This window comes from Cricetulus griseus, chromosome 2 (genome assembly GCF_003668045.3).
Source record: "Cricetulus griseus strain 17A/GY chromosome 2, alternate assembly CriGri-PICRH-1.0, whole genome shotgun sequence".
NCBI classification, from domain to species: domain Eukaryota; kingdom Metazoa; phylum Chordata; class Mammalia; order Rodentia; family Cricetidae; genus Cricetulus; species Cricetulus griseus.
Genome location: NC_048595.1, coordinates 100,501,424 through 100,642,770, shown reverse-complemented (window position 1 = coordinate 100,642,770; position 141,347 = coordinate 100,501,424). Strand labels below are relative to the sequence as shown.

Genomic DNA, 141,347 nt, shown 5'->3' with positions numbered 1-141,347 from the left:
TCTTTGGGGGTACTAGGGAGACCAATAAGAAGGATGTGAAAGGGAGGTAGGGGCAATGAGGTGACAAATAATGAAATATAATGATATAATGTCAGAACACATCCAAGAATGGAGTTGTGTGAGGGGAATTCTGAGTGCTTTTGAGAAAGTTCCAAGTGAACCAGATAAGAATCTTATAATCTGTTTCTCTATAACATGAGTTGTTCTTGAAACGTGGTTTCATGCCCCTCCCAGGTGTAGCAGACAGGAGTGGGTTCACTTTCAATTATTCATTACAACTGGCTGTTGTTACTTGTTTTATGCCTCTATGAAAACACACGATTTTGCCTCATGCAGCTTGTCCTTGTGATTGTAAACAGTGTGAACTTAAGAACTGTACTTAAGTGACCATTCTTAACCCTCAGAGTATCAACTGTCTGAAGCTCTGAATAAAGTGGGTTATTGCAACAGACTTTAGGCCCTGCTCTCCCAGGTGCATGCTACCAACTAGAGTGGTAAACAATATATATGTATGAGAAAAAGAAAAAAATCTAAAATTATGAATAATACCATAGAGACCCTTAGAATAATAACAGAGTTGAATTAATGCCAGAAGGATTACAGGGACAAAAACAGACTGACACAGAAACTGTATTTTGAAGAAAGGATGGCAGAAAACTGCCCCAATTTAGTGAAAGTTACAAACTTACAGATTCAAAAAGCTTGGTGATTCTCAGCCAATGTAAGAAATCTGTGCCTGTTGATGTGAGAGTGTCATCCCAGCTCCCAGCATCCCAGGAGAGGACCACAGTTCCAAAGCCTGCCTGGGCTGCAAACAGGAAAGGCCAGCTTGGGCAACCTGTGAGCATTTCGACAGCTCAGATGGGATGGACAGAGATGGATTATGGGTTTATATAGGGCTTCTCAGGGGGCGGAGTTTTTCCAGAGTGGGAACTGGTCAGATTTCAATCCCTGAGCTCAGACTGGCTTGATCTCATCATGCTCAGGGATTGGTTGTTTTTCTGTACAGGTTTGGGGTCAGATTTGGCTCTGGTTTCAGGGCCAAAGTGTTTCTTTCACTGATCCTTTTTAGCCTTTTGGCTCTAGTTTTAGGGTCAGGGTGTATTTCTTTCACTGGCTCTGATTCCAAGGACAAAGTGTATTTCTTTGGCACTGGTTTCAGGGTCAGGGTGCATTTCTTTGGTTCTGGTTGCGGGGCCAAAGTGTGTTTCTTTGGCTGGTCCCTTTTCCCTACACAACCTGATAAGGCCCTGTCTCAAAATAAGTTTTTAAGGGAAGGGTATGCGAGGGATATAGCTCAATGGGTTACCATGTATGAGAAGGCCGTAGGTTCAATTCCCAGTCCCACCAAGGGATGACAAAGGGAGGGAAATGCAGGAAAACCATGTCTTAATCATGGGGAGGAGAGTGGTGATTGACTCTGTAAAATTCTTTCTCCCCGTGATTCTATCATCTTCATTATCTAGGAAATGCTAGGAATGTTAATGGAATCCTAAAATTAAATTTTGCATAGTTAGCCTGGCAATGGCGGCACATGCCTTTAATCCCAACACTTGGAAGGCAGAGGCAGGCAGATCTCTGTGAGTTCAAGTCCAGCCTGGTCTACAGAGTGAGTTCCATTTCAGCCAGGCCTACACAGAGAAACCCTGTCTCAAAAGAACAAAACAAAACAACAACAAAAACAAACACACACACAAATAACTTTGCATAGTTTAGATTTCAAAAACACTTGGGTTTTCACGGCCTAATGAAGCAGTCGGCCGGTTTTTCTGTGAAGAACCAGATAAATAATGCAGGCTTTGTAAACAGTGTTCTAAGAAAGGGCCAGACAGTAAATTATTTAGGCTTTGCAAATCCCGTGCTAGGAAATCCCTCCTCCAGTCTCCTTCCCAGAAGGCAATGCGGGCAAGGTGAGTAGGGAGCCGTCCATGGGCTCTCAGACAGCCTCCCTTGCCTGCACGTGTGTTGGGGGCCCAGATTTTCTTCATCAGTTTCTCCGGAGCAAACCTTTAAATGCTTTGGGAGAGGGGATATTGCAAGTGTGTGAGGCATAGGAAAGGAGATTGGGGGCGGGGTGTGTGTGTCTGTTGTCACACGTTCAACGTTTCCCCCTTCTTCCTCTTCTCCTATCTACACCCTCCCCATCCACTCACTCCTCCTCAGTCTCCATTCAGAAAGGGGCAGGCCCCCCATGGACTTGAACACAACACAGGACATCAAGTTGAGGTAGGATGAAGCTCCTCCCCATGTATAAAGGCTGGGCAAGGTAATCCAGCATGGGGAAGAGGTTCCCTATCTTTGCCTTCTCCTGTCTTCGTACTCCTATCCTCAGTGGCACCTGCTTCTTCCCAGTCCCCTCTCCTTTGAGAGGGGCTTCTCTTCTGTAGGTGCCCCTGTTAAAAGCAGAAAGGCTATAGGTAGGTAGGATTAGAGTGTCAATATATGATTCTAATCCTCATTGGTTCATTGTCCAAATATTAGTCCCATTTAAGTCCCGTCTTTATTGTTATCTACACCACAAGATATGAGTCTCAGGTGGGTGCTACTCCTTTGTCTGGTCTCGGCAGTGCTGTATCTTCTATTGTATAGCATGAGGCCTGTAACAACAGATATTTCCACAAAGAATGAAGGACTGAGAGGGAAAACTGAAAAATCCGGGAATGATGTTTATTTTATTGGCCCTGGGGCTCTAAGCAAGGCTTAAAGCGATGGTACTTGCAGGTGGTTAAGTGTCTTCAGCTATTGTAATGATCGGAAGCAGCCGCCTGCATTATTGCCATCCAAAGTCAGAGCTTTTCAATCGGATCTCAACTGCATGTTGTGCAGTAGGAGAATTCACTACTGTAAATATTCAAGTCCATAAACTAGCCTCCTGAGAAGAGCTGAACAGACATTGCCAACCTAACAGTAGCCTGCCTCTCACCTCCATCCTCTTAGTCTTGTTCCCCTCCCTCGCTTTAGGCAATCCAATGACCTAGCATCTTGTAACCTTCTCCGGGAATCTCAGTTCTGGTCTGGATAACTTAATCCCCTGCATAGCTTGTCTGTAACACTAAAAACCCAGTATTCCTACATTTCTACGTTGTAAGAATAGAGTACTATTCTAGAAAATCACTTTCATATAAGAAATTACCATCTTCAAGTAAAATGGGTGAGAAAAAAAAATATTGTGGACTTAGTCAAGCCTGCAGTTGAGGTCTCCTGCATCGGGAAGAAGCCACCTGCTTGCATGTGTTTCTCAGTGCAGGCATATACCTTGGGTTTCTTGTCAGAGGCTGACCCGGCCAACTTGTCCTCTGCTAAAATAGAATGAACCTGACGTCTGACACACCATTTGGGAATTGTCACTCAAAATGTTTAACAGCTCTTGTTCGCAGGGCAGATACAAGACTTTCCTTATTAAAAGGCATCATAGCAGGGTACATGGAAGCAGGAGGGCAAGCATGACACTGGAGCAGTAGCTCTTACATCCTCATGGCAACTAGGAGGCAGACACCCCCAGTGACACACCTCCTCCAACAAGGCCACACCCCCTGATCCTTTCCAAACAGTTCCAGCAACTGGGTACCAAGTAAGTAAATAAATGATTCTATACATAGGGGCCATTATAATTCAAACCACCAAAATATTTCAAAGTCAAATATATAAATATAGTTAAAAGTTTCATTTTAAGTATAAACACCTTGTCTATACTAGACTATCTCTAAAACAAAAATGCTATTCTATATATTCCAGAAAAATTTCTCTGCACATTTTCTAAATATGCACTCATCATTGCTTCCCTGCCTTCTATCCCGGCCTAGCTCACTCCACCATGATAACATGAGCCCCTATTCCCACCCCAGAAGACAAGCTTCATGAGAGCAGAAATTCCTGGGGCCTTCGTTGCTGTATCCTAGCTCCAAGAACAATGTTTGGTAAATGTGAGTCACTCACTAAATGTCACAGAATTAATGAACAGAAATCTGTATAACTCTTTTTTAGTATTTGTAATCATGTGTCTTGTGTGGGTCTGTGTGTAGGTGTGTGCATGTGAGTACCAGTACCCACGAAGGCCAAGTTGGATCCCCCTAGACCTGGAGTTACAGCCAGTTGTGTTTAAAGGCAGTTGTGTAAGTGTATAGCCACCCAAAATGGGTGCTGAGAATAGAGCCCAAGTCCTCTTCAAGAATAGCTCTTAACCACTGAGCCATCTCTCCAGCCCTACTCTTTATCCAAAGTCAGGTACACTAATGCAGTTAAGAGGGGGCAAGGAAAATAAACTTACTACACGTATTTTCTTGAGGAATTTTTTAAAAATTGTTTTTTATGTGTTTGAGTGTTCTGTCTATATGTATTTCTGTGCATCACATTAATGACTGGTGCCTGAGGAAGCCAGAAGATAGTGTTGAATCCTCTAGGACCTGGGTAATGGGTAGTTGTAAACTTCCATGCGAGTGCTGGGACTCGAACTTGGGTCCTATGGAAGATCAGTCAATGCTCTCAACTGCCGAGCCATCTCTCCAGCCCTCTTGTAGAATTTATGACAAAACACTCATTAAATAGATATTAGGTCCTATACTAAGCATTTGACTTATAGAAACTTTATGATATGGACCCTATGGTTAGCTTTATTTCTAAAATCCTGGGAGAAACAGAAGCTCAGAGAGGTAACCACTGTTGTTAGCTAGTTTAGTGAAGTTGAGTGAAGCCTGAGTCAACTTCATGAGTTGTTCTTCATGCTCTAAATCACAAAAGACAATGCTGGAGTTCTCATTATTTGGATTCTCAAAATACTCAGTGAGTAAAGGGCTGCTGTGAGGCTTTGGATTCCTCAGTCCTGGTATGCACCGACGCAGCTCGAATTCTTCCCAGATGACAAATACAAGCATGTAGTCACATTGCCCATGTCACAAGGCTAAGGAGAGGGAGCATTAATAAGTGATTACAAAATTCTTTGTAAATACAGGGTACCATAGAAATGCAAAACATGGACAACAACAGTAATTAGTTCTAATTACTACCTCTATTCTGTGTGCAGCTGTCTCTCATAGCACACTTGGAGAGTTTAATCATCCCGATCAATAAAGTCACCTCCCTCTCCCAGACCTGACTGACAAGCTGTCCTTGGCTAACCCCCACTGGCTATCCTCCTCTCTGTTCCCTTTTCCTAATCCCAGATGGTCAACAGAGGCTAAATACTAGTATCAAAGTGGAGGGCCTGCCCCTGAGCCTTTCAAATCCCTCACTTACAAGCAGAAATGAGTGTCAGGGCCTGGAGAAGCATACAGACCTTTCAAACTGCCCCCCACTGGCCTCTTATGCAGAAAAGGAAAACTTCTTACAAAGCTCTAATTAAGATCACGGAAGATTTAGTTTTGATTTTCTTGTTGCTTTGTCAGAATCTCCCTATATACCCTGGCTGGCCTGGAGCTCACTACGTAGACCAGTCTGGCTTGAACACATAGAAAGGCCTGTCTCTGCCTCCCAAGTGCTGGGATTAAATTAAAAGCATGTGCCATCATCCGTGCTTACAGTATGAATCTTGAATGTCCCAAAGGTTCATGTGTCAATGGCTTGGTTTTTGATATGTTGCACTACTGGACAGTGGTGGAGTCTTTCAGAGATGGGGCTAGTGCAAGGAAGTTAGGTCACTGGAGAATACTGAGTCACCAGGCTTTAGCCTTTTCCTTCCTCCAGCTGGAGATTCCAAGGGAAATTCTAATTTCTTAGGGTCTATTATTTCAATAGTCTGACAGCTATAGAAAAGAACCTGAGTGTCTCTTTAGAATCTTTGTTTCTGCCAGGATGGTCACAAGAGCAAGAGATCAGCTACAGTAAAGTTGCTCAGAATGGAGAAACAGATGCCTGGAGGCTTTTAAGGACCCTCCCAAGAGGGGAGCTTTGCTAGACAGGGGAGCAGAGAAGAGCCTAACTCCAAAGGGATTTGTAGCATAAAGGAAGTAATTTGTTTTGTGTGGGCTTTTTGTAAGGTGGTGTCTCACGACATCTTCTGTGCTGATAATATGGAAATGATCCAGTAGAGATAAGAATAATGAAATTAAAGACAGATGAGGGCAAAGGAGGGAAGCCATTAAGCTATGATACACATATACTCTTAGCTGCACTGGTAAAGGACAGAGTTGCAGCTGTGCGAGTGAAGCAATTCCCAATTCCATGTCAAACACACAAAAGCTCCATCAAAAGGAGAAGTGGAACCCAGAACAGTGAAGGAAAGAACAATGCCATATTAAAAGCTCAGTATTGGTTTCTATTTCTGGCATGTTGAAGAGCAGCCATTGCACCACCCAGCTATGCTCCATCACCAGCTGGGAGCAGACCATGGGAAGCATGGGAACTCATGTGGTCATTTATTCAGAGGCAGCAGCAGCCAGGACTTCAGGGGCCTTCACTATGATTCCCACCAAGATAAGCTCCAAACTATGTTTTCCCATCACTAACATCTCCAACACCTAGGGTAATCTTCAGTCTTCTCCAGCATCCATCCAGGATATAATATTACTTCTATTTGCTATCTTGATTGCAACTGGAGGAAAGGTCAGTTTGAAAGCTTTCTACTTGGCCTTCCTTACTACAGTACCTTTTACCCCAGTGGCCAAGAAGCCAGTGTGAGAGTTATGCTAACATTCAAGCACATCAGTTCAGTTGGTAACAGAGGGAATGACCACGGGGAACATCTACAAAGCCAGCAGCCCACTCTGATCTAGGACTTATTACTTGGCCCCCATAGGTCCTTAACGTATTATAAAGCTTTTCCCTTCACAGATGCCTTTGGAGAAAGAACCCAGCAATTGTGACAGTATAGATTTGCCATGGTGTTAGTCCCTATTTTTCTTCTAGGTCAAGCCCCTTGCTTCCATCTCTATGTCCTTACAGTCATTACATGATTATGGCGTCTTACATGGGAGTTATTCATCCTGTGTTATTCATCCTACAGAGTCCAGTTGTGTGACCTTCTTACTATCAGCCTGAACTGGAAAAGAGCCACCACGGCTAACTGCTATGCCAGTGTCCTCACCAGTGTTTAGGCAGTGGCCTGGTGGATGGTATCTCTAAGGTCTCCCATGGAACATAATCAACTGTGTCATTATGATTTCACATAATGTAGCCATTCTGCTTGCCCATTCTCCTCAGTTTCTTTATTCTTTCTACTATCTTCTAGGACAGCTTAAGCATTTCTCTTTTCTTCAACATTGGCCGTCACCTTAAGGCTCTAGGAAACACTCCATCCTCTTGGGTTCTTAGTAGGGCCTTAAATCTTATGTCAACAAACACACATATGCACACGTGCACAGCATGCACACACACACACACACACACACACACACACACACACACACACACGTATCCACAAATCAGTGAATTCTTGTTTGTCCAATCTTAAGGTATCCCTATGAAAATACCTTCAAGGAATGGAGAGATGGCTCACTGGCTAAAATCAGAGGACACAGGTTCAGTTCCTAGCCCCCACATGGCAGCTGGCAACCTTCTGTCACTCCAGTTCCAAGAGATCTGATGCCTTCTTCTGACCTCTGCTGATCTCTGCTGGCACCAGGCATGCTTGTGGTGCACAGATACATGCTGGCAAACACACCCACGCACATAAAATAAAATCAATCTAAAATGCAAGCATCCCCAAAACACAATCTTGGATATGCCATCTTGCTTCTGTCAATGTGTGACCATTAAGATTTTAGATTCTAGCATATACAGTATCTTTTCTCCATTACCAGGTACAGTCCCTCCCTTCTAGGTTGTGCTGATGTTTATAGCCCTGCATTGTTGGCCTAGCAGGAGGGGAGGTGGGGCTCCTGAGGGGAACACCTACTGTCCCATGGAGGGAAGGGCAGAATCTGAAACATCTATTAAAATGCCAAGTGCCGGGGCTTACTAAAGAAGAGCAGGCCATGACTGCAGTCTTAGCATTCAGGCAGGCTTCAGAGCTAGCATCCCCAAGAGCATTCATCCAGATGTCTCTTCCCATATGTCAGGGTCCAAGATGTCTCCAAGCAGGACCCTGAACTTAGCACAACAGATTTGCTTTGACTGATTATTTAGGTCTCTGGAGCACTGCCACTCTAACTCCCAGATCGTCTCTGGGCTGCTTGTCTGTGTCCTCTTTTTACTCCCATATATAAGGGTTCTCCTGCTTGGGCTCTAGTTCTTTGTTAACGGCCTTCTGAGTCTCGTTACCCCACAGCATCAGTCAGTTTAGCAGTAACTAACAAGCTCTGCTGCCTTTGTATGCATTGCCCCCACCATACCATATGTTCCAAACCAATGATTCACTGCACCAGAAAAGGCAATCCTTCTAACCATGAGGCTTCCCTGATCACCTTCAGAAACGGCACCACCACTGTGTGCCAGGGACTAGCCACCAAGAGGGAGCAATCTTTGCCCATTGGGCAATGGGTGAAACATACTCAGAATGTGTTCATAGAATATATTTTCTTAGACCACGTGGGCCGAGTAGATATCAAAATGAAAGAAGACACATAGAGAGAGACCTCAGAGAGACAGACAGACAGACAGACAGACAGACAGACAGACAGACACACACACACACACACACACACACACAGAGAGAGAGAGAGAGAGAGAGAGAGAGAGAGAGAGAGAGAGAGAGAGTACAGTATGGCCTTAGAGTAAATACAGTGCATTCAGTGTATCAAGCTCAAGTTGTCAGTCAATCCTACTATGCAATATGATGTGTTCCTTTTCAAGGCTGCCACAGTACCTCACAGAATTATTTTGAATATTAAATATCATACACAGAATGCTTCATTTTATCTAGCAGTAGCAACCACTTTGTTGGCTGGTGGAATTATAATTTTTATTAATAATCAGAGCCTGATCCATTGAGAAGGAATTATTTCATGGTCCCAACCATTTAGATGTTACACCATAACATCCTGACATCTTTATTTCTATGTTGCCTACCAAGAATTTTAACTTTTGTCTGTGTGTGTGTGTGTGTGTGTGTGTCTGTCTGCCTGTCTGTGTTTTGGTTTGTTGTTTTTGTTTTGTTGAGAGGGGACTCATTTCGTAGCCCTAGCTGGCCTGGAACTCACCCCGTAGACCAGGTTGACTTCAAACTCACAGAGATCTGCTTGTCTCTGCCTCCTTGGTGCAGGGATTAAAGGTGTGTGCCATCATGCCCTGTTGGCTTACTTTCTAGGACACTATTCATCTAATAAGTTTCTATAATTTAGTTTCCATACTCTTTTGAAGATATGCATTGGCTGTTCTACAGGCTTATGGGAATAATTTTATATTAATCTAAGAAAAACCGATATGTGATATACCAAAAGTTCTACTTCTAAGTGGAGTACCTCTGACAATGTGTGAAAGCACCTTAAAAAGCATATCAGAGTTCAATAAATGCTGATGGTATCACTGTACAATAATGGGCACATACAGGTGGTTTAAGAAGTTGCTTTTAGAGAAACAGGCATGGTGGTTTACATTGTATCCTCAGTACTTGAGCAGCTGATGTACAAGTGTTGCTGCGTTCAAGACCAGCCTGGGCTCCATAGTAACTTCCAAGCTAGACTAAAATATGAAACCCTGTCTTTAAGAAGCAATTGTACACCAGGTGGTGGTGGCACACACCTTTAACCCCCGGCACTTAGGAGCAGAGGCAGGTGGAGCTCTGTGAGTTTGAGGAGTAGAAACATATTGCCACAAGCAGGCATTAGGCCATGAGGAGCTACACTAGAGCTAAGACAGCATTTGTAACAGAAACGAAGAGAGTAAGAACCTTCCAGAAGGAAAAACATCATCAAAAGTTAGTCATTAATTTGCTCTAGTGGGTAAGGAAAAAAATTAAAAAGATAAAAAAATAAAAATGTATGACAATCTATGCTGGAGAGGATGTGGAGAAAAAGGAACACTCCTCCATTGCTGGTGGGAGTGCGAACTTGTAAGACCACTCTGGAAATCAGTATGGCGGTTGCTCAGAAAAATGGGAATCAGTCTACCTCAAGACCCAGCCATTCCTCTCTTGGGTATATACCCAAATAGTGCATGTTCATACAAAAAGGACATATGTTCAACCATGTTCATAGCAGCATTGTTTGTAAGGAATGAAGAGTGAAGGGGTCTGTACCAGGTTGGAGAAACCCACAGGAACAGTTGGCCTGAACAAGGGAGAGCTCTTCGACCCCAGATGCTGTCTGGGAGGCCAGTACAAGACTGATCCAGATCCCTGAACATGGATGTCAATAAGGAGGCCTCTGCACTCCAGGGAGCCTCTGGTAATGGATTAGTATTTTTCCCTGGTGCAAGAAGGGACTTTGAGAGCCCATCCTATGTGAAGGGATACACTCTGTCCCTGGACACATGGGGAAGGGCCCAGGCCCAGCACAGGAAGATTTGGTGGACTTTGCAGAGCCCCCGTTGAGGGCCCTACCCTGCCTGGGGAGTGGTGGGTGGATGGGGTGGGGGTAGGCTGGGTGGGGGAGGAGGGATGGGGGTGAGGGGAGGGAGAGGGAGAAGGGACTTACATGTGAAACAAGCTTGTTCCCTAACTAGAACTAATAAATAAATTAAAAAATTAAAAATTAAAAATTAAAAACTCCTGGGTCCTAAGAAAGGAAATGGACCAACTGGGAGTACAAAAAGCCAGGCATTTCACTTTCTCTTCTTCTAACAGCAACCCCCTCAAATACCCACACAAATAAAATTGTTTAATAATTAAAATAAATTTAGAGAGAAAAACATCAAAACAATGTCCACCTTTAAAAAATGTATTTTAATTGTGCGTCTGTGTGTCTGTGTGTGGGTATGTGTAGGTGTGCTCACAGAGGCCAGAGCCGTTGGATCCCCCTCGCTGGAGTTTTAGGCAGTTGTGAGCTGCCCGACTTAGACACTGAGGACTGAACTTAGGTACCCTGCAGGGGCAGTACACATTCTTTTTAAAACTTTTCATCTATTTATTTTACATCTCAGCTGCAGTGTCCCCTCCCTCCTCTCCTCCCAGCCCCTTCCCTACCCGACCTGCTCTGTTCCACCCCCAATCCACTCCTCCATTTCTGCCTAGGAAAGGGTAGGCCTCCCATGAGTACCAACAAAACTCTTAACTGTTGAGCCATCTCTCCAGTCTTTAAGATCCCAATTACATAAACCTTTTCTTCAACATATTTTCTTTTGCTTGAATTGGATTTCTTTCATTTGAAAGTGGAGCTCAGACATTTCTAGTGAAATGATTTGATGGATAAATATGAAGTACTGGGGAATGTTAAAAGGAGCCAATAGCAAGACAAAGGAGTATGTATTTACAATCTAGCTGGTAATCTTAAATAATACAGAAAACTATACACTACCTTGATATTCGTGCGGCTGTAAGTTTGGAGAGAGCACTGTGTAAAGGATGTAGTGTTGCTTATAAAGTTTGGATGCCATCACTGAACAACTTTGTCATCTTGTACAATGTAATAACTGACACACACTTCGTGTCAATCATGATGCAAAAAGCTTTATATGCATTACTTTAATCATTTCATGCTTAAAGAGACAGAATCAGGACTATTAAGAACCCATCCCAAAGACACCTGTCTACTAAGTGTGGTTTTGCAATCTGAGTACAGACCTCTCACTCCAGAACTCTGGCTCTTCGCCATCACACCGCACAGCCTCTCTTGTGGTCAATTTGTATCTATTATGTGAAGCTAAAATGCTTTCAAAGCCCACAGATGTCACTTTCTAACGTTCATAATTCCTCTGCTCACTAGAGTTCTTTAAAACTGTTGAACAAGCATTTGTTTTTCAGATACTAAAAAAATGCTGGTTTCATGCTTCTGAGAGCTACAACAGGGAGCCCTAACTCCCTCTTCATGCTAATACTTTACAAAGGTCCAACAAGCTGGTTTGATATAAACAATAAATCTTGTAGAGAACCACAAGAAATGCCAAGGTCTTGAACTGTCCCTTCTCTCACATAGAATTCCCACAGAGAGGCCTGTAAAGTTCAAAGTGCCCCTTTTCTGCTCTTCATGGTCCTTTGTCCAGGATATAAAGGAAGACCCAGGGACATGATAACATAAATCCTCAGTAGACAGACCACACCACTCTCCTTCCTCCATCCGACACACTTAGATAAGTCTTCACTATCATTTATGATCTCAGCAGGGGACATTTCCCACACAGAAGTCCATTAGGCACATGGAAAACCTTGTTAAATGTGATATGCTCACCAAACCCCTCTAATGTGGGCATTTATCACGATGGAGACATTGGCAAGATACAGCTTAGAATTCCCCATTATCTTCCATAACCTGTCCAGTCTGGTTCCAGCCATCAAGCTCTTCACTGAAATTGCTTTTTGAGACATCCCCAGTAACACCCACATTGTTCAATGTAATGAGTGTGCCTAATACACACTATTGAAATCTGTCATTAAAACTTTTTAAACTGCCTGAGCCTGGTGGCAAATGCCTGTAACTACAGTGCTCGGAAGGCAGAGACTGGAGAATCAAAAGGCCACACGGTAAATTTAAGCCAGCCTAGGCTACTTAGCAAGACTGTCTCAGAAAACCACAGAAAGGGGGTGGGTGGGTGTGGCCCACTGTGTAGTTCTATGGTAGAGCACTTGCTTAGCATGAATAACTGTCTTCTGTCTCCAGCACACCCCCTACCATCCAACTCCAAAATAAGAGTATTGCTGACACTCAGCAAGAGCTCAACTTGGTTGCCTCTTGCTGTTTCTGCCTCCCTCTATCTGTTCCTTCTTCCTGCTTCTAGTTGTTTTCTGACTTCATGTTCTCCTAGTTCTTCCCTCTTCCTCAGGCACTCCTCAGTCTCTTGCCAAGACTTTTCAGCTTCCCCTAGCTCCCAGAAGAATGTGTCCTTGATCTATTTCCATGTTCTCTCTCTCTCTCTCTCTCTCTCTCTCTCTCTCTCTCTCTCTCTCTCTTTCTCTCTCTCCCTCTGCTGCCTGAGTGATCACAAGAATTACACTGATGCTCATTTGTGTCTTCAGGCCTGGCCTCTCTTGTGAACTCCCTGCCCATATGCCTTTCCTCTCCAAGTTGGCTTCTCAGACCAAACATTATCCCCCATGAACACCTGGACCTTCTCTCCCAGGCCATGGCTCCAATAATGACTGTAAGGTTCACAGTCTATGGTTCTTGGCCCTGAACAGCCAGAACTCCACCAGGCCCTCCAGTACTTCACTTGTCTAGCTTTTGTTCATCTCATTTCTACTTTACGCACCCTCTCCTATGCATCCCTATAAAACCTTAGATTTCTCCTCTCACACCACTAATCACAATACCTGGTTGCCACTGCCAAATTACTTGTCTATACCTTTGATAGACTTCAAGCAGGGGCTTTATTTATATTAATATTTATTATTTCTACCTATGTGTATGTGTGTACACCTGTGTGAGGTGCCCGTGGAGGCCAAAGGGCATCACGTTCCCTGGAACTAGAGTTACAGGCACTTCTGAGCTGCCTAATAGGTATGGGAGCTGAGAACTGAATCTAGGTCCTCCGCAAGAGCAGTAAGTGTTCTAACCTTGGTAGCTAACACAAATCCTGAAACATGATAGGTACCCAAGGAGCGAACAAACGAATTCCTAAGTCTTAGGCTGGGCTCATTGCCAGGAATGCTTGCTGTGCCTCATCTGCTCTGCTCCAAATGACTCCAAATCATTTCTTGGCTACTGCGTCACTTCCCTAACTCAAATGTCATACAGTTTCTAGGACAATCTTTCTAAAGCCAAATTAGGTTACAATGCCTCTGACTGAAAGGTTCTGACAGATTAGTTAGAGCCTCCAGGGCAGTTCAAAGCCTGAGTATAGTATAGCACACGTGGGGGACTTTGCTCCCTGTGTATCTCTTCTCTAGCTGCTGCATCATCCACCTCTAGTGACCCCATCGAGTCACTAGTCCATTCAGACATACACTCTTATTTGTCCAATAAAATGTCTAATGGCTACTCTAAGTATGCCAGGGAAAACACCCCAGGACTCTAAGATGAGGATATACACAATGTTTAAGCCTCCTGCCCTTCTGGAGCACATTTTCAGCATCCTCACATGCTGCCCTGAGCAAGAGTCCTTTGTTTGGTGCTTCTTCTGTAGAGCATGTTAAAATCGGCACTTGTGCCCGGTAGTCATGTTGGTCTAGGTTTTATGAGCACTGAGGTTCGTGCAGTTTGGTTATGCCTGTGAGAGGTGGGGCATCATTGAGGAAAAATAGTATAATATTTCTAAGCCTGTCTCAGGGCCTTGGAAAGGAGCCTGTACAAGTCACTTTATGGTGAATCACCCATGTGTGCCTGTACCTGTATCTGCCCTAAACCATGAATTCCCATTCAAGTTGAACTTCATGCCAGCTCAGAGCCCTTCCTCACAGGTCTGTGATCTCTGTTAATACTTGACCACAACGATCACTGTAGGACCAGAACATTGCCCAGAGTTCATCTGGGTTCTTTTCTAGGGTAACAATGCCCTGTAGCTTGTTTGTGACCTAGAGGATCACTCATCCTAACACTTCCTTCCAATTTTTGCAGCTTTTATTAGAAGTAGGAATCTGGGCCTGGCAAAATGACTTGGCAGGTAAGAGCACTGGCTACTCCTGCAGAGGATCTAAGTCTTGCTCCAAGCACCCACATCGGGTGGCTCACAGGGTCTGCAGCTCCAGGGGATCTGACACCCTCTTCTGACCTGTGCAAACAGGTACACACACACACACAAAAATAATAATAATAATAATAATAACAATAATAATAATAATAGAACTACTCACTGATTCCAAGACACTTCAGTTGTTCTCAGTCTATTCCCATAAGGCACGGGGCCCATTAAAGCTGATTAAGAAAATATTTAAGAGTGTTTCTTACTTACTAAGTGAGTTCAAAGCTAAGTACAATTTGGACTGCTGCATGTTCAAAGGACCTACATAGAACCTAGATATAAAAATTCCCTCTGGTTTCCTCCCTAAGCCTACATAAGCCTCTCATGCTAACTAAATCTGTAGTTTTCTTTGTCTAAGATCATTTTCTCTGGCTTCTCTGGAAGTACATGTTATATTCATCTGTTTCCTAAGCTGTCCAAAATCAAAGGATCAAAATCACTTTAGAGTAAGGAGAGCTATCCTGGACCTTGCTGTGTCTATTTTGAGTGGAGTGTTGTGAGGTTTCAAAGAAGGATAGTGCACAATCTAATTCTCAGAGGCACTGGGGAGGTCTAGGTCTTGCCATGAGCACATTTTCTGCCTATATTATGATCTTTCCTTCACCTCTCAGCTGTGAGCCTCTGAGTTTAAGCCAATCCCATTAACAAGTCACATGCTCTGTCAGAGAAATGATTCCAGACAAAGCAGCATCATTATTAACTCTTCTCTAAATGTGGTAACAGACTCAGAGAAAACTGCCTTTCTAATATCTCTTTCTTGCATTTTCATATATTAAAGTGAGGCAACATATTCTGGAATCAGCTAAATTTCACTAACTAGAAAAAGAGCAACTGAGCTCAAAGGAAGAACCAAGGACTGAGGCCCTGGTAACGCCTGCATAATTGCTAAGTTCCACACTGAAAATCATTGTTTTGAAGCAAATAAAGAATGTAAGAACATAAAAGATAACATCACAAAACATCTGTGTTTGTATCTTTGAGTTCCCACCTCATCTCAGGTTCCTGCTCTTAGAGTCTAGTCCACCAGAGTGAAGCAACAACACATCACGCTGCAAACTAGTAGAAATGATGACAGAAGTAAGCGTTGAGATGCTGTGCAAGTCTGGGTGAGGTGATAACCAAACAAGTGTGGGAAGTGATAGCTGACCTAACTTACACAGAAAAGTCTTAGACAGTCAAACTGGAGAGCAGAGCGGAGTGGAGTGGAGAATGCACAGTCAGACACCAGCCAACAACTTTGGCTGACTTCATTGCAAAAGGAGAGGTTTTTGGTTGGTTTTTGTTTCCTTTTTATTTATTCATTTTTGTTTCAGGGGCTGTGGTATATGAGTATTCGGGGCCAGTGGTTTACACACAAGGCAGGAAGAGGATATCAGGCACCCTGTTCTAACACTCTCCTTTGAGCCAGGGTCTTTCACCAAACCTGAAGTCAGGTTGGTGGTCTGCAAGTCACAGTGATCCTCCTGTCTCTGACTGCCACAGTGCTAGAGGGTCACTGGTACAGCCATGCCCAGATTTCTATTTTCATTTTTTAAATTTTACTTTATGTGCATGAGTATTTTACCTGCATATGTGTCTGGGCACCAAATGTGTGCCTGATGCCTTTGGAGACCAGAAGAAGAAGCTGGGTCTCCTAGAACTAGACAGAATTACAGACAGTTGTGACCCACCATGTGGGACAATCAAATCCAGGACCTACGGAAGAGCAGCCAGTGCTCTCAACCATTGAGCCATCTCTCCACCCCTACACCCAGGTTTTATATGAATGCTGGGATTTGAACTCAGGTCTTTATGCTTGCACATAAAGTCCTCAGACTTTTGGTGATACTGGCAGTAGTGCTGGTACTAGATCCTGGGTGCTGGTATCTAAAGGTAGATCCCTAGAGCAAAACACCCATCATCCCACGGACAACTTGTAAGAATCACAGAATGGACAAGTCCTCGATCATATAGGAAGAGGTTTCAATGATAACAGATTAAAAAGGAGGCACCCATAAAATAAATGGGTAAAAGTTAGGCATGCCTACATTTCCAGTGTATAAGAGAATGAGGCAAGCTACATAGCAATGACTTGCATAGAAAACCCAAACAGGCTGGCAAAATGACTAAGTGGGTAGAAATACTTGCTGCTCAAGTTTGGTGAGCTGAATTTGCTTTCTGGAACCCATGGTAGAAAGAAAGTTGTCCTCTGACCTTCATTCACACTTGTGCCATGCTCTGTGCACACTTACACACACACACACACACAGAGAAAGAGAGAGAGACAGAGACAGAGACAGAGACAGAGACAGAGACAGAGAATAAACAAACACTCTGGAGAGATGGCTCAGCAGTTAAAAGCACTTGCTGCTCTCACAGAGGACTAGGTTGGGTTCCCAGCACCCATGTGGCAATTTATAGCCATTTGTAACTCTAGTTCCAAGGGATCTGGTGTTCTCTTATGGACTCTGCAGTCAACAGGCACATAACAAGTTCACATGTACACAGGTAGACAAACACATGTACAGATAAAATAAATAAATAAAATTGTTTAAGATAAACACCCGCCTTTCCGCCAACCGACCCAGGACCTAGAGCCCTCATCCAGTGGCTGATGGAAGCAGAGACAGACATCCACAGATATACACTGAGCTGAAATCGGGAATTTAGTTGAAGAGAGGGAGGAATGAAGAGTGAAGGGGTCTGTACCAGGTTGGAGAAACCCACAGGAACAGTTGGCCTGAACAAGGGAGAGCACATCGACCCCAGATGCTGTCTGGGAGGCCAGTACAAGACTGATCCAGACCCCTGAACATGGATGTCAATAAGGAGGCCTCTGCACTCCAGGGAGCCTCTGGTGGTGGATTAGTATTTTTCCCTGGTGCAAGAAGGGACTTTGAGAGCCCATCCCACGTGAAGGGATACACTCTGGCCCTGGACACATGGGGAAGGGCCCAGGACCAGCACAGGAAGATTTGGTGACTTTGCAGAGCCCCCGTTGAGGGCCCTACCCTGCCTGGGGAGTGGTGGGTGGATGGGGGGGGATAGGCTGGGGGTGGGGGAGGAGGATGGGGTGAGGTGAGGGAGAGAGAAGGGACTTACATGTGAAACAAGCTTGTTCCCTAACTAGAACTAATAAATAAATTAAAAAAAAAAAGATAAACACACCCAAGTAAACAAATTCCCCAAAACCCATACAGGCAAATGTCCTGTTGGGAAAGAACGTCCCAAGGCAACAACCCAAGTTTCCTAACATGAGCAAACTCAAAACAAGTAGAAGAAAATAAAGAACTAAGTAATATCATTGGGATACAATACAGAAAATAACTAGTGAAAGCAATAAAAGCCGAAGTTATTTTTAAAAGACAATAAAATTGACAAACCTTTGACTAGACTCGCCAAGAAACAAAGAAAATAGACAAAAAGATTACTGAACTAAAGGCTGGAAAAACAGATCAGTGGATAAGCTGCTGCCATAAAATCGTAAGAAACAGGGTTTGGATCCCCAGAGCCCACACGAAAGCTGTGTGGGTGTGAAGCCCATCTGTAATGCCAGCTCTCAGAAGGCAGAGACAGAAGGTCCCCCAGGGCAACTGGCTAGCTCGCCTAGTCATCAGTGAGGCTTAGGTTCAGCTGAGAAATTCTGCCTCGAAGAATAAAGGGAAGAGACCCTTTATTCTGGACATCAACCTTGGGCCTCCACCTGCATGAGGGCACACATACAAGTGTGCCAACACATACAAATACACCCACCCATACACAAAGGTGCACACCCATACAGCACACAGCACACATAGACACACTTTTTAAATGGTCACTGAATAGAAATAAAAGGGAAATTTAACTGCCAACTCTAGAGCAATTAAAGGATTCTAATAGCTCCCAGGTACTTTGGGTCTGAGGACAGCTTGAGCCCAGGAGCTCTAGAGCAGCCTGGGAAACACAGAAAGACCCTGTCTTAAAAAACAAAGAACAAGGTGGCTGGAGAGATTCCTCAGTGGTTAGGAGCACTAGCTGCTATTCCAGAGGACCCAGGTTCAACTCCCAGCACCCACATGGCCACCCACAGCTGCCTATAACTCTGGTTCCAGGGGATCTGGCACTCTCACACAGACATACATGTAGGCAAAACACCAAAGCACATAAAATAAAAATAAATAGATTTTTGTTATCTTTAAAAACACAATTTTGGGTTTTATTGGCTTATTTCCTGTACTGCATTTCAATTATTTCTTTTCTAATTTTATAAATTTTATTATTAAAAACTTGCAAAATTAATCAGACCCAAAGTCGATATGATTTAATGGACTTCTATGCAGTTAGAATTGGCATTCTAAATAGAAATTGTGGAACTTCAGGTTAAATTTTATACTTTCAGTATTTTATATATGTCACGCACTTATCAGCAATTTCTACTTGGTTCTTTGCTATTTTCTTCTACTTGCTTTGATTATTGGCTAATGTCACCCTGATTTCTTAACTTTAAATCTTATGTTATTGATTTGGGATCATTCTTTTCCAATAGGCTGTGAACATCTGTATGGGTGTTTGTGTGTATTTAGTGTGTGTGGGGGGGTGTAGATGTACTCAAGCCATAGCACTCATGGGAGGTCAGGATACAGAGAAATCAAGCTAGAACTGATTGAAAGCTTTTTCCCTGCTGGCTAGCTTTCTTTCCCAAAGAATCTATAATGAGCTCTCTTACAACCAGCATGGGAGTTACAAAGTCACACAATACAAACAAAGGTGGTGCAAAATCATTCTTATGGACTGCAGACGTAACTCTGTAGTAAAGCATATGCTTGGCATGCACAAGGCCTTGGGTTCAACCTCCAGAGCAAAAAAGTCAGTCGTATTTATATTCTAGCAATGAGCAACTGGAAATTGAAATCATAAAAACTGCATGAGATATGAAATACTGCCAGGTGTGGTGGCACACACCTTTAATCCCAGCACTTGGGAGACAGAAGTAGGTGGATCTTCTGAGTTTGAGGCCAACCTGGTCTACAGAGTGAGTTCCAGGATAGCCAGTGCTACCCAGGGAAAACCTGTCTCAAAAAACAAAGACAAACAAAAACCAGAAAACAAAAAACAAACAAACAAAGGATATGAAGCTGTAAATACAACAACACATATGAAAAACCTATATAGTGAAGATTTTAAAATAATGGTAGAAATCAGAGGAGGCCTAAATAAGTGAAGAAAGATGTCCATTTTAAGGGTTGAAAGGGTCAATCTTGGAATGAAAATTTTCCCCAGGTTAATCTAAAGATTTAACATAATTCCAATTAAAATATCAACAGAATTTTTTACACAATAAATAGGTTTCTTCTAGCTTTGGCATGGAAAGATAAAGGAATTCGAATTCTCAAAAACATTTTAAAAGAACAAAGAAGATTCATACTACCTAAGCTTTAAGACAGTAAAGAGCATCCCTATAAAGACGACAGTGACAATGAGCAAATGCAAACACTAAGCAGTAAAATGGAATCAAGTCCATGCGTCGAAAAAAAAAACAATGTCTCTCTTTCCTCTGTTCTCACACTGCCACCTAAACAAAAAGTCTTCTGTGACTTCAGATGTGTGGGAATTCTTCCCACTAGCAAGCAAGTGACTCTGCATCAACAGGACATCCACAAATCCTGTCCATTCTGATACTATCACCCAGGACATAGCTCAGTGCACTTGCAAGGCCCTGGGTTCAACCCTTGGCACACAATGAAGAAGGAAAGGAAGAAAGATTGAGGGAGGAATGGAGAGACAGAGGGGATGAAAAGGGGAAAGGGAGAGAGGAAAATTTGTCCACTTTGCTGACACAGCTTTGAAGTAGTACCAGGTCACAGAGACTGGTAGCTTAGATCCCAAGACTGTCCCATTCAGACCTAGTTGTGGGTCTAAGACTCCAGAACTTCTGACCAACTCACTACAAATTGGACTTCTCACAAATCAATCACTTCAGATTTGATTAGTTCACCAGGATCACACAGAACTCAGAGAAATACAATCCTTACATATAGTCACAAAAGAGATCTTAAAGAATATAAACACCCAGGGCTGGTGAGATGGCTCAAAGGTTAAGAGCACTGACTGCTCTTCCAGAGGTCCTGAGTTCAATTCCCAGCAACCACATGGTAGCTCACAACCATCCATTATGAGATCTGGTGCAGATATACATGGAAGCAGAATGTTGTATACTAAATAAATAAAATCTTTTTTAAAAAAGAATATAAACACCCAGATAAAGACATGCACGGGTCTTCATCTGAAAGGATCTCAAACATGGGAGTCTCTACCCTCTCAGCATGCAAAACAGTCTATAGTCACCTTCCTGCAAGTCTCTGCATGTTCAGCTTCAAAAAGCTTCCCAAATTCCATCCTTTGAGGTGTTTGTATAGGCTTTATTGAATAGGCATGAGTTTTAATAAACTGGGCAGGGAACCCCAAGAATGGCCTGTCTGTTCAGATTCTTCTTGGCCTGTCTATGCAGCATTCCTTCTCCAGTGTATGGGGCAGTATCCTTCTAGAATAGGGAGATCTTATGATTTACTATGTAGGCATTTCTATATAATCACCTAAAGGCAAGGGGAGATTAGCGTTTCTATAGCCCACATCTGGAGCAGGAATTATAAGCCAGTAATCATGGCCAAAAACAGAAATATAGGACTGGGATGGTAGCTCAGTGATAGAGTGCTTTGTCTGTTATGCTCAATGCTTAGTGAATGCACACACATACATGCACACTCTCATGTACATATTCCATAAAAAATGCCCATCCAAAAATGGGCAAATGATTTTTAATAGCTTTACTGAAGTATATTTGACATATTTTTTAAAAGAACTATGTAACTTTAACTTATGGAATTTGAGCTGAGAAACAGACTGGATAATATCTTGTCCATTGCATGCTGCTGTAACAATACTACAGACTGGATGATTTACAAACAAAACTTTATTTGAATCTGGGTTGCCCAAGAGTGTGATCTTTGTAGTATATCATCTCATGATGGAAGGCAGAAGGGCAAGAGCAGGGGGAGGGGCTGAAATTGCTTCTGTGATCCGTCCACTCTAGACATTAGCCTATCCCAAAGGCAGCACGTTTCTGAGTAATCACTCAGGTCTTACTTCCCAAAACTGTTGCATTTAGGATTAAACTTTCAATACATAAAATTCCAACCGGTAACAGGCAGTAGTTGGGATAAGACAATATGTCAATAGAAAAGCTTCTTAAACCTTACCGAGTTTATAGGCTGAAGGTGGGGAGCCAATAAGGGAGAAAGTTGGGGTTCAGAATGACTATGGATACAGCAAAAGAAGGAACAAAGGGAAACATGATCAAAGGCACAGGTGGGTGGGTGAGTTGACAGTCTGCAGAATGACAGTCTGTCATTCTGAAACTACGGGAAAGGAAGAGGATGAGTAGATATGGATGATTTCTATTACCGTTAATGCTGAGGATAAAAATTTCCAAACTGAAAACCATGAACTCTGTCGTGAAAACTCTGACTCCTTTATTTTTACCATAGCAGTCTCATATGAGGGTTTTTAAAATGCCAGTTGTCTTAGGGTTTCTATTGCTGTGAAGAGACACTGTGACCATGGCAACTCCTATAAGGAAAACATTTCATTGGGGCTGGCTTACAGTTCAGAGGTTCAACCCATTATCATTATGGCAGGGAGTATGGCAGCACAAAGACAGACATGGTGCTGGCTACATCTTGATCAGAAGGCAACAGGAAGTGTCTGTGACACTGGGCAGTATCTTGAGCATTAAAGCCTGCCTCACAGTGATACACTTCTTCCAACAAGGCCACACCTACTTCAAGAAGGCCACACTTCCTAATAGTGATACTCCCTATGAGATTATGGAGTTCAATTACATTCAAACTACCACACCAGTCCTAATAGCAACCAAGCCCACTGCTTCTTTGGCAAATGGGTGTAAAGGGATTGCTGTATTGAGGGTATAGGTTCCTACTCCTGCACACACATGTTTATTGTGGTGCTGTTCACAGAAACCAAAATATGGAATCAGCTTTGGTGCCTGTCTTATGGTTTCTGTTGCTGTGGTGAAATACTGTGACCAAAACCAAGTTGGGGATGAAAGGGTTTATTTGGCTTATACTTCCAGGTGACAGTCCATCGTTGGAGGAAGTCAGAATAGGAAATCAAACAGGGCAGGAACCTGGAAGCATGAGCTGTTGGAGAGGCCATGGAGTAGTACTGTTTACTGACTTGCTCCCCATGGCTTGCTCAGGCTGCTTTCTAATAGAACTCAGGACCACCGGCCCAGGGTGGCTCCACCTGGGCTGAGCCCTCCCCGATCAATCACTAATTAAGAAAATGCCTTACAGATAGATCTTACAGAGGCATTTTCTCAATTGAGGTACCCTCCTTTCAAATGACTCTAGCTTGTGTCAAGTTGACATAAGACTAGCAGACACAGTGTCCATCAATAGGACAGAGGAATGGAAAAGAAAATATAGTTTATATACCTCACAGGGTTCTATTTAGTAATAAAAAACTAAATCATGTCATTTTCAGGTAGATGAGAGTACAACTAGATATCATTGTGTTGAGTGAAATAACCAGACTCAGAAAAACAAGTATTATCTTTTCTCTCATACATAGAATCTAGATTCTTCTGGGAAAAACAAAACCTGAAAGTAGAAGCATATTGGGAAGAGAAAGAGTGTCAGCAGAGAGCAATGGGGATGAAATAATCAAAGCAAATTATATCTACTGTGAAAATGCCAGAATGAAACCCACTTGTGGTGGTGTTGAAATAGTGTTGTGTAGCTCAGGCTAGGCTCAAGTTCACCAGTATCTTAGAATGACTCAGTCCTGATCCTCCTGCTGCCACCCACCTCCCCCACCCTCCACCCACCCTACCCCCACCCCCCACCCACCCCACCCCCACCCCCCCGGTGCTGGGATCAAAAGCATGCTCCACCACACCCAGATGAAACCCAAGGAGTCAGGTATTGGATTGCTAAACTAAGGTATTAAAAGCAGAAGCTCTCTGCAGTGTTTGGAGATGGGGTTTCTATTGCTGTGAAGAGACACCATGACTACAGCAACTCTTATAAAGAAAACATTTAATTAAGGTGGTGGCTTATAGTTCAGAAGTTCAGTCCATTGTCATCATGGCAGAGAGCATGCCAGCGGGGAGGCAGACATGGTGCAGGCTATATCTTGATCAGAAGGCAACAGGAAGTAGACTGTGACACTGGGCAGTATCTTGAGCATAGGAAACCTCAGCCTGTCCCTAGAGTGACACACTTCCTCCAGCAAAGCCATACCTAATCCACAAAGCCACACCTCCTAATAGTGCCACTGTCTATGAGTTTATGGGGGCCAATTATATTCAAACTACTACAGAGGCTTAGGGAAGTGATTATGATTGCACTGGATATTAGAGTGAAACCCTCATGATTGATATTACAGCTCCTTGACAGGAGTACTTGTCTTTTGTTTCTTGTTTGTTCAATGAATGGCATATTGCAAATGCACAAAACATATTTTTGAATGAAAGAAGGAATTAACCAACAAACACTTCTATAGGGACATCATAACAGCCCCCTCTTCCATATAGGCCCATCAAATAGCCTAGGAATAGAACACTAAAGACTGTTCAGTGGTCCCTGTCTGAAATTGTTGGTCTGGTGTGATTCTAAAGATTACTACCCCAGACCACATGGAAAGCACAGTCTGCTGTTCAATGTTAAGTTTCACAAGAAGATGATAGTGGCTCTTGTTAACACTCATTTTGTAGCTCTGGGTAGTGAGGACTAGCTACCTCTCAGTTCTCAATAACAGTTTGGGTTGTGCTATCAGAACGCCTGGATTTCAGTCTCACCTCCATCACATAGTAACTTTGCCACTTTAGGCAAATTGTTTAAGCTCTGTGCATAGTGTCTTAACCTATGCCTGTAGCTCATGCAGAGTAATCCCAGCACTCTGGGAAGCTAAGGCAGGAGGGCTGTCTAGCTGCCTGGAGTTTGAGCCCAATTTAAGCTATATAGTCAACTACAGAGCAGCTGTAGCTACACAGTGAGTGACATTTAAGGTATTTAAAATAGCACCCTTGCACTTGGCATTTTTCATTATCAGTCGGGTGATAATATATACTACTATATTTACGTAAATTCTATGTTAAGGACAAAATATCCCCCACAACACCTGAAAAGTGGGGGTGGGGGCCACTTAGATATTCAAAAATAATGTGAATTGCGTTGACAGGCACAAAGTGAATGTACAAGAAAATGAAAGTATCTCTAAAATGTAATTTAGATAAGAGAGGTTTTGGGATATGTACACATCGACTGTTAATTTCCTATAGTTGCTAGATTCTTTGTGACTTGGTCTTTTTCTTGCCCTCTTCAAAGCGTGGAGTTTGTTGCAATGCGCGTTATAGTTCTCAGAAACACTGGCGGTCTGACAAGCCGGCTGTTTGGCTCGTCTGAGGGCTGAGGTTGCTGCAACAAAAAGTGGGTTACATGACAGTACAGCTCTGCTGCTGGAGATGGAGGACCAATAGCCTCCGACCAAGCTCATGGGGCGAGACAGAGCAGCCAAGGTCTCTGTGAAGGTTCCTCTGGCCGCTGCCGAGCCCAGCGGCTACCTGAGGGTAAGTGCCCCACGATGAGCCTGGAGACCTGGGCTGTGCGCTGACATGGTCGGGTGGGTGAGTTCTTCCCAGCCCGAGCATCCACACGTACCCCGCTCTGCACTGGATGCCGGCGGGTGGGAGCGTCGCCGCAGCCCCTGCAGCGCAGACCCGGGCCAGCTCCGGGGCGCGCTGACCTTGCTGCGGGCGGCCGGGCTGGCGCAGTCCCCGCGCCGCAGTGCCGGCTGCTCTTGCGGGCGCCCCCTGGCACTGCGACCGCCCTCCCGCCGCCCGCGCGCCCGTGCTCCCACCGCGCGCCACCCCGCGGCCAGCGAGCAGCGCGGCCTGCGCCGAGGCTCGGTGCGCGCCCACGGGCCGCCGAGGCGCGGCGCGCGGTGCACGCGCAGCGCGCCGCCCCGCTCAGCCTGTCGCGCCGCCGCCGCCGCCCGCTCCCGGTGCTCGGCCCAGCACGTCGGCTCCGGAGCGGCCGTGGGCAGCGCGGGCCCGCGGCATTAGAGTCCGCCGGCCTCGGACCCGCGTCCCGCACGCGGACTGTCCCGGTAAGCGAGGGCGGGGGCGGTGGGACCCGGCCGTCACCCTGAGGGGCGGGTCTGCGGTCCCGGACAGTCCTCCCGGACTTGGATGCTGGTGTGGGAGCCGCCCCCAGGGGGCCCCTGTGCAAAAGGATGCACCCCAGTGACCGCCGCCTTTACCCCTGAGGGAGTCCGTGGGGCTGCGTGAAGGGAGACGCCCAGGGTGCCCTGCACTTTCTGTCTTGCACAGCCCTAGTGTGGAGGGCATCCTCCCCAGGCCCCCAGGGGGACCTTCTGTGTAAGTTGAGTGGCATCAAGCTGTCTCCACACTTGGCTCGGTGAGAGACCATCTGGGAAACCCAGGGACCTTCCCGGTGGTGTTGGCGATCTCAGCCTGTGCCCCAGAGATGCCCAAAAGGAACCCTTGCCTGGAAAAAAATGGATCCATTTGTGGCATCATAGCTCCAAGGACTCTGGTACTGACCTCCTATGGGGCTCAGTATGCCCTCACTTGTACCCCTCAACATAGTGGAAAGGAGGGGGGACTCTATGGGGTTGTGGCCTTTGTTCATTCCAGTTCCCACCCTGCCCCCATTAGAATTTCTCTTCTGTATGATAGCCCGGTTGGCTTCAAGCTGGACTTTAGGGGAGACGGAAACTGCTTCTAAGAGCACAGGGCCCAAGAGGTACCAGGACCAGTGAGGCCTCCAAATCAAAGAGAGGAGATCCAAGCTCTTCAGTTTGACTATCCAGAGCAGTAAGACCAAGTTTCTGGAGGAAGGACAAAGAGAGAGGAGAGGATTTTGAGCACCCTTGTGCCAGGCACTGTGCTTGATGTTTAAACATCTTATGTAATACTTAACAACAGCTTCATAAAGTTGCCCCATTTAAACATTAGGTATTTGTGACGCAGGCTTAGCACTTTGCCCAAGATCACAAACGTTAGAATGATGAAGTCTGCTCTTCAAATTTAACTCAGAGAAAAGTGACGAAGAGGGGCAGAAGAAAGAGTGGATGTCTGTTACTAAGTTGTGTTGAAGTGTCAAGCATGGAGCTTTGCAGTAGCATCCGCTCAGCAAATGTGACACTTAAACAGATGAGGACGGTGTAACTGAACTTGGGACCAAGGGAGCAGCTGCCCACTGAAACCCCAGATTGTCAGGACTTCCTTGGGAGAACTAGAAGGACCTACAATGGAGTCTCCTGGGGCCCACCTCCCTGCTACAGGATCTTGGGGACAAAGAAAGGGAGACACTGTCACTTCTGAGCATCACCCACACTTCCCTTGTGGCCCTCTGTGTGCACCAGTGGACACTAGTTGTAAATACCACTCAGGACACTTTGCCAATCAGTTCTGTACGAGAGAAAGATGAGAGCCAAGAAAGGTGTATTGGTAATCTGCTGTCTGGGAGAGAAAGCCTGAACCTGATATAGTAGTGCCCTTTATCTCACCCCTCAACACTTCATTACAGCTGAATCCTCAGGATTTAACTTTGGGCCCAATGATAGACTCTGGCTTCTTATCCAGAAGTGGAGTGTTGAAAGGGCCAAGCAATGGAATTTACCACAGAGCCATTCTGGAGTGTTCCAGTTGCTCTTTGTCCTCCTGCACAGCCAAACCTAGCAGCACCCTCCTTTAATAAAACTAGCCTCCTAGAGCTGGACTCCAACAAGAAATGCCAGATCAGAGCAAAGGTCCATCAGCCTTGGTCCTGGGTGCCTTTGAAAACATACATACCTAATTTGAAACTGAGGCAGGGGGATTGCCACAAGTTGAATGCCAGGCTGGACTATAAGGAAAACTGTCTCAGAAAACCAAAACCAAAACCAAATAAACAAACAAGAAATCACCGTTTTTCTGCACTGGCTGTGGTAACATAATCCTATTAACCTGGCACTTGGGAATTGGAGGCAGGAGAATTTCAAGTTCAAGGCCAGCCTGGGCTATATACCAAGTTCTGAGTCCCATCTTAAAAACAAACGATGATAAAAAAGAAAAAAAAGAATGTTTCTCTGGGCTTCTGAGGTTTCATAGTGAGAAGAGAGACCAAGCTAGTGAGGAAACCACATAATCTAATTTACCAATTATTAGCTGGGCTTTCTTTTCCTTAAGGACTTGGCCCCTTTAAGGATGTAATGGTTGTGGTACCTCATGCATAGCGCAACAAACAAATCTTGACAGAAGTTCTTGTTGGTTGGCACCTCTCTGTTACAAAGTTATTTATAACCCCCTTTCAGCTTAAACCCCTCTCATTAGTTCAACCGACAAAGATAAACACATATTTTGTTTTAAGGGAAAACAGACCAAGCCTGCAAATATGGTGAGTTTATCCTAATTCAGATAGTTCTTTGTTTTTGTTTTGCTTTTTCAAGACAAGGTTTCTCTGTGCAGCCCTGGCTGTCCTGGAACTTGCTCTGTAGACCAGGCTGGCCTCAGACTTAGAGATATGCCTGTCTCTGCCTCCTGAGTGCTGGGACAAAAGGCTCCCAGATATTTCTTGTTGGAGTTTTGTTATTATATTATTATTGTTAATGATACTAAACTGATTTTTTTCATCAAGGGCTTTGAGTCTCACACTCCCTGGTAACCTTGTGCTCCCCAAATCTTGGATTCTCAGTACCATCTCCTGCTGTCTAGTATTGAGTAAACATTACATTTCAAAACTTGTCAGAATAGTGCCTGAGCACAGCCTGAGTCAGAATGTGTGTTACCGGGCAGCCTTAATCTTCTCAAAAATGCTTCAATGGAAAATAAAGGAGAATGCCCCTTGCCTGCCTGAGTAAGCACAAATAGGTATGGATGTCTCAGCCTTGGCTCCTCCATAGATTCTCTGACCACATTCTAACTGCTCTCTTCTTCCAGCATTACCCATGTATTTTCTAAATGCTTCCCTTTCTTGGAACATAGATAATAAAACCTCCCCAAGTCCATTTCCCACACTCCTTGTTTTCTCCCAGTACACCTGTTCCTAAGTGGTTCATATGCATGCTAATAGTCTCCCATCTCTTCAGCTATAGTATCCGTTGCCTCTCTAGCAATGCTTCTTCATTCCCCAAATTTACTTATTCATATCTGATGGGAACATCATTATCTACTCAATCCCTCGATCTTAATGACCAAGTTCTGACTGGAATTGCTCTACCAGCTTTGGACCAAGAAGCTTGGGCTGTCAGTGTCCATCTGGAGACACGATTATTGGTTCCATTATAGCATCTCGCAACTCTCCACCCACCTTCCAGCAATCCCCTCAGGTCTGCGCACATCCTAAGTGCTGCTGACTTGCCAGTGCTATGCTGCATAAGTAGGAAAGTTCTTGTCCTTAAGGAGTTTGCATATAATCAGTCCCATTCCTTCACTTGTTTACTAATAATTCGGAGTGCAGGAAAAGTATTAGGGAAATCATAGGCTTTGTATGGCAGTCAGTATGGAGTGTGTCATTTTCCCGGGTGCCATTGACAACTGACTGCTAAGGTGTGTTTCTACAAGCAGCCACATTCCAACCTCCCTTGCCAAAGTTCCTTTGGGCCTTGTGTTTTGAGTAAACTGGCCACATGCTCTCTTGCCTTCCTATGCTAGTCATATATTTGGATAACACATTACAAGTTCCAAGGCCCTTTACATATAATGATCTCTGATTTTGAAAACATTTCCTGTTACTATGGTCTTCTCACTGGAACATTAAGTAGATTAATGGCTCATCCTCTTTTTCTTGATTGTGTCTAAGCTTATGTCTCCCATAGATGAGGCCCCAGTGATTACTACAATTACTATCTGCCAGATCTTAGGTTGAGGGAAAGAGTTTCGTGTTGCAAAACTTCAAAACAAAGGTCACAGGGTGCACTCACTGCTCAGCCCTGGGGTTTATCAGGACTGTCTCTCATCATTCTGACCCAGCTCCTCCCTCCCTCTCCCCTCTTCCCTGAATTCAAATGAATATTCTCTTTTAAGCAAATATTTTAAGCATACTACATCAAACCATTCTTTGAGCTGATGCTAATTCATATGTGAATGCAGATTTCCTTGCCTATTTCTATCCAGCGCCCAAGCTGGCTTCATAGCTCTAAGTCATGATGGAGTCCCCATATAGCTCCATGCTTGGCATGTGTTTTTACCTCTTCCTGGAATGCTTTTTTTTTTTTCCTCATCCACTGGGTTAACTCCCACTCGTCTTCAAAATTTAGCTCCAGCAACACCTTTTTTTTTTAATCCTACACGTATGCCCCCTACACATGCACATACTCTCTACATCCTCACAGGCTGAGATCCCATTTGTTCATCCTACCAACAGCTATTAGCACTCGATTTGTGCCTAACACATAGTAGGCTGCACACACACACACACACACACACACACACACACACACACACACACACACACAATGTTTATAGACACAATAAGCAAGTGAATGGTAATAATTAAAGTGTAATAACTGCATAAGTAGAGCTGAATCTGTGCTTGGGGATCTAGGAGCAGAAAACAGGGAGTGCCTCTCCATCTTGCTGGAAAAATTCACTTGCTGAGTGCAATCACAGCAGCCAATCACTGCCGATGTGATGTTCCTTAACTGTTGCTCTGCTTCTGTGGGAAGTCAGAGCTGTAGCTTTTAATGAAGGCAGCCCAATCCCCCAGAGGCTAAAGATCATGCCATCATTTTGTTCTCGTGTATATTAAAGCTTTGTGAGCTTTCAGTAAATATTAAGCAGCAGCAGGATGTCCCTCCTGCCTCGTTGCCTTGAGCTGAGGCCAGGAAGACAGTTTTACTCATCTTTAGCCTGTCTGCTTCTTAGAAAGTCCTGAAAATCCGCAGTTTGGATGACTGTGTCTTCCCAAATAGGCAGAAGTGGATGGAAGGAGATGGTGAGGCAGACCTTCAAGGTCTACAGACATAAGAACTGAAACCAGTCTGTAGGTTACTGCGAAGCGACCGACAACTAGAAACGGACTCCAATGATACTGAATTGAGAGATTGGATTCCTAAAGCAACAGGCAGAGAACAACTGGACGGCTTGGGGCTTGGGTTGCCTCAAAGACCTACAGAGGGTAAGGGAATTCTTCATGATAGCTGTTGCTTAAGTTCTTCAGGTTGGTGCTGATATGTGTGGTGAGCTCAGGGTCTGTGCTCAGATATTTTCACCACGATTCCTAGCAATCACAAAAGTACAGTTAAGAAGTAGCAACAAAAACAATTGTATGGTTGGGGGTCGCCACAGCATGAGGAACTGTATTAAAGGGTTGCAGCATTAGTTGAGAACCAATGCCCTAAATTGATTTTTACAGACCAGTTCTGTTGCTTTTCTGTACATTTGTAACTTTACTCTTCTGTTGTTAAGTGTGTAGCTTCCTGAGGTTCTTGGCTAGTCCTTCAGATACATGCTTCTAGAAACAAATCAACCAGTTAAAATTCTACGCTTGAATGCACAATGCTGCTCCTGCTCAAGTTTTCCGGCTCAAACCCAGGACCAAGGAGATGCATTTTCAAGCCTCCTTCTTATGCCTCTAACAAACTGCCCTCCTGTGGGCCAAGCTCTAGTCAACAGGACACAGAATAAGTGCCACAGACTTGGAAATGGTGGTTTCTCCTGTCTTACTATTGTGGTTGTGAAAACTGGCTAAATTCCAAAATTTCATCCCTCTCATTTGTAGACAGATAGTGGCAGAGACTGCCCTTTGTGAGCAGAAAATCACTCACAGTTGCTGTGTGGTAGGTGTTCTTACCACAGAGCCCTGACTCAGTGTTCCGGATCTACCTCTGAGGGGCAGCACTGGCATGTGACACACTGATTGTAGTTTGTAGGACTGAGTTCCAGAGACTTGTTCTCATCAAAGTTTTGGTCAGATCTGCCTTTGTTTTCATCAGTTCTTAGTTCTGGGAATTAAATCTAGGAGCCCAGGTGTTAGATAAGTTCCCTACTACTGAGCAACATCCCCAGCCCTCTTCGGTTTTTGAGACTGAGTTTTGCTAAGTTGCCCAGGCTAGCCTTGGATCCACTTCACAGTCCAGGCTGACTTTGAGCTTGTGGTTTCTCTGCCTCAGAATTCTGAGCAGCTGGGATTATAGGCCTGCATAAGCAAGCCAAGATTCTGGGTCAACATTGGTGAAAAGAAAGGATACTGGAGCTAGGGGGTGGTGCACACCTTTGATCCCAGCACTGGGGAGGCAGAGGTGTAAGTTTGAGGCCAACCTGGTCTGCAAAAGGAGTTCCCAGATACCCAGAGCTGTTACACAAACCCTGTCTTGAAAAACAAAAAGAAGGAAAGAATACTGATACCACGTCTGAAACAAACTTATTTGGCCCAGTCATCTCTGCAACATTCATGTTCTATGAAAGGAAGTGGGAGCCATCTAGATTTTTCTACCTTTTATTTTCATTTCTTTTTCCACGAGCTCAACCCCCTCTCTCATCTATCATGTATCTAACTAGCTGTCATCCATCCATCCATCCATCCATCCATCCATCCATCATCTCCTTCCTTCTCTCCCTCTGTAGACCGGCTGTCCTCAAACTCACAGTGGCCCTCCTGCCTCAGCCTCTCAAATGCTGGGATTACATGTTTGCCACTACTTTAACTTTCAAACATCCATCGGCCTGCTTCTTCACACTTAGGGGTTTTCATTGCCTGTTCCGGCCTAGGAAAGCCCTCATAACCTCCAGAAAATCCCTTTTAATTGCTCTTGGGCCTTCCAAACAGCGTTCATTCCTATACAAAGGATCCGGCTCAAGTGAGTAAATGTACTTTACGGTAGCCTGCTGAATAAGGAAACTCCTACCGATTCGGAGGGTTGCCCCTCAGCCTCTCCACAGCCACAAATCTTTATAGAGAGTGCCTGGGAAGAGAGATTCCCTTGCTGCCTTTGCCTTCCCTATTTCTTTGCCAGCTCCTGCTGTGGTGCAAAACCTCTCCACTCCCACTGCTTTGCCCTTATAAATAATCCCATTGCATTTAAGTAGGTGCTCTGCAAAAATGGGTGTGTCTTGCACACACATTCTAAGCTGCCCACATATTCGTTCTGCTTGACAAATACATCTAAACAGCCTTCTCTTGATGGAAAAAAAAATTCTGATCTTTGCCATTTTCCTTTCCTCCTGTTCATACAGTCAGATAGCTGGGCTTGCCCACATGCTATCTCCCACCCTGATAGTCACATCATTCCTGAGACAACATCTGCCTATCCCCTTTTCATTCTTGTTAGAGAAGGAAGAAAAAAGATTCCACCCACCAACCAAAGAAGTAGTCATTAAGAATAATTTGTGAAATCTTTGACTTCCTTTTAAGTTGCTCTTCTTCCTAGGGCTTTCTTGCAGCACAGGAGAGATCAGGCTTTCTCACCAGGCGTTCCTTTCACCCATCACTAATCAGCGCCACTTGTTTCTCCAGGAATTAGAGCTTATTGTGCTAATTTCTCAAACACCACAGGTGCACGTCTCATCTATTTCAGCACACTCGCTTTTAATCAAGGTGTCTTTTGTAGTCCTCTTCATTAAACATTAAGATTTAGCCATATTCTTAAGGCTTAATTCTGTTGTGTCCTCACAGTTTGTAATCAAATCATAGCCATGTCATTTCAAAATGATGGAAAAAAAATGGCTTGAGGTCTTGTTTGGATCTTAATGGCTTCCTGTTAAATGAATCATCTGAAGCAAAAAGAATAGCTGTGTTCAAAGAAATTATGGCAAAGAGTATTATGTTATTTACTTTTTATATTTGATTATTTTCATAGTTTGTGTAAGCTTCTGTCTTCATAAAAGTTTCCCCCACAAATAAACTCCCAAAACCGTTGCAGAGACTTCATTACCACCTGAGCTATCTTGATAGCTTCACAGAGAGAAAGTGGTTTCCTAACATGGAGCAGTGGGCGAAAGCAGAGCTGCATTGTTGGGAGGTCTCTGTGGTCCAGACGCTAATACACTGTTGATGAGTCACTCATATGTAGAGTGATGCTCCTAACGGCAGAGCTTATTCACTATCCCTTATTATGTCATCAGAAAAAGCCAAAAAGCCAGATGCACATACTGCTTCTCTCCTTGTGAAGCAATGCTGGAAATTGAGTTTAGTATGTTCTGGATCCCCAAATAAATGTTTCCCCCTGTGTTTCAGCCCATGCTTTCTAATAAACATAAAAAGTCTCATCACTGCTTTCAAATCTTCAGACATGACCTCTAAGAAACAGGCTCCTCCTATCTGTTGGAGAGCTGGTGCTTTTGCTATAGCCCAGGGGCCATGTGGATACAACCAAGCTCTGGTGTTTTGCAATCTGTTATGGGGGTGGGGGGAGGATGGCTTTTACTATTTGTTACAAATGTAACTGTATATTATACTTGCTATGCATTTCAACCTACTTGTTATCTCCTGGAGTTTTTGACATAGACTTTCCCTGCCCCCAGAATCCAGCTAATTCACTATTTGGGAACCATTGCTCTCATCTTTGTGTTTAAAAAATTAAATCAAATTTTTATAGTTTGTCTACTAAGTTATTTTGTAGTTTCTTACTGAAATCATTTCTTCCCTCTTACCATTGTTACAATGTTTTAGTGAGCTGGAAGGGCATGGTAGTACACACCTTTAATCTGACTCAGGAGGCAGAGTCAGGGGCCATCTTCTAAGTCAAGGCCAGCCTGGAGTCCCAGGGCTACATAGAAAGACCTGTCTCAACAAAAAAAGGAGGCATTAGTACATGTTCTTTAAAACTGGTTTTAAAAGAATCAGTCTGTTGTGTAGAACAGTTTTTCTCCTTCCATTCTCTCTTACTTCATCCTTTTCTTTTTCCTTTTCTCCACTTCTCCCACCATCATTTCCCCTCTAAAAATACAAATCCAGGAGCTGGAAGGGCAGCTCAGAGGTTAAGAACACTGGCTGCTCTTCACAGGTCCTGAGTTCAATCCCAGCAACCACATGGTGGCTCACAACCATCCATAATGAGATCTGGTGCCCTCTTCTGCCATTCAGGCATATATGCAGCCAGAACACTGTGTACATAATAAACAAATCTTTTTAAACAAAATACAGATCCATTCTCTTTACCATTTTTGAAGCCAGCAATTGAACACGGTCTCACTAGACTAGCATTAAAGTACCCATCCGCAGGGGAGCATAGCTCTCTGGAGGCTCCAAGGGTACACTGGCTCTCTTACCCTTTCCCCAGCTTCTCAAATCCACCTGCATTACTTGGCTCATGGCCCTCTCTGTCTTTCCAAAGCCAACTGTAGTCTTTCACATCTTTCCCTTGTCCCATTACAGAGTAGGCATACTTTGGCCAGTCTGTCTCTGGTAGACCTCCCATTCACACACTGTTAGAAGTCTCGGCTGTCAAAAGCAGAGTTTTCCTTATATCCTTGTGTTTACAGGGCCATCTTTAAAGCAAAAGGAAGAGTGGGGTAGAGTGCTTAAGGAACATGCACAACACCCTGGGCTCCGTCCCAGAGCTGCCAAAGAAAAAGAAGCAGAATTCTTCAACAACAAAAAAAAATACTTGTACCTAGCCATGGTGGTGCACGCCTTTACTCCCAGCACTTGGAAGGCAGAGGCGGATGGACCTCTGTGGGTTTGAGGTCAGCCTGGTCTACAAAGCAAGTTCCAAGAAAGCCAAAGCCATTACACAGAGAAACCCTGCATCAAATACATAAAGAATGAATTAAATGAAATGTCTCAAAAGACATTTATATAGAAAATAAACACATAAAAAAAAACTGTTTGCCATGCTTTGTCACCAGGAAATACAAATCTAAGCTGCATTGAGATTCACCTTACCACAGAATGAAAACAATTAACAAATGCTGGCATGGATATTGGGTCATTAATCCAGCCGCTATGGAAATAAGTGCACAGGTTTCAAAAAGAAAGGAAGGAAGGAAGGAAGGAAGGAAGAAAGAAAGAAAACTAAATAAGGTTGCCATATCGTCCACTCCTGGGTTATGTACCCGAAGGGACATAAAATCAGAATACACCAAAGATAACTAAGCCAAGCATAGTGAAATGTACCTGTAATACCAGAACTCAGGAAGCTATCATAGGAGGACCCCAACATCCAGGCCAGCCTTAGAAGAAAGAATGAGTTTCATACCAGCCTGGGCTACACAGGGACTCTATCTCAAAATAAACAAACAAAAAAGTAGAGATATCTGTGCATCATTTTTTGTTATTTGTTGACAGGGTGTAAACAGAGGTTTCTGTCCTGCCTCATCCTGCAGCCATTAAATCCCAAATAAACACACAGAGGCTTATATTAATTATAAACTGTTTGGCCTATTGATCAGTCTTATTACTAACTAGCTCTTACAACTTAAATTATCCATAATTCTTGTCTATCTTTAGCCACATGGCTTGGTACCTTTTCTCACTAAGGCATCCTCATCTTGCTTCCTCAGAGTATGGCTGGTGACTCTGGCTCTGTCTTTCCTCTTCCCAGAATTCTCCTAGTCTGGTAGCCCCACCTGTACTTCCTGCCTGGCTACTGGCCAATCAGCGTTTTATTAAACCAATCCGAGTAACAAATCTTTACAGTGTGCAAGAGCGTTATCCCATATCAGACAGAGTCTCACTGTTAGACTTGACTGGTCGGGAGCTACTGTGTAGACCAGGCAGGCCTCAAACTCACAGAGCTCGGGAGCCTCTGCCTCCTGAGCCCCGGGGATTAAAGGTGTGCACCCCATGCCCAGCCACACTCATGTTTATTGTGGCGCTCTTCGCAGTAGTCAAATTATTGGATGCCCATCCACAAATGAATGGGGAATGACATGTGGCATTTAAACACAATAGAATTTTACTCAGTCATCAGGCAGAGTGAAACATTTATAGGAAGATAAGTAGAACTGGAGACCATCAAGCTAAACAAATAAGACAGACTTAGATGACGCTTCATGTCTTCTCTAATATGCAGAGTATAGACTTCTACAAACCACGTGGAAGTAGAGGGGGAATTATTAATAAAGAAGAGGTGACCAATGGGAGAAGGGATGAGAAAGCAAACAAGGGTGAATATGTTCAAAGTACCTTCTGTTACATATATGAAAAATAATGGAATCAATTACCTTGTACAATTAATAGTCACTAAACATTTTTTTGATAATTCTAAATCACTATAGAGAATCATTATCAGGGTAGTTTGGGGTTTTGTCTGAGAATTATCAGGAACCATAACTTATAGTAAAAAATTATTCCTTATAAAATGTACTTCTTTTTTTTCTGGCTCTGGGCCTTTTTTCTTTTTTCTTTTATTTTCTTTCTTTCTTTTTTTGGTTTTTTTTATCACTTTTAATCACTGTTTCTAAAAATGTACTTCTTATTCTGGGTTGCAATAAAAAAAATCAAAAATAGGGTTGGTATAACACCTTGCCTTCCTGAGGCCATGTGTCCCATCTCCAGCACCACAAAATAGGAAGGAAAGGAAGGAAGGAAGGAAAGGCTGATAGAATTTTTAATTAAAAACCACCAGGCGTTGGTGGTTCACACCTTTAATCCCAGCACTCGGGAGGCAGAGGCAGGTGGATCTCTGTAAGTTCGAGGCCAGGCTGGTCTACAGAGCAAGTTCCAGGCCAGGCTCCAAAGCAATACAGAGAAACCCTGTCTCAAAGAAGCAAAAAACAAAAAACAAAAAAAAAAAGAAAAAGAAAAAAGAAAAAAAAACCATCCCACTGTATTGCAGGAAATCAGTGGATCTGTAATATAAAATTGTTTGTATTGAAAATAGCAATGACGGGGCCTGGAAAGATGGCTCAGTGGTGGAGAACACTGGCTGCTCTTCCAGAGCACAGGGTTTGATTTCTAGCACCCACATGGTGACTGACAACTGATTGTAACTCCAGTTCCAGAGGACCTGACGCCCTCTCCTGGCCTCTTCGGGCAATGTATGTATAGTACACAGACATACATGCAGACATAACACTTACACACATAAAATAAAAAGAAATAAATCTCTTTCAAAAAGAAAAATAGCAGGGAAGTGTTGTGTGTCAATTAAGCATTTCTCCTCTTGATGTATCTTGGGGACTTGCCTTCCTACCTAACATAGAGCACAGCTACTGCCACCCCCAGTGACACACCTCCTCCATCAAGGCCACATCTGCCAACTGGGAACCAAATACTCAGACATATGGGACTGTGGGGGCCACTCTCATTCAAAGACCACAGATCCTGTCAGAATTTTGTGATGTGCCCCATTCATTAATAGGCTTGCATATTTTAACATCTTTCCAAGGCAACACACCTGCGTCTCAGAGATTTTCACGCTCTTGAGTCTTCCCTGTCCCGCGCTGTCCATTTCTTTTTCTTTTTAATGTTACAAACAAAGCATCTTTTTTAAATTAGATTTTTCTTTACTTGCATGGGGGGGAGCAGGGTGTGCTTGTAGGTGCAGGTGCCTGTGGACCCAGCAGGAATCCCATCCATTAGAAATGAAGTTAGAGGCATCCGTGAGCTGCCACACATGGGTGCTGGGAACGAAGCTTGGATCCTTTGCAAGAGCAGTATGATCTCTCCAGCCCCTGATACTTATTTTTGTTAGAAAGGAGGAAAGTATTTTTAATCAGAATTTACTTTGAGGGCCTGGAGAGGTGGCTCAGAGGTTAAGAACACTTGCTGCTCTTCCAGAGGTCCTGGGCTGAATTCCCAGCACCCACATAATGATTCACAGCCATCTGTACTGTATTTTAGAGACTCTGATACCCTTTTCTGACTTCTGAGGACACCAGGCATACAGGTGGTACCAGACTTACATGTGATCAGAACACTCATAAAAATAAATTTATTTTTAAAAAGAATATACTTTGATTTCCTAGACCAGTGCTTCTCAACCTTCCTAATGTCATGCACTTCAATATAGTTCCTCATGTTGTGGTGATCTCTAATCATGAAGTTACTCCATTGCTACTTCATAACAGTAATTTTGCTACTGTTATGAGTCATAATGTAAATATCTGATCCGTGACCCCTGTGAAAGGGTCATTTGACCACAAGAGCTCATGACTCACAGCTTGAGAACCATTGTCCTGGATCTTTTCAATAAACTTTTGCCACCAACCTGTAAGACAGTCACAGGAAGCATTCTTTAATTTTACATGGCAGGGTTTTTTACCCTTTGGAGTTTTATCTTAAATTTTATAAATTAACTAACATGGAAGAGGCAGGTCTTCTCACTTTAATCAATTCAAGAATATGGGTTTCTGTCAGGTATGGTGGCACACACCATGAATCCCAGCACTCGGGAGGCAGAAGAAGGAAGATCTCTGTGAGTTTGAGGCCAGCCTGGTCTACATAGTGAGTTCCAGGACAGCCAAGGCTACATAATGAGACCTCATCTCAAAGGAAAAAAGAGAGAGAGTATGAGAATATGTGGATTTGCTTGGTAACAGAGTTGCAGAGTAGAAAATTGCACCACTGTGGTGCATACAAGCAATAAATATTTTTGGAAAGAATATGTGGCTGTCACCTGGTATGGTACATAGTAAGGTTTTATTTGGAACAGCAAGACTTCTTGACAATTAACTGAAAAGATTTGGCTTGGGTTCTCTCTCTCTCTCTCTCTCTCTCTCTCTCTCTCTCTCTCTCTCTCTCTCTGTGTGTGTGTGTGTGTGTGTGTGTGTGTGGGTGGGTGGGTGTGTGTGTGGGTGGGTGTGTGTGTGTGCCAGAGACCAACTTTGGGTGTCATCCTTAGTAGCTTTCCACCTTGTTTTTTGAGACAGTGTCTTCCTCCGCAGCCCAAGCTGGCTCTGAACTCAACATCAGTCATCTTGCTTCAGCCCCCAGAGTACTAGAATTATAGGCACCAGCCACCATGCCTGGCTTTGAAAATGTTGGTTAGCATCTGTTATGTTCCACATGCCTCAGTAGGGTAGAGATAGGTATTGTGCAGGGTGAAATAGTCAGAGGAAGTTGACATTGATCAGGTAATCATCTCATGAAACACAAAGTGAGGAGTGTTAAGTACTTAGAGCAAAGAGCTTGGTTCTGGGAGCACTGGAGTCTGCAGTGACTTCCCCAAAGAAATGGCACTTGAGCAAGCTGGAAAGAGGAGACAGTAGTTGTGGTGCTCATGTTTCCCAGAAATAAAGAAAGCATGTCAAATAAAGACCGGGGCAGGGCTAGTAGAGCTTGGAACACAGACAAGAGACGGGAAGTCTGAATGTATGGTGCCTCATAAGCAATGGAAAAAGCACAGATTTGAGGAATCTGCCCCAAAAAGCTATAGAAAGCCCTTGAAAACACTGTTGCTGCTGTAGATGTTCCTGAGTCCCAGCATTCCTTAACCCTTCGTGCACAGAGTCCAGTGACTCCACTAACTCATTTCCAATTCTCTGGCTAGTACTTCTGTTCCTCTAGTCTACCTAAAACTGCCATCTACCATTTTGTCCTTCAGCCAATTAGTTACCAGTTTATTCCTAAAATTCCCTCAACCTATTTCCATGCCGACAAATGCACTCAGTATCATACCTGCTCTTGCTTCAGTTCAAGCCCTTAACCTCTGGCCCAGGCTAGTAGAGTAGTCTTCTAATTGTCTCTACCTTGCCTTTTACCCACTACTGCCTGTTCCCCCAAATAAACTGAAGATACTGTCTCACACATTCCCAGAGGTCCACTGTGTGATAGTGTGGTGTCACACATTTTTTATTCCTTAAAACTAGCTGGATTGACATAGTTTGTACCATAAAGTTTACTCATTTAAACTGTAACACTAAAGTATTTTAGCACATGCACCGTTATGCAATCATCACCACACTCCAACATTAGAACATCTTTGTTGCCCCCCAAATAAGGCCACACCCATTATCAGCCACACCCACCCACAAGCTCTCCACAGACTTAGGGAAGCACCAATCTATTTTATTTCCCTAGATTTACTGGACATTTCACATGGATGGAATCACGGAACCTCTGCTCTCACACGAATATCTCCTTTCAAGGCTCATCTGTATTTAGTGTATGTCAACACTTTTTTGTGAGAGAAGGATATTCCATTATGTAGATAGGTGACATCTGTTTATCCAGTCTCAGCCTTCTTTGAGTAGTCCTGGAGTTTTGGTTGCTTCTTGGGAGTCTGATGCTTAATAGCGTGAGTGGTGAGATGCTATCCATCTCCATTTCCTGTGAGTGCTTAGTGCCTTGAACATGGCACTGTTCAATAAGCCTTGATTAGAGTATGTCAGGGACAAGGTTAAAGTGGACTGTTGCTCTGCTTAGAGCAAGCGTTGCTCAGCCATCTTCAATGAGGCTGGCTCTTCAGAGTAGGAAGGAGTAGACTAGCTTTGGTGTACTTACTTTCCAATGCTGTACTGTGTTCCTGCAGAGAAGGACAGGGATAGTACTCCTTTTAACTTGTGAAAAGTTGTGGACCTTATTGAAGAGTATAAAAGCAAAGGTGAAAACGTGAGCATGTCATTAATAAAGTCTTAGAAGAGCAAAAGGCACCAACCATAGAGCTTGAATAGACCCATTGCCTGTGAGTGAGAGACCCACAGAGGGGGCCGAAGGGTGTAAGTGACCTTGACCACATACATGGAACTGACAGTTTCCTGACTGCCTGATTCAAGTCTTCTAAAAATAAAAATTCATTCACTCTGGCTTGAAAATTACAGCACTTGAGAAGTCCACCCTGGGTGGACTGTTCACAGTACTTACTGGAGTACTTACTTTCTTTCAATCAGAAAACCTGAAATGTATTATGTCTCCTTTTAGGAAAGAGAAAAAACTGGAGTCCCAACCACCTCAAAGTAGCAGAGACCTGATGCCACTGGGCTAGACCAGCTCTCCAATAACAAGGCTGACAGTTACCACGTGTATATAATACTCTCTACTTAATAAGCACTGCTTTTCTTCTTTCTTGTTTGTGGGGCGTGTGTGTGTGTGTGTGTGTGTGTGTGTGTGTGTGTGTGTGTGTTTGTGTGTGTGTATGTGTGTGTGTGTGTGTGTATGCGCGCGAGCATGTACACGCGTGCGCAGACACACGTTTTGCTGAGGTCAAACTCGGGACCTTAAGCATGCAGTACAAAGCTCTCTACTGTGGAGGTATATGCCCCGCCCAAGTTCATTTTCTTGTGTTATTTTCATGAAAGCCCTGTGAAGTGTACTGAACAGATAGCCCTCATTCCTCAGATGGGAAAAGTCAGGAGCAGAACCAAGTGGGGTCTTCTGACTTCCTAGCACATGCTCTTTCTCATATGCCTTGCTACACTATTTAATAGTACCTGCCTTTGCCATCAACAGATAACTGGTTTTCTCCACAGAGCCATGGGGGTGTTGATGTCCAAGCGGCAGACGGTAGAGCAGGTGCAGAAGGTGAGCTTGGCTGTGTCAGCCTTCAAGGATGGGCTACGGGACAGGCCTTCCCTTAGACGTGGGGGTGATCTACCAGGGTCCCGCCGTGGCACTGTGGAGGGCTCTGTTCAGGAAGTACAGGAAGAAAAAGAAGCAGAGACCAGTGCCCCTGTAGTCCAGGAAGAGACCAGTATCAACCGTGCAGCCTGGGAGCGGCTCCGAGATGGGCGTGGAGTTGAGCCTGAGGAGTTTGACAGGACCAGTCGATTCACACCCCCTGCCTTCATCCGACCCACCCGGAAGCTGGATGATGACAAACCTCCAGATATCTGCTTGGATCCCCGGGAGCCTGTGAGTGTTCTGTTAAGGCAGTATTCCCCTACCCTAGACTTTATAAAGATCGAAGAACAGGACAAGGAAAGCTAGGTGTGGTTGAGATGAGACTCAGAACCAGAAGATGGAGTTGGGTTCAGAACAGTCCTTTCCCCACAAGACAGGCTTAAATGTGTCTCAATGTAGAGTGTTTGCCTTGCATGCTCAAGTCCCTGTGTTCTATCCCCAGTACCACAAAGGAAACAATATGCCATATGAATAAAATACTAGGTATAGCTTGGATTAGTCAAAGTGAAAGACTTGGACTTTTGAGTGGGAAGGAATAACAACATGACAGATCTTGTACTAACCTATCAGCTATGGATTCTCAACCACAGAGGGCACTAACCCTTGTAGGGGACATTTGGGAAATTGAGAGGGGGGAACTGGGGTAAGATACAATAGCTGGCATATAGTAGCAAGACAGCTTGGGGGTGTTAAATGTCATATAATGCTTGGGACAATCACACATATTATTCCCCATGAAATGCTAATTGTATCCCTGTTCAGAAACATAGTAACAGTGCCCTAAGCAGCTAGAAGAGCTTCCTGGTTGTTGTCCACCAAGAAGAACACTCTTACACCTTAGCCATGGCTCCTGAGACACCCAGTCCCATGCAGCAGACATAGAATCTCGCTATCTGTACCTTCAAATCCTGTTCATTCCTGCCAGGTTGTCAACGATGAGATGTGTGATATCTGCGAAGTCTGGACTGCTGAGAGCCTCTTCCCATGCAGAGTCTGCACCAGGGTTTTCCACGACGGTTGCCTGCGCCGCATGGGCTACCTCCAAGGAGACAGTGCAGCGGATGTGACAGAGATGGCCCATACAGAAACAGGCTGGAGCTGCTACTACTGTGTGAGTCTCGACTGTGGGACAGCAGGAAAACTTGGCATCCTTTCCAGAGGCCCAGTCTTAAAAAAAAAATGACTGTTTCTAAGCAGTGACTTGAGGGGTTTCCTAATAGTGCAAGCAAGGGTCCTAGAACTAGATAATCAGTTCTTTGTTATGAGATTCATTATATGGCACTTAAAAAATAATATGCCAGTAGCACACAGGCCCAGTTGTAACCTACCAGAACTTGCCAGGTGTGTTCCAGGGGGAGCATGGGAAGAACAAGCCTAACAGATGAAAAGTATTTCTGCATAGGGCAGGGATGGATTCTCTGAAAGCCTGTAGGTGTCATTCCTGGTACTCACCTGAAAATTCATCCTGGTGTCCTGAACAGTGCTCCCAGCAGAGGTAGATTTCTGTCACAGGAAAATGCTTTGTCTTGATGTCCTCACTTGACCTACTGCCTGTTAGGAGCTTTTGTTCTCATCTCTGAAGTGATCATTATGTGAATTAAATAGCAAAGCTGTATTGATTCAGATCTCTGCAACTATATATAAACGCCTCCCAGCTCTTACTGGCAGAAAGAATCTAAGGTTTCCATTGAAAGCCAGATTCATAGTCACTTATCACCATGCCTAAGTAGAATCCTGGCCTTTGTCTCCTGCTGTGCTGTGCTGTCCTGCAGATGGCTACACTACTCTCTGATCCAGTGTAGGAGCATCTGGTGACTGTCTTCTTCCGCTTCCTGCAGAAAGCAGACGTGTGCTACTTTCGGACTCTCCACCTATGACTGAACTATAAAATCAAGTCTGGAAGTTACTTCCAGCCACTGAATACCTCCTCACTAGAATACACCACAGAAAACCCTGCTCCCCTGTCCTCTCCATCCTTGCCTCCCTTCCCTTCTCCCCCTCCCCGACACACACAAACACTACCATCAGCTCCAGCATGGGCCTGGGTCAACAGTCTCTTTGCTACATTCTGGGAATGCTCTGCTTTCTTCCCAGCTCTATGAGGATCCTGCCATCACTGCCACCACCTCTATCGGCTTTTTACAAAGACTTCCTCCCAGTTCCCCTCCTTTCACAATGATACTTCTTAAACCATTTCACTGTCTCCTGACTCCCTGCCCCTCCAGCCTGACCGCTGCAGTCAGCACCTTACTGAATTAGCTTGTACTGAAGTCATCAGTAATCTCCTAATTGTGGAGTCCGATGACCTCTTCTCAGGTGTTTTCTTAGCTTTTCTGAATAAAGTATTTAACACTTTCTTATTTCCTTTTCTTTCTCTTGGCATTTGTTTTCTAGAATTTATAGAATAAATGGAAACTAGAGATATAACAAATAATAAAACCCGGCCACACATATATTACCACTGTTAATACCACTCCTACATCATGCCACCGTGTTTGCTTGGCATCCATTACTCCCGGTCTCTTCCGGTCTTCTTTGACGGTTCTTTCTCAGCTCCCTTGGTTTGTTTCAGCTCTAGGTGCTGTACTCCTCAAGAATATTCCAGTGTCTTTCTCACTGTGTTTGCTGTCTTTGAGTGACTTCATCCTGTAACCCACTACCTGAACATTCATGATTCCCATATCTGTGTCCAGACTTAAATTTCCTGTCGGGGGTGGGGGGTGGGGGGTGGGGGGGGAGGGCTTTCCATCTTGATGTCTCATCAGAATGCTCAGAATGCCCCAAATGAACTCATCTTTCTGCCTAAACCTGCTCTTTCTCCATTCCTTATCCCTGAATAGTAATATCATTTTCCAGTTCCCCATCCCTGCTCTTCCCTGGCCCTCATCCCTCATAGCCCCTCCCTGCTCTCATGTCTGGGTTTAGACACTCATTTTTTCTTACCTATTCCATTGCAACAGCCACATAACTGCTCTCTGGCCACCAGATTTCTCCCCTCTAACCCATTTCCCTACAGCAGTCAGATATCTGACCATGACAACCACCCTTCTGTGCCTCCCCATTGTCCTTAGAATGGAGGCCTAAGTCACGGCCATCTGAGGAGCTTCACAATTCTTTACCTGTTTTGCTTTCTCCTTTCACTCCCTTCACATTCACATGCAGCAGCCACACCAAACATCAGATATCACAGTGCTGTGCACATAGCAAATGCTCAACAGGTGTTTATTGAAAAAGTCATGGGATTCTTTGTGGAACTCATAAATGAGTACTCATAAGATGATTGCATCTGCTCTTGGCTGGTATTTTAGGAGAAAAGTTAACTATTACAAAGAACTTTCATTCTCTAATTTTTTAATTTTTAATTTACTATTTATTTATTTGGTTTTTCAACACAGGGTTCCTCTGTATAGCCCTGACTGTCCTGAAACTCACTCTGTAGACCAGGCTGGCCTCGCACTCAAAGAGATCCACCTGCCTCTGCCTGTCAAGTGCTGGGATTAAAGACTGCACCACCACCACCCTACAAAGAACTCAAACTCGGTAGTTTAAAGACCGCATAGTAATGCTAACAAAATAAGGGCTCAGTACTTCCTGGTAATTAAAACTTCTGTGACACCATAAAAATTTATTTTATTTAGGAACATTTCGAAACCATTCTAAAACCACTTAAAGCTGCACAGCCCACTAGAAGCAGGGCCATTTGCTTTTATGAATAAAATGTGCTCTAAGCACAGCCAATGCTTATAAAATAAATACATGTTGAGTGCCTGATGGGTGAGGTCAGGATCAACAGTGCCAAGTACTCAGGGTCTCTTTATGCCCTGCAGCAGCTTTGTGAGATACTTCTGTGACATCCTTCCATTTGCTCACAGGGTAACTGCTGGTATTTTGCAGGCGGTGGTGGTGCACGCCTTTAATCCCAGCACTGGGCAGGCAAAGGCAGGCAGATCTCTGTGAGTTTGAGGCCAGCCTAGTCTACAAAGCTTCACAGAGAAACCCTGACTCAAAAAATCAAAAGAAAAGAAAGGAAGGAAGGAAGAAAGGTAAGAAGGAAGGAAGGAAGATGGGCAGTATTTTACTAAAGGGACTCAGCTAGAGTCAGTATCTGGGTTCCAGGGAGGGTTCTTGCTAAAGTCAGACAACTCAGAGCAAATCTTCCCCTTCTCTGGGGCCTTAATTCTCCTTGACTGTGAGAGGGGGACTGGGACCAGGTGATTCTGCCGGAGGAAACATTTCCCTCCCTCTTTACCCCAGGCTTCTCATTTGTCACTGACCTGTGTGGCCACTAACTCCACTTTTACTTTCTCTCAGGACAACCTTAACCTGCTGCTTACGGAGGAGGAGATGTACAGCCTCACAGAGACCTTTCAGCGGTGTAAAGTCATCCCTGGTAAGGCCAGCAGGTGCTGCGGAGAAGGAGGGACCAGCCACCTTCCCTTTGGCCCTTTCTGGGATAAACAGGGGTGAAAAGAGTATTCAGGATTTGGGGAGTAGATGTGAATGAGTCCTTGTTCCTGGGAACAAGGTGCCTTCAGGGGCACCCACTTCCATCACAGCTTCCCTGAGCTCTCCTGCCTAAGGGGAGCATAACTCAACAAGAACTGGGACTGTGGGGGCACTGAGGGTGCCTTTGGAGGTGAGTGAAGTTGTTCAAGGCTGAGGAAGGGTGGGCATAGCCAGCAAGGATGCCTCCCACAGATTGCTCCCTGACACTGGAGGACTTCGTGCGCTACCGCCACCAAGCAGCAAAGCGAGGGGATAGCAACAGGGCCCTGAGTGATGAACAGGAGGAACAGGCAGCCCGCCAATTTGCAGCCTTGGACCCTGAACATCGAGGCCACATAGAGTGGTCAGACTTCTTGTCCCATGAATCTCTCCTACTGCTGCAGCAGCTGCGTCCCCAGGTGAGGAGCAGCGGTAATGAATATCCATGGGTGACAGAGGCCTCAGATGCATGCTGGACACCTTAGAGGAGCATTGGGAATGGTCTAAACAAGGGCATCAGGAAAGGGTTCCAGTCCATCCAGTGATAGATGACCAGTGGCCAGAGCTGATGAGACTACTGGAGAAGTTTGGTTTTCACTGGACTCCCCTGAAAATGTCAGGTGATCAAAAAAGGCTCTGGGAGCATCTAAGGAGGGTAGCAAAGGTTAGGTCATGGAACACAATTCTCTAGTTTTCAAGATATTTTCTCCTTCAAGACCGTAACTTATTTATTCTTCCTCAGAACTCTCTACTGAGGCTTCTCACCGTCAAGGAGAGGGAACGAGCCCGAGCAACCTTCCTGGCACGGGGCAGTGGGAACACCATCAGTGAGGCAGAGTGCCACCAGGCCCGGCACTCTTGGTTCTGTAAACGCCTTGCAGAGGCTCCTTCTTGCAGCGTCAGGTCTGCTCCTCATCAGCCCTGCCCCTCTTAGCCCTTCCTCTTCCTTTTTCCATCCGGAGATCTTGGTGTATACAGCATGTGCTTCTTCCTCCTCCAATGGGCAGCAGATCCCCCCCGTGAACGAGGTCGAGGACAGCGATTCTCCTGGTAGCATATAGGGCAGCCTCTGTCCTAGACTGTGCTACCCCGTGTCTGGGTCCATGGGTTCCCCAGAGTTTGGGAGAGATGGGTCAGGGCCTTTTGTTGTTCTGCTCCTAACATACGGTTGCATGTTCTGGTGACTGGCAGCATCAGCCATGTGGGTCCCATAGCAGACAGCAGCCCAGCTGGCAGCAGTAACAAGAGTGAAGATAAGGTCCCACTGTCCACAGAGCAGGAGTCCAGGTAAGCTGACCCTCCTCTTGGCTGTATATGGCCTCTGCCTGCACTGCCACAATATTCCCTATAAACAAAAGGAGGCATTGCCACTTTCACCCCCCAAATAGCAAGTGACCCACCCTAGAAACCAGGCCCCAAAAGGACACATTTCACCCCAGGTCTCTAGGGCCAGACAGCTGATCTAGCTTTGTAGCACAGCCCACCCTAACCATGTTAGTCATGAGGCAAGCTTCCCTGAGTTTCATCTAGCCCAGGGTAGCCTGACACTGGGATTGGGTCTTGCGAGCCTTCGGGCTCTGTATCCAGCCTAGCAAACCTGTTCTCTCCCTCTGCAGATATGTGGACTGGCCCACCTTTCTAAGAGAGAATGTCATCTACATCTTGGCTGCTCGTCCTAACAGTGGAGCGATTCACCTGAAGCCCCCAGGATAGTGTGGGGCAGAGAAGCTCAGTGCTGGGACGGTGGCATCTTCTCCCTCCTCTCCTTTTTCTTTCCTCAAACAATCTCTGGCACTGAGACTCACAGGAATGGGGCACTGCCAGCATCTTAATTTGTCATTAAGTTTTATGGCACTGAAGCCACCGTTCCCCTCAAAACAGAGGCAGTATGTGTATTGCCACACTGAGAAGCCCTGAGAGCTGTGGCATCATCACCTGCTACTGGACCACCTCCTACCCTCACATTGTAAAACTACCTGCCACCACATGCATTCATATGTGTACATGCACCTACAGACACATACATGTCTAGATGGCCATGCCTTCAAACTCCTGGTTCTTCTTCTCCTTTTTTTTTTTTTTTTAATGAAAAAGGACCATAATCGCTTTGTGAAACCCTGGTGTAGATGAGATGGTCCCTCTCGCTCTTTCTATTGGCCAGCTCTGACTTCCAGTAGAAAGAAAGGGGCAGGTCAGCCTCACTTCCCCTCCAGGAGCTGCCAAGAGGCCCCTGCCCACATTGAAACCCCCTCCGTGATGAGCTGCTGTTGCTCGTAAGTGTCTGTGTGTCTCTCAGGTATGTTGTGGTGGGAGAACAGTTAAAAATCATCCCTCAAATTTGTGTTTAAACTCTTAATTCCTCGTGACAGAAAAGGAAACTAGCTTGTGGATTTCTGACTGGAAAAAGTGGAGACAGCCTCTCCCAGAGACCCTGAATTCTAGGAACTTTTCAACCAGGTCATCCAACTTCACAAGCCTTTAGCAGACCAGGAAAACCAAGGTGAGACTCCTGGCCCCTATTTGTTGAATGGTATCGTGTGGTCCAAAGCTCTAGGACCTGAGTGGAACAGATACACTGGCAGGAATCACACCCCTCTGTGGGAGATGCTTCAACCTGGCTGCCACAGAGGTCAGTGTCAGGATACAGTCTCATGGGAGAGAAGAGCAAAGTAGGCTTTTCCTGCTTCCCAGACCAACCGCACAGACATAGAAATGTGGTGTTATACAGAGAGCAAGCAAGCCTCGTAAATAGACTGGAGGAGCTCTACAGAATCCCTAAGCAGTCATGCTGAAACAGAAAAGAGGACGCAACCAAGGCTTGAGAAGATTTGTATCTCAACCATCAAGAAGTCCTGGTCAGGGTCCTAAGGGGAAATCTGTCCCTCTCCCCATCATGGAGATGTAGCCTCAGCTGCTGCTTCCCCTGCTGCTCATTCATGTCTTCCCCTCCATGCTAGGAGCTGGAGCTAGCCTGAGAGGCTTTGTGGGCAAGCAGAGTGTCAGACGTTCACCAAGCTTGACCTGCAAGCTTTGCCCAACCCCATCACGCTGCTCTGAAGCTCTCGAGTCAGTACATGGTGTGGTTCAGCCCTTAGACCTAAGTTCTGAACTCCTGTTTTCAGCCTGATGACTTAGGTATAGCCAGTTCTGACAACGAGGGCTTCTTCAAGCCATGCAGGAGCTTGTGTTATCTCCACTGGAGTGGATGATTACAGAAGAAGGAGCAAGCATATCCCTCAGTGTTGAGATGCTCAGATGGAACAGGATCTGCAGCCAGGGCCTTGCCTAAAGCCCTGGATGGTCTCTTTCTGCAGAAACTGCCTGTCCTGGAAGCAGGGTGGTAAACTGCTAGAGACAGATTATTTAGGATTGAGATGACACAGACAGGAGATACATGTGAGTTCATTTTGAAGCCTACAGCTCTTAAAAACTACTACTTAAAGCTGGGCATGGTGGCACATACCCTTAATCCCAGCACTCGGAGCACAGAGGCAGGTGGGTCTCTATGAGTTGAAGGCCAGCTTGTTCTAAATAGTAAGTTACACAAGTGAGACTTGGTAACTACAATGAAAACAACTCAGCCACATTCACGGGACTGACCAGTAAGAGGACTCATTATTCGATCTAGTTAAAAAGAAAAACAACAACAAGAAACAAAGCACAAAGTTCCTAGGCTTGGGGACTGTGTCTGTAGCAGCCAGGCCTGGGCTTTCCATTGAGAAGATTAAAGCATGTTAAATACAAGGTCTCTTGCTCACTCTCCCAGTGAGTCACCACCTATCCCTGTGTCTGTGAGCTGCTGAACCTCACAAGACATTTTGAACAGAGATCATCTCTGGGCTTTGGGAATTGAACAGCACTTTCCTACCACTCCCCAGCCATGGGTACTGGAAGTCCATCTCTCTCCATGGTCCTTTACAGATCAAGTTGATGCTTGCCACTTGAGCTGCCTGGGGTGGGGGTGGGGGGCTGTTTGAGTTTCTTGCTCCTACAGTTGAATGGCAGAAGACGACAGGCCACATCAAAATGGTTGGGTCCCAAAACTTGCAAAGCCAGCCCCACAGCTCATCCATAGTAGGACCAGGCCTATTTGGGATCACCTCCCCATCCAGGACAATAGTTTCCCTCGGTAGGGGCCCAGCAAAGAATGGAGGTTCCAATCCATAACAAACCTGAGAAGCAGAAAAGCCCACACGACAGCTGGCCTTTTTCCCATAAGCATCCAGTGTTGTACCAAGGGGAGGGTCCATTGCTCCCTAGCCCATTTTACAGAAGCCCACCCCAGCCCCAGCATCCTCCCAGAGCCTGGTGCAGTATATACAGAGGTGCACTTCCATCACCTGGTAGGACTCAGCCCTTTTCAAGCCTTCCTATCACTGTGACTGTCTGGAATTCTGCCAAGTGCAAAAATTAATGTCTGGCTCTGATGAGGGTATGAGAAAATGTTTCAGTCTTTTCTGTCTTGGCTGCCAACAATTAAGATCAATGCTTTTCCCAAACACCATCCATCCTGAGCTCCAACCAAGGGAGGCTTGAGTTACACATACGCTTCCTCCGAAGACTGCTTGCCTGGTTTTCCTCCTGTAGTTCTCATCCATATATTCAGGATTAAATGAAGGGGCATCGGGATGACACAGCAGAACTGCAGGGACAGAGTTCCTGAGAGTGGCTTAGCTCTGCACAACCTCTCCAGGTCGGTTCCTTGGCTGCCTCCCCTGAGGCAGTGACCCCTATGGTATCCCAGGGATGGAGCAGTGTCCTTATTCCTAGATACTGATGCAACTCAAGTGCTCTTCCTTCGAGGATAGCTGCAGCAGAAGCCATGAATACATTGCCTCTTTCTACCCCCAGCCCAAGCAATGGGCTGGCAGGGTAGACACTTGCCTTTCTGGCCCTAGTGCTCCCTATGGGAAGTCACCTGGACCTTGTTTAAGTGGCCAAGTCTTGGAGTTCCCCATTCCTATCACCAAAACAGAAAGCACAGAATTCAACTGCCTGGGAAGAGGGCACTTCACAGGGAAATGAATACCAAGGCTGTCCCATGCCTTAACCCAAAGCACAACAATTACTGTAGGCATCACAGCTTCCAACAGTACAGAACACTCGAGCTACAAGAAGGCTCTGCCCATCCAGCCATGACTACCAAGATAAACAAAACTTGAAAACTGGAAACAGACTCTGATATTGGCATTCCACGTTTCCTTCCAACCAGTCATGCAGTACATATGTTTAGAGAGAGACACAAGCATATAGGGTCGTTCGTGGCTCAACATGGAGAATAAGGCCAGGTCTTGTCTGGACCAGTAATTAAGAAGCCCAGTTACATTCTGGAAATCCATTCTGAGAACTGTCATTAGGTAGCTCCTTAGTGCAATCATCCAAGAGTGCTCTTACACAAACCAAGTCAGCTACCACATCACCAGGCAATATAACCTAAGGGACCACCATTGTACATGCCATCTGTTGTTGGTCGAAATGTCACTATGTGGCATATGACTATTCTGTACTTGGCACTAAAAGGCAAACAACCTTGATGCCAGAATTTCATCAGAACACCCTGGCAGTATCTGTAACCATGGCCCCCTTTTAACCTGCCATTTACAGTGGTGTCAAATCACCACATTCTCCTTGCCATTTGGGTTTAATTTGCTCACTGTATCTCCCCTAGTTCTGGCTATAGCCCAGACAATGGAGATCTTAAGTGAACATGATCAGTGTATGGCCTGTTCCCACAGATCAGCCCTGGAATATGGTAGAGCCGAGTATTCCTCCTGGTGTTGCTTGCTTTTTGCGACTATTTTTGGCAATCTTGAAAAGAAAACAATAGGTTAGAGAATTCCCACTAGACCAACACTAAAGAAAAGCTGTTCCCTCTGGGCTGCATGCACTAATAGCCCAGAGCATGGAGAAGAGGGTCAGGTCTTATCTGGACTACTGATTAAGAAGCCTAATTCCAGTCCAGTTTGGAATGGAAAGGGTTGGACTCTCCATATCCTTAATTAGCAAAGGTCATCAAGTTTAGCCTCCAACCATTAAGGGATATTGTGATCTGTTTCCAGCCAAACAGGCTGGGAGGGAGGCCCTGAAGTCCTTCAGTGACTGAGGATCCAAAGCCCTCTGGTTCCTCATGCCCTTCCCATGTATTTTTCTGCTGAAGGTAACTTGACAGTAATCAGAGGGGACCAACCCCAAGCCCTGTCTTCCTATCTACAGCTGCATGCTCCTCCCTGTGACTCAGTCTTCACAGTATTCCAAGCAGGAGCTCCCAGAGGCTGGGCACTGCAGAAATCATAATAAAGAGATTGTGATGTTTTTGCTGCGTGTTTCCTGTTGTTTGGGATCCTCCCATTTCTCTGTCATTTCCCGTCACTGACCAATTCCTGGCCTGAGTATAAAATAGGACACTGTAGCCTTTAGTCTGTCTTCAGTGGTCATGTCTTAGCTGTGTGTGTGTGTGTGTGTGTGTGTGTGTGTGTGTGTGTGTGTGTGTCATCACAGCACTTCAAGGGACCTATTGCAGTACAGTCTAGCACCTCCCCTCTCCATTTCTCAAAATAGACCCAGACAGGGAACCACGCTTGTAGCCACATTACAGAAATTTCACCACCTGTACAACTCTTCCACTCATCCAGCTTCCCCTCTAGGCTTTTCCCATAGGGCAGAGAGTGTCTGCCTGACTTGGGAGGTTTGGTGACATCACAGAAGTTCTTATCTCCAGACTCTGGGAAGCTGAGTATTAGGGAAGCAAAAGGCATAAAAACTAGACTTTTGGCTGATAAGATTGCTTCAGTGAGCAAAGGCACTTGCTGCCTAGTCTAATCACCTGAGTTTGATCCCCATGGCAAATGGAGAGATCTAACTCCCAGATTGCCCTCTGACCTCTGAGTGTCATGGAATGCATGCACACACAAAATAAATAAATATGCAATTAAAAAAATTAAAACCCTGTATCTCTGTGAAGTTTCCCTTCCCTCCATCCAGCAGTCCTAGCTTGAGGTTTAATCCCTGTTAGAACCCTGACTCTCACCAGCTGCCACTTGCTCCCAGGGCTTGCTAGAACTCCACCCCACACAAGCTTTCACCTGTCCTGCTCTACATGTTCCCTCTGTCTCCCAAGAAAGTCATTCCCCAAAGAGAAACAGTGCTACTCAATTCTCTAAACATCAAGTTAAACCCAGTGTTCTCCCCAACTCCACTTTTTCCTTGAGTTCCGTGGGCCTGACTTGGTGACCTATTTCCCCGTCTGTAAAAACCTAGAGAACAGTCCCTGCCATGTCTGCCTTCTGGGCTGTTAGAAAAAGCAGAAAGAGGCCAAAGCGAGGAAAGGCGCTTAGCAAGCAGCTAGATTTTGGTTCCCTCTGAAGCTGTGGGTCATCGTCCTCCCTCCTGCAGTCCCAGGCATAGAAGGTACCGTTCTCTGTCCACAGTGCTGAAGTCAGCCTGCTAGAGACTATCGGTCCTTTGTTCCCACTTTAAGTAAACATCAAACGTAGAGATTTACAGGCTCAAAGACTGCCCTCAAATTCAGAAAGTATCATCAAAATGCCTTTATTCAACTTATTTCAAGTGTTTTTTTTCAAAACCATAATAGACCAGAGATGAATCAGCAGCTCAGGGGCAAAAAGAGCTTCTGGTTTTAACTTGGTATGAGTGATCTATATGAGTTAGCTACCAAAAAAGAAATTTTTAAAAAATTAATGTAACCTAAGGCTACATGGAAAGAAGCCTAGTCAAGAAAGGGGGCAAGCCATCTTGTTCAAGCCTTGGTGTGTCCAGCACTCCTGGAACAAGCACAGACTGAAAGCCTTGAATGGCTGGAATCAAATAAGGCAGATGGAAAACCCCACGAAGGTGGTGGTGGTGGTGCACGCCTTTAATCCCAGAACTCACGAAGCAGAAGCAGGTGGATCTCTGTGAGTTCGAGGCCAGCCTGGTCTACAGAGTGAGTTCCAGCACAAGCTGGAAAGCTACACAGAGAAACCCTGTCTCGAAAAACAAAAACAAACAAAAACCATGAAGGCCTGCATCCTGGAGAGGGCAGATGTGAGCCGTGCAGATGGAGAGGGCAAATGTGAGTGGTGCAGATGGGGGGCAGATGTCTTATTTGGCAATGGGACCTGTACACCTGGAGAGGTGTATGTCCTGAGTCCTCTTGACAGTACCAGTACACATTAAGGGGGGACAGTATGCATTAAGGGGGTACAGTACACATTAAGGGGGTGCAGTTCACATTAAGCACCTTCTTGCACCTTCCCAGGCCTTATCCAGGCTGTTCTGAAGACAGATCTGCACGCTCAAGCAGTCACTTGACTTTAAAGTTGAGGTATCAAAACTAAACTTCTTTAGTTCACTGGTTGGTGTTTGAAAGCTTGCCTTGAGAATCTTAGGCTACCCGCCCTCTGCTGGCTGTCACTAGAATTGCCATCTCGTCCTAAAGTGAGAAACTACTCTTTCAACCCCAAAGGTACTGATCACTTTCGGCTTAGAAGTTCAAGATGCAGCCCGGCATTGGTGGTGCCCAGCACTCGGGAGGCACAGGCAGGTGGATCTCTGTGAGTTCGAGACCATCCTGGTCTACAAGAGCTAGTTCCAGGACTGCCTCCAAAGCCACAGAAACCCTGTCTCAAAAAAAAAAAAACAAAAAAAAAAAAAAACAAAAAAAAAAAACTTCAAGATGCCAGGAAGTACCAGGGAGTTAAATCACTGGTCAGTGCTCAGTCAGTGAAAAAGACAATGAGTTCACGTGTCTAGCATTAAAATTAGTGCTTAACTATGTCTAGGAAATAAGCTGAGGCTGAGGCTGGATTCAAGGGATTCCTTTGACCAAGATTATAATCAGAGTCAGTGTCTCAAGCAGATGCCAAAATTGGAAGTCAGTGTGGGACCATCCCTATGTTCATATGTCAGCATGAAGCATGTACCAAATGAGATGTTAAGAGTCTGACCACGGGAAGGAGTCAGTCTGCATTCACAGCAGCATTCCTGTGTCCCGGTGAGACACCATGTGATGTGTGGCCAGTCAGGGGGACTGGAAAACTTCACCCATGGGTGCCACCTAGGGGACCAGTAGAGGAGATGAGAAACAGAATAAGGCAGCCTCTACTTTCTCAGGAGTTGCTGGCTTTAAAAGTGGCCATGTGGTAGACTGGGGATCCCCCTCTCTCCTCAGAAGATGTTGCAGTCCCAGCTTTGTATTAAAGCCTCCTCATACATCACACTGCCACATACAAATCATAGATTCAATTTGGGCAAAGAGGCAGCCCGAGAGCCAGAGCTGTCAGCCATGGGGGTAGTCTTCTTGCCTCCAGGATTCTGTTTCTACTAGCAACAGGGCCTGGCATCCTCCCACACCCAGATCTTAGCAACCATGGGAGCCCCTGGCAACTGCTGCCATGGTGACAAGACAGGGAAGTAGGAACAGGCAGAGGGGAGAAGCACTTCCTCTGGAGGATTTGGGATGTTCGAGATAGGGGCTCCCCCTCCCATACACAGTCTGGGAGGGAACGCGAGCTCCTGCTTAAACACCTCCTCACTGGTACTCACCCCCCCCTGCCCACAGCTTCCGGTTCCCTCAGGGTGAGGGAATGAGGGACACCTAGGACTATGACGTTTCCATGAGGAGGGAGGACAAGCGGGGGTGTTTGGAGCCAACATGATCACAGACTCGTACATACACTGGCAGAAATGTGTCAAGAGCCACATCCCTCACTCTTCATCATGTAGTCACACGCCTATATAGCCATTCATCCAACCATACATGTGTGCTGATACAAAATCACATACCTACAGCATTCTACACACAAGAATAATTGTGCAGATACACCCTTACAAACGGAATCCTGATTACAGCAGTAAATAACTCCCAATCAGACACATGCATGTGTAATCGCACTCACACGCCCAGATAGCCCTGAACACACAGTAAGAGTTAAATTGACTGAACTTTAATCACATGCCAAGCTCAGAATGAAGACCATGTGTCACCTTACTTAACCCTCAAAACAGCCCTGTGAGCCTCCACTGTTACTTGACCCACTTGCCAAGAGCCAGTGAGGCACAGATGAGGCAAGTGACCTCACAAGGTCAACAGGCCGACTGACCCCAGCACTCACGTTCTTACGGCCTATGCTACACTGTGTACTCTGGAGTGAGCCAGGAAGACAGAGTCCCTGAAATTCATGCCCACAGTTTAGCATTAGCAGAAACAGGTAAAGGCTTGTGGCTAAACTCCACCTCTGTGCTAGCACGGACAAGGCCGGGAGCAGCAAGAGCAGTCTTAGAATTAAAAAGAAACATGGCTAGCCTCTGACAATTGGGGCCCCTCAAATCAGGAGAAAGGATAGTGAGAGCCCCCAAATCATAGGAGCCAGTACCATTCGCGGGCCCCCTCTTCCCACTACCCATCTCCATGCCACACTACTCCATTCCCTCATCACGGCCTCATCCCTTCCTCCTCATTCTTCCTCCTCTGGTCTCTCTGTCCCATTTTGTTGCTCCTACAATCTCCACCCTAGCCCATCTCACCCCCTCACTTCCTCTCTGCCTCCCACCCTACCTTCTGGGCCCTTTCCTGTTCCCATCCCACCTCCCTCAGCCAGATACCTGTTAGTTCCCACACTGATCACGCCATCTCCCTTCCTTCATCACTCCTCTACCCCTCTTCCTCTTCACCCTAATTCCTTTTCTTACTCTAAGCTCAGATTCCTTTACATGTGGCACATCAGGAAGAGGCTGGTAGTTAAGAATATGTAGACCTCGCCTCCAAATCCCAGAACCCTCTCCTCCTCTAATCTGGGATCTAGGTACTCCAAGCCTCAGTTTACAGTTCTAGCCAGCTTGCATGGCCTTGTAGGTATCTAAATCTGTCTCTTGAAACTGGCAAAGAATGAGGCGAGAGCATTTTCTAAGGCCTTTTCTTTGTCACCAAATCTTCCAAGAGCCCCCTCCCCCTCTTCACCCCCAGATTACCCCCTCCCACCCCCGCTCCCCTCCAGCACAGATGGGCCTGGGAGACAGTAACGTGGGCGCCAAGCTCGGTGTCTGCTGGAGCGGCGGCTTCCGCTGGCGACCGCCTCCGCAGCCCCGCCTGCTCTGAGTATCGGGGACACTGGGACTGAGATTTAATGATTTACTGGGGGCTGGGGGGAGCAGAGGTGACAATGTATGAGGGTGTTAAGAGAGGGGACCGTGAGAAGCTGAGGTAGTGGGCTGAAGGGAGAGCTATGAACTATGATATTGCAGACCACAGAAATAGGGAGATGGATCAAGAATAAGAAAAGAAAAAAAAAGAAAGATACAGAACAAGACAGAATATTGGGGTGAGGGGAGCTGGATATCATAGGGGGTAAGGAAAAAAAGACTTAAAGATGAAAGGTTGGTTTTAAGGGGTCTGTGAAATCCAAGTAGCTGAGAAGCGGCTGCTCCTAAGCGAGCCAGCAGCCATCGTGAAAGGACTACACAGAGGATGGAGGGGAGCTGGACAGAATCAGAAAGGTGTCACTCCTGCAGTTACTAGTGCAGAGCGGAGATCGCAAGGGCTCTTCTCAGGTCTATCCTGGTCTGTTTTGTGTTACAGTTAAGCCATGTCAGGTCAACCCCAGATCAAGACAGGGTAAAGCTACACCAGGCCAGATCAGGTTGGCTCACAATTTGGTAACGCACAGGTAAGAAGAGGTGACATTTTGGCACTGGTCCAGAGGCTACACCTCCCCCAATGCACTATTCTCTACCTCCTTCGACTCTCCTAAATGAAGAAAAGAGAGAATGCCTGGTGTCACCGCCAACGGGTGAGCGCAGTTTTCCTATTAGGTTGTCTTTGAGGTTGCACTTGTTCCAGAAGGTTCTCCCTGGACTCGAGCGGTGGCCAGCACGTCTCACCTCATACTGGGGACTGGACTAATATAGTTGCCCAAAGGCTTGGGTCTAAGTCACAGGGACGAGCCAATAAAATCAAAGGGCGCCTGGAGTTGCCTCCCTCTGTCCTTTTCACCAATGACACGACGAGATGGAGAAGAGGTGTGGTTGATTGATCCCGGAGGGCACCAATCACACCCACACCAATCATTGCCCGGAATGTGTGCGCGTGTGGCCGGGTGACAGGGGCGGAGAAGGGGTGGCTATCACCCGGACGCTCGTTGAGAGGTGTCCAATCACAGCATAGTCTGAGCTGAGTGACGGGCGGACGGTACAATGGGAAGCGCGGAGGCGGAGCCGTGGGGGCGGGCTCCCGGTCCCGCTGTCTGCGGCCGGCGGGCAGGCGACTCCTGTCCCGAGTGGAGGCGGCGGAGCCGGAGCCGGGGGAGGGGGCAGCGGCTGATAGAAGGACCGCGGCGGCGCCCGCAGCTCCTCACCGGTGAGGGCGCTGAGCAAGGACTCGGGGGTCCCGGGAGTGGGGCGTCGAGAAGACAGGTCCTGGTGTGGGGGGTTGGGACTCCGGGGGTCCATAGCCTACTCTGCCATTAGGGGTGCGGGGCCTGGAAGCCCGGGGTCTGCCAGGTGCTGGGTGTCTGCGACGAGGGTCGGGTTGGGTCGGGTCGGATTGGGTTGCGCCGGGCGGAGGCGTTTCTGAGCAGGCCAGCCAGCCAGCTGGGGTGACATCACCGACCCCCTCCCCCGCGCGAACCCCCTTCCTTCCTCTCCCCGCCGCGCCTTTTGTCCCGGCCAGGCTCGGCTCTGCCCCGCCCCTCCCCGCCCATCTGCGGAGGAGGAGGCTCCCCGTCAGTGACTTCATTGAGTAGGTTCTTGGGGATTGGGCTTGGGTCCTCCCCGGAGAGGCGAGAGGAGCTCACTGCCTCTCAGGCCCTCACTATCACACCTGTCACAGGTACACACGCTGCCACTCAGCAAGCACATACTGTCACTTCCATCCTCACTGTCACACAGCCATACAGCCACTCACATTCAGCCAGACACTGCTGTACCTGAGAGCAGGTGGCCGCTGGACCCTCTCCCTCCACTCTGCACCTGGGGATCAGGTCCAGCCTCTGCGGCACGAGACAGGCCTTGCTGGGCAAGGGCCTCTGAGAATCTGAGGAGGTGGCTTCCAGAGCTACAGCGTCCCAAGCAGGCTCCGGTGGAGCGATCAGAGGTGAGGGGCTTGGCTGGGCATGTTTAAGCGCACAGTGCTCTCCTGCCCACCCCCAGCAGCACCCCCACTACAGGCTCGAGGAGCTTTCCGGAGCTTCCCACACTTCTGGGGAGAAGACTTCTTAGCCAGCTTGATGTTTAAAATTCAGCTGGAGCCCTTAAAACTTCGAGCGTGGACGCTGAATGGGTTTGTAAAGTTTCGGTAAGTCCCTCCGGAGAAGGGCACTCATACCCATATAGAGTCAAATTCTCCACATCAGCCATTCCCTGCACTGCCTCCCTCCTCCCTGGCATCCTCATCTCATCCTTTGACCTCACCTGTATGTTTGAATGAATTGTACCCCATATCATTCATCTCTCTCAAACTCTGTGTTTCCACAAACATCTTCAATATTCCAGTCCTTCGGTTCTCCCTCTCAAGCCATCAGTCACCTGTTTTCTACTTCAGCCATTTCCTTTTGTCATGTCTCACACCCCCCTCCGTCAGTAGCCTCTTTCCTCCCTGTCCTCGACAGTCCCTTTTGCTATTTTTCCTCATTTTTTTTTTCATTCCTAGCTCTACCTTAACATACTCCTCATTCTTCATCAAAGGCAGAGCCATGCCATGGGGCTCCTTTGTCATTCTGCCACGTGGCTTGTGGGGAGGGAGAGGGAGGGAGGGTGGGAAGGTGGGAAAGGAGGCAGGCAGGTCCTGAGAGTTCGCCCTGTGTCTGTGGAGGCAAGAGAATTATGGGTCGAGAATAGCTAGCAGGTGGGTGCCAGAGAGGAAGGTGGCAGTGTTGAAGAGGTAATGAAGGGACCACAAAAAGGTGGGTGGGCTGGTAAGCTATGCCACTTGCCCTCTGCCTCCTAGAAGCTGCTGGATGGAGTTCTCTGGCACCCTGTTGCTGTCCACAGTTTCTTTCAATCCTGGGGTAAAGAAAGTGTGGGCTGAGGCAAAGATGGCAGACCACCCCATCTCCCTCTCAGACTGCTTTTAATGATGCTTCCGAAAATGGCTGCCCTCCCCCAGATGCTCTTTCTTTTCTGCCTCCCCCAACCCCAGTCTCCCCCACAGGCGTGACATGTTGGTGTGGGGAAATGGGGGAGTGCCCGCCTTTATGGTGGTGCCTTCTCTCTGTCAGAAGGAGGTGACTCCCAGTACCATGAGTCAACCCAGCCACCTGCAGCAGGCCATGTAGGGGTGGAGCTAAGTCATTCTCTCTGCCTACCTGGGGTACCAGAGGCTTCCTCCTAACTGTCACAGTCCTTACTTCTGCCAGGACACCTTGTCCACCTCACTACTGTGAAGTAGTCAGGAGCAGAGAAGCAGGCCTCAGCTGTGGCTGCCAGAACATTGCTAGAAAACTCTGGTTCTCTGTTTTGACAAGGGTTGGCTACACCTCAGAAAGGTCAAAGGACTGTAACTGGCTACTCCCTCAAGCCCCTCCCTTCATATCCTCCACAGATCCATTGATGGAAGAATCAGAGCCCCATGCTGATGCCCTTGAACCCCACTTAGAAGGGGTAATTGGAGGAGCATGGAATCAGATCCTAAACTGTAGGGACAGGTAGAGGAGGGGCTTGCAGCAAAGGTATTTAGGACATGGTGGTTAGTGTCCGCCTGTCTCCTGACACCTATGCTTAAGAAAGCCTTATCTCTGGTGCTTTTGTTCACTACCATGGGCACTTAGGCAGCATAGACATGTGTTCACACTTCAGTGTGTAGATACTGGGAAACAAGCAAAGGCAACTGTTACCCTGGTTGGGGGATAGACAGTGTCCCCCTGGCTGTGAGTCACTCTGTGATCTGAGTCACATGTGAAGCTTAGCATAGTGGAGCGGGGAGCAAGGGCAGAGATCTGGGGTCCCCAGTGCCAGAAAAGACTCCATACCCTGATTCAGCTGGCTAAAAAATGGAGTCCTGGGCTACTGCCCGGGCACCATGCCTGAGGTGTGGCGTAGGAGAGACTACAAAGCTCAGGTGACCTCACTCAGTACACTGACCTTCGCCAGCTTCTGTGTGAGTCTGTCAGTTCACAGTGCCATCTCACTCAGAAAGGCCTCTCAGGGGTCCTCAGGCTGGCCCAAGGGCCTGGGCCTCAGCCTAGTCTCAAGAAGTGGGCCACAATCTTCAGCCAGAAGCTGAGAAAGGAATCATGGAATCCTAGCATGTCAGAACTGGAAGACATCATCTAGTCCAAAACTTTCATTTTACAGATGGGGAGACAGAGGCCCAGAAAATAGGCATGACCTATTGAAGGTCATACAGGGAGTCATTTAAGGACTGCAGGATCATCAGGAGTGGGGCTGGGCTGTAGAGAACAGGGCACCAAAGATTGGCCCTGGGTTCTTTCAGAAACAAGGAGCCCAGCACCGGTCCAGTGGCTGTGATGGGAAAAGATTATTACAAGATTCTCGGAATCCCGTCAGGGGCCAATGAGGATGAGATCAAGAAAGCCTATCGGAAGATGGCCTTGAAATACCACCCAGACAAGAACAAAGAACCCAACGCTGAGGAGAAGTTTAAGGAGATTGCTGAGGCCTATGATGTGCTGAGTGACCCTAAGAAACGGAGCCTGTATGACCAGTATGGGGAGGAAGGTAAGAAGGTGGTACAGTGGCCCCAACCTGGACCCCTGAGTCTCTCTGGAGCCCTGGGCTCATAGCGGGTTGAAGGAGGCAAGTTTCCTTAGAGTAGCCTCTCACTCACTACCTGGTCTCAACTCACTCTTCTCCCTTTCTCTCTCTCCCCCCTCCCTAGTCCCCTTCTGGCTCTAGAGAGGTTGGAATCTGAGCCAGAGCCTTTCCCCCCCCCTCCCTTCTTTTTCCTTCCCAGCCTTATTAGTCCTGCCTGAAGTCTCTGCTGCTTCATTGGCTGATCTGAAAGGTTGGGGATAGTGAGTCTGTGACTCTGTGAGGATGGCATTTACAGTCATCAGCATAAAAGTCTGGCCCTTAAACAGCCAGGGAATTAACCACTAGAGTTCTGTGTGGAAATGGCTGTTGCCGCCATCCCCCAATCCCTAGCCACTTCAGGCCAGCAGAACAGAGATTTGCCTCCCAGAGGAAGTGGCAGGGATCCAGGAGTGGAAGAGGAGCTGTTGCTGGCATCGTACCCCTTCCCTAGGGCAGTTGGTGGACATGCACAGGGCGGGCAGCAGGAAAGGCCCAAATAAAGCCTCTAAGAGCCTGGCTCCTCCCAGCACATCCCACGGGCATGATGTAGCTGCTAATTCTGGGCCTGCCCCTCGGGGCCCGCCTGCCACCCGCCAGCCACAGGCACCTGTCAGGCTATATTAAGAGACATTGTCACAGCTGAGGACTCTCCTTCATGGGAAGACCTGCCCTTCCTCCTAACGACATTCACCGCTCTTTCACACTGTCCTCCTCTTCACCTTCCCCAGCCTGTGCTCAGAATGAAATGGGCTAATGGCATGTACTGTGCCTGATTAAAAGCAGGTGCTCAAGAGCATGTTTCTCCCAGCCCCTCTTCATTTTGTGTTATGTTCATCTCTGCCGCTCACCTCCCAGTGCCCCGCCTTCCCAGCCCCCTCTTTTTAGTCTCCATGCTGTGAGTTCATTCCTTTTTTTCTCTGATCATTCTTAAATTTGCCAATTCTCAGAGACCAGGCACCTGCTCTAATCCCCAGGCATTCTCCCAGCTAAGGAGGGAGGATGGGAATTGCTGCGAGTAGGGAAAGAAGGAAGGCAATGCAGGCACCCTGCCATCGTGTGGCCTGTCTCAGAATTGCATTCAATCCTGCACTTTGTTTAAGTGCCTAACCTTTGTTTAAGAAAGGAGATGAAGAAGAAACTTCCTCCCCCACCTCGTACATGACCAAGCCCAAGTGAAGGCAACAAACAGACCTAGACCCTAGGCAGCCCCTGGGTCCTGGTGTACGTCACGTGCACTGTGGCCCAGGGAAGACCTCTGGGTTGGAGAAGGGAGAAACAGCCTTGGAAAGTCAGTTCTATTTCTGTCTACCCTGCCTTTCCTCAACTGCCAGCCAGAACAATTGTGCACAGTCTGTATGCAGCTCTGGCTTGGGACAAGTCGTTCTCTGCCTGAAGTGGGGTTGGGTGGTAGAACAGGAACTCACAGTGGGAATTGCCCCTCTTGTCATCAGTCCAGTCTCCTGCTCTCTCACTAAGCTCTTCCTAGCTTTTTCTTTGTTTTTATTTTCTGTTTGTTTGTTTGTTGTTTTGGGGGGGTTGGTCTTGTTTATCAAGACAGGCTTTCTCTGTGTAGCTTTGGAATCTGCCCTGGAACTCACTCTGTAGACCAGGCTGGCCTCGAACTCACAAAGATCTACCTGCCTCTGCCTTCCAAGTGCTGGGATTAAGTGTTTGCCACCATTGCCCTGCCCTGCCTAACTTCTTAAACTTGCTTCATAGATAGCCCTTCAACAGGAAGAAAGAATAGACCCCAAGTCTTAGGGGAGAGGTTAAGAGGCATTAAATGGCAGCTACCACAAGACCCTGAATGTCTGCTACTTACTTGCCCTCTCTAATGAAACCCAAACCTGTCCTTGTGGTTCCATGAAATAAGAGGACAATTTAGACCCAGGTTCCCTAGGTCAATTGAAATTTTAGATAAAAGGCCTCAAAGGAGAATAACAATATAGCCTAGTGCTAGAGTACTTGCCCAAAGTGCACAAAGCCCTAGGTTCCCACAAGCACTAAATAAACAAGTAAATAAGTCTCAATGAGAGGGGCCCTACCCATGTCCTGGGCTCCATCCGTGAATCTACATATTTTAGATCAATCTGTGTTAATCCCCTCCCCCATATTTCCCACTACTCCCTCACACACCTACCATGAAAGCACCATCAAGACATCCGAGTCCCTTAGATGAGACCCAACTCCAGAGAGAGCATCTGGAGCCATCCCTTCCAGGGTGCCAGCCCACTGATGTGTGGTGGTTGCTCCACATTAGATGTGGGATGTAGGGTTGGTGTGGTGTAACTCTGGAGAGGCTAGTCCATTATAGTCTATGTCTGTACAATATGTGAATGACAGTCCCCGAAGCAGTGTAACACAGGATCAGAGTGTGGAAATAAAGTAATTGATTTTTTTTTTTCTAGGAAAATAGTTCCTCATTTCCATGTCAGTGAGCTTTCTTGTTTTTTGAGACCTCTTGATTTCCTGTTGGAGTCTAAGTTTGGGGAAGATGAAGCAGAATCAAAACTGGGTTCCTCTTAGATTGTATCCATACTTCATTTAGGACAGGTCACTTACTAGCCCCCTCTGTGGTCAAACCCTGTTTGTCTCTAGTCCTGTGTGTCTTGGGAAGTAAACAGAGATTTGGGAGTCTGGTATAGCCTGTCATGTGATATGAGGCCAGCTGCCCTAGCTTTTATGAGGCATGTTTGGACTGAGTAAGTGGTAATAATTACATAACAGAAGCCATCTCCTAAGTCCCCTAATCTTAGCTTTTCCACTTATTGGTTAACTAGCTTGATGGAATCTAAAGATGCAGGTTGTTTGGGTTTGTTTTTTGAAACAACTAGACTGGCCTGAAACTCTCAGTCCCCTTTCCAGTCCTTTGAGTATTGAGATTACAGACATGCACCACCATGCCCAGATACACATTCCTAAATATGTAGTTAACTGAGTGAATATTAATCTGTCCAAAAGTTTTCTGTTAGTCTAGCCCTCTCTGTGGGAATGAAAGATTGCTCCTTTATCTAGGCCCATGAACTGGCAGCTTATTGGGCAGGGGAAAGAGACTGGGATGGGGCCAAGATGGGCCACACTGCCCCTAACTTCTCCTCCCCTTTAGGCCTCAAGACCGGCGGTGGTACAGCAGGTGGCTCCAGTGGCTCCTTTCACTACACCTTTCATGGGGACCCTCATGCCACCTTTGCTTCCTTCTTTGGTGGCTCCAACCCCTTCGATATCTTCTTTGCCAGCAGCCGTTCCACTCGGCCCTTCAGTGGCTTTGACCCAGATGACATGGATGTGGATGAAGATGAGGACCCATTTGGTGCATTTGGTCGTTTTGGCTTCAATGGGCTGAGCAGGGGCCCAAGGCGAGCCCCAGAATCACTGTACCCTCGGCGCAAGGTGCAGGACCCCCCTGTGGTGCATGAGCTTCGGGTGTCCCTGGAGGAGATCTACCATGGCTCCACTAAGCGCATGAAGATCACAAGACGGCGCCTCAACCCTGATGGGCGAACTGTGCGCACCGAGGACAAAATTCTGCACATCGTCATCAAGCGTGGCTGGAAGGAAGGTACCAAGATCACCTTCCCCAAAGAGGGCGATGCCACACCTGACAACATCCCAGCCGACATTGTCTTCGTGCTCAAAGACAAGCCGCATGCGCACTTCCGCCGAGATGGCACCAATGTGCTCTACAGTGCGCTGATCAGCCTCAAGGAGGTAGGTGTGTGTGTGTGTGTGTGTGTGTCTGTCTGTCTGTCTGTCTGACAGGAAGCATCTCTTTCCTTTCTGACACATCCATCCACCACCACACCACACCCTGCGACCATGTACATCTTTTTCCTTTCTCTCCACTCTCTCTGCCTCCCTTTTCCTCACTCTCTGCCTTATTTTCCCCAGGCGCTGTGTGGCTGCACTGTGAACATTCCCACCATTGATGGCCGAGTGATCCCTTTGCCCTGCAATGATGTAATCAAGCCAGGGACCGTGAAGAGACTCCGTGGGGAGGGCCTCCCCTTCCCCAAGGTGCCCACTCAGCGAGGAGACCTCATTGTTGAGTTCAAAGTTCGATTCCCAGACAGATTAACACCACAGACTCGGCAGATCCTTAAGCAGCACCTACCCTGCTCCTAGACTGCCCTGGCCAGTCTGGAGCCTACCACAGCAATACCCCACACTCACCCCATCTCATGTGGACCTGGCTGGGTGTCCACCAGACACTGGCACTTTTCTAAAATGCAAAAAAAGCCACTGATTGTCAGGAAAATGTTCCTGTCCCCAACCCCTTTCAGAGCTGGGCTGCTTTGGGGGAATGGGAGGGAGGTGGGGAGAGCTAGCCCAGGCCAGGGGTCAATTTTCTGTCACTAGCTTTGAATCCAGTCCCCACTCCAGTGGCTGGAGAGTGACTTGAGTGCTACTTGAAGATATAGATTCCTTATCCACGCCTGTAAATAGCATGTCCTCCTCCCCTCTCAGCCTTGCTAACACCTTTCCTCTCCCTTCCCTTTGGCTTCCTCCTGTTTCTGGAGAAAGAGGACAGAAAGGACACCTCATGCCCCAGGTCTGTAGTGTCCAAGGCTATCCCACAAGTATTCATGCACATGATACACTCAGCTAAAGTGGTCTGTGTCTCTCTGGAAGACGAGAGGAGATGACATAGGAAGGGAAGGTCCGTTACCTGTGAACAAGGCCATTCATTGAGCACGAGACACTTTTCATTTGGGGCAGGGAGGTGAACTAATACTCAGGAGCCTCCCCAATAGCTGTCCTGCCCACACTTGGAAGAGTTGTAGGGTCTGTCCCCACCCCCAGCTGCTCTGAGGAGTGTTCAAGGGTGGGGAAAAGAGGGGCTGGAGCATTACAGCTAAAGGTGGGGCAGGACCCATCTCCCAGGCATCATCAGGAAGGAAAAGGGCTTTGGGGTCAGGTGGCAGCTACTCCCCCCACCAAGAGATTCAGGATCACAGGTTTCTCCCCACATCTCTGAACTCAGGTCTAGCCACCCCAAACTTCCAAACCCCACTTTGTGATATGTGAAGCTACTTATTTCTTATCTTTCTTGGAGGCTGTGTCAGAAATTTCCAGCCCCTCTCTGCCTGTGTGACTCCCACCCCACTCCCACAGTTGTATAAAAGTCAAATAATGAAGGAGCTGGGAGAAGACTGCTTCAGCTGGTCCTGGGGTGGGGTCTTTAGGTTTTCTCACTTTGACAAAGCCCCTGAATGTTTTTATAGTAGTTTTTTGTATTTTTTTGTAATGACAGTATTATGAAAAAAAATAAAGTATTTTAAAAATATGGCCTCTGAGCAGGAACAGGGCCCCTGGGGTGCAGGCAGGAATGCAGTGTCACTGTCAGCCTCCTTCCAGAGCCCTGATAGCCCCCCAGAAAAGCCAAGCAACCTCAGTATAAGCTGAAACCGACCCCTTCTTTCTGTAAGCACTGACTTTTTTGGAATTCCAGAATATATACCCCAAACAACAAAGCTAGAAATCACAGCCCAGCTATCTGCGGAGAAGAAAATACCCTTAGCTGTGAGAAACAGAGCCTATTCTCCTCAGAAGCCGTGTCAACATGAGCTCTAACAGACTTGTCTAAACGTCCTCTTTGAATCAGAGACATTTTATTCCTTGGAAGGAATGGAGAACTTTCTGACTGATGAGAATAGGCACACTCCCAAAGTCACAGTTTAGCCAGCAAGTGGGCTGGAGAGATGGCTCAGCAGCTAAGAGCACTTCCTGTTCTTACAGAGGAGCCAAGTTCAGTCCCCAGGACACACATCAGACAGCTCACAGCTTCTCAGGGGAACCTGACAACCCTGGCCTCCTCAGGAACCTGCACTCATGCACATGTGTGCACACATGCACGCGCACACACGTGCATACAATTAATTAAAAATAATAAAACTTTTTTTAAGTTTGGGCACAAAAAAAAAATGTAGCTAGAGAATGCTGGAAGGGCCTGGCTGGATATCTGGGTTCCCTGAAGGGCAGTAAACACAGTTGCTGCTCCTTGAATCACACCATTTTCCAAGGATGTCTGTCCTGGTACCTGGTGACTGTCCCTACTAGACAACTCTGACCCTCAGAGCCTGGTTAATATTGCATAAAGGCTACACTGCCTTTTCCCTTGGGTCTGGGTAGGAAGGAACCCTATGGTTACAGGAATGGCCATCTTCAAATATGCAAGCCCCATTGCTGAAGAGAGGCCCAAGACTAACTTGAGACCACTGTCCCCAGTACAACAAGGATGGATGCCCTCTGCAGGTCCTGGCCCCCACAGGTGGACACTGGGCTTCTTTGGACCTTTCTGACTCACTATTCATTCTGGGACAGAAACACTGACAAAGGCTCCTGTCCTCTGACATGAGGCACTTCCTGTGGGAGGTTCTTCCTCCTACTCCCCAAATCATTGGATGTCTGTTATGGATGGGGTGAACCCCACCCTGAATAATCCTACTCCATTCTCTCCTGCATTGGGAATTCTAGTAGTGGTCTCACTCACTCGAGGTTAAGTATTATCTTGTGTTTTCCCCGAGACCTAAAATTTCAGAATCTGGATATCCTGAACCAGAATTCTCTTTCTGGCCCCTCTGTGAACACACAGGACCTAGAAGTTGTCCTGTCTTCATGTTTTCACTGAACACACTTTTATGGGACCCTGAGATCCTAGAAACCAGGCTATCTGAGGCAACATAAGCTTCCATTGTGCGTTTCTGTAATGACAACTATAGCAATCATTTGTCTGTTTTGTATAACAATATGTCTTTAGACTTGGCTACCCTGGATCTTGAACCACCTTAGTCATTGGAGTCACTCAACTACTACACCATTTAGTCTCTGGATACCTCTCAGCTCACTGGCTGTCAGGACATCTGACTGTGACCTGGACCTCCTTGGATCTCCTTGGACCTCACTTTTCCTTGGCCTCTTTGGACTATGAGTGGATTTCCAAATCTCCAATATCCTTCTAAAGAGAAAACTGAAAAGCTGCTCCTCCCTGTGATGACCCCCTCCAACCCCTCTAGTCTTCTGTTCCTGAGCACTGCCCCTCCACAGCTGCAGTCTGTTAAATAGTGCCCTCTCTCACAACTGTAGCTTCAGTTATGTGTGACCATATGCCCTCTTCTGGCCTCCTCAGGAACTGCATGAATGTGGTGTACAATCATACATTCAAGCAAAACACTCATGCACATAAGAAAGTAAAACACATAGCCAGGGCTACGTATTTTGAGACAGAAATCCTGTCTCAAAAAAAAAAATGGAGACGAAAAAGGAGGATAAGGAGAGGAAGAATAAAGAGAAAAATAGAAAAGTAAAATACAGAAAGAGAAAAGTTTTTAAGTCAACAAATCAAAACTTTGGAGTTGAAAAATACATTATCTGTAATGAAAATTTTGATAGGAATGTTAGCAGATTAGGAAGATAGACAAAAATCAGTAAGCTTAAAAATAGGTCAATTATTCAACTTAAGGTACACAGAAAAAAAGAATAAAGGGGAAGAAAGCCTTTAAGGCCTATGAAACCCCACTAAGCAAACATAAATAATAGAAGTTCTAGAAACAGAGGCAAGAAAGGGGAAGGAATGTGCAAAGTCCTGGGTTGGATACCCTAGCACTAGAAGAAAGAAGACGAGGAGGAGAAAAAGGAATATGAAATGATTGAAAGCTCCCCAAATTTGATGACAGAACATTAATATGTATACCCCAAAAGTTCAGGGATTGAGATCATTGGTGAGTGCTTGCCTGGCATGTGAAAGGCCTTGTTCAATCCCAGCACAAGAAAAGAGTAACCCTAGGTGGGTGGGTGGGAGGGACAATGAAAAGACCTGGACAGATCACATCCAACTTCAGTAAGGCTTGGAGCTGACTATAATCAGAAGTCATGCCAATCAGAAAGCACTCGTGATATAATCCATGTGTTGGAGGGAAATTCTATATCCAGAAAAACTTCCTACCAAAAATGAAGCAGACCAGGTGCACTGCTATAATCCCCACAATGAAGAGACTATGGCAGGAAGACCATGAATTTGGACTAGACAGCAAGTTTGAGGGAAACCTGGAGGATGGTACAGCTAAAGCCAGACACTAATAAAGGGGGCACACACCTTTGATTGCAGCACTGAGGAGGAAAGGGCAGGTGAATATTTGGATGTTCAAAGCCAGCCTGGTCTACTTAGTGAGTTCCAGGACAGTGGGGGCTACATGGTGAGATTCTGTCTTAAACAAAACCCTGAAGGAGACCTCAAGACATCGCTAGGTAAAGACTGAGAAAATGCATCACCAGAAAATATGTCCTAAAATTCCTCAAGGTTCCTTCAGGTTGATAAAAAGAAAACTAAGGGGTAACTCAGATCTACTTGAAATAGAGAACTAGTAAAAGGAATTACACAGATAAAAATAAAATTATGTGCAAATATTTTTATTTGTATTTTTTAAAAGATTTTATTTATTTATTTATTATGTATAAGACATTCTGCTTCCATGTATATCTGCACACCAGAAGAGGGCACCAGGTCTCATAACGGATGGTTGTGAGCCACCATGTGGTTGCTGGGAATTGAACTCAGGACCTCTGGAAGAGCAGTCAGTGCTCTTAACCTCCGAGCCATCTCTCCAGCCCTTTATTTGTATTTTTATTTTATCCCACATGACAGCTCACAACATCTGCAACCCCAGGCCCAGGAGAACCAACACTCCCTTCAGCTCTCTTGAACACTGCACACAAATAGTGCAAATCATACATGCAGGTAAAGCACCCATACACATAAAATTAAATCTAAAATTTTAAAAGGATTCCTGCATAAATCAGTATTTATAAATGAGCTGATGGGTATACATTGCAAAAATAGTATTTATGTTCAAAAGAGTATGTGTATGTGCACACGCACACACACACATACACATGGACCCACACATATGCAAAAACAGACATACACACACATGAAAATGGAATAATAAAAATTAAGGTGAGTAAATGTAAAAGATTAGAGAAACCTTATGCTTTGCGTGGAGATAATGAGAAAGGTACCCTTAGGGCAGTATCCCAGCCACGGAGGAGCCTATCTTGTGAAAATTCATTTGGAAGGAAGAGACCCTGAACTAAGACTACCATTGAAGAGGTTCTTTGCTGGCAAATAACTGCCAGAGCACTACAGCTATGGTATAATGGGGCTAGACTGCATATCAAACAGCAGAATTAGCACTAAGGAAACTAACAAGTTTGGAAAAAAGAATGCCTAGTAGCAGAGACCCTGTTGGCAGAGCTGAAGTGGAATCAAAGGTTAACTGAAGAACAAGACAGACCCACTAGGTCTCTAGAAGAGATCTAAAAGAAAGAGACAAGCCAGAAGGCTAGTGGGAAAAAAAAAAAAAGTGCTGGCTGCCAAAACTAACAGCCTGAATTCAATACCTAGGATCCTTGTAGAAAGAAACGACCAAATTCCTGCAAATTGTCCTCTTTCCTCCACCCATGCCACTGCATCTGTGCCCATACACAGACTAAATAAATAAATGTAATTAGATATCACTAATTTCAATGGTAGATGAGTAAAAGTTAGTGACAATACCTGGGCAAAGGCAAAGTAGCCCTGGTGACAGAGGCAGAGGCTACTGTTTTTACAGTGAGTGGGGAGGGAAGCCAACAAGTTGAGCAAAATTACAGGCTGAGGTAGAGTATGGCATAGGAAGCTGGGTCTCTGGAGGATCCCCTGGCCTTTATAGCTAATGCCATCTATGTGGTTTCCATTGTGAGTAACTGACAGGTTCATAAATAGGCTAGTAGTGTTAAACAGGATTACACGAAGAAACCGTCGATTGGTTTTCAAGAGAGTCTGGTGGAAGGATGGAAGCCAAAGTCGTCAGAAAGACTCAGGCAGAACTGTGGGAGCCGGGGGACACTGTAGGAGCAGCATCTTATCTAACCTCCCTAACCAGAGGGTCAGTTTCTACCCTTGCTTCATCAGATCCTCCCAGCAGAGAACTTGCTACAAGCTGCCCTCACCAGGAACCTTTTCCAGACGGCTGAGAAGACCAGAAATGCCTGCTGCAAATGGGCAGAATGGGGTCAGGAAGGCCTCAAAAGCCTGAGGAGTCAGTCATATCCTCCCATCACTAATGTATGACCCTTTTATTCTTTGTGCCAGAGATATCTTTCAGAAATTCTCTGAGTTACTAGCCTTCCACCCCTGATCTCAATCCAACCTGCACTAGGGCTCTAGACCGGCAGGGATCATGTTAGGAAAAAAGGTACAGAAGAGATTAGTGAATCCCACCTTCCATCTCCACCCCAGCCACAGCAAGAGCTATTTTCTGGTAAGCTCTTCAAGGCTTGGTCACATGTGATGGAGAGGGAGTAAGCTGACTATAACAGTCTTTGTGGGAGGTTCTGGGGTACTTGAGTGGCCAATGACAACTAATGAGCTTGGTCACACAGTAACACAGTACATTTCAAAGTGCTTTCTTGTCTGTTATCCCTTATGCTCTTTATCAGCATGCTGTGAGAGATACAGGCCAAGAGTATTTCAAGGAGGAATCTGAGCCTCAGGGAAGTTAAATAACTTGCACAAAATCAAGACTCAGAAAGCTGGTCCTGGGACATTTGGTCTACTGGGTCACAATGCCATCTGGTGGGCATTCGTCAGCAATATGATTTTTCCATTTTCAGGGCTAAGCAGAACCAGAAAGCTAATGTTCAGACGCTGGCTTCTTCCTTTAGTTTCCTCATTGGGAAGTGTTTTGCTGACAGAAATGAGCTCTAGCAACAAATATTCTCAAAGACTGTGGGCTCTGAAAATAGGGAATGTGCTTAACCCTTCAGAGCTCTGATCAGGGCAAATAGACTGTTATTGATAAATGCCTATTTGCTGTGTGTTCTTCCCTTTGCACTAATGCTGAAGGACAAGAAATGAGAGAGATCATGACAGCAAGTGTTTCGCCAAGGTATAGTGACTCTCAGTGTTGTGCAGGGATGAAACTACTATGTCGATCAAAAGGGCCAAGACCAAGGTCACCAAGAAGCCCTTCAGAGGGCAACATCTGATATGTCTGCCATATGTGAACAGTTATGAATCCAGGAATTCAAAAAGGCTTTCAACATGTCCAAAACAGATGGTTTCATTGACAGAGAAGATTCACATGATATTCTGGCATCACTGGAGAAAACTCAGCTGATAAATATCTGGATACTGTGATGAATGAAGCTATAACCCCATTGATTTCACCATTTTTCTCAAGCATAGATCCTGAAAATGACATCAGAAATGCTTTACCTTGCTTTGATAAAGAAGTGATTAGTGAGCTGGGCAGTGGTGGTGCATATCTTTAGTCCCATCACTGGGGAGACAGAGGCAGGTGGATCTCTGAGTTCGAGGCCAGCCTGGTCTACAGAGTGAGTTGCAGGACAGCCAAAGATACAATGAGAAACTCTGCCTCCAAAAACAACGAAAAAATCATAACTATGACTCAGGCTCAGAATGACAAATATCACATGTTCTCTTCAATGTAGATCCTAGCTTCTGATTTTTCTATATGTATATTTATGTAGGGGTGAATATAGAGGATCAGGAAACTAGAAAGGGGCCCATGGGAGAGGAAAGAGGCTTCAGCAAAGAAGGGTAGAAAGGTAACAGGACATGTGATGTGAAAGTGGAGAGGGATATGTGGGACAGAAGTGTAGGAGTACAAGGAGATGGCAAAGAGGAAGGGATCAGGGTGAGAAACAACCAAAATTAAGTATTATGAAAATGTCGTAAGAAAATCAGTTGTGTGCTAGGAATAAAAACACAGAAGTGGTGGTGCATACCTTTGATCCCAGCACTTGGGAAGCAGAAGCAGGTAGATTTCTGTGAGTTTGAGGCCAACCTGGTCTATAAAGTGAGTTCCAGGATGACCAAGTCTACACAGAGAAACCCAGTCTCAAAAAACTAAAAATTAAAAAAAAAAAATCAAACTATATGCCAGATTATTGTTCTAAATACATATATTTGTTTAATCCTAAACCTGAGGTAATAGGCCAGGTGTGGTGGCGAACACCTTTAATCCCAGCACTCAGAAGGCAGAGTCGGGTAGATCTCTGTGAGTTCAAAGCCAGCTTGGTCTACAAAGTGAGTTCCAGGACAGCCAGGACTATGAAGAGAGATCCTGTCTCCCAGCACTTGGGAGGCAGAAGTAGGTGGATCTCTGAGTTTGAGGCCAGCCTGGTCTACCTAGTGAATTCCAGGACAGTCAGGCTATGAAAAAGAGACCCTGTCTCAAAACAACAACAAAAAACAAAAACAAAAAAGAAACAAACAAAAACCCTGAGGTATTAAGTTGTTTGAGGTTTCACAGACAGGAAATGAAAACTAGAGTTTGGATGACATAGTTCAACGATAAAATGCATGTCCTAAAGCACGAATAGCTCTGACCCTGGCAATCAAGATAAGGGCAGCACTAAGATTTCAATGTATGAGATGAGCTGTCTAATACAGGTAACATTTTGGCCCGAAGCTCCAGGAGAAGGCTCTGGGATTCATGTGGGGGTTGGAGTTCTGTGTTCTATGATGTAGTGATGACCTCAAGAAACTGCCACTAAGCTGAAGAAAATGGAATGGCTGCTAGAAGACCTGCTTAGGGCTAAGGGAGATATGGGGCCTCTCCAAGGCCAGCTGACACATGTTCTGGCCTGCAGACATTGCAGCAGCAGCATCTGCCTCCAAAGTCCAGGGAATCTGGTGATACTATTCTTGTTCATGGTTTGGCAGATCCAAAGATGGTGGCAGCTTGGGAAATGGCAACAGCTTCAGCCCTGGTGCTCTGGAGACATAACAATACAAGGCAAGGTAGGTGATCACTGACCTTGGATGTGGATCCGGATGAATAACTGAAAGGATGTGTGAGGTCAAATGGAGGGTTATTGTTATGGATGTGGTCCCAGATAAGTGATTATAATCCAGAGATCACTGACTGGGTGAGTGCTGGGTGGCATGATTTGAAAGCAAGTGACTAATCACTGACCCTAGGGTACATGTGGAAATGGTGATCTCTAAATAAGACATTAACAATGCATGCAGAACGGGTAAGTGACCATTCATCAGAACTGTGGGGCAGGTAAGCCTGCATGTAGAACAGAAACTAATGAATGAAATCACATCACAAGTCTCTCAGAAGCCATCATGCCTAATAGTATTACGCTCTACTCCCTAGGGACTACAACTTCTGCACCATTTTGCCTTCCTTGATTCCCTGTGCAAGCAAGAGTCAAAGAAGGAAGAGGAATGTGGGGAAGAGAAGGAAGAGGAATCATTATCTCTGAGTCCACTAAAACCACATTCTCCTTCCAAAGATGCTTTCATTGGAAAGCAATTCACTGCAGACCCACACCAGCCATCCTGTAGTTCTGAGGGCCTCCCCAAGGCCACAGGGATACGAGAACAAGTGCTCACACAACCCTCAAGCCCTTCCAGATCCTTCCCTACCTTCCAGATCCTGACCAACCTACCTGTGAGGAACAAGATAGCTTCAGGGAGTTCCCTGCAGCAGAGAAAAAGCCAGCTATTCTGGGGTCTTCCCTCGCTACACAGTGAGTCCTTGGAGACTATTTTCCTGAGCTCAGATGGCCCTTCTCCACTTAAGTTGTCTATTTGTCCTTCTGTCTTCTTCAACAAGGTTTCCGTCCTGCCTGTGTACAACTTGTTGCTTCCCTATTATCGCTCTCCAACTTACTATCCTACCCATGAAGCCCATACTATGAGAAATCTGGAAAGAATGGTACCTGGTTCTCAACTCGTTCAATCTCCACCTCCCCCTCTTATCCCATTAGTACCCTCCAATCTTAAGCCTTTGCTTATAGATTGTAAAGGAATCTTATCTGACACTGATGCACATACACAGCAGAAAGAGGTTCCTTGTGCCTCTGAGAATCAAGCCCTATACCCACAGCCTGAACTCCAAAATATCAGACCTTCCACATTCTTGTATTCACCTGAGGCCTGGAGGGAGACGCCAGGGGACCCCAGCCTCCATCAACACAATCCAGAATCACCTTCTGCCTCTCTATTGTATCCTTCCAATCCTCATGAAATCATAACTAGGCTTGAGGCCCCACGGATAACCATGAAACAACACAAGCACCCAAAAACCTCTCAATCTGCAATGTCAACTACAAGCCCACACCCAACCTCCCTGACAGAATACCAGAGAGCCAACCCTATGAGAGACCTGTCTGGATTGAAAGCTCTCTGGGAAACCACAGTGCAAAAAAAGAACTCTCAGATCTATGCGCTTCCAATCTCGTCTCCTTGCCAATTCATAGTACCCATGACAGAACATCAAGAAACTGGCCCTCCAGTAACTCCCCCTGGATATGAAGTTCAGTGGGGAATTATACAACATAATGACAATCCCCAAGCTTTTGATCCCCCAATGCCAGCCTCCTGTCAACCACCAGGTTCTCTGTCCGAAGTAAAAACTGTTAACCCCAAAGGAAGACTTTCTACACTGAAGGACTTCTGGGGAAATATAGGATATAAAGAGAAACCACCCGTTTCTAAGTCTCCAGTGTCAGCCCCCTGCCCTCCTTTAGACACCCTGTCAGAACACCAGATAGAGAGTCCCCTGGAGGATCTGTCCGGATACCAGGCTCAATTGCAACACAGAGAAAACTCAGGCAATCTCTGGGCCTTTGAAACTCCAACCTTGGACTTCAACATGTGGTTTCATGAAACCATCCCTGCATGTGTCCCATTGGGATCTGAGACTCCATTGAAGGGTAGACCTAGTACAGAAAATCTTTGTGTCTGTGCAGACCTAGTTTCAGCTCCTAGCCTTCCCTCTGTCTCTCTGCCAGACTTTGCAATGATGGGCCCCCAAAGAGTCTTTTCAGAGTCTCAAGCTTTATGGGAGAAAAAGGGGCAGAGAAAGAAGCTCTGGGTATCTGACTCCCCATGTCCTGCCCATGTACCATCTCTAGTCCCCTTTTTAGAACCACAAACAATCAATATTGTGGATGACTTCCCTAGATCAGAAGCTACATGGAAGGATACTGAGCATACAAGAAAATGTTTGTCTTCTGAGTCTCCATTTCTGAACCTCAACCCATCCCCAGATCTTGTACAGCCACCCCTCAGAGTTAGTTCCATGGAGAATCCATTTAAATCTAAAGTTTGGTGTGTGGACATTCAAAGAAAAAATAACTTCTTGGCCTCTGAGCATCCAGCTCAAAGCTTATCCCAACATCTATTTAGAACCAGATCCTCAGGAGTCCTCTCTGACCCTGCTGGAGGATATATGAAGCAGAATGAAAATTGTTGTGTTTCTGTATCCTCAGTTTGGGGATCCAGCCCACCTCCAAACTCTGTTTCAAAGTCTCACATAAGTAAGCCTTCTGGAAACCCGTGCAACTGTAAGCCTATGGAGTCAGGATTAGAGCAGAGAAAGGACTCCTGGCCCACTGAGCTACCAGCCCCCAGCTTTCTCTCTGCTCCATCACAAGAGCCACACCCTGACATTGAGTTTATATATAGAAATGTACAAAAAAGAGAGGCCTCCCAGACTCCCAGTCCTCCAGTAATGAATCCTCTGCAGCCAACATCTTGGCCTCCCATGCTAGCTAAAGCCCTGAAGTCTGAGCATAACCAGTCTGGCCTACAGAAGGAAGAGATGTTCTCAGAAGCTAAGGCAGAGGCCCCATCTTCCCACCCATCTTCCCAGGGTGGAGCTGTCTCAGAGCTGTGTGACCACCCTGTGAGCCATGCCTGGCAATGGAGTAGAGAATTAAAGGCCAGACTAAAGAAACTACAGCAGAGCCCCACTTTCAAATCCCCAGGCCCACATCACTCACTTGGCAGCTCCCCAGCCCTTAACTCCCCAATTCCAGAATCTTGGGGACTATCTTATTCCCCACATCAGACTCAAGCTCTCAGTCTGTACCCCTGCTCATCAATTGGTGATCCCCCAAAAATTCAAAGGACAGAACCTCAGTCTGTCCAGGCCCCTCACTGCTCTCACTCTTCTAGCAGAGCAGAACAAGAGTCTCAAAAAAAGAGAATGAAATGGAAGGTAGTGGGCCAAACGCCATCCCCAGGGAATGTTCATACAAAGGCTAATGAAAACTGCTCAGGAATGGGAAAGCCCTCAAATACAGGGGCTCCAGTCTCTAGCAAAAGACGCCAAGACAAGATTTTAGTACTACCTTCAGCCCAAAAGAAAGGGAGTCCCAGAAAACCCAAAGCAGAGAAATGTGGAGGAGGGACTGCAAGATTGGGATCATCCACTGACACAGGGAAAAACAACCCTGCCCAGGCCTGCACACCAACAGAGGTCCCTATACAAAGATTTTCTAAAAAGTCTCAGTACAGAGCTCAGCATTCTCCACACACCATTCTTGCTCAGCAGCTTCTCCCAAATGCTGCCAGTCCCCAGGATCAACAAAGGGAAGGCCTGGTAGCCGGTAATACCCAGAATCCTCACCATTGTAAGCATTGTGCTTGGGCCCCCAAGGAGAAGCAGCTCCCATCCTCCACACCCCAGGCTCCCCCTACCAGAGGTTTTCAAAGGTTGTTAGCTAAATTTCTACGTGTCCGTAGATGCCTGCCAACTAAATCCAGTCAGTAAAGTATGATAGTACTGGCAACCAGTATATCACAACCTGAACCAAACCAGGTGTGGGTAAGAAATAGAGACAGAGAAATCCTAATAAAGTAGTTCAACTAGACAAATCCCATTTACGTCTTCTTTAATGTCTAGGTTACTAAAGATGCCAGTTTCCTGTTCTAGAGCCATATCCCCTATTGATTAGGTTCTAGAGCAATGGTTCTCAACCTGAGGGTTTGAGCAGCCCTAAGACTATCGGAAAAACATGTTTATATTATGATTCCTAACAGTAGCAATTATGGTAATTATGATAAAGCTGCAGGGCCAGAGGAACACAGTCTGGTGCTAGTTTTTTTGTTTGTTTGTCTGTTTTAATATTTTATTTATTACAAATACAGTCTTCTGCCTGCATGCCAGCAGAGGGCACCAGATCTCATTCAAGGTGGTTGTGAGCCACCATGTGGTTGCCGGGAATTGAACTCAGGACCTCTGGAAGAACAGACAGTGCTCTTAACCGCTGAGCCATCTCTCCAGCACATTCTGGTGCTGTTTTTGAGAGAAAAACATTTCTAACCAAGTGGGGGAAGAAATGCATTCATCCACCTAAGTACCAATGATATAAACAACTGCTATTTATATTACACATAGTCCTTTCTTCATCAACTTGACCTATATAGATTCTGTTGTTTTGAGACAGAGTATTGCTATAGCCCAGACTGGTCTCCAATTTATTATCCTCCTCCCTCAACTTCCCAAGCTCAGGAACTCCAGGTGTATGTCACCATGTTTAGCATCTATATCTTTCTAATCATTTCTTCTCAGCTTTACATCTCAACTCTGCTCTCTTCTCCCAACCCTGCTCTTCTCTCTCCTTGAATTAGCTAACTTGCCCTCAAGGCCACAAAAACAAGTGTCTTCACATTCTGGAGCTGTATTGAGACTTGTTTTTGTTTACTGTTTGTTTATTGGAGATTAAATCTAGGGCCTTGCAGTGTTCAGCAAGTACTCTACCAATTGGCTAAATCCCCAACCCATTTTCTCATGTTTAGTAGTTGCCAATTTATAGCTTTTACCCATTTTCCTGAAGCACTCTTGGTTGAGTATGGTACTAGCTTTCTCTGGTTGATATAACAATTCAGACAAAACATGTTTGCCACAAGTCCAACACATCTGACAGCTAAAATTAAGGGATTGACAGATTTGCAATTCCTTTCTGCCTTGTCTTTTCCCAGCTTCTGGGGGATGCTTATGAACCTTGGCTACTAACTCCCTTTCTCCATTTTCAAGTTATCAAAGGCAAGACAGGTCTTTCCCACATTGCATCTCTAGCCTAGCTTGCCTCTGTCTTCCTTTGGCAGGGAGGGGAACTGGGGATTGAATCCAGGCAGGGTCTTGAACATTCAAGGAAAATGCTTTACCACTGAGCTATATCCCTAGCCCATTTTTTTTTTCCACTTTTAAGGATCCTTGTAATTATGTGAACCTACCTATACAATCCTAGACATTGCCTAGTTTACCAAACCCAGGGCTTCAGCACTCTTAAGTTATAGACCCAAGCTTCACATCTGTCTTAAAATCAAACGAAGGAGACAGGCATGGTGGCACTTTAATCCCAGCACTCCGGAGACAGAGGCAGGTGGATCTTTATGAATTCCAGGCCAGCCAGGGTTACACAGAGAAACCATCTTGAAAACACCAACAAAACATCTGATGATGAATGACCTTATTCCCTCTTTCATCCTTAATTCTTTGTATGTACAGTAACACCACAGGTTATAAAGATTAAGGACGTAGACATCTTGCCAGGCATAATGGTGTGGTACACACCTTTACTCTAAACATTCCAAAGGCAGTGACAGACAGATCTATGAGATCCAGGCCAGCTAAAGCTACATAGTGAGATCTTGTCTCAAAACAAGACACAGACATCTTAGAAGGCCATTATCCTACATACAAAATGTATTAAACCAATCAAATCCCATAATGAAACAAATTACTTTGCATGTTAACTTAAAAGCATCAAGAGAAAAAAAAAGGTACTAACTCAATTTCTTATAACTGCAAACATTTCCTTCCAGTTTTGTTTATAGTGACTTTACTATACCAAAGTTTTACGTCTTATGTAGTTTTAAGTCTATCAACATTCTTCTTTATATGGGATCTCCTGTAGAACAGGCTGGCTACAAACTTCCTGTGCTAGGGTTACAAGCATGACCACTCATGATACCTTTATGACTATGACTTCTAAAGTAATTTCTGGAACATTTAGAATTTGTATATTTAGGTTGGGAAACAAATATTTTAGCATGGAATTTAGTGAGTCTAATTCCCCCAAAATAATGTCCAATTTCACCAATGAACTGATCCATTCACCTCAGATCCCTTTAACCAGCCACCCTGAGGGGACACAGAGGCTGGCACTTGGAGGTCCTTGATACCATGCCCTTGATCCCAACACTCCAGAGGCAAGCAGATCTCTAAATTTGAGTATTAGTATGGCTCAGGACAGATGGTACTGTCCTGTTCCCCACCACCCACCCACCCACCCCCCAAAAGTTAAAGTAGTATCTCAAAAAAAAAAAAAAAAAATCTAATGCCACTTGCAGGCTAAAAGAGTAGCACATAGCCGGGCGTTGGTGGCGTACACCTTTAATCCCAGCACTCGGGAGGCAGAGGTAGGCGGATCTCTGAGTTCAAGGCCAGCCTGTTCTACAGAGCGAGTGCCAGGATAGGCTCCAAAGCTACACAGAGAAACCCTGTCTCGAAAAAAAAAAAAAAAAAAAAAAAAAAAAAAAAAAAAAAAAAGTAGCACATATCTATAATCTCCCAGCACTATAGAGGCAGAATCAAGGACCACAAGTTCAAGGTCAGCCTGGGCCATGAAATGGGATATTTCTTCAATAAACTAATTACAAGGAAATTAATCAACATAATTACCTGTGGGGCTATAATAGCTTAGTGACAAGACATTCATTTAGCATGCATAATTTTCAGCATGATAAAGAAGAATATTCTATGAAGAGACACATATTTACACATCTTCCTAGAAGACATAGAAAGATGATTTCTGGCCACTGGAAATATTGTTTGCTGGACATGGTAGCATACACCTGTAATCCTAGCACTTGGATAGTTTAGGCAAGAGGATCATACCAAATTGGAAGTCAGCCTGAGTTATTAGTGAGATATAGCCTCAAAAATACTTTTTGCTTTTATTTTTCCAAATTTCTATAATGTACACTACCACTTTTTCAAAGTTTCTCTGTGTAACAGCCATGGAACTTGTTGTAAACCAGGCTGGCCTCAAACTCATGGAGATCCACCTGCCTCTGCCTCTTAGCACTTGGATTAAAGGCATGCACTACCACACCTGGCTCACTTTACCACTTCTATAAAGGTTATTTAAAAAGTAAACTATAAAGCTGTGTATTGTAGTGCACATCTCTAAACCCAGCACTTGAAAAGATAACAAAAGGGAAAGGGAAAGGCCAACTTGGTCTCAACAGACTTCCTCAAAAACTCCAGCCTCCAAGAATAAATTTAAATTATGAGCACATGTATATAAATGACAACACTGTACTATATTCACAGAAGTTAGATTGGGTTTTTCTTAAAGGTAAAGGGTTAGATATGGTGTCACATTTAATCCCAGCACTAAGGAGGTAGAGGCAGACAGATCTCTGAGAGTTCAAGACCAATGTGATCTACAAAGAGTTCCAGGCCAGTTAGGACCACATAGTGAGACCCTGTCTCAAATAAAGTAAGAGAGGAGAGGGACTGGTGAAATGGCTCAGCGGATAAAGGTGTTTGTCCCCAAGACTGACAACCAGTTTGATTCCTAGGATTCCAAGGATGAGAGAATTGACTCCTGTAATTTGTGTGACTTCCACTTGTACTTGTGGCCAGAAAGATGACTCAGTGGTGAGAGCTCTGCCTACTCTTCTAGAGGACCTGTTTCTCAGCACCCACCTGGCAGCTCACAACCATCTGCAGTTCCAGTTTTAGGGAATGTGACAATCCTTTCTGGTCTCTGAGGACATTAAGCACACATTCGGGCGGTGCAGATGTAAGTGCAGACAAAACACTTAGCTACACAAATAAATTTCAAAAATAAGTTTACAATGCAAGAAATAAAAAATAAAGAAAAAAAGGGGAAAAGTGAATTGGCTTTTTCGAGTGATGCTGTGGTTCGAACCCAAGGCCATGCATAAACTAGGCAATTTACACCCCCAGCTCAAAAGTAAATTGCTATTAAATCTGGCAATATTACTTTCATAGCACATTCATTTCTCACATTTTTTGCATAAAATACACTTTGGAGATATGAAGTGTTTTATAGGTGATTCCCAACCTGTCCAAATTAAGTCAAGTACCTTTCTTTGCATGCCTAACTTTACACTGCTCAAGCACACCCTGGAACTTCACTCAATTCCTCTACCCCTCCAATCCTCTACCCCTCCATATTCTCTGAGATTCTTATTTTGGTATGGTTTCCCCCTTGTTCTCAATCCTTGTGCCTTTGTTGATGACACATTTCTCCACAAGTCCAAATTTCAGACATGGAGGTTAAGAGCCTCCTACTATTCCTAAGGACCCAAATTCAGTCCCATAACTCCCATAGGCAGTTCACAAACCACCTTTAACTCCAGCTCCAGGAAATCGAACACTCTTCTGGCCTTCTGGGGTAGCACACAATGCATAGACCCACACTCATGTAACTGAGAAACAGACTGTAGCTAACAGTAGAGTGAGCGCTTACTTAACTAGGATGCACGAGGCTCTAGGTTCAACTCCTAACCACTACAACAAATCAGTCATTAGCTAGGAGAATTGGTTCAAACCTTAGATGCAAGCACCTGGGAGACAGGCAGGTCTCTGAAAGGATAGCCTAGTCTACCTAATGAGTTCCCAAACAGTCAGGGCTACAATGACATCTTGTCTCAAAAATTTTCACTTGACATGTGGCATTGTACTTGGACTTTCTCAAGGCAAATTCTGCAAGTATCTTGGGCCCAAACAAATCTTAGGATGCTATTTATACTCAGCCTATGCTATGTTGCCTCTCTATAACGTATTTTATGCCTTTTTTTTTTTTTTTGAGATCATAATTACATCATTTCCTCCTTTCCTCACTCCAAACCTTTCCATATGTCCTTCCCTGCTTTCAAATTCATGGGCTCTTTTTCTATTGTTACAAGTTTATACAACATACTTGACCTGAAATTCGTCCTCTAACCATATCTTTCTCATAAGTACCCTATAGCTCAGAGAGGGTTTTCAAACATTTTAGCTAAGAAAGCTGATTAAGAGGTCCACTGTCAACCCTAGTACAAGTAAACCATCCTAATGCACCTTTCAGTAACTTATCCTGTATCCCATTGTCTTGGGGAAAATGATCCATGTCTTTTGCTGTGCTTAAAGCTTGATGAAGGAGTCCCCAAAGTCTTTCTCCAAGTGGGCTGATCTCTGGCCCTTAATGAGGTCATGACGTTGCCAACCTACAAGGATGGCAGTGACACAGTGCAGAGTAGGTAGTGTAGACCACATAACTGGGAATATCCAAATGGCAAAAGGGCTAAAAGCTAAGTGGTAGGGAACAGACTCAAATTCTCATAGTGTAAAAGATCTAGTTTGGGGCTGGAGAGATGGCTTAGAAGAGCACTGGCTGCTCTTCCAGGGATCCTGAGTTCAATTCTCAGCAACCACATGGTGGCTCACAACCATCTATGAAATCTGGTGCCCTCTTCTGGTGTGCAGGGCATATATGCAGTGAGAATACTGTATACATAGTAAATAAATCTTAAAAAATTTAAATCTTAAAATATTTAAATAAATTTATTAATAAATAAATCTTAAAGTATTTTATTAAACAAGTCCAAAGATGTTCCAGTCTATAACCAGCCAATCTAAGTATCTTATGTTCTTGTAATTGTCCATATATACTAAAAATTTTGTAGGTTTTGGGATGATCAGTTCTGCTTGGTCAACTGATAGCTATTTTCACTGTATCACTCTCTTGGGGCAGGATTATCATGTTTCTGACTTCAGAAACAGCAGTAAGGCATATTCTTGAATGACTCAACTAGGGGGTATGCATGGCTGGGATGCACAAACCTCCAAGATTTTAAGATATGTATGTCTATGTATGACTATGTGCAAGTAATAGAGAAGGGATGGTACAAGGAACTGGAGTCCTCTGGAGAGCATGAGATCTTTAGATTTTTTTTTTTTTTAAAGATTTTATTTATTATATACAGTGTTCTGCCTGTATGTATGCCTGCAGGCCGGAAGAGAGAACCAGATCTCATTACGGATGGTTGTGAGCCACCATGTGGTTGCTGGGAATTGAACTCAGGACCTCTGGAAGAGCAGTCAGTGCTCTTAACCTCTGAGCCATTTCTCCAGTCCCGAGTATGAGCTCTTAATGGTTGAGTCATCTCTCTTACCCAAGAACAAAATTTCCCCCCTTTTTCCTTTTTTTGAGAAAGAATCTACGTATCCCTGACTGTCCTAGAACTCACCATGTAACCAGGCTGACCTCTTGCCTCTTGAGTGCTGGAATTGAAGTTGTGAAGCACCATGCTCAGCTCTCCAAAAAATGGTTTTGCAAATAGTTAAGAGTACCACAAACTAATCCTTCAGGAGAAAAGGTTCTACAGACCTGGTTTTCTGTATTAAATACAAGTAGAAGGGGAATGCAACTCCATCAGGCTGCTCCCCTTCACTACAGTACTATCCACTGTTTTTACTTTGTTAGACAAAGTACAAACGCCATCCCCACCCAACCTGCTCAGTAAAGTTCCAATTAAAAAGTGTTAAAGGGGAAAAAAGTGTTAAAGGAAAGGGATGCCAGGCGGTGGTGGTGCATGACTTTAATCTCAGTGCTTAGGAGGCAGAGGCAGGTGGATCTCTTGTGAGTTCGAGGCCAGCCTGGTCTACAGAGTGAGTTTCAGGACAGCCTCCAAAGCCACAGAGAAACCCTGTCTCAACACCCCTCCTCCCCAAAAAGAAACCCATGCCCATCCTTAATTATGGATCAAGGGTATGAAAAAAGGCTGGGGAGATATATGGATTAGTCCATCTCCAGGACCCACAAAGCCAGACGCAACAGTATTTAATTCTAGTACTCCCAAAGCAGCATGTGAGAAAGAGAGAAAAAAGAATCCCTGCCAGGCAGTGGTGGTGCACATCTCTAGTCCCAGTTCTTGGGAGGTGGTTCTCTGAGTTTGAGGCCAGACTGGTCTACAGAGTAAGTTAGTTCAAGGACAGTCAGGGCTGTTACACAGAGAGAGAAACCCTGTCTCAAGGTTAGTGAGAGAGAGAGAGAGAGAGAGAGAGAGAGAGAGAGAGAGAGAGAGAGAGAGAGAGAGAGAGAGAGAGAATCCCCAAAAACTGCCACCTAGATGTAAGGAACAGCAAACAGACCTAGTCTCAAAAAGGTGGAAGGTGAGGACTAACACCCAACAATGGTCCTCTAACCTATTTGCATGCAACCACACTTATACAAAAGCAGGTTGTTGTTTTTAACTTTTTTTGGCCCCCTGAATATGTCCAAATAGGATGCAAACTTCAGGAAAAGAAGAGGCACAGTATCTGGGACTCAAGCTCCATTTGACCCAACATTTATTGTCCTTTTACAACATGTCATTTTTTTTTTTTAATTTTTAATGTTTTTGGTTTAGAAACTGCTTATGATTAGTCTTCCAACAGTAACTCAAAAGCATGTAAAATAAAATCAGCCTACTTTCTATATAAACACCCAGCAAACAGTGGCCCCTCATCCACCTACCCAGGTTGGCTAAGGGTAAGGGAGGGCTTGGGCAGTATTGAGGGAAGTACAGATGCTTTACTGTGGTGATGACAAGGGTAGTGCCTTGGTTCACACCCCACAGGTTGCCAGCACCACCCCACACTACAACAGAAATGGTGTAGGCCCAAGGCCCAATTCCTTGCTGGTAATTCACTCTTCACCTCCCAAATGAAAATCACTTTTATTTTATCGCTTTTGTAATTTTTTTTTGCAACAGAAAACCCCTGTCCAGAGTCTGACTGGAGCTGAACTGTTCAGACTGAGGAATGGAACAGGCCATGGGTACACCCCTGGTCCCTCTTGGGCAAGTGCCCCCACCCCCAGGGAACAAGGTCCAGCCAGGCCAGCTCGCTGCATGCTGGCTTTTCACTTAGCCATACAGGTCATCGTCATTGTCTTCTGTGTACACACTGCCACCTGTGCCACCGCCACTGCCCTGGCTGGGGCCAGCTCCACCCTGGTTCCCTGAAGGGAATCTGTATATACAAGAAAAAAGCCAAAAAAGAAAATATGGATAGGGCTCTTGCAAGGTTTTGACAGCTATTGCTCTAGCCTCCTTATGACTCCCACCACTGTCTACAAGTCCCCCAAACAACTTAGGAACTGCACGATGCCACCAACAAAATTAACAAAATTACCTGAAGCTGCCAAAACCTCGACTTTGCTGAAGTGTCTGGGCGAACATTTCATACTTTCGAATGTCATTATCACTGACAGAACGACGAGCAAAGCGCATGGCTTCTTCAAAGTGGTCTCTGCGAATCTCAGGCACTGGATCATCCTCTTCTACTTCCTATGAAGTTGGTAAGCACCGATCACTATGCTAGTTAGGACCCAGCTTTCACTCTATTCCTCGACTCCTTTCCCTCCCACCACTGTAGCAGTTTATTGACACAAAGGACCTCTCCAAAGGGTAAAGAAAGCAACTTGCTCATTTCTTATTCATTCACAAACCTCCAAACAGTGGAACTACAGTAGAGACAGAATTGTAAATTTCATAGTTTTTACATTCTTATACTTAATTTTTCTATTTTGAGAGTACAAGAATTCCCTTCCCCACCAGGATGCTGAAGTCCAGACTTCAGTTTAAAAATCCTTTTCCAGAGGGTTCGAGAGATGCCTCAGCAGTTAAGAGAACTGGCTGCTCTTCCAGAGGACCCAGGCTCAATTCCAGCACCCATATGACAGATCACAACTGTCCATACCTCCAGTTCCAGGGAATCAGACACCCTCACACACATATACATGCAGGCAAAACACCAGTGCATATAAAAATAAAATTAAATAAATAAAAAACCCTGTTCTGTTCTGTTGCACAATCATACTTTCATTTCCCTCAAGGCATCAAGCTTACCCAACCCAACCCTTTATCTCTAAAAGTCTCATGTAGGGCCCTTTATTTCTCATCTTGCTGCATTCACCGAGAGCTGGAATATGCCTGCACCACACCCAGCTTAGCTGTTTATTCATTTTCTAGGATTCCCTGCTTAACATCTCAGTAAAGGGACCCTCCTAATACCTTCTACTCTCAACTCTGGGTCATGGAGGATGGTCCCTAGAATGGCACATTTGAACAAAGATACTGACTCACCATAGCTGATGGATTTGTCTGCCTCTCTCGTTCTCGCCTAATCTCACTCTCAATAGATTCACGAATGGCCAGTTTACAAGCACGTTGGCAAATCTCTGTCAGATCAGCTCCAGAAAAGCCATTTGTCATCTTAGCCAGGAACTCCAAATCCACATCCTAAAGGAAGCAAAAAAGCTACTTAGTTTAGCATCGTTAACTGCCTCCCATGGGACACATAGATCTTTGAGCTACTCTTGGCTCTGCCACCCCATTTTATTCTGTATCTCTTAAATTATCCTAATATTCACAAATCTCTCATATTGCCTTTAGAAAACCTACAAATCCCCAATGGCATCCTATCCAGGATAGAAAAAAAGGCTTCATGGCTGACAACTTTGCACATGCCTTGGCAACTGGAGACTTGCGCAGGTTAGCCTTCAGGATGGCAACACGGGACTTCTCATCAGGAAGTGGGATATAGATGAGCTGATCAAGACGGCCAGGTCTTAGGATAGCAGGATCAATGATGTCAGGCCGGTTGGTAGCTCCAATGATAAACACATTCTTTTTTGTGGACATGCCATCCATTTCTGTCAGGATCTGATTGATGACTCGGTCAGCAGCTCCACCACCATCTCCAATATTACCACCACGAGCCTTGGCAATTGAATCTAACTCATCAAAGAATAGTACACAGGGGGCAGCTTGCCGTGCCTGGGAGAAAGAAAGAGATCAACTCAAATATTAATTAATCTCTCAAACTTCAGAAGAAAGCAATCACTGAGCTGCCAGTAATAAAATAGTTTTGACTATGAAGAAATAGCCTCCTATCTTACCTTGCCCCCAAACATATGAACAGCCAGCCTCTGAAAACTCACCTTGTCAAAAATTTCCCTGACATTGGCCTCAGATTCCCCAAACCACATGGTGAGCAGCTCAGGACCCTTGATAGAGATGAAGTTAGCCTGGCATTCATTAGCAATGGCTTTGGCCAGCAAGGTCTTCCCACAACCAGGAGGTCCATAGAAGAGAACACCTTTGGAAGGGGTCATTCCAAATTTGAGGAATTTGTCTGGATGCTCCACAGGATACTAGAAGAAAGCAAAGATGATTTAAGGGCAACCTCTCAATATTTTAAATAAAATCGTTATTAATCAGAAGCATAGGGCTGGAGAGGTGGCTCAGCAGTTAAGAGCATTGACTGTTCTTCCAGAGGTCCTGAGTTCAATTCTCAGCAACTATCTGGTGGCTCACAACCACCTTGAATGATATCTGGTGCCCTCTGCTGGCATGCAGGCAAACATAATAAATAAATAAAATCTTTTAAAAAAATCAGAAGCATATCATCTACTTTGTGGCACATCCTATGGTCTATGGTGCTAGTTTTTAAATAGGCTCCTTACTACCTAAAACTCAGTAAGAGCAGGCTTCTGAATTATAGTCACAATTCTAAGTAGATTTGAGTCTGAGACCTAAACGGCCAATTACTATACATTGAGGCAATGACCCACCACCCTAGAGCAAATTGGCCTACCTGAACCAGTTCCTGAAGCTCCCGTTTGACATCTTCCAAGCCTCCAATGTCTTCCCAGGTTACTTGTGGCACCTCTACCACAGTTTCCCGAAGTGCTGATGGGTTGCTTTGACTCAAGGCCCACTAAAAAGGGTGTTTGAAAAAGGGGAATGAGATGGAGGGTGGGGGGTGCATACAACAAAATAACTATTTGTGGATATAGTCCTTACCCGGAAATCATCCATAGTAACTGCCAAGGAATTCATGACCTCTGCATCAATGGTCTCATCCTCAAGATCAATAAGGTCCATTTTTTTCCGGATGGCCTGCAGAGCAGCCTCTGAACACAGGGCTGCCAAATCAGCACCTACATGGCCATGAGTCTCATTGGCTACCTGCAGAGAAAAGATCTACTGACTATCCTCAAGAAACCACTTCCTTAAGAAGTCAGAAACAGAATCCTGAGTCCACCCCGATTCCTATCTCTGATTCCTTTTATTTCCTTAAAGAGATATATACTACAGCAGACCTTTTAGTGGCAAGTATTAAATACTTAAGCCTGGATTTGGGAGCTAGAAATAAAGCTGTTCAACAATGTATGAATTACTCTTAACAGAGCAACAATTAAGAAACACATTTTCTACCCTGAAATCAAAATAAGCTCCATGCAGCTCTAAAAAAAAAAAAAAATGAAAAGATAGACTCTTGCTGGGTAGCCCACACTGACCTCAAACTCAAGATCCTCCTGCCTCTGCCTCACCCTCCCCAAATTCTGGGATTACTGATATGAACTCTTATCTTAGACTATGTTAGTAGTCCCTTGCAACTTCCTAAAAACAGAGCTACCCAAGGTTTTGGCCAGCCATCATCACCACTCCACCTGTTCCAAGTCCACATCATCTGCCAGTTTCATGTTCTTGGTATGGATCTGAAGAATTTCCAAGCGTCCTGTAGCATCAGGGATTCCAATATCTACCTCTCTGTCAAAGCGACCTGTGGGAAAATGCAGGAATGTAAAATAGGAACAATTTCTGGTCCACAGTGAAGTCACTCCAAAACTCTCTTATTTAGAGTTAACATTAATGCCTCACAACCTGGAAATTCTTCAGGTTTAGGGAAACCAAGACGGGTAGTTACTCTAGAGCAATGGTTCTCAACCTGTGGGTCACAACCCCTTTGGGGTCAAAGGGCCCTTCCCATATCAGATATTTACATTATGATTCGTAACAGTGGCAAAATTAGTTATGAAAGTAGCAACAACGTAATTTTATGATCAGGGAGCTCACCACAACATGAGGAACTGTATTAAAGGGTGGCAGCATTAGAAAGGTTGAGAACCACTGCTCTAGAGGGAATACAGAATAGAAAAAAAACAATGTAGATGAAAGACAGGTGAGATAAAGAAATCAAGCCAGCAGAACTGTAATATACCGTGGAGTATAAGAATGAGTTGGTGGCCAGGCTTTGGTGGCACACACCTTTAATCCCAGCTCTTGGGAGGCAGAGGCAGGCGGATCTCTGTGAGTTTGAGACCAGCCTGGTCTACAGAGTTCCAGGACAGCCTCCAAAGCCACAGAGAAACCCTGTCTTGAAAAACCAAACAAACAAAAGAACACATTGGAAAGAGTTTGAGGTCTTTACCAAATCGCCGTAGGGCCGGGTCAATGCTATTGGGTCTATTGGTTGCTGCCATAACTATCACATGTGCTCTCTGCTTCAGGCCATCCATAAGGGTCAACAACTGAGACACGATACGACGCTCTACTTCCCCGTGAGTCTGTGAAAAGAGTATGTCTGGTTAGAGCTACGGCAGGACCTTTCAAGTCCCCACCATCCCCTTGGTAAGTTCCTACTTTCTCTCTTTTGGGCGCAATGGCATCAAGCTCATCAATGAAGATTATAGCAGGAGCATTCTTTTCAGCTTCCTCAAAGGCTTTACGAAGGTTGCTCTCAGATTCACCAGCCAATTTGCTCATGATCTCAGGTCCTGAAAAGATACAGAACAATGAGATGGCTTATCCAGTTACTGTGCTTGTTGCAAAAGCCTGACAAACAGAGTTTAATCCTGGACCCCACATGGTACAAAGAAACTCAAGTTGTCCTATGACTTCCATGTGTGTATGATCATACAAACACAATAAATTAATAAAATAGTTGTTTTTTTAAAAGAAAACAAAAATCCATCCTCCCCCAATCCCAAAAGAAACTTTTCCCCCTAGCCCCAACACAAGTTCTGAATAAGAATGCAATAATTTCTGTCTCTCATAACATTCTCCACCCATTATCAAGCCAGAGCTACCAGACCAGACTAGAAAGAAGCAAATGGATTCTGCATATATTCCATAACACAGTTTCAACTGTGAAGATGACAAAGATGATTTATAAAAAGGCTAATTACCACTGGATCCAAGATCTAAGTATCATTCTGAAGACAAAAGATGTTTCAGCCCATATTCCCCAAAGACTCTCAGATAAGAATACAGATTTTATCCAAGTGGTGATGGCTCACATCTTTAACCCCAGCACTTGGGAGGCAGAGGCAGGTGGATCTGAGTTCCAGAACAATCAGAACTACAGAGTGAAACTCTGATTCTAAAACAAAATAAGCAAAAACTTTTGATTTACTATTACACCTATTTCCCCAAATGTCTTCAGGTTATGCACAATCTTTTTCAAGGAAATAAAAGACAGAAAGAATCACAGCACTTAGGAGGCAGACAGGCAGTTTTCTGTGAGTTCAAGGCCAGCCTGGGCTACAAAGCAAATTAGAGGGCCCACATAGTGAAAACCATCTCTCCACCCCCAAAACATACTCATTCATCAGAAAATGCTTAAGTGAGACTATAAAGATAGCTCAGGTACTAAAGAGCCCACCTTAGAAGTATGATGAATACCCAAGTTAGATCCCTAAACCTATTGTTAAGACAGAAAAATAGATATGGTAACACACACTTGTAAAGCCAGCACTGGAGAAATATGTGGATTCCTAGGGCTGACTGGTTAGTCAACCTAATAGTGCATGCATACTCCTACACATGAATGAATAGTACGTGCACGTGCACACCCGCGTATACACACACACACACACACACACACACACACACACACACACACACACAGCTTAAAAACTAGGTGAGAGAGATGACTCAGCAGTTAAGAGCACTGGCTACTCTGCTAGAGGTCCCGGTTCAATCCCTAGCACCCATATGGTGGTTCATAATAAGCTTTAACTCCAGTTCTTAGAGGATCTGATGCTCTCTTCTGGACTCCTCGGGCACTATACACACACAATATACAGACATAAACACAGACAAAATACAGAACAAACTGGTTAAAACAATTTTTAAAAATATGCTGAAGAATATGGGTGTTAATGGATATGTCTGTGAGCTGCCCAACTCATAAATGGGTCTAGTCAGATACAGATAGGCCAAGTTTCTTACCATTGATCAAGAAGAAGAAGGCTCCAGTTTCATTTGCCACAGCTCGGGCAATCAGGGTTTTCCCTGTCCCAGGAGGTCCATATAGCAAGATTCCTCGAGGAGGCTAAGGACAATAGAGTGTTTAAGATCAGGAACTCACCCTCCCCTAACTCCATCCATCCTAAACTAGTTTGACTAGGGCTCTATTAAGGGGCAAGAACCACGGCATTTAAGAGCAATGGCTGCTCTTCCATAGGACTCTGGTTGTGGCTGAAAACCACCTGTAACTCCAGTTCCAGTAGATCTGATGCCTTCTTCTGGCTTCTGTGAACACTGAAAGCTCATGGTACACATAAAAATAATAAAAAAGAACAAGCTTTTGAGACATGTTTATAATCACAGCTGAGAAAGATAAGGTAGAAGGATTACATGCTTGAGGCCAGACCTGAATACAATGGAAGACCAAACAAAAAGAGCCAGGTCTGATGGCACACATCTTTAATCCTAGCACTGAGGCAGAAGTAGGCAGATCTAAGTTTGAGACTAACCTGGTCTACACAGTAAGTTCCAAGATAGCCAGGAACTACATAGAAAACCTTTCTTAAGCTCCCTACCCCCTGCCACTGCCCAAAGCAAACAGTTAAACAAAAACCACAAAGAATACTCCTTAGAAGTAAAAACTGATTAGATAATCATACACGTTTCTGTTACTGATAGAAAAAGTGATGCCAACAAGCTGGTAACATTCATAAATTCAATTTGCATAAGAGTCTAACAAGTTATGTCAAGGGCTCAATTTGGCAAACCAGGATCTAGGCTATTAAATAAAGCAAGGTCTCTTTTTTACTGTTAATGGCTTTCAGAGGTGTTTACAACCTTCTAGGACAGAGGTTCTCAGTCTGTGGGTCACGACCATCAGAAAACACATATTTCTGATGGTCTTAGGAACACACAACCATAAATTTTCGTTACTACTTCATAACTGTAATTTTGCTACTGAGGTATCTCAATTCCTAAGACCATCGGAAATATGTTTTCCAATGGTCATGACCCACAGGGTCGAGAACTGTTGTTCTGATATACTCTTAGGTTTATTGGGGGGGGGGTCCTGGAACCCACTCTATAGACCAGGTTGGCCTCGAACTCTTAAGAAATCCATCTGCCTCTGCCTCCCGAGTGCTCTGCCCAGCCCAAATGGCCTTTCTATAATCAATAATCAATTACAACTTTTCCTCTTTCAAGTTGCCTGCAGCCTTACCCACAGGCTAAAACTGATGTCAAGGAAGACAAAACCATTTGTATGCTTACTAGGCAAATTAGTCATTTCATCTTTGGTGTGTTCTAATACATAGAAAAGTCAGAAAACTATTCTAGATAGATGGTTTTCAAATGTTTAACTCAGGAACCTAATGTTCAATAAATTTTCTTCTTTTATTGAGTAATTAACTACAAAGATTGGCAAACTTACAATGAAGACTTTACTATGATCCATGAAATAAGAACTATTAAGTATATTTGTGAATATGTTCCTGTACATAAACACACACGCGCACACACACACACAATATACTACCCATTTTGTTCTTGACAATGGCTCTAATGAATTAGAGCCTTCTATAAACGCAAAGAATATTATTATTGCCTCTTTAAACCATTTATGAAATCAGTCATGGATTAGACACTTGAGTGTTATTATGCACCATCTTAGATTCCCTACAGAGCTCAGGATGCTCACCTTCACACCAATTGCCTTAAAGAGTGCAGGATGTCTCAGTGGCAGTTCCACCATCTCCTTTATCTGAGCTAGCTGCTTCCTGCAGCCACCAATGTCATCATAGCCTACTTCATTCAGAGACTCTTCCTCATCCTAAATATGGAAAAAAAAAAAAAAAAACAGGAATAGTATTGTCAGCAAAAATGCAATTTCTCTAAATCTTCCCACTATTTGGTGTGGGAAAAAAATATGCTGTGTGAGAAGATTCTCTTCCACAGTGATCTCATCTTAAGCCAGACACACATGTCTATAATCTCAACACTTGAAAGGCCTTAGAGGCAGAAAGACCAAATCTGAGGCCAGCTCAGGCTACAAAGTGAGTTCTGGACAGCCTATATAGCAATACCCTTTTCAGGGGGTAGGGGGGACCAACATAAACAAAATACAACCCAAACCTCTCTCACAGTCCGTAGTCTTATTGATAAAAGATCCCTATACAAATTGGCCCCATTTTGAATGTCATGGTGGTGGTTTATAAGGCACCACCCGACCCTGAGGAGCTACAGGCACTTAATGGCTGCTTGGAGAAGGAATCATATTCCTTAGTGGTAGAGTCAGTCATGTAAATTGCAGCTGTTCAATAACCCCCCATACCAATGATCAACTCTAAAAAAATTTAGTGGGCCACCAACAAAAAAGAAAAAAAACATACATGAAGATTTAAGAGAAAAGGGGGATCAGTGATATTGGGAATTGTGGCACATGCCTTTAATCCGCTTGGGAAGCAGAGAGGCAAGCATACCTGAGTTACAAGCCAGCCTAAGCAACACAGTGAGACCTTGTCTCAAAAACAAACAAATTGGGCAGTGGTAGAACATGCCTTTAATCCCAGCACTAGGGAGGCAGAGCCTAATCTGCAAAGTGAGTTCCATAACAGCCAGGACTGTTATAGAAAAACCCTGTCTTGAAAAAACAAAAAAACAAACAAACAAGGGGGAGTGGAGCAAAGAGGGATAATATGATCAAACACAGTCATGTGGGTGATGGGAATTAAACCTAGGACCTCTGGAAGAGCAGCTTGTGCTCCTAACCACCAAGTCATCTCTTTAGACTGTTTTTATTTTTTGAGACAGGATCTCACTTCATAGACCATTCATGCTAGACTCAAACTTACAGCAATACTCCCATTTCCACCTCGTAAGCATTAGGATTATTGACATGTACCACCATACTCAATGCCATTCGTTTACATCCTTTAGGCTTTATCGAAAATCCATGCGATGGCATTGGTTCTTTCAATAAATACTTAGGTGGTTTTCCACTTCCATAAGGCCATCTAATCTCCAAAAGCACTCAGCTGGACAACCAATACAAATGTCACTTGAGTGGAAATATCATTGGGAGATGGGGATTTATTTCAGTGGCAAAATACTTGCTTGACATACACAAGACCCTGGATTCAATTCCCAAGCACTACAAACAAAAAACTAAGAACTGGGATCAGGGCAACTCACCTCTCGCTTGATTGGCTCCCCTTCACAGTGGATCACTGTGTCTGGAGCAACAATACAGTAAGGGCTGGGATCTGTCTCTACTACTTTGAACTCCACAGCACGCATCCCACCCCGGACAAGGAAAATATCTCCTATAACAAAGCAATACAAGCGAACTTAGAGGTGTCAGGTATAAGACCAAGAGAAAATTCTTCAACAGACCCCATGATCTATCTAAAATACAGTAGATATTACTTATACCCTCCTTCACTACAACAGGTAATAGTAAAACTCTAATCTGTATTACATTCCTCCACTACTCAAGACTAGTATACAGAAATGATATGACAAAAGCTCTTTTTAACTATTAGGGTACAGACAACCTAAGCTTTCACTGTAACCAACTTTCAACTTGACAGCCAGAAAAAACAGATCATCCTTCAGAGATACATGAGAACTACTTACTGTCCTGAAGCACAGAAGGAGGTAAGAGGACAGACAATTAAACATGTGTGCAGGATACATATATGCATAGTCATACATATGAAAATAACATAGAATTTTTCCAAAGTTTATTCAAGTAACAACCAGTCTTAAACTCAATTTCTCTCACCTTTACGGATAGGTCGATAAGCTTCCAGGAAGTAGGGCTTAAGGTATACCTCAAAGAGATTGCCAGTGATGCCTTCCACCGTGTCATCGATGGGTAGCACGTGGATACGTTTGCCATACTTTACATCAGGGCATGGCTGGATGCTGAGGATGACAAGCAGACTCCACATTACCAACCACACTGCAGCCCCAAGCACTGGGTGTCCGAAAGGGCCTGGCACAGACAGCTGATGGCAAGTGAAAGAGAAAAGGCAGGGATGGCCTTAGGTGGAGAAAAGAAGGAAAGCAGGGTGGGAGAGGAGGCAAAGGAACAGCCAAGCAGAACTAAGACAAGTCACATCCACAATGAGGTAATAGAAGTCCACTCACCACTAAGCCAAAATTAAGAATATCTGGAAGCCCCACATATGCACAGCTCTAGGACTCAAGTCTTCAATATGGGATATTCAAGGATAATCCTTTCTAGTTAATATTGAACATCTCCTGTCTCTCCCAAGTGCTGAGATTACTAGGAATATAGGTATGTGCCACCATGTCTGGCCTTCTAGCTAATAATGATATCCCAGTTTTATAAGATAGAGGAGGGAGGCAAGGTTTTGGCAAGTGAATCAAAACTTTTAATGTCAGTGAAAGACATAAAAATGATCTCAACCACTGGGTGTTGGTGGCACATGCCTATAATACCAGCACTCGGGAGGCAGAGGCAGGCAGATCTCTGTGAGTTCAAGGCCAGCCTGGTCTCCAGAGTGAGAGCGAGTGCCAGGATAGGCTCCAAACCTACACAGATAAACACTGTCTCGAAAAATCCAAAAAAAAAAAAAAAAAAAGAGATCTCAACCATGAGATCAAATCACCTTGAGAAAGTGACTATGCAGCTATGCAGTCTCAAGAAGGTACTTAAAAGAATTCAGAAACTTGATTGGTCCTGGTCAGGTAACTGGAGACCTTGTGCCTACCTGGGTAGAACAACCATAATCAGTCATATGAGAGTAACTGTGCTCCTCTTCCCCAGGTTTACTTCTTTTAACTTTTTTGAAGACAGGGTCTCACTATGTAGACCGTGCTACCCTGAATTCATAGACTCACCTGTCTCTGTCTCCCAAGTGCTGGGATACACCACCAAAGGCACACACCACCAAACCCAGCCTAGGTTTATTATTTTTTAGAAGACCTCCTTCTTCCTCACACTTCCACTTGTTTCATCACCATCCAAGCCATCAAACAGAGAGAACAGTAGGGACATTTACTAGACATACATCCTCACACACTGTCTCCAACTCAGTTATAAGTAGAGGGATTATACATCCCCAGTAGAGGGGGGACAAAGAACAGAGGCATCAAGAAAGCCATAGAAATAAATGCCAATTCGTCCTAAAGACCATGCAGAGGTGGATTTTGAAGTCTAGAAAAGCAATGCAACCTAGAGACAACCCATGACCAGGTGGCTTCCTACATGTGCAGATGCCAAGGATTCCATCCTGGTTGTAATGGAGAGGGGAATGGTGTCTATAATGCAGGCTGTACTATCTGGCCTAACATCCCTAAGAGGTCAAGAATCCATTCCCCACCCCCCCACCCCCCACACACACCTGATGACATCCCCTAGGCGAACACGGAGGTTATTCCGAACAACTCTATTCATTCGAATCTTCTCATCAGAACATGTGTCATCAGAAAGTACAATACACACAGCTTCCCGTCTCTTCTTTCCTTTTAGCAATACTGTGTCACCTCGGAACAACTGCAGCTCATCCATCTTGGGCTAAGAAAAAAACATGATTAAAGACTGGGTCATTGACCTTTAGGTAGGCAGAAGCCCTCTAGGCCAGAATTTCCTACAAACCCCACTTTATCAGTTATTGCAGGAAAAATGACAAAAGAAAGCTAGGGAAATTTATCTACTTAAGTGTAGTAAAGACTGGACTGTACACCCAACTTACCTGGGACAAGGACACCACACTGTTATCTTCATTGATGGCTTCATCAACAATTAACCGATTGGGACGGTTCTTTTGTTTGAGAATGGCTGTTGATAAATCATCACCTTTTGAACTAGAAGAAAAAAATTGAGGTCAGGCCTAAAAGATACTTAGCCCCATCAATCTCTAAGATTCACTTACGCAAGAAAGAATAGATAGATGAAGCTTAAAAGCTGATAAAAGAAAGCCAGTCAAGCTTACGAGGAACATAGTCAGCATTTATCTCATTCCCATTCCAGCATCTTAGTATTTTGAGTGCCCTTGTTCCATTCTGCTAGGCCCCAAGGGATCCTATCCCAAGGTCAGGAAACTGGCCAAAGAATATTAAAAGACAAAACAGAAATAAATGCTCAACAGCAATCAGAGAAAAATCCAGTCAGACTCTTAGGCTATACAGAACAGGGGCTCTACAGCCAGACCAATTATTGAGTGTAAATTCCAATTCTGGCAATGCTTAGTTATGAATGATCACGACCAAGTTAGTTAACCTCTCTGGACTTTGATTTCCTCATGTAAAATGAAGACTATATCAACTCCCTCAAGGTCATTCTTTTTGTTGTTGTTGTTGTTGTTTTTTGTTTTGTTTTCGATACAGGGTTTCTCTGTGTAGCTTTGGAGCCTATCCTGGCACTTGCTCTGGAGACCCGGCTGGTCTCCAACTCACAGAAATCCACCTGCCTCTGCCACCAACTCCCGGCAGGTTCATTCTTTAAGTGACATTAAAAAAAAAAAAAAAAAAAAAAAAAAAAAAAAGTCTGGTGGCACACGCCTTTAATCCCAGCACTCGGGAGGCAGAGGCAGGCGGTTCGAGGCCAGCCTGGAATCCAGAGCGAGTGCCAGGATAGGCTCCAAAACTACACAGAGAAACCCTGTCTCAAAAAACCAATAAATAAACAAATAAATAAATAAATAAATAAGATTTTTAAAAAGTCACTGTTTTCATAATGCCTGGCACATGGTCACCATGATTAATTCCAGAGTTTTGAAAGAGTTCTCTTACTGCTTGTCTCCCCAAAGGAATGAAGTGAGGTAGAGATGATTTAGGGAAGCCATATTCCACCAAGCAAGCTTCAGTACAACAAAACACGATTTTTAGCACTACCCTCCTCAAAAAATAAACCTGATGAACCCAAGAACATTTCCTAGTACAGGAACACCAAGCACAAAACAACATATTACAAAAAGTAATACAACAGGACAAAAACACATTCTGAAGGTCTGAAGGATCTAGAGATCCTTCAGAAAGGGGATCCAACTCAAAAGGCGTTTCCTGGCATTTCTGTAAAAACACATGACTTTTGTAATCCAGAAACAAAAATCAAGAAATTTTGTAATATGAGAAAATTCAAATCCTCACTTAAATTAAGAAACTAAATTCCTGCTGGACAGTAGCACCTTTAATCCCAACACTCAAGAGAGGGAGATCTCTGAGTTCAAGGCCAGTCTGGTCTATAGAGTGAGTTCCAGGACACCAAAGCTACACAGAAAAACCCTGTCTTGAAGAGGGGAGGAGAGGGAAGGAAACTAAGTTCCTTTTAAAGTCTATTCCCATGTATTAATTATACATGATGAGTTTTGTTGGCATTTTCGTGCATGTGTTTTTACCACTGCCCTCTCTTGTCCCTCTCCCATGGATCCCCTTCTTCCTAACAGCTGCTCTTCTTTCATAATTCTGTTTTGTGTATGTGATACAATTAGTTTAATTAAGAGCTTATAAGATGAGGGATTGATTATTTACAGGACCAACTTGCTAGTAGCTACACTACTTTAGGAAATGTCTTGTTCCTTTACTCTCGCAAACCATTAGCTGCCAGTAACTCTTGAAGGACTGGTGGGTCCTTATGGGCCCCTCCCAAAGCAACTGATTTTCCATCAATTTCCTAGAAGCTAGTTTTATTCACTGGACAGTGATACTAATTCCTTTCTTTCTACATTTATTTATGTTTATCTGTCTGACTGTATATATGTTATGGTAGTTACTTCCTACCATTACACTGGTACTAAATGCCATAACCAGCTCATTTCTAGCCTTTACTTACTGGACTCAGTGGACTCTCCCTTTGAAAATTTATCTCTGGCCAGGAACGGTGGCACAGCCTTTAATTCTAGCACTTGAGAGGAAGAAGCAAATATCTATGCATTTGATGCCCAGTTTGGTATACAGAGTTCCAGAACAGAACTATATAGTGAAACACTATCTCACTAAAACCAAACAAACAAACCACTTTTCTTCAAGGTTTGAGAAACAAGAGTATTAACCAAAAATATAAACAATGGAAAAAGCAAATGAAGGGGAGAAACAACCATTTCTGCAACAAATTAATAAAAGCCAGGTACAGTGCTTCATGCCTGTAACTCAGCAATTGAAAGAAGGCTCCAGACAGGCCTAAGCAGCATAGCAAGATTATTATTTCATTGACAGTAGTAATCATAAATGAGTGTCTACAAAGTATCACATTGTTCTAGGAACAGAGATGAGACAGCAAAATCAAACAAAAAAAAGCACTGCCACTGGAAATAGCTTACTCTAACTTATGGACTATTTTGTTGGTTTTTGTGTTATTTAATAAAGGGTCTTGCTATATATAGCCCTGTCTGGCTATGTAAACTAAGCTGACCTTGAACTTGCAGTGATCCTATCTTTGCCTCTTGACTGAAATCAGACGCATGCTATGTTACATCTTTAACAATGACTTTAGATAAACTAGTTTCCCAGAGTACTTTCCTTAGCTCCAACCTGCCCCCTCACTCAAAGGGTATGTCACTCTGGCCACAAAGCTGCTGAGGTTCCCAAAATAAAAGTGTAAATCCACCAAAATTTCTACTTTCCCACATCTATCAAAATGCCTTCCCCCAGAGGCTGCCCATCTTCTTATTTTCAGGACTGAACTGAAGATAATACTTCAAGTTATCATTTTGTATTTTAATCTCAAAACTTCACTTTAGAAGTGGGGCATGGTGATGAACACCTTTAATCCCAGCACTTGGCATTGGCTAGCCTAGTCTATAAAGTACCAGGACAGCCAGACTGTCATACAGAGAAACCCTGTCTGGACCTGTCTGGGAAAAGAAAGAGAGAGAGAGAGAGAGAGAGAGAGAGAGATTGATTGATTTCAGGACAACCTCCAATGTGACTATGAGTCCAGACCCTTGCTCTAGAGATGAGTGGTATGGCTGTTAAAAGACCTATAATTCAGCTACCCATAGAGATTAGAGCTGGTAACCTCTAACAGAGCTGAAAGCAACTGCAGCTTCTAAATGTTCTTTACGAAAATCTATCTGTGCATGACTCAGGTCCTTTCCAGAATTCAAAGACCACACAAGGGAACTTGGGAAAGTTCAGGTGAGAACCTAAAGGTAGAAACCACCTATGATGCCAGATTTCAGAAATTTTAATTTAAAAAAAAAAAAAAGGATCTTCCAGTCTCTTTGGCCTCAGTGGGCGAATGAAGCACCTAAAAGTTGTCAATCGAATATTCAGACAGGGATTCCGTGAAGGGACAACACCTAAACCCAAGAGGGCAGCTGTTGCAGCATCCAGTTCATCTTGAGGATTTTAGTCAGTCTTAAAAATAAAATGTTCTGAGCTGGGCGTTGGTGGCACATGCTTTAATCCCAGCACTGGGAGGCAGAGGCAGGCGGATCTCTGTGAGTTAGAGACCAGCCTGGTCTCCAGAGCGAGTGCCAGGATAGGCTCCAAAGCTACACAGAGAAACCCTGTCTCAAAAAACCAATAAATAAATAAATAAATAAATAAATAAATAAAATGTTCTGGTTTCTGGGGCATACAGTGATTTTCCTATAATCCCATTACTTTGGGGACAGGGGACAGAAACACCAGGAATTCAAAAACAGCCTTGACTACATGGCTGAGTTTGAGGCCAATCTGGTCTACACTGGGCAGTGGCAGAGCACAACTATAATCCCAGCACTTGGGAGGCAGAGACAGATGGATCTCAGAGTTCTAGGCCAGCCTGGTCTAAAGAGTGAGTTCCAAAACCACCAGGGCTACACAGAGAAACCCTGTCTCAAAAAAACCAGAAAGAAAGAAAGAGAGAGAGAGAGAGAGAGAGAGAGATCAAAGGTAAAATACCACAGAATACTTTTAAAGTATATTTTGTTGTTTTTTGAGGCAAGGTCTATGTAGCCCAGGAACTCCCATTGTAAAGACCAGGATAGCCTAGAACTTTCTGCCTTTAAGTGCTGGGATTAAAGATGTGCACCACCCAACACACCCTGGCTATTTAAAATATTAGTACTTTTAACTAAGCAACTGAGTGAATACTTCATTCCAAGGAAATGAAACTTAAAAACACCTAATCACCTCAAAACATCGACAGAAGATTTGTATAGTTTCCTAGGCTTGCTGCTTTTTGTTTTGTTTTCAGTATGGTAAACTCTAGTTTCTCAACTGAATGGGCTGAAATGACTAGGTTTTATTTGATGCTTTCCTTAAAAGTTGGGGCCCTAAAATCCTAAAGCCCAGACAATCTCTGATCGTTGCTGCTTGGATAAGTGTGCATATTTAAGAGTTATTTAAAAGTTAAAACAACTCTAACCTGCAATCTCTGAAAGTCAAAACACAGAAAGCAAAAACAAAACAAACTCAGATTCTAACTTCAGCACGTTAAAATAGAAAAACAGTTTTCTAACCACCCCCTGAACATAGCAAAAATAATAAAATAATAAAAATAATAGGTAAAGCTTCCTGGTATTTACAACAGGCCTAACATGGTGAAAAATTGCCATCTGAGAAAAGCACGACCTAACAGGCCCTTCACTACCCAGGATGCAAAAGATGCCAACCTCAGGCAAGGCCGTACGGGCTCCACCAAGGCCGACCTGGCTTCCCCCAGGTTGCTCGGCCCGGCCTTCCCCTGAGTCTCAGGGCTCCTGAGGCCTTCACGTGGCCCAAAGTCCACGCCCACTGGGCCCAGTCGAGGCCTCCGGCTTGCAGTGTTTTCTCTTCGCGGGCTTAGGGTCTTCCGCGTGTGGTCGGTGAAGTGGCCGGAGGGCATCCCAGAGCCACAGAGCTCCGTGCCGGCAGTGTGAACCCTAAGGCCTAAGTAGGCCGGGGCCGCCTTGCCGAGGGAGCTCGTCAGGCCAGCCGGGGCCTGCATGACACAGCACCATCTTGCCCAGGCTCAGACCCGGGCCCAGCGCGGGCCCGACCTAGGGGGCGCGCGGGTGCACAGCCCGGCCCGAGGCCCTCACTCGCCCCTTTCCTCTCCTTCCGTCCCTCTCCTCCCGGCCTAGACTCTCCTCAGACGCGGCCCTACCGGGCCTACCCAGCGCGGCGAGTCCCACGCGTGCGCGCCTCCGCCCAGCCGGCGGGCGGGCGCGGCGGGCGGCGGCCCTGCGCGCATACACTTACTCGGCTCCAGAGGCCATGGCGCGCGCCTGTCCCGGTCGGCGGCTGTGGCGGCCTGAGGGTAACGGCTATGAGAATGGCAGGCGACCGGCTAGGCCCGGGCTTGACTCACTCAGGCGGTGGATCAACAGCGGTGACAAACCCTCAGGCAGCCTCCCTCTCGCTTCCTCCCAGCGGCACCGGGGCGGCAGGCGGGCGGGAGACGCTAGCTCCTGATCCGCGAGGGGGTCAGCGGCAGCGACTAATCAAACGACGGCAGCAAACGCTTCGCTGAGACTGAGCCGAGAAGAGCCGAATCATCGGAAGGAAAGCTGCTCTCACCTCAACCAATCAGAGCCTGCCTTGGGACTCGTGCCCGCCTCTCCGTGCCTCTCCCCAGCAACCCGCGGACCACAACCAATCAGAAAATTCGTTTATGGCCTGGCCCCACCTCAAGGCTGCAACACGCCTAGTAACGCCACGTCAATTGGCCGCAGCACTACGCTTCCTCGACGGATTGGGATTCTTGACCAATCAGCAAAAGGAATAGGCCAGATTGTCTGGTAAAAGGAGAGCCTTTAATGCCTCCGAGGAGGCCTCTCCTACTTGGCTCCAGCTGATTGGCTCCTTAGTTTATAAGCTGCTGGAAGAACCTAACACAATGGCTTGAACCCTTATTAGTTTAGTCGGGTTGTAATGGCAACCCACGTAGTCGATTTCTCGCCAATCCTGGCGATCCTCTTATTCCACCACAATAACCCTTTAAAACACTGGCTCCAACGAAGGGCGTGGTGGATGGTCTAGGTCTGTAACCCTAGCAATTGGGAAGCAGAGGCAGGAGAATTATTAGTTGGAGATCAATTCAGGACCTTTTCTGAAAAACAAAACCGGGTTGGGCATAGTGGTGCAGATCTATAATTCTAGCGTCAAAGGAATATCTCAAAAATAAATTTTAAAAGCAGTGTAGTGGCACATGCTTTTAATTTCAACACTTCGAAGACAGCGGCAGGCTGACCTCTTGAGATTTAAATCAGGCTGGTCTATTAAAAAAAAATAATAATTGCAGCCAGTCAGGGCTACATAGTGAGACCCTGTATCAAAACTAAGTAAATAAAATTTTAAAAAAACCACACACACAAAAAAAAAAAAAAAAACAGCTGGGTATGGTGGTGTTCATCCTAGATGCCAGTACTCCACAGACTAAAAGCAGGAGGGTTGAGTTTGAAGCCAGCTAGTGCTACACAGCTAGACTAGGTCTACCAAAACCTAGTCACCCTTTCCCTGGGCCCTAGTTCTGAGTCAGCAGAACCCCAGCTCTTAATTCAGTCTATTGACTGATTTTTCAGTCTATTGACTAATCCCTCAGGTTTTACAATTTCCCGGAGTTTGAGAGTACATATTCTTTGCCACAGTGTATAAATACTATCTGTGGATGGAGAACACTCAGGCTCAAAGAGGTCAAGGACATCTGCAGAACACAGCAAATTCAGTGCCTAAGAGCAAGAAAATCAACCACAGCCTGTGACTTAAGGTCCTTGGATCCCAAAAGACAATTAATTGGCTTTCATTAAGTCCAAGAGGCATCCTGATTCAATTCACCCTTCACCTCCTACCCACACAGGCTGATATAAGCCAGTTTGGTTCTAGAGATGGAGCTACTCTGAGAAACACCTCTTTCATTTTTGTTTTGATTTTTTTTTTTTTTTTTTGAGACAGGACCTCTCTACATAGGCCTGGCTGTCCTGGAACTCACTATATAGACCAGGTTGATCACAAACTCCACCAGACTCTGCCTCCTGAGTGCTGGGATTAAAGCTGTGAGCCATTTGTCCCTACCTTCTTCAGTATCATGTACCCCACTCTTCCTTAAGAGGCCAGGCCTGTCAAAATCATTCTCCAGACTAACTTGCTTCACTCTGTCACCAGATTCCTGGGCTATTAGCTGTGCTTTCTGATAACAGAGCTAGAGAGAGATAGCTCCAGTGGTGAAGACAGTGTAATTGCTCTTCCAGCAAACACAGGTTGGATTCCCAGCACCCATGTCAGGTGGTTCACAACCTTGTGTAATAACGCTCTGAGGGACCCAACACCTCTGACCTCAAAGGGCACCCATACACATATGGATGGCATATACACACACGATTAAAAATAAGTAATTAAAAATTTTAATAGTAATTTTAAAAGGACTATGTCACTGCTTCTTTAAAAGGATTAATGTAGACTTTTTCTCATACTCACACCTTGAGCTCTTAAGATAGATGGTGGGGGTTGGGTGAGGGATAGGGACTGGGGACTTACGTGTGAGGAACTGGATTTCAGTCCCCAGAATCCAACCTTCCAAAAGGAAAGTGGGAGGGAAGAGGGGGCCTGGGAGGCAGGGAAGGTAGATGGATGTTGGAAAACCAGCATTTTAAATAACCAACACCCAACTAGTCTGCCATGAGCCTTCGAATTCAACCCTGTGTAGTAAGCAGATGAGAGATAAATATGAGCCAGGAGTTGGTGGTGAACGCCTTTAATCCCAGCACTCAGGAGGCAGAGGCAGGCGGATCTCTGTGAGTTAAAGGCCAGCCTGGTCTCCAGAACGAGTGCCAGGATAGGCTCCAAAGCTACACAGAGAAACCCTGTCTTGAAAAACAAAAACAAAAAAAGAGAGAGAGAGAGATAAATATGAGACTTTACTCAACATGTACACACACAAAAAAAGAAAAGAAATAAGAAAAAGTGTCATAACCAAAGTCAATGATTTGTCCATGGAACCATTCTGGAACTAGACTGGCAATAAGTAGACCAAGGTTCACAAGACCACCAACCTCATATCAGTGGAGGAGTGACTTAGGAACAATCAGCTCCAGCCATATTATCCAAAGAGGACAAGGCAGAAAAAAACCCTCCCCATGGAGATGGTCCACAGGAGCCCCAGCTCAAGCTCCTGGAAACAAGGAAGCTAATAATCACGAGACTTATAGCAGAGATGTTCCAAACTCCTTAAGGAGAGCTTCACAGTTAGGGGGATGGATCCAGCTCAAACAGGTTTCTAAGTACAGTGGAAGAGACCTGAAAAGGAAGAATGGTGATGCCTAAGAATGAAAGACAGACATAGATTTGACATCCTTCCTTCCTTCTGTTCCTCATCACCCCCACTACAGGATTCCAATTGCCCCCCAGCCCCAAGCCAGGAAGACTAAACCTTACCAAGTGGCTTCTTCCTGTAGTGGTTGATTTTGGGCCTCCCTCCAAAAAGCAGCGGCCTCATTCCTCCGTTCCAATCTTTTCAGAGTCTGAAGCAGGTAAAAGGAACCATCTCTATTGCCTATAACCCCACCCCAAAGTACAAAGACTTAGAAGCTAATATAGCCTTAGACCTAGAGAGGGGAAGCATCTTGTCTACACACACATATAAAACCAAAACTATATTATTCCATAACCATGCTCTCCCAGAAGCCACTGCCTGCCCGGTACAAAGTGTTCAACTAGCCCTGTTCCTACAAAACCATCCCCACATAGTCTAGATCTTTGTCTGAAGACAACAGGGAGACCAGGGAACTCTTAGGATTCTTGCATACATGTTTGTTTGCATATGAACACATGGGTACCTCCTAGGTATATACAGCATAACCCTATTCAGTCTTTCTATCTGAGAATACCATCCTTACACTTCGGTCCAAGTACCACCCCTCCTGTACATAGCCAATTATCATGCAAATGTACATACCTGGGCATATCTGCACACTAAGGAGGAAGTCACTTAAGGCTTTGGTATCCTGGCCACTGGCTATCCATTCCAGCCCACGACTAAGCAGAGCAGCTACTTGAAGCTGTTTCAGTGCCACATCAGGCCAACACTTCTGCTCACAGTTGGAGCCTGCCCCTAGAGATCACCACCAAAGTCAGCAAGCATCTTCCCATCATCCCAGACACAGTCACCAAACACCCCAGTCCCTATCCTCCTCCTGTCCTCCCTAACTTTTTTTTTTTTTTTTTGAGACAAGGTCTCACCACATAGTCATGGCTGACTCAGAACTCACTATGTAAATCAGGATGATCTCAAACTCAGAGATCTACCTGTTGGGAGTGCTAGGATGAAAGGTATACGCTACCATGCCCCAGCATGTCCCCTGAAGTCTCCCAGTCTGGCAAATTGAGATGCAATGGAAAGGGAACCCACACACCACTTTCAGGACTTAAGAAAAATTGACAATCTAAATTAGAGTCAGGCATGGTGGCAAAACATCTATATCGCCAGCACTTGGGAGTAGAGGCAGGAGGATCAGAAATCCAAGGTTATCCTTGACTAAAATAGTAAGCTTGAGGTCAGCCTGGTCTATATGAGAACCTGTTATGTAAAAATAAAAGAAAGCAAAAGTTATAAAATTAAATCTCAGACAGGTGGTGGTGGCACACACCTTTAATCCCAGCACTCGGGAGGCAGAGACAGGTGGATCTGTGCCAACCTGGTCTACTGAGCAAGTTCCAGGACAGCCTCCAAAACCTACAGAAAAACCCAGTCTCAAAAACAACAACAACAACAACAAAAAATTAAATCACCTTGTTCTTTGTCCTCAGGCAGGGCCCGAAAGAGGAGCTCAAGACACCTGAAGCAGGATATAAATAGCAGGAATAAAGAGCTGGCCTCAGAAATTAAGGTAACTACTAAGAATAAAGTCCACCAACCAAGGTCTGGATCTGAAAGCCATGCTTCCAACACCTCCCCAATGCTCTATCTTCCTGGACTCACTGGCTAAACTCACTAAGTGCTTCTTTTCGAGCCTTTAGTTGTGACCAGGCCTGGCCCTGAAGCAGGTGGGTAGCAGAGATCCAGATCGGGCAGTATGGCAGTTCTTTAGTTCTTTTTCTGGCATTTTCCCACAAGGACGTCTTGGGAATTAGAGATGAGATTCGGCTGAGCAGCTCCTCACATACAGTCAAAGCATCTGGGGCTCGGCTTGCCTGTATCAGCGCCGCTGCAGCCTCCAGACACAACTCTGGTATACAAGGCCCTGGAGAGGAGGTGGGCAGGGAGAACTGGGGTGGAGAAAGGGGGACAGTGTCTTGAAGTGGCATGAGCCACCATTCCTGAGCTCACCACCAGGTTCCAGTACCATTAAGAGAGAACTGGTTCCCCAGGAAGACCAATGAAGGTAGGGGAGGTCCCAAACCACCCACTCAACTGCAGAGAACCTTAAGTCACACTTACCCTTGGCTCTGAGCTACCCAGCAACATAGCTAGCAGGTCCAAGTAATGTTCTGCAGCATCTTCTGCCCTGGAGAGTCAGTCAGCCTGTGAATTTCACTTTACCAAGGACCCTGCCCCCCATAAACGCTCCAGTGAGAATACTCTCTTGCCTAATGGAGGGATGCCCTGGACCCTGTAGTGTAAAGCAAGAGAGCAGGGTTTGGGAGCTCCAACCATGGCTGACCATGCATCTATCCCATTTCAGGATGGATGGGTAAGGACACTTCAGCATTTCAAATAGAAGCTGTTACTGTCTAGATGATGACTTCTCAATTAAGGTCCCACTTTAAGGCAGAAAGCTACTTTAGTCACAGGAATAAGCAATCACACAAGAGAAAAATGGGGTCTGGGGAACATGGTTCGGTGGACAAAGTGCTCGTTATGCAGACACAATAAATTTAGAGCTCCAGTACTCTGGTAAAAAAAAAAAAAAAACAGTACAGCCAGGCAGTGGTGGAGCACGCCTTTAATCCCAGCACTTCCCAGCACTCAGGAGGCAGAGGCAGACATATCTTTGTGAGGTTGAGGCCAGCCTGATCTACAGAGCTAGTTCCAGGACAGGCTTCAAAGCTACACAGAAAAACCATGTCTTGAAAAACAAAACAAAACAAAAACAAAATGGTACAGCAATACACTTTTTTGTTTGTTTTTGAGACAGGATTTCTGGGCAAAACACCTATTGTCCTGGAAATCACTCTGTAAACCAGGCTGGCCTTGAACTCAACTTGAATTCACCTGACTCTACCTCCCAAGTGCTGGGATTAAAGACAAGCACCGCCACCACTGCCGCCCGCCACCACCACCAGAATACAATACATATTTTTAACCACAGCACTAGGGGTGAGGGAGTAGTAAGAGAGAGGCAAATCACTGGCCAGCCAGTCTAGCCAAAACTAGTGAGCGCCAGGTTCATTGAGAAACCCTATCTCCAAAATTACAGTAGGTAATAATAGAGGAAGATACCTAATATCAATCTCTAGCTTTTACACACCCCAAAATAGCCAAGTGGAAGCTCCCCCAACATTGCCACAGAGGTATACCACACATTCCAAAAATAAATAAAATTTTAGAGAGAATCACATGCCCAGCAAAAGCATCAGAAGTGGGAAGGGGGGCTTGGTGAGCAGTGGGGAGACTCACCTCCCTGTCTGTAGACACCGACTTGCTAGCAGGCGCTTGGCCTGGCTCTGTGTGCCACAATGAAGAGGAGAGGCTGGGTCAGGTTTTGGAAGTAGCAATTCTACCTCAATATGAAATTTGAGCGTTGAACTATGAGTGGCACTATGAGTGGCACTCAAGGCCTAAAAAGAACAGAAAGAATTTAAATCTTTGTACTTCTGTCTTGTTGGGGGGGATGTTTTTTTTCGGGGGGGGGGGGGGCTGGGTTTCTCTGTGTGGCTTTGGAGCCTGTCCTGGAACTAGCTCTGTAGACCAGGCTGGCCTCGAACTCACTGAGATCCACCTGCCTCTGCCTCCCAAGTGCTGGGATTAAAGGGTGCACCACCACCACCCGGCTGTGTACTTCTGTCTTGACAAGTCACCCCAACACAAGCACACGAGCAGTCCTCCACAAGCTGTCTCCACCTGGAAGCTCCTCACCTCAACCAGCAGCTCTAAACTCTCCAGCTCTGCTGCAGTGTCTCCTAGTTGCCGATATATTCTAGACGCCTCCAGAAGTGGAAGGGCACAGGTTGTACCCACCTTCAAGGCTGCAGTCAAGTAGAGCAGTGCTCTCTGTGGATTTCCCTGTATGAAAAGAAAATGCAGGCCTCAGCTACCCTTACAAAGCATGATGCCATGGTTTCCCCATCCCTAAGGCTTTATCTTTACCATCTTACGGAGACAGGTCCCCAGCGCTGTGTACACCTGAACTAACACAGATGGTGGACACACGCCTGAGGCTGCTTCATGCAGCCTGCTCAGTGCTCGGGGTAGGCTCCCTGTGATTAGCTCCTGGAGGCCTGGGAACAATCATGGTATTCTTAGAAAAGTTCGTTAGGCAGGAAGCATGATGGGAAATAAGAACCTAGAGAAACTCCATGGAGATACAGAGAGCATAAGCCCAGAGGACCCCTTAGGGAAAGAAGGGATGAATCAGGCTGCTGGACCTTGGCGGCAGGCAAGTGTTGTCAAAAGGACATCCCTCAAACCCTCAGCATCCTGCAGAATCAATGGAGCATCTGACTTCTCAGGGGGAGGGCTCCAGGATTTTATCAGTAGTAGCAGATCCTCAGAGGTCTCAGTCTGGAAAGAGAGAGGACAGTCAGAGGTTCTAATCCTATAAACATCCCATCTTTTCCTGTCAGTCTATCCCACCCAGTCTTTGAGCCCAAGAGTCCTGATTACTGTTCCCCCATTATAAGAGAAAGATAACTATGGGGCAATGATGTGGACAGCAAGAAAAATCGTAGGAAGTGCTGACTGAAGTCCCCTGTCTCTCATATGCCCAGGCGGACATGGAACAAAAACTGGGTTACTATGAGAGGACTGAGGCTGGGAGGTAGCTTTAGCAGTCACAAGAGCCTTATCCTGATGTGGCTTTATTAAGCTATTTTGAAAACCCCCCAATGAGAAGCTAACCAGAGCAAGATAACTCAAAAATACTGACTTTGTTTCTTTGTTTCTGGTTTGTTGTTGTTTTGCCAACCATCATAGCAGCCTTCCCAGCATATAATGAGGCTGTATGCTGAGAATGGTGGTGCAGGCCTGTTGTCATAGCAACTCAGGCTCTACAACAGTGCTTCTCAACCTTTCTAATGCTATGACCCACCACAAGATTATTTCATTGCTACTTCATATCTGCAATTTTGCTACTGTTATGAATCATGATGTAAATATCTATGTTTCTGATGGTCTTAGATGACCCCGTGAAAGGGTCATTCGGGGCTCAAAGGGGTCACAACACACAGGTTGAGAACCACTGCTCTAGAGGCTAAGGCAAAAAGGATCATAGGTTCAAGATCTTGAACCTGGGCTACTGAGTAGCCTTGGCTACAGAGTAAGTTCAAGGCTAGACTGGATACCTCATTAAGGTTCTATCTATCTCCAATTAAAAAGCAATGAAAGTTGAGACCTGGGTGTGGTAGCTCACACCTGTAAATCTCAGCACTGGAGAGGCTGAGGCAAGGAGGACTGCATTAAGTTTGGGACCTGGGTACACAGAAAGCTTGTCTCAAAAAAGAAGTAGGAAACCTGTTATGGTTGTGTACTCCTCTAATCCCAGCACTTAGGAGGCAGAAGCAGGTGGATCTTTGTGAGTTTGAACCCAGCATGGTCTACCCTGAGAGCTAAGGCTATATAGTGAGACCCTGTCTCCAAAAATGTGTATAGAGAGGAAGGGGCAGGGGTGATGGACTAGAGAGAGAGCTCAGTGGTTAAGAGCATTTGTTCTTACAGAGGACCCAGCATCTATGTAGTGTCTCACTATTTGTAACCCCAGCTCCAGGGAATCTGACCCCTCTTCTGACCTCCATGGGTACCAGGCATGAGCATAGCCCACATATGTGTGTGTAGGTCAAACACTTACACACATAAAAATAAGTTTTCTTAAAAAGTGGGCAGGAGGAGATAGAAAATATATCTCAGTGGTAGAGTGCTTGTCCAGCATGTGTAAAACCCTAGGTAAAATACTGCAGCTATGGGGAAGAGAGGAGGGTAGGCATGTTCATCTTCACTTCCCCGGTTACCTGGATGCCATTTAGGGTTTGCAGCAACAAGGCCAGGTCCCCCAGGTGGTCAGTACACATCCAGAAGATAGCTTGAAGGCTGGCCAGGCAGTGTAAGGCAGGTAGCAGCTTTGGCAGGAGGGAGGAGGCAGAGAGCACAGAGTGCCACAGCCCCTGGAGTCCCTGCTGCAACTTGGGCTCCAGCTGACTCTGGGTCTCCAGCACTGTAAAGCACACACATACAGCCATCACTTATCTCCCCACACTCTCTGGTTTTTCCTTTCTTTAAAATCCCAAAGATTGGGGCTGGAGAGATGGCTCAGAGGTTAAGAGCACTGGCTGCTCTTCCAGAGGTTCTGAATTCAATACCCAGCAACCACATGATGGCTCACTACCATCTGTAATGAGATCTGGTGCCCTCTTCTGTCATGCAGGCACACATGCAGGCACAACACTGTGTACATAATAAATAAAATCCCAAAGATTACAATAATACATCTGGTCTGAAAAACAGACGGGGAACTAGAAAAGCTGTCTCAGTGGAAGGTTTGTGCCTCTCACTCCTCCCCTACCCCCAAGTCTCACCACAAATCCAGGCTGGAAATGCCAGAGGCATGGGAGGCCTTACCTCTCTCTAGGCCCCTTTGGACATCCTGGGTAAGGTCTTCAGTGAAACCCTGGGCCAGGCTAGCCCCCAGGATTATGTAATTACAGATGACAGTCAGCTCCAAGGGGAGAGCAGGAACAGCAGCAGGGAGTCCTGGAGCAACAGATGCTGGTCTCACAGGCTGTCCCATGAAATACAGCCCAAATAGTTAACAACCCAGAGATCAACCCCATGCCAACCAAGATGGCTACAATATGGAATTCATCTTTTGCTCAGACAACTTGGAAAGAACAAGAAGTTCTTAAAATCTCCTGAAAATCCATTCTTCAAATGTTGCAGTGTGTGTGTGTGTGTGCGTGTGTGTGTGTGTGTGTGTGTGTGTGTGTGTGTGTGTGTGTGTAAGGTGAGGGGGAATTCACCTATTGAAAGACAATTCCATCCCTGTGTCTTCTGTGCTTTAAACAGTGTGGAGAAAAGATAGCAGAATCACTGATCACTGTATCTAGGGTAAACATTAGAATAAATAGTTGTTTTCCACTATATCTAGGCTAAACATTAGAATGGAATAGTTGTTTTCCATTGTATCTAGGTAAACATCAGAATGAAGTAGTTGTTGTCTAGAAGTACTTAGATCTTGAGGAAAACAGTGATTGTTTCCTGTTATCTACAGAGCTGTTTTTTCTGAAAGAGCTTTACAGCCTTTGCATGACTTTGGTCACAAAGACTGAGCAGCCTGCATGAAGCAGCCTCAGGCCTGTGTCCACCACCTGTGTTAGTTCAGGTGTACACAGTACTGGGGACCTGTCTCCATAAGATGGTAAAGATAAAGCCTTAGGAATTGGGGAAAACCTTGGCATACCTGGAATTATTGGGCACTGCAAACAGTGCACAATAAGGGACTAAAGTGGCAAGGGTGTGAGGCTTTCCTTCAAAAGAGCATAAAGACTAGATCAGGGGCTTTGATATGAGGAACGCATTTTACCCAAAAAGCAACTTTGGTGAACAGTCAACAAATATGCCTTTGCAGGGCTGTTTAAGGCTCAGTCCATCAGAGGCTGGACCTCCCCTGCTGCAAAGGGCCTAAAATTTATCTTGGAGTGACCTTCTTTCTTTGATCATCCGCACAATATAGAACACCAGACAAAACATGACTTCCTAAACCCCAGAATAAACACCTCAACCCCAGAACCACGTAAGAGAAGCTGATCTTTGGCTGCTAAGGAGAGCAAATGAGCCTCCTGGAAGCTCTTTCTTACCTTGCAAAGTGAGGAGGAGCTCCCTAAACCCTTCTAGTGTGTCTTGAGCCAACTGCTGTCGCCTCAGAGACAGACGAGAACCCCCAGTCAGCTGCTGAAATTAGAAGGGGGGCGCGAATCAGTCCTTCTCGCTCGTAGCAGACAAGGGAGGGACACATTTTCCAGTCACTTCGGGTTCTTTGGACAGCGACCAAGTTCTGCTCCTTCCCCTAGGCTAGGATGAAATCATTGCAAACCCACTTTCTGGGATCTTGAGGATACAGCGAGGGTCCCAACAACCATCTTACCCTAGCCTGTTCAACGAGCCGGTCATTCTTATCCTTCCACAGGTCCAGGGTACTAGAAGATGTTTGTGAGAGGGCTGACATGATCTGGCTGGACCTTGTCGCCGAGGTTGAGCCGGTTACCGGAAGAGGTCTTCTGATGGGTGATGCTGGTCCCGCCGCCGCCTCACGACGCTAGGAGGCTGCCCACTTGGGCAGCGGACCCCCCCACAGGACGCAGCCGGTGACCAGAAGCTCAACACTCTGTCCCCGCCACCGCCCACCGCGGCTCTGGTTGGCCAGGCTGCAAAACTCTTGGCCGCGGTTGGTTCTCTTCAAGAGTCGGTTCCCGCGGGAAACTGAAAAGAAACCCGGAACAACGAGGTGGGGAGACCAGCCAGCCGCAGGCCAGGGATTGACTGTGAGCCTTCTCGGGGGCCAGAGTAGTGAGACTAGGTTAGCGGGAGCGAGTCCTGGCACCAGAGTCTCTGGCTCAGCTCTGCTTTAGAACCAACGGCAACCCAGGTTTTCCCCTCCGTGGCAGGGTGGCCCGCGCGGTGCCTGCTGGGGGTTGTAGTGCTGTGGAGAGAGCCAAGAAAGGATTTCCCCACCCCCACCTCCACTCACGCCCCCCACCCCCAACCCTCAGCCCACCCCGGGAAAGAAAAATGTCTCCTGAAGTCTAGGGACAGGGGACTGAAGCCCCTGGTAATCTTCCCAGCCTTTCTCTTTGAGCAAAAAGCTAGGGGAATCGGACAACCCTACGAAGAAAGAAAGGAGAAAAAAAAGTATCGGGCACTGTAACATCAGTTTTAAAACGATTCACGTGAGAAATACAAAAGCCCCAATACAAAGCTTAGTAAACAAGAGATCACCTTCATGGTTTTCACAGGTTTTGGTTTTGCTTCGTTGTGATTTTTGAAGGTTTGTTTTTATTTTTTAATTATGTGCATGTGTAGGGGGAAAGGACCAGCCAAAGAAACACACCCTGAGCAGAGCCAAAAAACACACTTTGGCCATGCAACCCAAACCAAAGAAATGTACCCTGACCCTGAAACCAGGACCAAAGACACGCACTTTGTCCCTGGAATCAGAGCCAGTGAAAGAAATACACCCTGGCCCTAAAATTAGAGCCAAAAGGCTAAAAAGAACCAGTGAAAGAAACACACTTTGGCCCTGAAACCAGAGTCAAATCTGACCCTAAACCTGTACAGAAAACTAACCAATCTCTGAGCAGGAGAGCTAGCCATCCTAAACTCAAGGATTGAAATCTGACCAATCCCCACCCTGGAAAACTCCGGGCCCCCGCCCCCAAGAAGCCCAATATAAACCCGGCTGTCCTCTGCTACCCTGCCAGAGGGCAGGCTCTCTCCTGGATTCTTCCCTCTGAATAAATCTCTTGAATGACTTTTGGGCAAGACCTTCTCTGGGCAAAGTCTGTTCTCTTAGGGACCAGAGCCAACTGTAACAACTTAGCCTGGGAAAGCCTCTTATGCTGGAGCAGAGCTGATACACTGTTCCCTGAAGCAGAGCTGCAAGCTGCTATATTTACTGTAGTATTCCTTGGCTCCGGATGGCCAGAATACCTTTCCGTCTGAGCTGTAACACTCAGTATTCTTTGGCTTCCAAGTGCCAGAATCCCTGGCCATCTCATCCGATCCCCCATCAATATGCTTACAATATGTGTCTGTAGGTAGTTTCATGTGAGTGCAGATTCATGAAGTGGCCAGAGGTAGCCAATGCCCTGGACCTGAGTTTCAGGCCTGAGCCTCCTGAACACACTTACTGGGAATGAACTTGAATACAGGCCTTCAAGAGCACAGTGTACTCTTAACCCAGAGCCATCTGTTCAGCCCAATGTTATTTTTGAGAGAGTCCAACTATGTAATCCTAGCTAGCCTGGTAATGGCTTTGCAACCTCCAAATGGTAGTAGTCGTCCTGCCTGAGTCTCTCAAGTGCTGGGATTACAGGTGTGCACCACCAAGCCCAGCAGGCAATGAGGTTTTGTTTTGGTTTTGAGATAAGGTCTCTAAGTAGCTTTAGCTGTCCTGGAATTCACTTCATAGATTCTCAACCTGTGTTTCTAAACCTATGGTCGAAACCCCTTTGGGGTCTCATACCAGATACTTACATTATGATTCATAACAGTAGCAAAATTATAGTTATGAAGTGGCAATGAAATATAATTTTATGATTGGGGGTCACTACAACATTAGGATCAAAGCATTAGGAAGACTGAGAACCACTGGTATAGACGATCTGGTCTTGTTAGGGTCCATAGATCACCCCACAAAAGACTACCACATTTGCAAAAGGAAGAGCGTTTATTTCTCAAGAGAAAAATTCCTGCATGCAGAGGTCAGCCACACAACAAAATGGTCCCCAGAGAATCTCTCAGGCTCCTTTTATAGACAACCAGGAAGGTGGTAGGTCCATCCTAAACATGATTGGCCAATCCGGCGGCAGCCACACTAATACCTTTCTGATTGGCTGGGGCTGTAAGTGCTGAATCATGTCTGGTATGAATATCTCCCTCACCTACTTTATCTGAAACTGAAACAGACATTGAGACCTAAACAGAAACTGAACTCATCTGAAACTCAGGCCTAGTAAACTGGGGCTGGGAGTAGCTCACCATCGTGCTACAGTGGCCTCTCAGTCTCAAACAACTAGAGATTCCCTGCCTCTGTCTCCAGCCAGCAATAAGTTCTTAAATCAATTAGTAAGCATGAACAATAAATAAGAATGAAAAATAAGCAATAAAAGGTTTGAACTTCGTTTAAATGAAAAATATTTATACTGTGAGTGGTGGTGCAGGTCTCTAATCCAAGCAGGGTGATGGGAGTGATGGACCAAGACCTGAGGCAGAAGGATCACAATTCAAGACCAGGCTTGACCACATGAGACTCTAAAAAAACAAAAACAAACAATACCAATAATAAATCTCATGCTCCAAAGAAAAGGGTATCTATCTGTAAGAAAAATCACACCTTTAATCCCAGCACTCAAGAGGTAGAGGCAGGCAGATCTCTGTGAGTTCAAGGTCAGACTGGTCTACAGAGTGAGTTCCAGGACAGCCAGGACTGTTACACATGGAAAAAAAAAAAAAAAAAACAAAAAAACCTAGGCTTGGTGGTGCATGCCTTTAATCCCAGCACTAGGGAGGCAGAGGCAGGTGGATCTCTGTGAATTTGAAGTTAGCCTGGCTGGTCTACAAATCCAGTTCCACACAGAGAAACCCTGTCTCAGCAAACCAAAAAGGAACAAGGGAAGGAAGGAAGGAAGGAAGGAAGGAAGGAAGGAAGGAAGGAAGGAAGGAACCACCCCAAAGGAAAAGAAAACCTAGGTCTGGTGTACAGTTCAGTTCTCGGCTGTTTCTATTGTAGCTTGTTTTGCTTGTTGAAACACAATCTATCTGTGTAGCCTTGGCTGTCCTGGAACTCTCTGAATAGACCAAGCTGGCCTTGAACTCACAGAGATCCACCTGCCTCTGCCTCTGAATTGTTGGGGTTAAAGGCATGCGCCACCACACGTGGCAGTGACAGAGGAAAAAAATTAGGCAGAATATCTATATTGACATTTCTTTTGTAAGCACAAGGAAAATATTCTACAAGTCCTCAAGAAAAACTAAGGCACATCACATCTACTAGGATGACTGAAATCACCACTAAGAGACAAATAATAACAAGTATTATACAGATACAGAGAAATTCAAAGCCCACATCTGGAGATACAGATTAGCAGCAAAGCCCTTACGCTCAGGAAATGTTAGTGTTGTGTTATAGATAGGCCTATAATCCTGTTTGTGATCTTGCTGCAGCCAGAGTTCAAATCCCGAGACAGGGAAGTTGCATCAGCGTGAAGAAATGAGGTAGTGTCTGGCCACCAGATGAATTTCACACAAGTGGCTGGCCCCGAATAGCTGAAGCCATCTTTATTTATAGTTCAAAAATAAGCATGTTTTTCCATACTCACATGTTTTTCCCACCCCCAACATTAACCTCCAGTGAAAACAAATATATGTCAAACATGTTTTCCCTAACTTTTACATCAAAACATCTTTTAAACCAAAAACATCACTTCTTATCATTTTGCTACCTAGGCCAAATATGGAGCCATGTGCACCCTGTCTTTACAAAACTAAAAGGTGATAAACATAGGCACACATTCTCAAGAACAACAATATCATTCAAAACTTACCAAAGCATATTACAGAAATAGAGGTGATCTGCCTCCCATCCTGTCAGCCCTGAATCAGGACAGCTCCCAGGGTCTAGAGTGACAGCTGACATCCCCAGGCAAGAAACCCAAGAATCATCAGATTCCAAATTTAGGGTAAAATATTTGAGGAAAAAATGAGCTTTCCAAAAATGATCACATTTGTCCCATGTATGACTAACAATGTGACACTAAAAATCAGCAAGAGGGTCTGGAGAGATGGCTCAGAGGTTAAGAGAGCACTGACTGCTCTTCCAGAGGTCCTGATTTCAATTCCCAGCAACCACATGGTGGCTCACAACCATATGTTATGAGATCTGGTGCCCTCTTATGGTATGCAGATATACATGGAAGCAGAATGTTGTATACATAATAAATAAATAAAATATTTTTAAAAAATCAGCAAGAGTATGAGAGAAAAGAGCATGCAGACCTTATGATGCCAGCAGTATTCTATGCTGTCCAAAGTCCACGGGTCCTTGCCAAGTGAGACTGTCTCCTTGGCTTTTCGTCATGGAGACCAGTTGGACAAGCACTCATATACTGATTGGAAACTAGGCCACATGGCTCCCAACATAATCCCAACACTCAAGAGTAGGACAAAGCATCAGGAATCAAGGCCATCTTTTGATATAAAATGAGGTGGAGGCCAGCCTTGGCTACAGGAGTCTCTGTGAGCAACAGAAATAAAAGCATACAATGCTGAAGAAAATGTAAATGATAAGTAACTTTACAAGACAGATTTATGCTTTATTTTTAAATAGGGTCTCCTTGAACTCATGATGAACCCACTTCAACCTCCCAACTGCTGGGGTCACAAGCATGTGGCACCATGCCTGGCTTGTATATCAATTTTTTTTAAAAGTTTTTGCTTTAAATAATTATGTACTTTCTTAAATTTTTCATTGGTTTCATTCATTGTACATGGTAGTGGATTCCATCAGGACATTCTCAAACAAGTACATACGATACTTTGAGCCTCTTACTTCACCCCATACTCCCTATTCTTCTCTTTCCCACTCCCCTCTCTTACTTCCCTTTGTTTGTCTGGTATAGACCACGGGTGCCATATGTGCTCCAGGATAGCTATGAATGTGACCCAACACAAAAGTATAAACTTACTTAAAACATCATGAGATTATGTTTGCATTTTTTGGTAACTTGATTATATGGTTCTGAAGTATAGACATTGTTGCAATAGAAAAAGATTGGACATGTCTGCAAGTTTCTGTCCTGTTTTTTAAAAAGTGTTTTCTTCAGCCTGGTGTGATGATGCACACCTTTAAACCCAATAGTCCATAGACAGAGAAGAGTTCATTACTAGTTTGTTGCCAGTGGCTGTATCAGAGGAGCAGCAGGTGGCAATTGAAGTTCAGGTGTCAGCCCACCAGGAGGAAAATCCCTGATGTGTGAATCTCAGATAGACAAAGCCCTGAGACCACTGACTCCAGAATCTCTTTTGCCTCTGCTGTACCTTTACATGTTTGTCAATGCTATCTTTGGTATCTGACATGGTGTGAATGGGTGTGGAGAGATCCCACACTACTGCCTGTAATGTAGTGTGTTTATCTTGTGGAAACATCTCATTCTACTGAGCATTTTTACCTGTGGATTATTATGAAGATGGTTTCTTCCTAAGCTAATTGATAATAATAATGTTAGTTTAAATAGAGTTTTTTGTTTGTTTGTTTGGTTGGTTGGTTTTTCGAGACAGGGTTTCTCTGTGTAGCTTTGGAGCCTATCCTGGCACTCGCTCTGTAGAGGCTGGCCTCGAACTCACAGAGTTAAATAGAGTTTTGATGATAAAAAATACAAACAAGGAAGTGTCACACAGCTAAAACCCATGAGTTTCTTTTGAGGAGCTGTGTAGACTGTGGCTTGGGTTGATGATTAAGAAAAACAATTGAGTCCCAGGAGCCTAGCTAGCTTAAATTCTATTAACGTTAATGTTGGGAGCTGTGTTCACAGGTGTCATAGTTGAAACAAAGCTTTGAAAATTACTTAAAGTTAGATTAATGTTAGATGTTTTTGTCAAATAGCTTTGAAGTAGAAAATCCAAGAAGACAATATAAAGTTTTAGAAAGGAACATAGTTGAATGAGGAACTCATTAAGACCAGGGAACAAAGCTGGGCGTTGGTGGCACATGCCTTTAATCCCAGAACTCGGGAGGCTGTTCGAGAACAGCCTGGTCTCCAGAGCGAGTACCAGGATAGGCTTCAAAGCTAAGTAATAAAGTAATTGGCCTTTCTTTGTAACTGCAAAATGCAGCCTGCCAGTAAAAGAATATCTTGCTTATTTTCACACTGTTAATCTATAACAAATTGCTTGGGTTCATGAATGTACATGGGTTCTTAGGATAATTTGTTTTTCACCTGTAATACTTAACGTTTAATCATGTAAGGGATATGGAAAACACACTTTTTTTTTTTTTTTTTGAAGGAAGGTTTTAGTTTTTGTTTTTTTTTTTAAGATTTTATTTATTATGTATAGTCTTTTGCCTGCATACCAGTAGAGGGCACCAGATCTCATTCAAGGTGTTTGTGAGCCACCATGTGGTTGCTGGGAATTGAACTCAGGACCTCTGGAAGAACAGTCAGTGCTCTTAACCACTGAGCCATCTCTCCAGCCCCACACTATTTTTTTTTTTACTTGAATTCATTATAGTTATTCACTTGAAAAACAGACTGTATCTACAATGTAATTTTTATATTTCTTGTAAGATTTTTACTGGAGTATATAAGCTATAAGAGAAAGAATAAAGTGAGTTAGAAGGAAAACACCAAGAATGAGAGACAGAAATCGCCAAGGAAATAAAGACCAGAGACTATGAAAGAAGAATAAAGAAAACAGCTGAAGGGAACCATCAAAAGAGCATGTGAATGTCTTTCCCCTTTACCCCCTCTAATGAAAGTCATGGTACGAGTGGATTCCCTTTGAGCCCTGCTCAACCAGCATCTCAGAAAAGGAGCTTCTTTCCCAACGTCCCAAACCAAAAAAATGCCAATCTCAAAGTCCCTACTCACTACTTCATGTGCATTTATTTCTCCGTTTTCCCAACTCCCTCTTTCTCTGGCTACTTCCTGTCAACTAGCTGCTGGCTCTGACTCTTGGCCCAAGGTTGATTTTATTTAATCAATGCAATCTTTGGGTTCACAGTGTAATCAAATATCCCTCAACATTCTGCCTTATATCTTTAGACCAGATGGCTTCTTAACCTGTGGATCTCAACCGACCCCTTTGGGATGTGGGATGATCCTTTCACAGGGGTCACCATCAGAAAATACAGATATTTACACGATTCCTAACAGTAGAGAAACTATAGTTATTTAGTAGCAACAAAATAATTTTATGATTGAGGGCACTACAACATGAGGGATTGTATTAAATGGTCACAGCATCAGAAAGGTTGAGAACCACTGTTCTTGACCATTTCTGACCCAGAAACTGGCTGTTTGGCTACACTGCTGTGGTTAGGAGAAGAGTGCTTATTGGGCACAGAGTTTCTTTGAAGGGGTGAACTATTCTGGAATTTACAATTGTCTGTCATCTTTGCTAATTATATACTTATGACTGTAGCACAAATAATAATAAAAAAAAAGAGACAGATATTGATACTGGGTTTCAAGCAGAAGATCAGGAAAGCAAAGCAACCAAGCCACCAGAGAGCTCTTACTTCTACCAAGACTGGGGAGATACTATCCTCAACATAGCAGGAGACTAGTTGCCAGAATTTGATACTCTGCTCCTATTTTATATACCTAGTGCTGGGATTAAAGGCATGAGCTCTGTTTCTCTTTTAGACTGATTCACTCCCATGTAGTTCTGGGTAGCCTTGAACTCACAGAGATCCACCTGCCTATCTCCTGAGTCCTGGGATTAAAGGTATGTACCACCCCTGCCCTGCCTCTATGGCTGACTAGTGTGGCTGGCTTTGCATTCTGATCTTCAGTGGTTTTATTAGATCACAAACAATGTATCACCACATATAACCATTGCACTCTACACTTTTTTCGGTGGAGACAGTTGTCTCACTCTGTAGCCCTATGTGGCCTGCAACTTGCTATGACGACCCAGTAGCCTTTAATGTGTGACAATTATCCTGCTTCTGCCTACTGTTTGCAGGGATTATACACTTTTGTTTCTAGATTCATTTATCTAATGTATTTTTATTTGCCTTATGTACTCTGCCTGCATGCCAGAAGAGGGTGTTAGATCCCATTATAGAAATAGTTGTGAACTGCCATGTGGTATCTGGGAAATTAACTAAGGGCCTCTTGAAGAACAGCCAGTACTTTTAACTGCTGAGCCATCTCTCTCCAGCCTGAACTTTTATTTTCTTGAAATGTTTGTTTTCCTGGAGTTTTTGTTCTATTTATTTATTTGGTCTATATATATTTGGGGACTATACATGTATAGAGGTTGGAGTATAACTTATGAGGGTCAGTACCAGGGATCAAACTCAGGTTTTACCTGTTAAGCCATTTTTCTACTCCCAACACATCTTAAAAAACAAAACAAAACAAAACAAAACAAACACATACTTCCACAGGCAGTGGTGGCACAAACCTTTTGTCCCAGCACTCAGAAGCAGAGGCAGGAGGATCTCTGTGAGTTCCAGGCCAGCCTGGTCTACAAAGCGAGTTCCAGGACAGGCTCCAAAGCTACATAGAGAAACTCTGTCTCAAAAATAACAACAAAAGAAAATTAACCTGGCGTGGTGACACACACCTTTATTCTAACACTGAAGCATGTGGATTTCTGTGAGTTCAAGGCTGGCCTAGTCTACATATTGAGTTCTAAGCCAGCTATAGCTATATAGTGAGATTGTCTTTAAAAAAGAAGCATTACATTCATTCCATTTTGGCTTTAGCTTGGGAATAATCAATAGGCAAGAAGAAGTGGTAAAGACAGCACAGGCAGAAAACCAGAGTGAGGCTTCTACAGCTGTGAAGGGGGAAGGGAGGAAGAAACAGTGCTGTTTAAGGCTTCAGAGACAGAAGTCTGTGTGCTTCATGATGCTGGGCTTGTCTTCTCTGCTATCAGTTAAAGCACAGAACCACCAAAAACCAACAAACAAGGAGGAGGGCAGGACAAATGGGATCACTAGAACATTTGGGAAGAAGTCAGAGAACCCAGACAGCTTCTCACCAGAGTTCTCGGCTATAGCAAACCCCACCTAAGATGGCATATCTAATCTTGCTTGGTGAGAGAAGAGACTGATTTGGTGAGCTCCTCCATGTCTTAGACACACACATTTACGTTGTTATTTTATTTCACTTTGGTGACCGCCCCTCTTGTCCATCAGATGCATCCACATAAGGAGCTAGGGCTCAGGCTCCACAGAGATTCTGAATTATAAAATGGTGAAGTCCCAGGGTAAGCAGTCTCTGGTTACACAGTGGTAAGGGGTGTGTCTGAGTCTCTCTTGCAGAATATCCAGCACCAGTACAGGTCAGGCCAGAGGATTCTCCAGCTCTCTCCATGGCCAGGTGCTGACATGCTCAGCCTGGGCTACCTCTGCTGGGCCAGAACTAGTCTTCTGAACCAGGAACTCACAGCGCCATCTACTCGCATCACCAAAGCTATGCCCAGGAGAAGTCCCACACTGCTCACAATGAAACCAATGGCTTCAAAGATGAACCTGTAAAGAAAGGTGAGTAATTCAGGACACAGGTAATAGGTCTAATGCCTTTCACTAAAGAGGCAAAACCTTGTCGACCTATGACAGCCATAGTTTCCTCAAAGTCTCTCCTTCCACAGCACTTCTCTTCAAGCAAAACCACTTACTTGGGGGCAAACACCTTCCAGACCATGAGATGCCTTCGGAGGATGGAAGCTGCCAAGGCACAGGCTAGAATCTAAGGCAAGAGAGGCAGGCAGTTACTTTGGAGGAAGCTGGACAAGGAGGAAAGCAGTGTATACCACTGGAAAACACCCTGGGTTGGGAGTTAAGAAACACAGTTCTTGTCCCGGTCCAGCCACTGATTCGTGTGAACTTGGGCAAGTCACTATCCAGCTGTGATGCTGACATTCATGCTTTGCCTTCCAGCAGGGGGAGACGTCAGTAACCCATCTCTGCCTCTGGATCAGTTTGGAAAAGAATCCTGGCCATAACCATGGCTTTCCCAGTATGTCTGAAATGCAACGAACAGGGCCCAGATCTACACAGCAGAGAAGAAATGACCCAGGATTGGAATAAGAAAACCCAAGCCAGGTCTCAAATCTGCCATTTGAGGTCTGAATTTGAGCAATCATTTCCCATATCTGGACCTCCATCAAGGATCATTCCCAAGGTATTTGAAGTGTAAAGTGCATACTGGGGTAAAGGTCATCAGCTCTATCACATCTCCCCTTGCACCCACCTGAACTCCAAGGACAAAGAGGTACTTGAGGCCCAGCTGTAACAGGGCTGCGTTGAAATGATGTGGAGCATCCCGGAGGCGCATCTCCATCAGTGGCTCCTCTTGTTCCTCCTCAGGACTGGCTCTGGCCTCAGCCTCACTCCCTGGGAGCTGCTGCCTCTTCCTTGGCCCTTGACTCTCACACAGGAAGGGCCAGAGCAGGAGCAGTGGACAACCTACTGCCTCCGGGAGGACAGGGCTGGCATCAAGGGAGGAACCCTGGGACCAGTCCAGCCTGGTCCCCAACCACCCTAGTTGGCATGGGCTTCAAAGAGTTTAGGGCCAAGGGATTGCAAAGAGCCAACAAAACTGCATCTTCCCTTCCAGATCCAAAGTTTTTCTTTCTTTCCACAAAGCTGGAGCCAACAGAAGTTAGGGAGGGAAAACAAAGAGGTACCTGCAAAGAGGATGTGGGAGGCAAAGGTGTTAGCTCCCACTAGTAAAGCAGGCAACCAAGTAGAAGAGCCATGACCTTCTGGAAATCCCACGAAGGCTGCATGCCAATGGATGGCTGAGAAGACAGGTTGGTGGCCAGTGGAGTAGAAGGTCTGGGTGGCCAAAAGGGCCCAAGCTGAGACTGCCTGCCACAGCACAATAAAAGGACCTAGAAGAAAATATATACTTCTTTACAATTACATCTCATTCCCTAACCTACAGCTTTCTCTTCTGGGATCATCGACTCCTAGCACTTGAGCAAATTTTTGCACAGTCATATGCTACCCCAACCTTCCTTACAATCAATACTGCTATTCTAATTGTCTCCGTGCTGCAAGCTATACCACAAGACCACAGGGTTCAATTTCTTTCTTTCTCACAAAGAGCTCACTGTACCATAATATAATCATAATGTAATCACTTTTGCAACTGGGAAATCAGGGAATGTGCTCATGGGGAGATAGCATTTCACTAAGAAGTAAATCCTGAAGTCCCTCTCTGGTGGGCAGGGGAAATATTATGGAGATGGCAGATAAGGGAGGACATCAGGAAGAGCTTCCCAACTGCAAGGACACAAGACCATATATATGCCAGGGTGAGAAGCATCTGCCTCAAAACAAGGTGCTTCAGGGCTAAGTCCCATATTTACCCGTGGTGGCGACTGATGTCCCAGCAGCAAGCAGATGCAGGAGAAGGAAGCTCTGCAAAAACAGGAGCAGGAACACAAGGCTGACACGCTCTACATGCAACAGCAGAAGTGGGAAAGCCAAGAGGATGAGGGCTGTCACCATAGCAGCAGAGTAGACACTTCCCAACTGATATGCAGCCACAGTTACAGGACCCTGAGATTTGGTCCTCTCTAGCCGGCCCTGGAACTCTTCCTGCATGTGGCGGTAGATTTGTGGGACCACATAATCTAGGTCAGCCTGACAAGTAGGGGGACCTGAGAAGGGAGTGAGGATAGTCCTGGTCCTTGAAGCACCAGCCCCAGCCTTCACCAGCACTGCCACAGGCCTCCATAGCAGCAGCATGAGCCCCAAGGCAGCCAGCCCCACCACAGCCCGAGGCAGCACAACTGAGGCCCCAGCGACCAGGGCCCGGAGACGTGGTGGTGCTTCATCTGCTCCTGATGCCAATGCCCAGTAGGCAGCCGTGCCTAACACCATGAGAGGCAACCCCCAGCGCACAAAGAGCACAGGGGGCTCAGGACTCTTGAGATTACCATAGCGGCGAAGCCATAGGCGCACAATAACTAACAGAGCCACCAGTGCCCCCACACAAGCTCCGTACCACAAATTCTTGGCTTGACCGCCCACCATAGATGCCAAAGGACTCAGCCAGGGAGAGGAGTGGCAAGCAGGTGTCTCTTCAGGGCAGCGATGAAAAAGCCCAGCTAGCCTTGTACATAAAAGCAACCCAATTCCAAGCCTCAGGGCATATGTACCACTGTACCGTGGGGGGCCTGTTGGTGCAGAAGAGCCAAGGCGGGATATTGTAAGCAGTTTAGGTGGCAGTAGCTGGCCCTCCCAGTGAAGATGGGCAACCAGAAATAGGATAAGAGAGCCCAAAAGGAAGGGAGTGGCCCTGGCCTCAGCAACAACAAAACTATCAGAGAAAAAGGTGGCCAAGCGAATGAGCAGGAGTAATAGGACAGGTCTAGGGACAGGAAGTAGGGGTACCAGGGGCCTACTGGATCCCCAGCTAACCCAAACTTTCCACAGAAAGGGGAGGAGTGAACCTGTTGCAGCTACAGCCCCTAGAACCACCAAATCCACTTTTGACCCTATAGTTACCAAGAGTCCAGCATATAGCATAGCCCAAGTTAGGCCCCAGGCTACAGGTATTAGGAGTGATGGGCGGAAGAGAAAGCCTGGGGATACTGCCAACTGAGATGCAAGCAGGCAGAGAAAGCAGGCAGCAGCCAAGAGAGCAGCACCCCCTGCCATTCGGACCAGAGAGAAACGGGCCCAAGACTCGATGCATATGGCCCGAGCTCCCCGCAGGAACTGCTGCAATTCAGCAGTCAAAGTCCTTAGGGATGCCTCAGCCTCTTGGGGATTCTGCAGAAGCTGTTGGTAGCTAGCAGAGGCCTTGGTGAAGAGCTTCTGCAGCTGATGGAGCTCTTTAACCTGGAGATCCTGAGTAGCAGCTGAGTAAGTATGAAGAAATCGGGACACCTGGCAGGAAAGGTCAGACAAACAGAAATAGGTCAGAGAGATAAACTGGGGAAGAGGTAGGGAGAGGTGTTATACAAAGAGGTGCCTGGAAACCTGGGGCTCAGATTCTGTCCAGCATGGGATAAGGGAAGGATAATGGAAGAAGGGCATGGCTATGCTATGGAGGTGAGGTGAAGATTGAAAGGACAATGGGGTGGTCCTTGTGCTTAATCACACAAGTCTATTCCTTTTACCTACCTGCTGGGCATTGATATGGAGAGCTGAGACTTGGGCTAGAGCAGAGGCCTGAGGATGGGAGTCACTGCCACCTGAGAACAGCTCAGCCATCACTTCCCCAATGTTCCCAAATGGGATGGGCAGGCCTAGCAACAGTGCCAGTGTGGGCACAAGGCTGACTTGAGGAATAACCTCTGGCTCCTAGAAGGAAAGGGCAGGTACCAGTGTACTCATCAGGCCTAGGTAAGAATAGTGGGAAGGAGTGTCGGCAGAGACGCTTCAGCCGGGGAGAGCATTTGCTGCATAAACAGAAGGGCCTGTGTTCGGATCACAGAATCCTTGTAGAAAGCTGGGCATGACCATGCATGCCTGTAACCCAGTGTCCGGGTGGGCAGACAGGACCTCTGGCCACCAGGATAGCTCCAGGTTGAGTGAGAGACCCTGTTTCAGTAGAGTAAGGTGGAGAGCAACAGAGCAGGACACCTAAAGTCCTCTGGCCTCCTTGCACACACATAAGTGTGCATACCAACACACACATGTGCGTGTGCACACACACACACACACACACATATATCACACAAATAAAAATAAATGAGAATGGTTTGGGGGGCCTAAACTAAAGGAGTCACAATGTGGCAAGACCAGAAGAGGTATAACCCAGGCCTCACCTCTGGTGGGACAGTGGAGAAGAGGGCTGTGGGACTGTATAGGAACAGTGCAGCTGAGACCTCCAGCTCACTGTCTCCTCCATGGTCCCCATTCATAGTCATCCCATGGTCACCAGCTACCACCAGCAGTGTGTCATTCTCCAGACGTTCAATGAGTCCCCTGAGGGCCAAAAAATGTGTCAGAGCATAGGGAGAGGAAAAGATTCTTCTCTGGGGCCCATTCACCTCCACCACTGACTTCGACTAACAAGGCCAAACTTCTGTCAAAAAGATACCCCTTCAGTCAAAACCCTGCAGCCTGGGAGCTACTCAAAAAGTTATTCAAAATGGATGGTGGCCCTAGGTTTTGGGGAAAAGCCTGTATAAAACAATTCAGAGCCAGAGCATGGTGGCGCATGCCTCTAATTCCAGCACTTGGAAACCAGAGGCAGGCGGATCTCTGGGAGTTTGAATCCAGCCTGGTCTGGTTTATATTGCAAGTTCAAGGTCAGCCAGAGCTACATAGCTTCATAATGAGACCCTGTCTCAAAATACACCATACACACACACACACACACACACACACAGGAAAGAGGCTCCAAATAAGGTTTGTTTGTTTGTTTCATAGAATCCTATGTCCTGATATTCTCAAACATAAACCCATTTCCCCCACCAATATCCCACACTCACTGGATCACCTGGTCCATCTGGCTAAGTTTCTTGGCCATTTCAGGGTGGTTAGGGCCATGCTTGTGACCACAATGATCCACACCCAGGAAGTGAGCAATCAGCACATCCCATTCGCCACTGTCCACTGTGGAGGAGAGAACACTGAGCACAGGGCAGCAAAACCCACTCCTCACCCAAGCCAGGCCTTGGCATTCCTCTACGCCCAGGGAGACAAGCACAGTCTCTGTCACTCCCATCTCCCAGGCTTGAGCTGGGACTAAGTGCTCTTTCCCCATGCTCACTGGTAGGATAGAGGTGTTCTAGGATGCCATTATCCACTGTGTGAAGGTCTCTCACATTGAAGGATGAGAAGAAGAAAGCTTGAGAAAAAGCTCCAGGAAAAAGGTCTTTCCAGGTATCATCTCCCATGAAAACTATACGCCTTCCTGTAGAGACAAGAGAGGAATCAGAGCAGATCTTGTTCATGTGAGATCCAGAGCAGGGAGAATATGAGAGAAGACTCTAAAAACCCAGCAAAAAGCAGGTCAGTGGGTCAAAGTGCTTGCCACCAAACCTGACAACTTGAGTTCAATACTCAGAGCCCACACTGTAGAAGGAGAAAACCAACTTCTAAAGTTGTCCTCTTACCTCCACATGTGTATCACCATGGCATGTGCACTTGTACATATACACTGTGTGTGTGTGTGTGTGTGTGTGTGTGTGTGTGTGTGTGTGTGTGTGTGTGCACATAGCCAATAGGAATCTCAACCACACATCCCCGAGTATAAGAATTCATTCAGCATCACCAAAAATTTCCCATCAAGCTTTCTTGGATAACCACATTCCCTCTAGACCTGTCACTTCCATTCCTACAAAATGATTTGCTACCAGACCCTAGGGTATCTGAGGACATGTATGTTTGTTTTGAGACAGGCCTTACTATGTTGACCAGGCTAATCTAGAACTCAGAGATCCTCTTGCCTCTGCCTCTTGATCTTCAGGATTAAAGGCATATACACCATGTTCTGCCCTTGACCTACTGTTTTGTTTTGTTTTTTTTTTTTTTCATAAGCAGTCAGTGAACACAACTTGGACACCTCTATTCTTTTCACCTCCACACTTGCAAGCCAAGCTCCTGTCTTCATTTCTTCCTTAATTGGGGGCTCCCAAAAGTTAAACATTTTGTGCACATTAGAAGCATCATCAAGGACAAAAATCTCTTGAACGCTCCACAAGCAAGATCCCATCTATTTCTACTCCCCAGTTTCCCTACACCACAGTCAATCATAAAGCTGGGACCCCCTAAGCCCTGGCTCCCTAACTTTTTTTTTAATTTTATTTTATGTATATTGGTGTGAAGGTATCAGATATTCTGGAACTGGAGTTACAAAGAGTTGTGACCTGCCATGTGGGTGCTGAGAATTGAACCCAGTCCTTTGGAAGAGCAGCCAGTGCTCTTAACCCCAGAGCCATCTCTCCAGCTCCTGCTCCCTAACTTCTAAAGGCCCAGGTTCACCTGGCTTCCAAAGGGGTACATACAGACCTGCACTGGTGAGCTGCTTAATGAGGTTATCTTCCACTATAGCATGGCTGGCAAAGTTACTGCCAGCATCAATAAAGGTAGGCAATGAGCCAGTGGTGAGAGCCTTGAGACGCTGCATGGTGGTCGTGGGGGGATCCACCTGAGATTGGTATAGCCGGGCATGGTGGGGTTGAGTCTCTAGGATCCTCTGCAAGGAGCCTAATTTTCCCAGAAAAGGCACGGAGACAGGAGGTTCCCCAGGTACACGTGAGCGTTGGGGCTGGGCAAAGTCAAATCGCAGAGCGTCTATCAGCACCAACACAACCCTGGAGAATCGGGAAGGCATCCAGCAGGCCCCAGGCTTTCCTTGGCTCCCCCATGGCAGCGAACCAGGACCTGGGGGCTCTTGGCAGCTGCTTTGGTTGGTGAGCTCCAAGCGGGTGAGAAGGAAGCCACTGGTGAAGAGTGCAATGCCAGCATAAAAAAGAAAACTGACCCAGGCTAAGAAGAGGAGCACGGAGACCTTCTGCATCCTGGTAGAGAAGAGGAAATTTTCATTGTGGTGTAAAGACAAGAGTGGACGTTTTGGCTCTCAAAACAATGCCCAACATCAACCGCTTACTGCTATAAACTTCAGGATGTAAACAACTCACAGCCAACTCATTCCAGCTGTTTCTACCAGTCATACCATCTGAGGGAGAGATGCTGAGACTGATCTCAACCTGGAGCCGACGCTACACCCACTGATTCAGGCTCTTGGCGTGAGCACAGAATCCTGTGCATATACAACCAGGAGATCTAATGCTGTCAAACCACAGTCTACAAAGAAGACTATTCCAGTTGGTAGGTAGATTGTTCTCTGTCATTTCATTTCAACGAATAATCCCTTCAGACTATCTCAACATTCCTAGGGTGCCAATAGACAAGCAGCCACACGGAAAACCGGATTGAGGAAACGGCGCCGCCTGGCGGGGACGGAGGAGACCAGGGGGAGGAGTCACGCCCCGCTTCCGGGTGACCAGGCTCGACAGAAAACCGGCGGAACGGCGTCCCCAGGAACCCTGGTACAGTACAGAGCCGGTGGACCTAAGCTGGGATCCAGGAGTCCCGGCGGCTCTGTCTCCTCCGGTGGGGGCCCGGCCAACACGTGGGCATGCTCACTCCGGTGCTGGGCAGCCGGGCAGCAAGCTGAGGCACCTGTTCTAGGGGTGACAGTAATAGAGGATTCTCGGGAGACCTTGGCTCACCTGGATCCGCGCCCGGAAGTGCAGCGGCGGTGCCTGCAGCCTGACACCACTGAGGTGTGCTCGTCTGACAGAGCGCCCTCCCGGGAGATTTGTCGCCACCTGCCGGCGCCAGGGTGAAAGTTCGACAAGGAACGTAGGCCGGGCAAGTTTTGTGGCCGATTCAGTAACTCATAAATGGGGGCAAGGGACTAATCTAAGAGTGAGAAGGACGGACGACCGGGTATGTACATTAACATGAAAGGAAAAAAAAGTTCAGGGGACCACTGTCTTTTTAAAAACATGCATTTATTTTTATGTGTGTGTGTGTGTTTTGTGTACCGAAGTGTACCAAACGCTGTAATTGCTCTCAACCACTAAGCCATCCCTCCACATTCACTATCCATTTTGTTGTCGTCGTTGTTGTTGCTCGGTTTTTGACACAAGGTCTATTGTATAGTTCTAGCTATCCTGGAACTTGCTATGTAGACCAGGCTGGTCTCAAACTCAGAGATCTGCCTGCCTCTGCATCCCGAGTGCTGGGATTAAAAGCATGGGCCACCTCACCCAGCCTTCACTGTCCATTTTTTATTAGAACTAAGAGCATGGCTTCTGGAGTCAAATTTGACTAGAGCCTTAGCTTTGTCAGTTGTTCATCACTGGGCATTATCATCTGTAAAGTAACACTGGGTTGGGGAAACAGCAGTTAAAGTGCTTGCCACATACTTGGAAAGACTACAGTTTGAATCCCCAGAAATCCATTTAAATGCTGAGTGAGCATGTGGCCTACCTGCAATTCAGTCCCAACGGGGTACTGCCAGAGCAATCTGGCTAGCTAGACTGTTCATACTGTCAAGCTCTGAGTTTGATTACCAGACACGACTTCAATGAATATGGTGGAGTAAAGATGGAGGGATTATTCCTGACAGCACACACACACACACACACACACACACACACACACACACACACACACACACACACGTGGATACATGCACATGAGACATAGAAAAACCTCTTTCTCCTCTGTGTTTAACTGATTCCAGTTGATAGCATTCATCACTGCTCTCAAAACTGTTAGCCGAATTTTAAAAATACATTAATAGGGGCTGGAAAGATGGCTCAGTGCTTAAGAGCACTTGTTTTTGCAGAGGACCTGGGTTCAGTTCCCACATTTTGACCCACACGATGGCTCAAAACCATATACAATTCCAGTTCCAACAAACCCAAAGCCCTCTTCTGATCCTCAAAGGCTCCAGGCACATGTATGGTACATATACATATATGTGAGCAAAAACACTCAGCACATAAAAACATCTAATTAATAAAAATCAAGGGTGATTTTTATTATTTTAAGATGAACTGTGAGCCTCTAGACATTTCTCTAAAAAGGATACACAAAGCCAATAAACACATGGAAAGACAATCAACATCATTAGCCAACTGGGAGGTACTAGAAGGAGCACTTTAAATGTACTAGTTGGGACTATGGATGTAGCTCAGTAATACAGTTCTTGACTGGCATACACAAGTCTCTGGGTTTGATCCCTAGCACACCAAAGAAAACAGTAGCTGGAATGGTAGCTCATCTTATAATCCCAGGACTTAGGGAGGATTGCCACAAGCTCAAGGCCAGCCTGTGCCAACAGAGACCTACCCAAGGAGGAAGAAAGATGATTACAATTATTAGCAAGGATGTGCAGAGGCTGGGACCTTCACACACTGGAACTGTGAAATGGTACAGTAGTGTCAGAAAACAGCTTCTCACAAGGCTTAGCTGCTATAGTGCCCAGAAATTCCACGTCTGCATAGATACCCCGGCATGATACTTAGTGTTAACTGTCAGCTTGACAGAATCTAAGATCATCTGGGAGATAGGCCTCTGGACATGCCTGTGGGGCTTATCTTGATTTTGTTAGTTGAGGTGGGAAGACATGTCCACTGCGGCCACACCAATCCCTAGGCAGGAGATCCTGAAAAGAGTAAGGGTGAGCCAAGTGTAAGCATTCAACGAGTGCACACTCTCAACGTTCTCTTCTGGTCACAGATGCAATGTGGCCAGCTGCTTCAATTTTTTGTTTGTTTTTTGTTCTTTTTTTAGTTTACTTTTAGTTATATGTGTTTGTGTGTGAATATGTGCATATGAGTACAGGTGCATTATGGAGATTGGAGTGTTGGACTCTGATGGAGCTGGAGTTAAAGAAGATTGCAGTTTCCTTGATGTGGGGGCACTGGGAAATGAACTCTGGTCTTCTGCAAGAGTAGTACATGCTCTTAACCACTGAGCCATCTCTCCAGTTTTACTGCTGTGACTTCCCTATCACGATGGACTGTAACCTGAAATTGTTTGCTAAATAAACTTCCTCTTTTAGATGTTTTTGCCAGAACATTTTATCACAGTAATAAAAAGAGAAACAAACACACCAAGATAAATTAAAACGTGTCTTTAAAAATGAATTTAAATAAAAATCTATATGTGCCAGGTGGTGGTAGTGAACACCTTTAATTCCAGCACTTGGGAGGCAGAGACAGGTGGCTCTCTGGGAGTTCAAGGCCAGCCTGGTCTACGAAGCTAGTTCCAGGACAGCCAGAGAGCTACACAGAGAAATCCTGTCTCTAAAAACTGACCAAACAAACAAAACATATATGTAAACATCCAACGTAGCATCTAGAATTACCAAATATAAAAACTCAAATTTCTATTAGTGAATGGGCAAACAAAACCTGGTGTGTGCATGCAGTAGTGTTCATAGGGAGGCAGACCATGTTCTAAATTTGTGCTTACACATAACTGGATTTATTATTTAAAATAAGAAAGTTGGGTGATAGAAGTACAGCTCAACTGACAGTGCTCTCGCCTAGCATGTACAAACCCTGGGTTAGATCTCCAGCACTCCATGGCACCTGGCATAGTTGCATACATCTGCAATGCCAGCACCTGAGAGATACAGGCAGCAGGAACAGAGTGCAAGGTAATCCTAGCTGGTTTGGGGCTAGGCTGGGATACATGAAACACTGTCCCAGAAACAGTAAGTAGCTAACTAACTAAAAACATAACACACATAAAATGGGTAAGTTGGCTGAGTATGGTGGCACATTCCTATATTAGCACTTGGAAGGTGAAAGCAGGCAGGCCACAAGATCAGCCTAGGTTACACAGAGAGCTTATCTCCAGAAACAATCAAATGGATCATTTGTAGGATATGTGAGTTCTAGCTCAGTAGGAAAAACAAGTCAACTTTCTTTTGGTTTCTTAGTAAATAAGGGGCACCTGTCTACAGAAATCCTACAAATTTACTTAGTTCTTCCTTTCTCATTAAATATATTTAGTTGCTACTTCTTTGCTTCTGTTAACTGTTCTAGCTGCAGCAGTTCTTTTACTCTTTTTTTTTTTTTGGTTTTTCGAGACAGGGTTTCTCTGTGGTTTTGGAGGCTGTCCTGGAACTAGCTCTTGTAGACCAGGCTGGCCTTGAACTCACAGAGATCTGCCTGCCTCTGCCTCCCGAGTGCTGGAATTAAAAGCGTGTGCCACCAACGCCTGGCCAGTTCCTTTACTCTTGTGTTTATAGGCCAGATATGCTCTGCCTCTCAGCATTTATTAACTCCTGACATCTTCATTTCCAGATCATCAAATGGGTCTCTTTCCCCTCTTTCATTGAAGTTTCCTGGAACTCAAACTAACTTATGTTCTTTCATCTGAGTACTGTGACTCAGAAATGTTACTGTATGTGTATGCATGTGGAGGTTAGAGAACAACCTTGTGAAACTGGTTCTTTTCTTCCACCTTTTACCTGGTTCCAGGGATCCAACTCAGGTATTTTGGCTTGCACAGCAAGAGGCTCCACTCACTGAGCCACCTTACCATGCCTGTTTATGACTTTCTATCACTGCTTCCATGCATTCCCTAACTGACTTTGTATTCCCTGAAAGCAGATGCCCCTGGGGTTCAACTTTGTTGCTGCTTTGAGAGTGGATCTCACTAAGTACTTCAAGCTGGCCTTGAACTCACAATCCTACTGCTTCAGTTTACCAAGTACTGAGATTTTAGGTATGTGTCACCTTGGCCATCTCTTAACTGCTCTTGTAATCCCTAGTTGTTATCTTAACATTCTGCATGGTACACAGTAGACATTAAATGATTTTTGAATGAAAGAGATACACCTTCAGCCCTTCAAGACCTCCAAAGTACCATTCTGCCAAGGCAGTCCTCTTTTCCCATGTTTCACCAAACACCTGTACCATGTAGCAGAAGGGGGACAACACTCTCCGGCTGGCAGTTCAATAAACACATGCTTTAATCCCTCCACAGTGTAGGTTTCCCTTGAAGACAGGATGATTTCATGTCACATGAAGTTCATTCGTGTCATGGAGAATCAGCTGCCCAGACCCACCTAGACTGAAGGGTAGGAGTGGACATCCAAAGAAAACATGAGTGATTTTTCTAACTTCATTCCCAAATCAAAGAGGACAGTTTCCAATTTACCACTGATAAGTTTATTACATGATTATTAAGTTCAAATAAAAAAATAAAAACTAAAACTTTGGCAGGGAGGCTAGAGCCAGAATCTGAGAGTACTGTTTCTGGTCCCCCACTCCCTGGCCAAGCTGTCTCCTTAACTAAGCTTGACTCTACCCAGTTCTTCAAGACTTGCATCTGTACCCTGGGCACCTCTGCTGTTCTCGTTGGAGTTCTGGGCTCCAGGCACTGCGGCTTTGGTTAGAGCCCCATATACGCCCATGGCCTGAGGAGAGAGAGAGAGAAAGAGAGCCATAAGGATATTTTGCAGGAGTTCTGTCCCAAACTACTAGAAGGGGCTACTCAACTCCTTTGTTTCTTTCTTTCCCTTTTCTCTCTCAGCCTTCTCTTTCTCTCTTTCTTTCTGAGACAAGGCTGCATTATGGAGCCTAGATAGGCTTCTAACTTGTGGACTTCCTCCATCTCTTCCTCAGTGCTACTATCACAGGCATACACCATCATACCCAGCCCCTTGGCTTTTCTTGTTGCTTCAAGTTTTCTAAGCTTTGCAGTCAGTGCTAAGAATCCTACAAACCAGGAGCTGGAAAGATGGCTCAGAGGTTAAGAGCACTGACTGCTCTTCTAAGGGTCCTGAATTCAATTCAGGCTCACAACCATCTGTAATGAGTTCTAATGCCATCTTCTAAACTGCAGGCATACATGCAGCCAGTACATTGTATACATAATAAATAAATCTTAAAAAAAAAAAAAAAAGAAAAAGAAATCCTAGCTGGGTGGTGGTAGCGCACGCCTTTAATCCCAGCACTTGGGAGGCAGAGGCAGGGGATCTCTGTGAGTTTGAGACCAGCCTGGTCTACAAGAGCTAGTTCCAGGACAGCCTCCAAAGCCACAGAGAAACCCTGTCTCGAAACCCCCCCCCCCCCAAAAAAAAATCCTACAAACCATCACAACAGGGTGACTCAGAACCCTGACATAGGTATCTGAAGAAGTGAGAGGAAACTTCCCATTCTTAGCTCCTGACATTGTTATTATATGCTTGTCATCCAAGACTTCTAACCTGAGCCACCATACTCGTGACGTCGCTGGGATTGGAGGGCAGTAGGACTGTGTTGGAATCCTTGGCAAGCTTGGAGAACGCATTGACATACTGCTCAGCCACAGTCAGGGACGCTGCTGCATCTCCATTCTATGGGCACGGGGGATAAAATCAAAGGTCACAGATTGGGGAGAGAAGAGAAAGGTCAGGTTCCTGGAAAGGGGGTACACAAATCATAATACAGAGCTCTCATCATCTGGTTTAATGGAGCCCACAGTGTCAGGAACTCCCCACAAGGATAGGTAAGTGAAGCCCTTCCACTGTCTATTCCTACCCCCCCCCCCATCCCCAATTCCCACCCATCAGCCTCTTACATGTTGAGCCAAAGCCGAAGCCAGGATTCGAATTGCTTCAGCTTTAGCCTTGGCCTTGGCCAGAACTGCACTGGCCTCTCCTGGAAGGAAAAAAAAAAAAAAAAAAGACAGTTTGACCCATGAAATCAGAGTACCCCAAAGCTCCGGCCCCAGCTGTGTTGAAGACCCATGCTGTGTTCCTCCCTCAGCCTCTATGCTACTCACTGCTCACCTGCTGCCTGATTTATCTGTTCAGCCTTTTCTGCTTCGGAGGCCAGAATCTGGGCCTGTTTCTTCCCCTCTGCCACATTGATAGCTGACTCTCGTGTCCCTTCAGACTCTAGAACTGTGGCCCGTTTCCGCCGCTCTGCCTCTACCTGGAAGCCCCAACGATCCCCATCAAAAAGAAGCCAGGGGCCCTGGGCAGTGGTGGCACACACCTTTAATCCCAGCACTCAGGAGGCAGAGGCAGGCAGATCTCTGCGAGTTCCAGGCCAGCCTGGTCTTTAGAGTAAGTTCCAGGATAGCCAGAACTATTTCACAGAGAAACCTGGTCTTAAAAGAGAAGAAGAAGAAGAAGAAGAAGAAGAAGAAGAAGAAGAAGAAGAAGAAGAAGAAGAAGAAGAAGAAGAAGAAGAAACAGCAGCAGCAGCAGCAGCAGCAACAGCAGCAGCAGCAGCAGCAGCCAGGGAACCTCTAAGCAGGACTTAAACTATATCTATCATCTACCACAATAGGGGATTCTAGTCCTATTGGGATTGAGAGTACCCAAATACTGTTTCCCCACCTGCATCTGCATAGACTCTTTCACTCGGGGTGGCACATGGATATCCTTGATCTCATAACGCAGGCAGCGGATACCCCAGTAGTCAGCAGCCTGGTTGATGGCATCCACAATGTTGGCATTCAGAGACTCCCGCTCCTAGAGAAAGATAAATGTGAGCAGCACAAGTCAATGTATCTATCAAGAGCCTAAACTGGAAGGTCCTTGAGACTCTCTGTACATAATCTTGATCTCCAGAAGAGATCTGACAGGGCAAGGATTGTGCCCCCAAGCCCTCAGGCCCAGGTCTGCTTACTCGAAAAACTTTGTCCAGAGAGAGTTTGCCAAGCTCCGATCTCATAGTTGTTTGAGCTAACTGGGTGACAGCATACTCAGGGTCTTCCACACCATAGCTTGCCTGGAAAAGGCAGTTATAGGGTAAGAATATAGGGTAAGGATATAGTTTGTTTTTTGCTTTCTCAAGACAGGTTTCTCTGTGTAGCTGAGGCTGTCCTGGAACTCATTGTGTAGACCAGGCTAGCCTCGAACTCAGAGATCCACTTGTCTCTGCCTCTCGAGTGCTGGGATTAAAGGCTGCACCACCACTGCCAGTTGAAGATACAAGATTTTAATGAGGGCAATTCAGAAAGCTGAATAAAGCCAGGGGTAGATACCTTGTAAGGATCCATAATACGTAGGTAAAGGACTCCATCTATTTGCAGAGTTACATTGTCTGCAGAAGCAAAAGAAAGAGAAAAGGAAGGCAGTTCGGCCTCTGTCCCAACCAGCTCTTTTTCCTAAGCCCTGGATCTATATCAACCACATGCTAATGCACTAGCCGCATCCTTGTCACCCTGTGTCTCTCACCAAGGGTCACAGCCGACTGCTCAGGCACATTGATGACAATTTCCTTGAGGCTCTGCACATATCGGATTCGGTCTAACACAGGGATGAGTACATTCAAGCCCTAGGAAAATAAGTTATGGATTCTCAGAAAAAATGGGAGTAATAAACTTGAAACCTAAGTCTGGAATAAGCAGAAAGTCACGTATGGTACATACACAGGAAATCGATAGCTCCTACCAAGACATGTCCTCAAAGGCTGAGGTGTCATTGATAGGGAAAACTAAGAGCACAAGAATGAAAGACTATGCCTCTGAACGTCAACAGAATGGGAGCCAGCAAAAATACCCATCTTTAGGCATAAAGGCAGGTATGAGAGGATGGATAGTTCCAAGAATGTAGCCTGTGGGATACTAGGGTAACTGGAAGCAGTGAAACGCGTTTGTGACGGTCAGGAAACTGGGCTCTGCTGGAACCGGTCCCTGCCAGGGACGGTCCCAGTTACTAGTCAAGAGGCAAAAGTGCAGACAGGGCCCAGGGAAGTCTCATTACCACACGAGTAAGAGATTTGATCACTTGACTGGCAAGAGGTAGACAAAAGAGGTTCTCACAGGTTCCAGGATCCGGTGGAATCGGCCCATTCGCTCCACCACCCAGGCCTCCTGCTGAGGCACAAACAGTACCACGGTGTTTCGGGGCAGTCCAGAGGAGGCGCGGCGCGGAGCGCGGCCAGAAGCCTGCACGGAGCCCTGAAGAAAGAAGAGATTCGACTGAGGACTCGGCGAGGAAACCACTTCTATTCGGAAGGCATGTCCCTAAATCGCGACCCCCAAGGATCCCCGGAGAATGACTCACGTGGGGACCATGACCTCTGACCCCAGTCCTTCCCCAAAGTTGGAATCCCGCTCCTTCCCAGCTGAGGACCCAGGTGATCTCTGTCCCGGGCCTCTGAAGAAGGTTGCCTC

The 141,347-nt window shown here is 45.4% G+C and overlaps 7 protein-coding genes across 17 annotated transcripts in view; 3 read left to right on the top strand and 4 right to left on the bottom strand.

Annotated features, from left to right (window-relative positions):
• The first annotated feature begins 41,978 nt into the window (after positions 1 to 41,978).
• Phf24 (PHD finger protein 24) lies at positions 41,979 to 48,323 on the top strand. Of its 2 annotated transcripts, XM_035438977.1 has the most exons (8): positions 41,979 to 42,026; positions 42,138 to 42,356; positions 43,051 to 43,236; positions 46,437 to 46,515; positions 46,824 to 47,029; positions 47,353 to 47,513; positions 47,802 to 47,897; positions 48,227 to 48,323. In XM_035438977.1, exons 1-8 carry the CDS (start codon positions 41,979 to 41,981, stop codon positions 48,321 to 48,323), a joined length of 1,092 nt encoding a protein of 363 aa, XP_035294868.1. The 2 variants fall into 2 exon arrangements, with proteins under 2 accessions (XP_035294868.1, XP_035294867.1); XM_035438976.1 differs by having other exon boundaries at positions 41,979 to 42,356.
• Positions 48,324 to 58,833: 10,510 nt separating this feature from the next.
• Dnajb5 (DnaJ heat shock protein family (Hsp40) member B5) lies at positions 58,834 to 67,640 on the top strand. Of its 6 annotated transcripts, none has more exons than XM_027403284.2 (5): positions 58,881 to 58,962; positions 59,757 to 59,898; positions 62,035 to 62,279; positions 65,461 to 66,062; positions 66,243 to 67,640. In XM_027403284.2, exons 2-5 carry the CDS (start codon positions 59,831 to 59,833, stop codon positions 66,474 to 66,476), a joined length of 1,149 nt encoding a protein of 382 aa, XP_027259085.2. In that variant the 5' UTR covers positions 58,881 to 58,962; positions 59,757 to 59,830; the 3' UTR covers positions 66,477 to 67,640. The 6 variants fall into 6 exon arrangements, with proteins under 6 accessions (XP_027259090.1, XP_027259085.2, XP_027259088.1 ...); XM_027403287.2 differs by lacking the exon at positions 59,757 to 59,898 and adding an exon at positions 59,493 to 59,697 and having other exon boundaries at positions 58,883 to 58,962; XM_027403286.2 differs by lacking the exon at positions 59,757 to 59,898 and adding an exon at positions 59,434 to 59,697 and having other exon boundaries at positions 58,889 to 58,962.
• Positions 67,641 to 74,922: 7,282 nt separating this feature from the next.
• CUNH9orf131 (chromosome unknown C9orf131 homolog) lies at positions 74,923 to 79,015 on the top strand. The gene is made up of 2 exons (XM_027403282.2): positions 74,923 to 75,159; positions 75,524 to 79,015. Exons 1-2 carry the CDS (start codon positions 74,923 to 74,925, stop codon positions 78,929 to 78,931), a joined length of 3,645 nt encoding a protein of 1,214 aa, XP_027259083.1. The 3' UTR covers positions 78,932 to 79,015.
• Positions 79,016 to 86,516: 7,501 nt separating this feature from the next.
• Vcp (valosin containing protein) lies at positions 86,517 to 104,679 on the bottom strand. The gene is made up of 17 exons (XM_027403281.2): positions 104,398 to 104,679; positions 98,985 to 99,096; positions 98,634 to 98,806; positions 97,046 to 97,188; positions 96,454 to 96,584; positions 94,961 to 95,092; positions 93,247 to 93,349; positions 91,657 to 91,790; positions 91,445 to 91,580; positions 90,684 to 90,796; positions 90,034 to 90,198; positions 89,825 to 89,947; positions 89,169 to 89,381; positions 88,696 to 89,004; positions 88,312 to 88,467; positions 87,359 to 87,513; positions 86,517 to 87,196 (listed from the first exon to the last, which is right to left on the bottom strand). Exons 1-17 carry the CDS (start codon positions 104,412 to 104,414, stop codon positions 87,091 to 87,093), a joined length of 2,421 nt encoding a protein of 806 aa, XP_027259082.1. The 5' UTR covers positions 104,415 to 104,679; the 3' UTR covers positions 86,517 to 87,090.
• A 2,459-nt stretch (positions 104,680 to 107,138) lies between these two features.
• Fancg (FA complementation group G) lies at positions 107,139 to 115,658 on the bottom strand. Its single transcript, NM_001244394.1, is given in 14 exon segments — positions 107,139 to 107,430; positions 107,569 to 107,686; positions 108,089 to 108,244; positions 108,922 to 108,968; positions 109,112 to 109,398; positions 109,571 to 109,637; positions 110,750 to 110,910; positions 111,209 to 111,355; positions 111,440 to 111,570; positions 111,718 to 111,853; positions 113,296 to 113,498; positions 113,903 to 114,034; positions 115,138 to 115,231; positions 115,425 to 115,658. Coding segments are annotated over 14 exon segments (1,869 nt in total). The 5' UTR covers positions 115,521 to 115,658; the 3' UTR covers positions 107,139 to 107,336.
• A 9,199-nt stretch (positions 115,659 to 124,857) lies between these two features.
• Positions 124,858 to 133,001, bottom strand: Pigo (phosphatidylinositol glycan anchor biosynthesis class O). 4 transcript variants are annotated; one of them, XM_027403280.2, is made up of 12 exons: positions 132,341 to 132,913; positions 131,709 to 132,220; positions 130,468 to 130,611; positions 130,187 to 130,310; positions 129,518 to 129,677; positions 128,871 to 129,050; positions 128,409 to 128,633; positions 127,106 to 127,157; positions 126,419 to 126,625; positions 125,983 to 126,200; positions 125,408 to 125,478; positions 124,858 to 125,261 (listed from the first exon to the last, which is right to left on the bottom strand). In XM_027403280.2, exons 1-12 carry the CDS (start codon positions 132,349 to 132,351, stop codon positions 125,132 to 125,134), a joined length of 2,034 nt encoding a protein of 677 aa, XP_027259081.1. In that variant the 5' UTR covers positions 132,352 to 132,913; the 3' UTR covers positions 124,858 to 125,131. The 4 variants fall into 4 exon arrangements, with proteins under 4 accessions (XP_027259081.1, XP_027259076.1, XP_027259075.1 ...); XM_027403275.2 differs by lacking the exon at positions 132,341 to 132,913 and adding an exon at positions 132,935 to 133,001 and having other exon boundaries at positions 127,106 to 128,633; XM_027403274.2 differs by having other exon boundaries at positions 127,106 to 128,633; positions 132,341 to 132,914.
• Positions 133,002 to 137,381: 4,380 nt separating this feature from the next.
• Positions 137,382 to 141,347, bottom strand: part of Stoml2 (stomatin like 2) — a 4,133-nt gene continuing 167 nt past the window's right edge. Inside the window, exons 1-10 of one of the 2 annotated variants that reach the window (XM_027403273.2) lie at positions 141,238 to 141,347; positions 140,994 to 141,131; positions 140,407 to 140,506; positions 140,214 to 140,272; positions 139,856 to 139,957; positions 139,564 to 139,698; positions 139,009 to 139,153; positions 138,798 to 138,877; positions 138,445 to 138,573; positions 137,382 to 137,652 (exon numbers count right to left, since the gene is read on the bottom strand). The exon at positions 141,238 to 141,347 is cut by the window's right edge and continues 5 nt beyond it. In XM_027403273.2, the coding sequence (XP_027259074.1) occupies positions 137,524 to 137,652; positions 138,445 to 138,573; positions 138,798 to 138,877; positions 139,009 to 139,153; positions 139,564 to 139,698; positions 139,856 to 139,957; positions 140,214 to 140,272; positions 140,407 to 140,506; positions 140,994 to 141,023 (909 nt within the window). In that variant the 5' untranslated portion in view covers positions 141,024 to 141,131; positions 141,238 to 141,347 and the 3' untranslated portion in view covers positions 137,382 to 137,523. The remainder of the gene's footprint in view (positions 137,653 to 138,444; positions 138,574 to 138,797; positions 138,878 to 139,008; positions 139,154 to 139,563; positions 139,699 to 139,855; positions 139,958 to 140,213; positions 140,273 to 140,406; positions 140,507 to 140,993; positions 141,132 to 141,237) is intronic. The other variant, XM_027403272.2, reaches the window with a different exon arrangement.

Bases quoted from the DNA above. Each gene is read 5' to 3' on its own strand.
- Phf24 (XM_035438976.1), top strand. From the start codon at position 41,979: ATGGGGGTGTTGATGTCCAAGCGGCAGACGGTAGAGCAGGTGCAGAAG. The intron at 47,030-47,352 runs GTGAGGAGCAGC...ATTCTTCCTCAG, and splicing joins TGCAGCAGCTGCGTCCCCAG to AACTCTCTACTGAGGCTTCT. The intron at 47,898-48,226 runs GTAAGCTGACCC...CTCCCTCTGCAG, and splicing joins TCCACAGAGCAGGAGTCCAG to ATATGTGGACTGGCCCACCT.
- Dnajb5 (XM_035439916.1), top strand. From the start codon at position 59,717: ATGTTTAAGCGCACAGTGCTCTCCTGCCCACCCCCAGCAGCACCCCCA. The intron at 59,899-62,034 runs GTAAGTCCCTCC...GGGTTCTTTCAG, and splicing joins AATGGGTTTGTAAAGTTTCG to AAACAAGGAGCCCAGCACCG. The intron at 62,280-65,460 runs GTAAGAAGGTGG...CCTCCCCTTTAG, and splicing joins TGACCAGTATGGGGAGGAAG to GCCTCAAGACCGGCGGTGGT.
- CUNH9orf131 (XM_027403282.2), top strand. From the start codon at position 74,923: ATGGAATGGCTGCTAGAAGACCTGCTTAGGGCTAAGGGAGATATGGGG. The intron at 75,160-75,523 runs GTAGGTGATCAC...TCTACTCCCTAG, and splicing joins ACATAACAATACAAGGCAAG to GGACTACAACTTCTGCACCA.
- Vcp (XM_027403281.2), bottom strand. The intron at 95,093-96,453 runs GTGAGTTGCCCT...TTCCATATTTAG, and splicing joins GGGAGCCAATCAAGCGAGAG to GATGAGGAAGAGTCTCTGAA. The intron at 89,005-89,168 runs GTGAGTTTTCAG...TCTTTCTCCCAG, and splicing joins TCAGGGAAATTTTTGACAAG to GCACGGCAAGCTGCCCCCTG.
- Pigo (XM_027403274.2), bottom strand. The intron at 130,311-130,467 runs GTGAGCATGGGG...TCTCCTCCACAG, and splicing joins AGAACACCTCTATCCTACCA to TGGACAGTGGCGAATGGGAT. The intron at 129,678-130,186 runs GTGAGTGTGGGA...TTTGGCCCTCAG, and splicing joins CAGATGGACCAGGTGATCCA to GGGACTCATTGAACGTCTGG.